The 144,179-nt window shown below is 35.6% G+C and overlaps 1 pseudogene; it reads left to right on the top strand.

The window, feature by feature from the left end:
* The first annotated feature begins 37,565 nt into the window (after window positions 1-37,565).
* Window positions 37,566-82,012, top strand: LOC121832439 (uncharacterized; annotated as a pseudogene).
* Window positions 82,013-144,179: the final 62,167 nt, after the last annotated feature.

Raw genomic sequence — 144,179 nt, 5'->3', positions numbered from 1 at the left:
GCTCTATCCCAGGAACCCGAGGGAATGAAGGAATGCTGAGAGTGGGAGAAACTGTCTTCCTCAAAGAAGAGCACACCAACTGGGTATTCGGTTCCTAAGAGTCATCCTTGGGGACATATCCAGGCACATTTGCTTTTAATTGCTAGCAACCACGACCAGTGACGTGGGACTAAGTGATCATGAGCCAGTTCTTCTAAAACTGTGAGTGAAATAAGCAGCTCCTCACTTAAATTGATTTTTTTTTAGTAATCAGTCACTGAAATAAAATGCCATTAATATGAATCTCAGATTTCAAATAGATAAATGAGATACCTGTATGCTTCATTTACTAATTTTAAATATATATTCTGCTCTTCTTACAACCACAAAATCAGGCCTATTCTGCCTAACAGTAGTTATTTAAATTTTTCAAATGAAAGAACCATGTACCATCATCTAACTTGCAATTTATAAAAATAATGCTATTTATTGAGCCTTTAATTAGTTTCTCACTCTAAGAGCAAACCATGTGCTTTTACATGGACTTTCATATAAACCTCACCAATGACTCTGTGAGTTGATAGCTACCATGTTTGGATGAGGAAATGTAACTTACATAAGTAACAACTCACTGAAGGTCTCACATGTGTAACCTATTTATTTAAAGATGCACTACTAATATTCTGAATTCTCTCATGTCAAATGGATTCTTAACTACTCTTTCCATGGACTGGTTGGGCGAGGCTATGTTGGTATGTTGTTATCCTTGCTCTAGGTCCATCTCTTGTACTAAACTTTCTTTGAGTATTATAAAACAAATTGGTGCACCATGAATTTTTTTCCTAGTCTTTCTACTCACTAAATATTGCACAGTAATTACCATTGATACATTGTTCAATTGATTTTTCTAAAACTATACCTTTCTCAAAAAATATTAGAAATAGAATTTGTATTGAATTTTTTTTCTGGATGTCTTGATCAGACATTATATTGAAACAACCCTTCAATCTTGTGATAAATTTGTATATCAAGCCAAATTTTCTTTGTGTGTGTTTTTGTGTTTATATATGGATGCTGATATTATGGTATCTTCCTCTATTGCTCTCCATAATTTTTTTGAGACAGGCTTTCTCACTAAACCTAGAGCTAAACAACTGACTAGACTACATGCACATACAATCTGAGGAGTCACGATAGCATGGTTACTTTACTTTTTTGACCATTTTCCTGAGGTCAGATAGTTAATTTTTTTTATTTAAGACTTTTTTTTTATTCATTTTACATACCAACCACAAATTCCCCCTCTCATCCCTCCCCTCACTCCCCCAGGCTTCCCTCTCCCTAACCCCCACTCCATCCCCTCCTCCCAAAGGGAAAAGCCTCCAGTGAGGAGTCAGCAAAGCCTGGTACTTTCAGTTTAGGCAGGACCAAGCCCCTCCCCGCTGCATCAAGGCTGAGCAAGGTGTCCTACCATAGGTAATGGACTCCAGAAAGTCAGCTCATGAACCAGGGATGGATCCTGATCCCACTGCCAGGGACCCCTCTAACAGACCAAGCTACACAACTGTCTCCTGTATGTAGAGGCCCTAGTCTGGTCCATTCAGGCTCCACAGATAGTTACTATTTAATTTAACCTACTTTAACAGACAGTTCTCTTTTTTGTTTATTTTAATCATTTAACTCTATTTTTAATTTTATGTGAATGTGTGTGTATGTCTGAGTATAAGAATGAAAACCATGTACGTGAAATTGCCCATGGGGATAAAAAGGAGTCATCAGATCCCACTGGAACTGAAGTTGGAGGTGGTTGTGGCCTGTCTGATGTGAGTGCTGAGAACAGTACTCTGGCCTTCTGCAACAGCAACATATGTTCTTTTTATATATACAAATATTTTTATTTTAATTAATTTAATTTTACATATCAGCCATGGATTCCCCTGTCCTTCCTCTTCCCACCCCACAGCTTTCCTCCCAATCCACCCCCCATTCCCACCTCCTCCCCAAGGGAGACCTTGCAACATATGTTCTTAATCACTGTTTCATCTCTTCAGCTGTTTTTTTTTATCTTACCCTCCTCCTTTCTTTTTAAAATTTGCATGTATGAGTGTTTTACATTCATGAATGTACATAGACTTTGTGCATTCCTGGCACCAACATCAGTCATAATAGGGCACCAGATCTCCTAGAATTGGAATCACCCGATTTGAATGCAGGGGAACAAGCCCTGGCCTCTAGAAGAACAGCAAGTGCTCTTAGCTGCTAAGCAGTCTGTCTTCTCTCCTCCCCTTCCCTCCCTTCCTCTTCTCTGCTCTTTTCCTCCTCCCCTTTCCCCACAACCTGCCCGACCCCCTGCTCTCTCCTATTACTTCTTTCCTATCTTCCTTCCTTTCTTTTTTTTTTGTTCTCACTTTACTGCGTAACCCAGGCTGCCCTTGGGGTACTTAAAAGGGGTATTATCCTTTTTTCAACTTTACAAGTGTTAGAATTCCAGGTATCTAATTAGGCAATTTTTCTTAGTGTCTAGGAAAATTAAGAGGATTAACTCTCATAAGGCAAAGTGTGAACAAATTTATTAGTAATCTCTTTTAAAATACAGGAATTTTGGGAATTTGGTGCTTTTCTGTGTTACTTCCTTTGAAGGTTGGAATGAGAAACACTGTTATAAAGATAAAACTCATTTTGTGTACCTTTTAGGATACATAAATCCAATTGTAGGTTACCTTGAAATCTTGTTTTATTCCCCTTCATCTATGAATCCACATGGGGCTACATCTTACTTTATAAAAAGGGTTAAATGTCAGTTCCTTCAAAGTGCTTCTTCACTGACTAGTCTTGGAACAGCTTACTACTGCATTTCTTTCAGAAAACAGAATGGACTGGCCATTTCCAAAGTTACACAGTATAAGATGAAAATCATCTCCCTCCCAGTTCTGACAAAGGATGACTTTTCATTGCTCTTTTTAATTTTAATTTTACCAGAAGGGCATTGGAGAGCTTTCTTCCAAATTATTCATGTGGGCTTTGTGGCCTGCAATGTCTATAATGTACAAGAGAAGGTCTCCAAGAATTACTCCATGCCCAGCTTCTGTTGCCCTGTTGAAGATAGCTAAGATATTATGGTTCAGAGCTGATTTATATGCACAGAAACAAGGTAGCATTTGCTTTTTCACTGATACATTGTTAACTTGGTAGTCTTAAAGTAATTTGTAACTAATTATTTGCTAATGATTTATGACTTTTAAAAATTCTTTGTGGCTGGAGCAGTTTCTTGGCATTAAGAGGATTAACTGCTCTTCCAGTGGAACCAGGTTCAGTTTGCAGTGCCCTTTGATAGCTCACAATTCTAGGTGGTCTGCCTAATATTCAAATGATCTGACTAACTTCCAACATTCACAAGAACTGGGTGTTTGAGACGCACATAATGCAGACAAAATACCCATAAAAAGAAAACAAAAATAAATATTTTTTAAAAGAAACATGTTAATCTATGCATTTTTTCAAGCACTGAAAATACTGCTGGTGGAAAAATAAATGGAAATTAAATTAACAACATACTTGGGGTTTTAAGGATTATTTTCTCTTTGCTTTAATATCCTAGCATACATGACTTATCATGATTTGAGAAGTTTTACTAATATTGGTATTAAATTTCCTCCAGACAAAATATGACAGCAAATCCTTTCCTGGTAGGTAGAGGAAATAGAAAATAGAAAAATAGTCTCAATATTTTTACCTTTTTATAAATCTCATCAAGGAATCACTTTCTCTGCTGTATTTTGTCTGTGTTCTTATTTCAACTGTTAGAATAAATTATCAAAAAGAGGGTTTTTTTTTGTGTGTGTGTGTGTGTGTGTGTTTCCATACCTTATAACATGTAAATGTGGCTGAATTCAGGTTCACATCCAGATGTACAGAAAAGGAGATTATAGCGTCTTCAAAAGTGTTCAGTAAAGCTGACAGTTAAAACATCAACAATGTAGTAGAGCAGTGAACTAAAACTATTTGTCTGTCTGTCTATCTGCCTGCCTGTCTATCATCCATCCATCTATCTATCTATCTATCTATCTATCTATCTATCTATCTATCTATCTATCTATCTATCATCTATTATCTGTTTATCTATCTATCATGTGCTTCTCATCCTTTTGTAATTTTTATACTAGATACTGCTGTTCTGGATGTCCTGGAATATAATATATGTTAAAGGATAGCTCTGAATTTGTCATGATTTGTTGGCTTCTTTCTTTTAAGTGCCACAATACAGGCATGCACTACTGTTCTGGTATGACAGGGTTCTATCTGATCTATACAAATGAATTATTCCTACACACAACCTCCAGAGGTCTGTATTTTTTTTTTTTTACTTTGTTTTGTTTCTAGTTCCTGCTCTTTTAGGGATTAATGCTTTCTAAATCTACAAGAGAAAAACTAGAGTAATTTGAAATATGAGAACAATATTTCAAACAGTAAAGCCAATGGTCTTAAAAATCAATGTGTCAAATTGCTAATTAACTTAAAAAAATCTGTTATCAATTTCGTGGCTAACTCACTGTGAATAGAAATAACTAGTTAACAAAATGAAGTAAATATGTGTAGAGTAATTTGAAAAAGGCTATCCAAAAGCTTATATGCAAGACCTCAATGATTGTATTGTCTAGAATATTCCAAATATCAAATGCTGTTTACAATCAAGTAAGCTCTTTTAAAAAATTAGATTATGTTATTATAATCTGTGATCTTCATATTCACTTTTCCAATATCAGTATTATCTTTGTAAATAGATATTTTTAATTACTGTTATTTTACTATTAACACTTGGCTCATTACAGGAATATTATTAATTCACTTATATGCATATTAGAGTTTAATTTTCACATCAGTTACTCCCATCTATGGCTCAATTTGGAGAATCATTTCAGATAGTTACAATAATTCTCAACCTTACAGAAAAATACCTTCCTTTCAAAATAATACTATCAAACTATGCATGCAATGTTGTATTTCTGGTTTCCTGCAGACATCTGCTTTTAAAATTTAATTACCTAAGATGTAAGCCGATTTGGAAGTAGAGATTTATGGCTGCTCTTAATATTCTGTAATACAGTTTCCTTTCCTGTGCATTAAAATCTTTTGGGAATTTGAGTGATCTTTGGTGATGATATAACTGGTTGGCAATGATGATTTCTCACTACTTCATTTTATGAGAAAAGCTCCAGATTTAGGCATGATAGCATCAGAGTATTTGAAATATAATTCACCTTTAATAACAATAATGAGCATTTAAAATCATGTTGCTCTCCTTTACTTTTTTCTCATGCTCCCATCAACGATCTTCTCATTACTATTTTTGGCTTCCCATTCTAGTTCTGCATCTAAGAAGCATTACATTACATTTCACTACTGTGTTGCATTTCAAATAATGAGGCTATATCAGTAGTACCGAGGAAGTTATTCTAGCTCTGATTAAATCCTTGCAGATTCTAGCTAGCTTTCTTTTATATTTGTACCAACTATTTCTACCCACTTAATCCTCCTATGCCATCTAATTTCAAAATGTGATTGTCAGTCTGAGAGGTATCTTTTAGTTTCTCATTCCCTAAAGGACTATAGACTTTTCCATCATAAAAATCAGTATTCCAAAATGACAATGTCTTTGTAATCTATGCGACAATCTCTTTGTAATCTATGTGATTGAAGTAATAAAATAATTTTAATTGTATTTTTCTATTACTGGTAAGATATAGTCAAAAAATGACAGATTCTACTTGATAAAAATATTTTTATTCTTATTATTTCCAATAAGCTATTTCTTAAAATTCCCTGTTAATTCTAATAACAATTATGCCATGCAATCATTATATGATATGATGGGTATATCTTAGCAAAAATAAAAGTAAATACCATATTGATTTCAGTTAAAAGTTATGTATTTGTAATTTTGAGAATTTACAAGTGATTTGGAGTTATTTTTAGTCAATCACTAATTTACTAATTTCAGAGTGTGTGTGCATGCATATATATGTGTGTGTGCATGCACATATATATATGTGTGTGTGTGTGTGTGTGTGTGCGTGCGTGTGTGCCCATACATGTATATATGTGTATATATATATACATATACATATATGTTTGTGTGTATACACACATATATATGTTTGTGTATGTGTGTGTGTATGTGCTCATATATATGTCCAAGTTTATACATATATGTTGTCTATTTATAGTGTGCAGATACGTGCTTGCCAATTAATGTATCTGTTAGTTGCTCTGAGAATATATGGACACTTCTAGTTTTGTGGAATATTCATAAATCAGGATGCCTCCTAATCCAATAGGGCAAATGTGAATTTAGGAAGGTGCTACATATTAGTAATTTATCATCCTAAGAATTAGGACACAGACACAGATTTGTTCAAACAAGTTCTCCAGTATGAGAATAGGGATACTAATTGAGTAAAATACCAAGCACCACAGTCAATTCTAACTGCAATGGTTGCATGGAAAGCCAATTACCAATAGAAACACTGACCACATTTTAAAGAGTTCTTATGATTCTTGGCTCTGACCATCACTACCTAGTATTCTGTCTCCTTCAAGTTTTATGATTCTGGTTCTTCCACAATCCCCTGGACACTGTGAATTTTCTGTCAATAGAAGAACCTGTCCCAAATGAAAGACCTTATGCCCCTTAAAGCTTTGAGACTGCACCTTGGAAATGGTTCGTTAGCTCTCATCTAAAAGTCCTCCAAATCTGTACTTTCAGATCTTTGTAAATATTTGGAAAAATATTCATGTATTTTACTCCGTGTGACAAACTTAAACTGTTTCTTTTGCATCAGAAGTAGGAAGGAATGAAGAATGGCAGAGGGAGTTAATATATATTTTTGACCCAGAAAATGACCTATGTTCTTTCTGCTGATATTCCAGAAAGTAATTCTACCTTTGATCACTGTAAAAATGCATGGCCATCTTAAAAGCAGCAGAGAATGGATGGCATAAGAATCTTTTTTGTGCAACACTCCATGTGTTCCTTTGACCTAGCATGCCAGCCACATAGGATGTGGAAAATGTACTTGGTCACTGTTTGCTCAAAGAAGACAAAAGAAAGCTTGGCTCAGAATCTCTTTGTATTCTACTATGTTCTTTCCTATGCTAGGTTTTACATAAATGTACAACTAATTAATGAAATAGTATCTACATCACCAGACATTTTAGAATAAAATGGGGACAGGACACAACTACCATATGAGAGAGAGAGAGAGAGAGAGAGAGAGAGAGAGAGAGAGAGAGAGAGAGAGAGAGAGAGAGAGAGAGAATGATATTGTGACAAAGGAATGTCAGTTCTTACTACAATAAGTTATATTTTCACAGTTACTATCTGTTCATGTTTACAAAGAATTCAGAGATGTTTGTTTCTATTAATCAAATATTAATTAGCCTCCCTGACATGCCAAGATACTATTCATGAGAAAGTAACCATTGCCCATTTTTCCCAATAGCCACTCAGTGACTTGCTTCTAGATGTTTCTTCTTACCTTTTGTAACCTCTTCAGAAGTAGAGCTTACATTTTCATGATCTCTAATTTCTTCTTATTTCTGAGCCTAAAGGCTGAAAAAAATATATAAACATTAGTATGAAATTATACCTTGGAAAATGTGCTTATTTTCAAAATTACTAATTTTCTTGTAATCTTAGTCTCTCATGTGCAATAAATTATAGTCATAAGATATGATCGTGTATACTGATGTTTGTTTATTTATTTCTTGGTGTATGTGATCTGTGCCCTCCATGTTTTAAAATGTAATGTGGAGTTGCAGGGGAAAACAAAAAAAAATTAATTTAAAAGCAATAGCCTTGATCCAGTTTCTACTGCCAGCTGCTATTCTTCTTTGCTAGTGAATACTAAGACAATTATTAATACTATTTTCTTAAATATTTCCCCTTCCTGGCATCCTCCATGTGTGTCCCTCTTAGGGTCAAATCTTAGAGTATTCACAACCATTTCTATTTGAGATAAAGAAACACTTAGCTATTTCTGTTCTACAAAGGTGCTAATTAGATAATTATAGTTGTCTTAGTTACTTTCTATTGCCATGAAAATCACCATGACCAAGACACTAAAAGAAAACGTTTACTTCGGGGCTCACTTTTCCGGAACATTAGGGTCCATGATAAACATGGTGGGGAACATGGCAGCAGGCAAGACGACATGGCAGAGACAGAGAAGGAGATACAGACAGAGACATTTTATGGGCTTTTGAATTCTCAAATCCTACCCCAGTTGCACGACTTCTTCAACAAATCACACCTAATCGTTCTCCAGAAGTTCTACTGGCTGGTGACCAAACATCCAAATGCAAGAGACTATGGCTGTCAAACTCTTTCAGATCATCAGTGGGTTAAATTGTAACATTATGAAGAGTGATTACCAAATCTGTATTTCTTTGTTATCTGTACTTTAAAGTGAGTAGCCTCACTATTTTCAAGTTTATGCACAGCAGGTGTTAACTAGAAATTTAAACTAAATGACTCCACAACCATAACCCTCTCTATTTTACCTACTAACATAGCACTGAGCAAACATAATGAAGCCATCAATTTCCTCACTGTTCACTATTCTTTTTCTTCAACTTAATATTAAAAGTTTGGTTGACTTATCATTACTATTTTACTTACTGTTAATGTATTCAGTATCACTTACAATTACATTCAATGGTTTAAAATGAGAAAATGTTACACCTACATGAAATTAGGAACCTATAAGATCTAGTGACTCATGAATTGCTTCAAAGAAAGTTTGATAATATTCTTTATTTGCAAGATATTTAATTTTCTCTCCATTTTTCTTGCTTAGGATTATTAGACATTTTATTAAATATAATGAAACTTGAAGAGTACATTTATATTATTCATCATTTTATACTGCAGCTTAGCCTAATAAGGACATTGAATTGAGACAATATTGATAATATAATGTCTTTAAGTACTCATAATAGCTAAAGCCTGCTCATTTCAATTCTCTCAGTACAGAAACATTGATTAAGATTGGTTAAGATTGTACTTTCTATAAAATTCAGTTTGCAATGAAGGCAGATAAATGTGTGGGTACAGGGAATTGTCCACAAATATAAATTGCTTTTCAACATTTTCTTACTTGAGAACCACTGAGTCCTTCTTAATGAATTTACTATGAAAATCATAACTCCATACAAAGGCATTTGGGACCCCACATTCTATGTCCTCTACCTCCTTCTTCAATATCTCCCCTTACCATATCAAGCTTGGCAACCTAAGTTTACTCTGTGTCTTAAAAAATGTTTTCTCTTAATCTGCCTATGTTAATGTCTCTGTCTTCTCTGTCTCAATCTTTCTCTCTCTCTCTCTCTCTCTCTCTCTCTCTCTCTCTCTCTCTGCCTCTCTGTCTCTATCTTGTGTCTCTGTCTCTCTCTCTTCCCCTCTTTTTCTGGAAATACTCAGTCCAGAACTTTGGACTCCATGATTGTATATTTGTTGTATGACGAGCTAATGAATTAGTGGAATTACTGTGTTCCTTCATATGTTGTATGATTTATATTACAACACACTATTTTTGTCTTCATAGAAATGTTTTGAAAGCATCTTTTTTTCATAATGAAATTCTTATGCAAATCTTCTACAACAATTAGACTCAGTAAGTAAAGAGATTTAATGTTTCCCTCATGTTTAGGTAATTGGCTAGCATAGTGGACAGTCAATTAAATATTTATGGATAAATAACTGAGTTCTATTTCTGTACAGGTTTAGTAGCTTTAACAAGAAGTCAAGGAGTTCTTTCACACACAAGATTTCCTTTACTTAATTTGCTCTCATCCAGCCCTTCAGAGTGCTGTTCTCTTTTACCTCAATCTAAACTTAATCTATTTATATAATCACTTTAGACTAGATAGCTATCAGATTAGCTGATGTTTATTACAGCGCCTAATTGCATCCTAAACTTTCAGTAACTGTTAATTATCAATAATTGCAAAACATTCAACCAGAATTGGCCTCTAGCTCTTTTGAAATGTTATTCTGAAAAGCTGAAATTCAAGGTTGACATTACTGGAGAGACAAGAAGAACTGCAGTAATTATTCTCCTCTGTTTATGTAATGTGTACAGTGTAAAATGAATGCCCTTGCTATTAGTGACTGGGTCATATTTCTATTCCTCAAAAAATAGTTCATTTCCCATTTGATATCTGAGACAGATTTTAGGAATTTGCCAACACTTTGTTTTTTAATTATAATTAAAAATTTTATTTTTCATTACAATCAATTTCAGTTTGTTTACATCTTTCAGAAATACATGGTTCATTTACAGCAAATAAAATAAATCTATGATGCTTTAAAAGAAGGATGGTGAAAAAAAATGTACAAAATTTGCTCTTGCTATTTAAGTGTGAGTCACACCTCTGTAATTTGCCCCAAATCTTTCTACTGTGAGATCTAAAATGATTTTGGAAATGCCATCATGTTAATATCACATAGAAAATGAAAATATGGTAACCATAAAGAAAGATTTTAATAAGATGAAAAAAAATGGAAGAGTTGCAAAAAGTTAATGATGTTAATATTCATAAGAAATTTCTTGGCTGGGTGGTGGTGGCACATGCCTTTAATCCCAGCACTCGGGAGGCAGAACCAGGCGGATCTTTGTGAGTTCAAGGCCAACCTGATCTACAGAGTGAGATCCAGGAAAGGCACAAAGCTACACAGAGAAACTCTGTGTCGAAAAACCAAAAAAAAAAAAAAAAAAAGAAATTTCTTCTGTCATTATTTTTGATGGTTCTTTGTTAAAGGAAGAAATACATTTTAAGGGAAAACCACTATTGACTTTTAAGGCTAAGCATTGTATCAAAAGTATGTGAAACTGGAGTTCCTTCTCATATTGTATATTTCTTAATTTAATATTACCTTGTCCAGTGATATATAGAATGTGTAACTTGTGGTAATGAGTTTATGAAACCATTCATTTTATTACATGTGATTGGGGCGGGGGGGAAATCTATAGTTTAATGAACATAGAATTGTGTATAAAGTTAGGTCTTATATTTGTTATAAAAATACTTCTAATAATAGCTTAATTTACAATGAAAATAATAACTTATACTTCAATTTTGAGGTATACAAATGTTTTACACACACACACACACATATATATATATATATATATATATATATATATATATTCCATAGATTCAATTTATTATTTTATTTCTAGGTTTTTCTTTATAGTAATTAAAGAGTTTAATTTCCTTACGAAAATCTTCTTTGTGTCTATAAAATCCCATTGAAAATAAAAAAAAATATTTCACTACTTGGTTTAATTCTCAACTTTAAGGAAATGAAAAATAAACCAAATGTAGAGAAATTCAATGTCCTCAATATTATATGAATGGCATCTGTTTTTATTGAACTAATGAACCAATAGCGACACCTTTATGTCCTATAAGATTCATTTGATTAAGAAAATATATTAGCTGGGCATGATAGCACCCATCTTTAATCCCTAGACACTAGACAGGCAGAGGCAGGCAGATCTCTGTGAGTTTGAGGCCAGCCTGGTATACAAAGCAAGTTCTAGCACAGCCATGGCTGTTACACAAAGAAACCCTGTCTTAAAAGAAAACAAAAAGTTAAATAAAAAATGTTAATACTTTGATTTTTTTAAACTCTGCTATTTTATTCTACACCAGTGGGTTTTATTAAATTCATCAGCAATAAATCTTAATTTTAATTTTCTTAAAAACTAAGCTATATCACTCTTATGTTCTGGTAAGAACTCTATTCTCAAGGAAATATTAAACTCTTACTATTATTCTCAGTTTATTATGACATGAATATCAATATACTCTTATTACCCCAACTTCCAAAAATGTATGCATATATAATCCACCCACTATCCAACCATAACCATCATACATATGGAGAATTCTTTATGCATACAATGTGGGCCACCAATACTCCAAATTTCCACACAGTTATGTACAGCAAGACATGCATCCAAATCAACATTTTTTCTACTAGGTATGCATTCCTGAGAGTAAGGGCACTGACAATACAAATCTCCCCCCCCCACCCCTGCTCCATGTAAATTTGCTTGTTGCCAAATGGAGGATGACCTGGGTTTCATTCCCAGTAAACAGAATGTGGAAGGAAACAACCAATTCCAACAACCTGTCCTCTGCCCTCCATGCTTAGTCTATGCAAGTGCATTTGCACACATATGCAAATAATAAATAAAAGAATGCAAGTATCAAAGAGATTCTTAAACTCACTATGATAGACAAAATATTTTCTACTTTCTTTATTTGGTCAATATATAAATTCCATTCATCCAACATGGTATAGTTAACAGCTGATCTGAAAAGTTCTAAATCCCAAAGTTTTATCAACACTTACAGAATGAACCATCTGGGTACAAGATAAACATGGATTATCAACTATGAAGCTGCATAAGAGTGGGTATGAATGTGTGTGTGTGTGTGTGTGTGTGTGTGTGTGTGTGCACATGTGAGTGAGAGAGACAGACAGAGAGAGAGAGAGGAGAGAGAGAGAGAGAGAGAGAGTGTCCTTTGGTTTATTGACAAACATCAACCAAAATTTTTGTTCTACTTGCTCATAATTCTCAATAAAATCAGCTTAATTCGAGGATGCTCCAAAGTGTTCTTTGGAATTTGTATGTAAATACATGTCATGTCTTTTGCTAATAAATTTAGTGTTTTATATAACAATAAAGCTAAAAATTGTACCTCCCTCTTATTTTTATTCCACACAGTGATTCATTTTCTATTGTTATTCAATATGCCTCAAGCAATTAGCATGAAAGAAAATGTGAAAGAATATTAAAGATAAAATATATTAGGAATCTATTTTAATGTATAATGAAAGTGTTTTTGGAAAGTTATAAGCAGTAATTTGACAACATGAGACACACTATACTAGTATAAAAGAAGTAAAAATAGCTGGACTCTCAAATTAGCATTAAAATGATGAAATTCATGAAGGTAGCTGCAAATTTTAAGGAGAGGCTAGGCAAGGGTTAGGGAAACGTTATTCAAAGCAATGGTAATGCCAAGTATAGTGGCCCTAAAGCCAGAAAATAAATACTTTCCTTCTTCAATAACAGGTTTATTAAATCTCTGTGTATTTCATACTGTGCATTTTGATAATATTGATTCCATCCCACGAATCCTACCATAGCCATCCTGTTTGTCTTCCCTCCTTAACCACAAAATTTTAAGTTTTTTTTTTTTTCTCACTGAGTCCAGTTTGCCTTCTCTATCCACTTTTGGGAGTAAGGTCTACTTAAACTATGATCCACTTACAAGAGTTCACAGTATAAAAAAAGGCCTCTTCATCTTCCTGAAGCCATCAATTGACAAACGCTCCTTGGTTAATGGTGGGATTCCAGGCATCCCTTTTTCCTCCATGCTGGGATTTAATATTGCATAAGCCATCATGTGATCATCTTTTATATGTTATCACTATTCTAAGTGTTCTTATGTGGTACTACCCTACTCTGTCTGAAAACACTGTTTCCTGGATGTTACCCACCAACTCTGGTAATGTCTTCTAAAAAACGGCAAGACCGAGGCACGTGTGAACTTACAGAGACTGACAGCATGTATAGGCTTGAACAGGTCTGGGGTTTGACGGGGTCCCAGTGCTGAGAGTGGAAGCAGAAAGGAGCCCCTATCCTGAACCCAAAAGCTATCTCCATTTGAGAACCACGTGCAAGTGAAAATTTAGTTTTTCCATGGGAATCTCAATGGGGAAAATGATCATTCAACATTCAAGCAGACTTTTTTTTTTCTTTTCTTAAGACAGGGTTTCTCTGTGTAGTTGTGGTGCCTGTCCTGGATCTTGCTCTGTAAACCAGACTGGCCTTGAACTCTCAGAGATCCGCCTGGCTTGCCTATAGAATGCTGGGATTAAAGGCGTGCTCCACTACCAACCGGCTTCAACAGACTCTTGACATTGATTGTCTCACATTGTGGTGTAAGGAGACCTTTTAGTTTTTAATAATTTTATCTTTTCTTGTTTTCTATTTTTATTATTATTATTATTATTATTATTATTATTATTTTACTCTGCAGGACTTTTGGCTATAAATTACGGCTTTCGGTGTGGTTTGATTTTGTATTGATTGCTGAGGGTCTGAAGGAGAAGATCTCTGGGATCACATTGTGGCCACATTCCCTTTTGTTTGCTTGTTTTGTCCATATCCTGTATGTTTGTCTCATTTTACTGAATAACAATTTATTTTATTATTATCCCTTTGAGTCCTATTTGTTTTCTAATGAGAGACAGAAACAGGGTGGATCAGGATAGGAGAGAAAGTAGAGAAGAGCTGAAAAACAGAGGGAGAGAAATCTAATCAGGATATATTATATGAAGAAAAGAAAAGAAAAAAACTTTGTTTGCTGGTTTTTATTTTATTTTTTATTATCATTTTAAAGTACCTGCCTGTTTATTTTCCAATGAGAAAAAACAAGAAAGGATGTAGATTTTGGTCAATGGTGAGGTTGGAGAATCTCAGAATTAGGGGAGGGGAACCATAATTAGAATATATTGTATGAAAAAATCTAATTTTAAAAAGCAAAAACAAATAATTTTATTAAGTTATATTAAAATTGTTTGTGAAATAAAATTAAAATAATGGCCATGAAATTGATTAACATCTATTTTATTCAGGGAAATTAGAGTACAAAATGCAAACTTGTTATTTTTCATTTATTTGTAGTTTTACTTATAAAATTTTAAATGTTACTTATCAGTTGAGTCCAGGGTCAAACTTACTATGTAGTTCTTAAATTTGAGATCCTCTTTCATCAACTTTTGAAACTATGAGATTTCACCATTTATTCTTTTTGAGATAAAACCACAACCTACATACATTTGGACTTTTCCTGATTGAGACAATGAGGGAATAAGGAAAGGACAGACACAGAAACAGAAAAGCTGATATTGGGTGGTCTCTCTGTGCTGATGGAGATTCACAAACAACCCAGAAATTCAGTGCATTTATTTTATACCATGGAATGAAGAGTTGGGTTTATAGTACACAGAGGAGAAGGTGAGTTAGTTGATCTTGGTGTGTGTGTGTGGGGTGGTGGTGGTGAAGTTCTCTGAAGAGAAGTTTCAGGTTCCATTCATGGAGGAAGAAGTCACTGTGGCTGATAGTTTCTGATACACTGGTTTAGTTAAAGGTCCATGCTTGGACCAGAAGAAATCTTTGTCATTCCTCTGAGCCTGATGCAAGGACATCTTTGGTTTCAATTTCCATTGGTTTCAGGCATAGGGGTCCTAGAAATAGCCAGCGCCACGCAAATACTACACATTCACTTGGGACTTCATCTGCTCTCTACAAGATTGTAGGGAACATAATGATATTGGTGTTGCAAAACTAAATTTTTCTGTAATGGTTTATTTTTCTGCAACTCTCGAGCTATAATGTGTGTAAAATTGTAAGAATGATGACATGAGATATCAATCGTTGGGATAGTTCTAATTAAGCATGTGCTAAGGCTTTGATGTCAATCTGTAACTCAAAAGTAGAAAAAGTAGTTCAGAGATAGTTAAAGAGAAAATGAGAAAAAAGATAAAGTGATAGATAATTTTTAATTAATAATCTTGTTCTGATATTTGCCTAATTATGTATTCAATTGTCAAATAAAATATTTAAAATAATAATTAACAATCTGATTTGACAGCTCTGACTTTCTATAAGGATTTTATTTTCACTTGATTCTATTATTTTGTAGTTGAGGATTAGTTTGTCAGTATAGTTAAAAATCTAGTTGAGTAGTTCATTGATATCATTTGAAAATTTAACACTGAATGCTTTATTTTTGCTTATCACCTGAAATCAGTAATTCAGAGTACAATTCTCAATGTTTCTTCTCCATTTCCTTTATTGTATTATTTATCAATGCAATGAGATTAAATATGTGTTCTTTTATGCCAGTCTTACTGATTACTTAGTGAATTTTAAGCATACATTTCATGAAAAACAAAATCCTAGTTTCTCATTTCTAATCCTGATGCAGAGATCTATTCCTAATCTGAAATAATCGAAATACAAACATTTTTATTTAAATGATACATGCCTGGAATAATATAATTGTCCAAAAATAAAACATAGGCATATTTATGGAAGTTACTAAATTTATATTTCACCAATACTTAAGTACACATAATAGCTATGTGTACTTATGTACAATATGCACATATGTACAATATGCCCTAAAATTGATAAAGTTGTTTTAACAACTTTCTTTCTTTTTCTACAATGAATATATCACTAGAAAATTTAATAATGGAGATGTTTAGATGATTGAATTCTTTGTATCAGAATTGGTTTTTAAAGCTGTATGCATGTAATAAAAGCATAACTTATGTGAAATTATTTTCAGAGAGTAATGACTAGTAATTCTACTATAGCCTAAGAGCTATAGAAGCAATAATAGGGAAACATCAACAAAGTCCATTCACAAGATGAAGTTGCATAAGTCCATCTTATTAAATAGCATTGGTTGTTAGATTATGTTTTCAACAAAAATTATACAAGAACTACAGATTCTTGGAACTACAATTCTCATAAATCCTTTAGAAAATAGATTATATAAGAATGAAGTCTTGATCAACTCACCAGACATTAAAGGCTGTAACTAATGCCCTTCAGAACTTAACTCTAATACCTTGTTTCCGATAAAACTGCTTGGCTGTTATCCCACATTTCTAACATCTTTAACATCTTTGACTCAGGCTTCACCTTCATAGCTTCACACCATGCTCTGTGCAGAACTCAATGAAAGGACTCCCTACCACATGCCTGGCTTCAGTGGCATTCCATAAGAGTGGGAGAGTTCCACAGACACTTTATTCATGTATCCTTCATAATTCTTGTGAATGAAAATTCCTGAGCAGAAGCTCTGTATGACTTTGAATGAAAAATTACTGGAAGGAATCTCTTTTTCTGCATATACTGATCAAAGGTTTGTAATTTCGGTACTGTGCAGAGATTTGCATTTTGTAGGTTCAAAGGTAATTACTTTATCTTGGGCTAGATTTAGTCTTCTGAAACAGACATTCCTTGCCCCACTCTGGATATGAACTAAAATCTCATGACAATAAATAAAAACTTATTAGAAGGTATTAACTAAGGGACTAGGAGAGGAGCATGGGTGAAAAGGATATGGCCAGGATTGAAAAGAAAATGACTAAAAAGAAAGTTATTAACTTAGCAGAACACTAGCTTCAGCAATCTAAGAGGTAAGAATGTCACCAGAAGCCATCTTTGGCCTATAGTCTCCCTGTATCTCTTATGCCTATCTCACTGGTGTACTCACAAATGTATTTTACAATTGCTTTGATTTATGGCATTCTTTGTTCTAAAAAACTACAAAACTGTAGGCTTCCATGGTGGAACATGGAATCAGAATAATCTAAATCTATGTTCCCAGGCCATGGTCACTCATGGACGCATGATAAATTATCTTTTATTCCTTTTAAGATGAGACGTAGGGATTTTAAAAAGCCATACTAAAGCCAAAATCACCTGGCCAGTGAATGCCTCCTTTGGGGGATGAAATCTACCCCTCTCCTTGAATTGCTTTTGTATAAACTCTGAGTTGTCTTTGCTTTTCAGGACAAGAAAAACTCCTCAGTCCTTCACCTTTCAGAAGTTTCGAATTAGCTGTGTGAGTCTTGCCCTAAAATCATCACACTATTTATTTCCATTCCACATCAGGATATCTTTTTTCTCTTTCAGCATAGGACTTGGCTTCAACATTGCATTTCTTCTTTTAACTGCATGTTTTTTTTTATTTCTTCTTGTCCTCTTTGACTTTTTTTTATTATATGATCATTACATTTTTATCACAGCAATAGAAACCCCAACTAAGACAGAAATTTGCACCAGGTCATATAGTATTACTGACAAAGACCTGACCATGTAGTTTGGAAAAGCTTATGGAAGGAGTTTGGAATATTGGGTTCAAGCAGATTTTGAATATTTGGAACTCAGGGGACTATTCCTTGGAAATTTGAAAGATAAGAAGATTGAGAGAAGGGCCAGTGACAGAGGCCTGGCTTATGAAGTCTCAGAGAGAAACAAAGACTATATTGGGGTTGTTTGGGAAGTATTTTTGTCTTAAAAACTTTGGTATCTGGTTAGCTGAAGCTGACTTAGCAACCATGACTAACGTGAGGACAGCACCTATGGAAAACCATTGCATTGCTGGGACAAAGGATGCTGGCCAGTTGGGGCTGGAGCACCTGCATTGATTAAGAAGAGATCAGCATCACTGAAACAGAATCTTCTGTAAAGTGTTTCCTTTGGGTCGGCACACAGAAGCTCGGGCCCAGAGGGGGCTGAGAAGAAAGCTAATGCTGGCAGCAAGACTTGGTAGTGTAAGAGTTACACACATGGTTCTGGTTTTGGAAGCATCCAGAGGTAATACAGAGTAGCTAAGACTTGACAGTATGTGACCAAAATTAGTGAAGAGAGACTGGAAAGAAAAAAAATAAAAATAAAAATAAAAACAACAAAACTATCGATTTTTTTCGAGTGCACACTCGTTGGAGTTAAGATCCCATCATTTTGGAGATGACAGTACAATGTGACTAATACCAAGAACTACACTGTGTTATGAGCTGGCCTTAATAGAGGAGACATTATTATGTGTGTTGTATGAAGCCCTATAGCATCCAGAAGATGAAGAGTTAATTCATTATGTCCTTACTCTGTCACTTACACTGTTGGATTTGGATTTTGGTTTTCTTTCTTTCTTTCTTTCTTTTTTTTTAAACTTGGCTCTACTTTGGTTCTTCCCTCTTGAAATTAGATATTAACTTTATTTTTTATTTTACAGGAGTCTTATGGTTAAGAAACTTTGAACTTTAAAGAAACTTTGGAATTTTATAGGGACTTTAGAGTTGAGATTATGGATATTTTTGAGGGAGGATATTTTAGAGAAATTGGATATTTTAGAGAAACTTCAAACTTTGAAAGTGACTTTGGAGGCTTTAAAGAGACCAAAATTTCAAAGTGGTTAAAATTTTAAAGACCATGGGACTTTATAAAGTGGGAATGCTTTACACTGTGATACTATTACTAACATGAGATCTTAGGAATGAACAAGAAGGGGAATGTTATGTCTTAATACTGATATGATTGTGTATCAAGTTGATAAAGGGTTAATTGTGCTAATTATGTCAGCTTGAAACAAACTAGAGCCATTTTGGAAGAAGCAACCCCAGTTATAAAATATGGCCCTTCCAGATGGCCCTGTGGAAAAGTCTGTAGTATGTTTTCTTGCTTGATGATTGATACCAGAGGTTCTACCTTATCATGGACAGTGCCATTCTTGGTCTTCTGGTCCTGGGTGTTATAAGTCTTGATGACCAATACAGTAAGTACAACTCCTCCTTGGCCTATGCATCAGTTCCTGCCACCAGAATTCTGTCTATGTTCCTGTCCAACATTCTTCAATGATGGATTGTGATATGGAAGTATAAGTGAAATAAACCCTTCTTTCCCCAGTTGATTTTGGTCACAACAGTCCAATTGTATTCTTGGCCAATTTTGTCCAATGGACAAAGGAAAAGCAAAGTCCATGGCACCATTGTCTTGTCAAGAGCAAATTGCTTTACTCTTGTGGCAGAAGCAGGAAACTTTGGTTTACTGAAAAAAAAGAAGAAGAAGAAAGAAATAGCAAGAAAAAAAGGATACTATGGGGTCAAGTGTATCTCCGTGGAAATGCCAAGTCTGCTCTTCAGTGAAGAAGCTGCTTAGAGTCACAGAAACCTTTCTGACTGTATTTATTTATTGTTGCAAAAAAGATGCTTTTTTATTGCTGCCTTCATTTGTCAGCTAATTATTTTTTCTTATAAAATCTAGCCCTGGTTACATGTATCCATCCTATATCTTATCATGATTCCTGTAGGTGAAGTACAAGGCAACCTCTAGATGTCTTTTCTTTCTATGAAAGGAGCTGCTATGTATACATGTGCACACACAACTGGGAATCAACAATGAGTTTATTGTTCATGGTAGACACAGATGAGGCATGCAGAAAGGCTGGGATAAGTGGTCCTGGACTACAGACTTTGTCGCCTTGAATACACCAGTACAAATTGTCATTTACTCTGCACCAGGCTAAATGAGCAGAATCTATTTGAACAGATCTTGTTTGTAAATATTTGTCAGATTCTATTTTTTTCTTTTTGTATTAATTAAAATTTAACAATGGATGTATATGAACTGAAATAAATGGAGATAATTTTTCTCCCCGCCCCCCCAAAAAAAGAAGAAGAAGAAAACATCACAGTAGATCTCCTTGTCCTCTAGCTCTTACCATCTCTCTGACTTTCTTGTGTGCTGTTTCCTGAGTCCTTCATACAGGGGTTTTGTTGCTGATGTATGATTAGGGTGAGCACTCCAAGGTCAGTAGTAGTTTTTGTTTTTTGACCAGTTGTGGCTTTTTGTAATACTCTCTTTCTCCTGTAAAAGTAGACTCTGACAAACAGCTAAAATAGAATTAAAAAGTAAACTGGTTAATGAGAGTGGTAGCTTGTCTTCTGAGTTCCATGGCTTCAAGATTCATGGAGAGTGGAATAGTTTTATAGTACCAGACATGAATCTCCTCCTATTGAATTATCTTGAGTCCAATTACACAGCTATTGTTTGTCCCCAAAATACAACCCCAAAGGATTCTTATTGCATGTGAAACTATTCTTCTTGTCAAATTATATATATATTTGTGTGCATGTGTGTGTGTATATATATATATATATATATATATATATATATATATATATATATATTTTGATTTTGAGAAACAACAAGAAACATAATTCCTTGTGGCATTTTCAAATATCTTAGTGTTATTCCATTTATTCCATTCCTCCCCAACCCTCTGTATTCTCCTCCTTTGACTTCTGCAATTAAAGTCCCTTGTCCGAGTTTTTCCACTTCCCCCTTCATAGTTTCTGTGTCCTACTATTTATCTCTGTAGGTTTTCTACCAGAAATAAGCTTGTTTGTCTCCCAAGCTCATCTCTGTTCCTGAGTATGTTCATATCCACTATTCTTTGTGTGATCACAAAGCAACAGACTTTGTAAAAAATGATTAAAAATCTGAAATAAGAAGAAAATGATGTTTGGAGGTGTCATCGTACATCACAGTTAAAATGTTACTAAATATCAGGTTTTCAACATGTTTTGTCAAGTTATATAAATGAATAAATTTTCAAAATGATTGGGAAGATATCTTTGGATTACATTTCACATATTAATGTACTGGATTGTCTTTTTTGACATATGTTTCTGCTCCAAAGTCACCAATGATGATCATTTCAAACACTCCTGTTATATCTCATTCAACATCTCAAAAATTGTTTTTTTCCTTCATTCACAGAGTGAAATAGAAAGTGGAAAGGAAACACTGTGCATGGGTGTTATAATTTACAAATTGATGGTTCAATTTTTTTTTATTCTGAGAAGAATTAATATTACCTTAGTTTATGTATTCTGTGCTGGGCGTGATATTGCTATAGCTGAGTGATGAAATCAGCTTTTCTTTGAGGGGCAAAAAAGAGAATGTTCGATAGTGTTTTGCATAAGTATAAACTGACATGCAAATCTGGGAGGGAAAGACTCAGACATTCAGCATGATGATTTCCACTAACTCTTGACAAAAGTCCCAGTCAGAGCTAGCTGTAAGAAACTGTCAACAATTTTTGTTATTTTTATGAAAAAAATGTCATTTTTATCAAGAAGTTTTATTTAACATTAAAGAATTGTATACTTTTATTATGTACCTGCCAACATCAAAACTATGAGAATACCAGTTTGTAACAGGGAGATCAAGCGTAGTGCTGGCATGTTTTGTTTGACTGTTTAGACTATTTGTGAATTTTCAATCACTTGCAAGGACTTACTGTTTGCATTTTAAATTCATTCTATCATGCCCAATGCAAAAAATTCATCCTTTGCCTGGTTTTTAGTGTCTGTAAATAAATTACATTCTTTATTTTATAATAACCCCTTTTCTTATTAGATTTACAATATGTTTGGGAGTGTTATATCAGAATTATATAATTGACAATAAATTATTCCTTGTGTTACAAAGAATTAGAAGAATGGATTTTAGTCAGCTTTGGTAATTTGAGATAATCAATTGAAAAGAAGAAAGAGGTTTCTTTGGAAAATAAGATTGACAGTTTAGGTCCACAATCTGTTGGCCCCATTGCACTGGGGCTGTTGCAAGTCAACAAGCTCAAAACATGATAGAGCTAAGAAGAGAAAGAATGGGTCCTGGTACTCTAGGTAGTATCAGGGATGGACTCACACTCATGGCATGAGTCTGAGAATGGACTGATCATTTATTGACCACTCCCACAATCTCTGTGTCACCCTTATCCCAGTACATCCCAATGACAGGACAGACTGTAGGTTGATGGTTATATGGCTGGGTTGGTGACACAGTCCCTGCACTGGTAATCTTACCTAGTCATTGGAGGTGGCCAGTTCAGGCTATGTAACCTCTATAGCTAGAAGTCTTAGCTGGGGCTATCCTTGTAGATTCCTGGGAGGGTTTTTTTTTTTTTTTTTTTTTTTTGGTACTAGATTTCTACCTGACCCTGAAATGACCCCCTTTTCAGTTGTCTCATTAAGTACTTTTCTCTCCTAACTCACTCTTTCCAGATCCCTCATGTTTCTACCCTCCCCTATCCTCATTCCAATCACAAAATGTCTTCTATTTCCTCTTCCCAGGAAGATATTAGTGTCTTAATGAGTTCTCCTCATTACCTAGTCCATTTGAGTCTATGGATAGTAGCATGTTTTTCCTTTACTTTACAGCTCATATCCACTTATAAATGAGTACATTCCATGATTGTCTTTCTGGGTCTGAGTTACCAAGTTCAGAATTTTCTTTTTCTAATTTTATCCATTTGCCTTCAACTTTCATGATGTTATCTTTTTAACAGCTGAGTAATACTCCACTGTGTTAATGTACCAAATTTTCTTTATCTAATCTTTAGTAGACAGCCATTTGTTTGCTTCAATGTACTGGGTATTACAAATAAAGCTTCTATAAATATTTTGAGCAAATATCCCTTTGGTGCAATGGCACACTCTTTGGGTATACGTCCAAAAGAGGAATAGTTGGGTCTAGGGGGAGAGTGACTCCAGGTTTTCTGAGAAGCTGTCATATTGATTTCCAAAGTAGCTGTACAAGTTTTCACTCCCACCAGGAATGGAGGAGTATTCCTTGTGTTCCTTTTGCTTTACATCTTCTCTATCATGAGCTGTGTTTTTGATCTTAGCCCTTCTGACATGTAGAAGATGGAACCTCAGAGTCATTTTGATTTGCATTTCCCTGATGCCTAAGGATGTTGAACATTTCTTTAAGTTCATCTCAGGCATTTGCAATTCTTCTGTTGATAATTATCTGTTTAGATATGTAACCCATTTTTTAATCAGATTATTTTTTGATGTCTAGTTTCTTCGGTTCTTTATGTATTTTGGAAATCAACTCTCTGTCAGTTGAGGGGATGGTGAAAATCTCTTCCCATTCAGTAGGCTGCAATTTTGTCCTATTGATGGTGTCCTTTGCCTTACAGAAACTTTTCAGTTTCATGAGGTCCTATTTATTAATTGTTGATCTTAGTGTCTGTGTTATTGGTGTTCTAATCAGGAAGTTTTCTCCTGTGCCAGGGCTTTCAAGGATACTCCCTACTTTTCCTTCTGTTATGTTTAGTGCATCTGGATTTCTATTGAGGTCTTTGAAGCACTAGATTTGGATTCTGTGCATAGTGATAGATATGGATCTATTTGCATCCTACTTTGCAGCATCCAGTTATACCAGTACCATAGTTGAAGATGCTTTCTGCTTTTCATTGTATAATTCAGGATTCTTTGTTGAAAATCGGGTGTTCACAGGTGTGTAGATATATGCCTATATCTTTGATTTGATTTCATTGATCCACTTGTCTGTTTTTATGCCAATACCATACGGTATTCCAGGCTATAGCCCTGTAGTGAAGCTGGAAATCTGGGGATGGTGATGCCTCCAGCTCTTTATTTTTATACAACTGTTTTAGCTATGCTGGGGTTTTGGTTTTCCATATGAAGATGTGAGTATTGCTCTTTCAAGGTCTGTAAAGAATTGCGTTGGAATGTTAATGAGGATTGTGTTAATTCTTTAGATTGTTTTGCTCAATGGCCCAGAGACCAAGAGTAGAAAAAAAGTCAATATAATGATGCCTAATGATATTCTGCTATACGCATAGATTGGTGCCTAGTCCACTAGTCATCAAAGTGGCTCCATCCATCAACTGGAAGCAAATGCAGTGTCCCACAGTTAAACATTACACCAATCTAGAGGACTCCTGCTAAAGTGAGGGAGGAAGGATAGTTGGAGCCAGAGGGGTGGAGAACATCACCAGAAAAACCACAGAACCAACTAAGCTGGGCTCATAGGAGCTGACAGAGTCTGAACCAACAACCAGGGAGCCTACATGTGACTGACCTTGGCCCTCTGCATATATGTAACACTTGTGTAGCTTGATCTTTTTGTGGGTCTCCTAACAGACTGTCTGACTATTTTACTGACATTTGCGACCTTATTCCTCATACTGGGTTGCCTTGCCCAGCTTTAATACAAAGCAAGGTTCTTAGGCTTACTTCAACTTGATGTGCCATGTTTTGTCAATACCCACTGGAAGCCTGCCCTTTTCTGAATATGAACAAAGGAGGAGTGGGTGGGGAAGGGAGGCAGAGGAGACATGGGAGGGAGGCAATGAGAAGAGAAGAGGGAGGGGAGATGGTGTTCATGAATTAAATTAATAAATAAATAAAATAAAAAGAGAGTATGGACAATGCTTCCACAATTCCCTTTGATAGCATATCTCTAGCAATCCTAGAATTTCTTATGGGTACTCATATACCTTAACATTCCATTATTTCAATATTACTACCCTAAAGTCAAGATTTCAGTACATGAGTCTTCAGGAAACATTGGTTCTACTCCCACTCCATCACCTCTTCTCTATCTCTCCATGTATGTGCCTGAATCTGTAATAAATTACATGATATTTGTGTATAATGTTCTATGAGCAAGAGTTACACTAAAACTGAATTGATATATATATATATATATATCATAGTTGGAAAGTTTATGTAAGACCTACTATCTTCTAGATCATAAAAGGAAACAAAAAGTTAAGAACAACATCAAAATCTAAAGCGTGAATTTTCATTCCTTGGAACCTTTCAGGTGATTCCTGATGTTCTGAAAAATGGCATCTTATACTCTCATAAATGTCTTGAATATATTCTACACATATTTAGATATATTTCATATTGTGAAATCTTAGTATGAAAGCAATCTCTCTGAATTTTGAATGTTTTTAGATTATTAAAATGTGCAAAAGAATATATTAACTGTTTAAAAATCCAAGTGTATGGCAAATTAAATTATTTACTTGGAAATAAATTTTAATTTTTAGATTTGTGAAAATAATGCATTGTTTGCTATACATCCTTCCAAGCTTCCTTTCATATTATCATATTATATAACCAACTGCCTTCTAAAAGTACAGAGAATATTTGAACTTTCCATATTTGTTCTACTATGGTTTCCTTTGCATGATCTAAAATAAGGTTTTGGTTTGCATTCTCTTCACAAGCCTTCTTACAGTTCTCCAACATATGACCATGACTTGTCCTTTCTTATTGCTTTTATGATTGATTTATTTAAAGTTTTCTTAGATTTATTATAGATTGTTCCTAAACAATTTAAATGTGGATTATAGCTATGAATTTTATGAGGAGAAACACAGAAAACCTAATTATACTATTTCAAAGAGTACATGTTGCAGATGTTACTTAACTAGAGTGATACCAAATTTGACCTCTTGATTATTATGTGTCAACAAAAGACTCATTACCAAGAAAATCCTGAGAAAAGAGACTGGAATATGCAGATGAAAAGTAGTAGATAAGTTATCTTGTGATCCAATATGCATACATATTCAGGTAATTTTAAAAGAAATTATAAAATATTAGAGATATTTTTGTTAACACAATTCAGACCCAAAATAGTAACTATATAAAATGGCCCATAAGTTAGTCTCCTTTTCAAAATAAAAACATTTTTTATACTTGTTCTACAATGTCAGATTTTAAATTTCAAATGTACAATAATAAAATTTACTGAATCACATATATTACATTATATTTCTTATGAGTCATATTTTTTAATTAAAGAAAATGTTTGGCTTTCTTTAACTGATTCATTTAGTAAGTAATGTACAGGCTTATTTCATAGAGTGATTTTTTTTATTCTACTTATTATGACAGTTTTTTAAGTTTGATGTTTATTTTCAATTTTCAGATTCTGTAGTAAACCTAGTCTCTGTATTAAACAGAAAGTGCTTTTCAACAGAATATGCACTTAATTGGCACTGGTTCCATGGAACTTAGTGCAATCTGATGTCATAGTTTCTCACTTAATTGGATGGTAATTCTCCTTAATAAGGACACTTGCACATAATTAGGTGAGATTCAAATGGGGCTTTTGGGTTCATAGGAGGATCAAAGGTTGTTGATTCTTCTTTCACACCCAGAATGCCTGCCACCAATTATCTGCTAACCACAGAGGTTTAAACACTTGGTAGGAGACATATAAACCTGCCTCTTGTACTTGAGGTTATTTTGGATTTTTTTTTTTTTACTCAACCTGCTAAGCTTCGCAAGAAAGTGCTACTTCAGTCTTTCTCCACATTTATCACTTCTTACAGCTCGCATACCTTTTTGACACAGGATAGTGATAAGGGAACTAATTTTTGCCTCAAGCAAGCTACATAAAATGTCCAGTTTTAAGATAATTTATGGTGAATTCTATTCTCTCATATTCTACATATTCATGATTTTTAATTATTTTAATTATCTTGTTGCCAACTGGGACATCAAATCACTATTGTGCCTCTTTGTAAAATCTGAATTATTAGCTACTATTATATATAATAATTATCAATACTCAACAGGAAAAAATTCCTCTTTATGATCATAATTGTTTTTTAACATAAAATAGAGTACTTAAGTAAATGCTAAAATATTTCAGAATTATATTGTACCAAAAATCATTCTCTATAGATAATTACATACAAAGTTATGAATATTTAAATTTGAATAATTTGTCAGTTGGAAAAGTAATGGTGGATAAATGAGTTATACAGAAAGAAAACAGTGTCTCTTGCCTTGATTGAAGGCTTTGGCCAAAGTGCTGGAGGACTTTGTTTTCTTCAAACTATGTTCTAGAACCAGGGTTTGCTTTTTGTTTTTTGTTTATTTTTTTGTTTGGTGCAAAAATCCATTTCCACCACGTATGATTTACCAAACATCTGGCCTATGGAGATGAGAACTCCACAAAAAGCAGCTTCTGCTGTTAGTTCCAAAGGGAACAGCACTGGCAAAGACATCCTTCCTGTGTTTATCCAAATGGCTGGACATTCAGATCACAAGTCAGGAAGGTCTAAGAACTGCTCAGGGGAGCAGTACTAGGAATAGCGCAGTGACTAGCCTGTGATACATCTCATAGCAATACCACAGGGACAAGCCTGTGATACATCTCAGAGCAGTCACAGAGATTGTCTTCATTGGGTGCTCCAGCTACTATCCATCCAATACAATACTATTGTGCCGATGAGGAAGGGATCCTTGACCTCAGTTTTACAGTAGTGTCTTCTCCCATTAGGTCATCTCCTCCATTATCCCCCTCAAGGGCTGACATACGTGCCTTTTTCTCTTCTTTCCATTGTACTTGGGGCTAATATTTCTCTTCTTATTGAATCCCTATCTTCCCATAGGTAGGGTAACATTTTTAATCTTGCACTAGGCAAACAGCTTAGTATTAAACTGTTCATTCTCTGATGCGGTGACATTTCTTACAAGACAGTCCTGAACTGGGGCTTGTTAATTTGAGTGAGGAATCATGATTTGGTGTTGTAGAGGTCTGACAAAAAAGACACTAGGACCTTATTATTGACCCAGATTAGGGTTCAGGAAAGTGTGTCATCAGTCAATACTCTTCCACCCAACAGAAATGTTCTTGCGTTCAAGTGGGTATCCAATACACCCCACATTCATCTAATCTCCTCCTTTGCCTGCTCTTTGGCTTGCTGGCCGCTTTCAGCACTATAAAAATTCTCCAGCAAGGAAGAAGCCTACAGTTCAGATCCAGATTGAATTCTCTGTGCCTTACAATCACTCATGTTATATCTCCATTACTAGGGTCTCATTAACTAGCTATTATGGGCAGTCAAGAAGAATTTCAAGAGCCTGCATTTTTAGGCAGCTTACAGACAAGGGCCTGGGTGACTAGTGGATCTTAAGGAGGCATCTCACACCAGGCACTGAGGTTTGGTTTTGGTTTGTAAGGCATGTTTATGTCAAAATAACTACATAAAGGAGATTATTCAGATACCATCTCATTTGTATTTTATAACATTCAGTTTAACACTATTCAAACACTTGCATTTAATTATTTTCTATATGTTTATATGCAGGATACAATCAAAGTATAAGCTAATCATTTCCATTTTTTTCTCCTGTCATAGAAGAACCATAAGCAGAATTAGCAAAGAGGAGTTCTGGTTTTCTAAACAAATACAAATGCAGGCATTGAGAATTTATTAAATTTTAGGCAAGTTATTTTATCTCACCTAGATTCTCTTTTATATTTTATTAAAATGCAGAATATTCCCCACTTTATTGCAGTAAGACAACTAATTGCTCACAGGTAATATTTATTCATGCAGATCTAAACTTAACCTCACAGAATTTAGATCATAAAGGGAAATATAAACAACAATTAGAAAAAAAATTCCTTGATAGTTTCCCTGTGAATCCTAACCCCAAATGCACATACATGTGAGAACAAAAAGCTGCATTTATTTATTTTTTGGAAATCATATTAAATCTGGCTTTGAGATTTCATCTGATAGTGAGGACAGGAAATTGAATCTGATATGTAATTTGTGCCATGCTCTTTTGTTGCCGAGGCTTGCCTGAAAATGAGATTCAACTGAAGTGAGAGAATGGCACCTTCATTGCACTGTTTCTTCATCCTATCCTGGCCATCTGTCATGCGCTCTTTATCCATATTCAACAATAATGTGTGCCTGTGGCATAGAGACAGCTACCAAATATACTTCTTTCTCACTCATTTGCACGAGATTTTTAAATTAATATTTTATTATATTAAAATCATTATATTATTATATATACTATTTATTATACCATCTTAAATTTATCGAGATCATGATGGGAGGATGTGCAGAGATGACTGGCCACACTAGTGGAAACCCATGAACTGTGGATTGGTGGCTGTGGAGCTCCCATGGGTCTGGACTAGGCCCTCTGCACACGGAAGATGGTTGTTTGGCTCGAACTGTTTGCAGGGCACCCAGGCAGGGGGATCAGGATCTCTCCATGGTACATGGGCAGGCTTCTGGGAATCCAGTGCCTGTGGTGTGACACCTTGTGCAGCCTTGGTGCAGTGGGAAAGGGATTGGACCTGCCTAGGCTCAGTGAGCTTGCTCTGTTGACTCCCATTTGGGGGATGTGCTAGGTGGCTTGGGAAAGAGGGCTGGAGAGTAGGAGGAGGGAGGAGGGGGGGTCTGTGCATAGCATGAAGAGTGAGTAGAAAATTTCTTAATAAAGAAAAATAAAATTTAAAATAAAATAAAATAATTATAATATATTATTTTATATGCTATTTATTATGCCATCTTCAATTTATCATTTTATATTAATAAGTACAATATATTTATTTATATGTAAAATTTATATTTAATATATTTTATTATACTTTTATAATATATTGTAATCATCCTCTCCGCCCTCAACAATTTCTCCCATATCCAGTTTGCTAAAGTTTGATATCATAAGTGGTGACTGAATAATGCAAATGCTGAGTATCAATTGATATGGTCATTTTATTTTTTTCTTTAATGTTTTGGGGATTGGAAACATTGGTTTTTGCATGTAAAATCTGACTTGCAAATCTATCACAAATCCCTATTGGATATGCTGTACAGTGATATGTATAACTAAATTTTCTTCTTAATATTTATTGAGCATTCCTTTACTTGCATTTAGATGAGATGTTTATATAATTTTTTCTGTAACATTTTAATTCTTTATAATATTGATATTAGTAGGCTCTATAGAGTAAGTTAGAAATAGTTCTCTCACCCTACATTCTAGAAAAGATTAAGGTGCAAAGATAATTTTGTCCTGATTATTTGGTAGATTGTAACAGTGAAACTATCTCACCTCACTAAAAGAAGAGGAGAAAGATGAAGAGTTGGATTTTGGAACAGTTTTTTTTTTCATGTTTATAAAGAATTTATATGCCCTGTACATAATTCATTACTTAAAAAAGAAAGAAAAATGGAATTCAAGGCTGTTTAAAATTTCTTACATAGTGCAGTATCACTTTTGTATAGTTAATACACTACTGAATGTGGCATTAGATGGCCCCATCTTGATATTTTCAATAACCAATAACCTTCTTCCTTAGTTCAGTATGGGGGCTGTAAATGTAGCAAGGGAATTTAGAGCAGGTTCTTGTTGGTACACAGTACAAATTAGTTTGTATGTAGTGACAATAGTTTTTTATTTTATTTTATTTTATTTTTGTCTTCACTAGTCTCTGATGAAGCTTGTAGAGGCCATGGCCTCGCCTTTAATCACAGCACTCGGGAGGCAGAGTCAGGAGGATCTCTGTGAGTTCAAGGCCAGCCTGGTCTACAGAGCGAGATCCAGGACAGGTACCAAAACTTCACAGGAGAAACCCTGTCTTGAAAAACCAAATAACAAAGCAAAACAAAAACAAACAAACAAACAACAACAACAAAAACCCTGCTATTCTGTTAACTGAATACAACTAGGTAATCACACAAAGGTTGCAGCTGCTTTGGTGATCTTCTGGGTGCTTCTAAATAAATAATTTCTATTTACAAATATTTATAAGGTGTGGGAGAGATGCCTCAGCAGTTACAAGCAGTTGCTCTTAAAGAATACCTGGATTAAGTTTTCTACTCCCACATGGAAGCTCACTATGTGTTTCTTATATTCTAAGAGTTCTGACTAAAATCTCCAGAGATACAATTCATAGAAACTAAACCCAAAAACTTATGATCTATTCTCTAAAGTACATGCCAGTCAGCAAGTTCTCTTCAATATGCAGATTTCTGCTTCAAATTTATATTTTTCTTTCTTCCTTGAATTTTATATTACATTCATTGATTTGTGTCTGTGTTTGTGAGTGTGTGTTCAGGCTTGCATGTAAGGAATGGCATAGCATTCATCTAGAACTCAGAAGACAACTTCAAGGAGTTGGTTCTCTTTTTCTCAGTGGAATTTTGAGGATAAAACTCAAAATGCCACAAGGAGCATAAAATGTCTTTATTTGTTCAAACATCTTCCCTGCTCTAAATTCATCAATTTCTATTTTTAATATTGAGATGAGTATGTACAGAGGCCAGGAAGTAAGAAAGAAGTAATAGAAATAGGAGTGTTTCTAAATAGCTGAATCATATGAAAAGCTGTGGTATAATGTAGAATATACTTTGTAATTTAAACACTAGCTAGGTATAAAATTTTAGTTTTCAAAGATTTTAAATATTTAATAATATTTTGCCAGAATGGAGCAGCTCCAACATATCTTATAGTATAAGATGCAATATTTTCATTGTACAGAATTAAGAAATGTTGAATGTTATGGAAGGATCATTTGAAAGGGAGTAATTAAACAGTTCACAGGGTAAGACGAGGCTAGATGGGATCTAAACAACTATCATTACAAACATGGTAATAAATAACCACATAAAACATACACATGCTTTTGGGGAAGACATTATCATATTATAGTGCATAACATTAGACCACACAGACACACCACACACATACAAATGTATTTATTCATGATATTTTAATATATCTAAAATTCTACATAATTTTAGGTAAATATAAAATAATATGGTTCCCTAAGGTTATTTTAAACATCCATACTGTTGTTTATTCTTCCTGCCTTCTTCTTCTTCTGTATGGTCCTCTCTTTACTCTCTAATTCAAGACAGCATCTCTTTTATTCCATTACCCCTTCCATATCACCTGTATCATGCTATCTCTTTCACTAGCCCTTCTCCTAGACACATGTGGTCTCCTTTTACTTTCCTGGTTTCTGTTGTTGCCTCAGGTAATACATGGACATCTTAAGATTTAGAGCTTATAGTCACAAATGAAAGTGAGCATGAGCTGTTTGTCTTTGTGGACCTGGTTAACACACTCAATATATTTCTCAATTCTATTCATTTCCCTGTACATTTCATTATTTTTTTTATTTACTGCTGAATAATATTTTATTGTACATGTACCATATTTTCATTATCCATTCATCAGTTGAAGATATTCAGGTTAGCCATTTCCTGACTTTAATGGATAGAGTGAACATGGCAACTAGCTATGGAGTAAGAGGTACAGTATTTTGGTTATAGGCCTAGCAGTCATACATCTGGGTATATAGTAGATTTCTTTTTACCTTTTTGAGTGTAGTCAAACTTATTTTCAGAGTGGCTATACAAATCTGCAATCTTGTAAACACCTGAATGAGGATTCCTCTCTCCTCAAATAATCACTAGCATTTGTTCTCAATTGTCTTATTAATCTTATTTATTCTAACTGGGGTAAGATAAAGTGTCAGTATATTTGAAAGAGTATCTAGAAATTGGATAGAGCTTTCAAACAGGCCTGTAAAATGAGGAATTAGAAATGGATGGCAATGTCTATAAAGAACAGACAAAGATTAGGCAAGCTGTCTTAATTATAAGTTATGAGAACAAAATCAAACTTCCTTAACCTACAAACTAAGAGTACCTGACTTGCATAATTTAAAATGTCAGTCAAGATTACATTCAGGACTTAAATGATGCAATCAAACATTGACTCTCTTGTGATTGTCTGGCTTGGAATTTTATTCTGTTGTTCTCCTTTCTTAATTAGCATACTTCTCATTTGCAAAAGATTTCCATTAAATCTTGTTACCATCAGCGCTGAGCTCCACCCCTGCAATGAATTGTTTCCCACTATATTTCTGAACAAAACTTCCAATTATTCTAACTGGAATCACTTGGATATTTGGCTAAATTCTACAAAAATATGTGATTGCAGTAATAGAATATAATGAGTGGCTTTAGCTTCCCTCAGCACTGATGCTTTTAGCTTAAATCACAGAAAAAGGTTGTCAGCAAGTGTTCTCATCCATTCATAAAGAAAAGGAAAGGCATTCCTAGGCCTTAAGCAACAGAAGTATAATAGGCAATCATGTAGGCATCTATCTGTAAGGTAGGCAAAATTCTTGAGAAAGTGTTTCAGAAGAAAGAGAATGTATTAAAAATATTTGGTATAATTGAAATGAAAAGTCATAATTTTATCTTCAACTACACACTCTTGCCAGGTTTATTAGAATTGACAGAAAGTTTTGGTTGAAATCTTGGATGGGAGGATGGATGATGGCATTTAATAAACTGGGCATGCTAGCTAGTTGGTAATGAGATTAGCTAGAAATTGTAGGTACTGAGAAAAAGTAGATGTGGCTTCAGTTTGGTTTGAATGCTATTTATGAGATGTATTACAAAAGTTTCTTAAAAATGGAAGGGAAAACTGAAAAGTTAAGAAAATGCTCACTCAGCTTGTGTGATATTTTTATAGAATTACACACATTTAAAATAGTGTACTTTCATGTTTTTGTCCAGCAAATTATATTGACGGTCAGCCTATTACAAATATACAGAGACTAATTCACAATAATTGATTCCAATCAAACTATCAAAAATCTTAATTTGTAAAATATATTATGCCGTACATTCAAGCTTTCTATTCAAAAATTCAGTTTCATAATTACTTCATTTGATTTGCAGAGATGATGTCAGTATTTATTATTATATGTGACAATTTGTCATAAAGAGATGAATGTTTGTGCCTGTATAGTTATTCACACTTTTGATAGAGATTAAAAATATAAACCAAGCAAGTAATACATCTATTTTCTTCTTGTGATGAACCAGACTGGGGACATTACAATTCATCATGTGCTTGTATTATTCAGTGAGGAGGTTGTATAAGAAAATATTATGATGTTTCAGGTTGACTGTGAGACCCTTTCAATAAATGAATATGCTTCTTTCTATTTCCATTTGAGAAGATGATGCAATACTAGACCCAAAAATTAAGTAGAGAATTGTTCCATCATTTTTTTACACTTCATTATTCATTTTTTAAAAATTGTTCTTAAAGAGCATTTGGACCTTAAGACTTATTTTTCAATAATTATGCAATTACAGCTTTCTAACATTTGTTGGTTATGGATCTATTCAACTTGAATATTTACCTATTTCCATGGAATCCTTAAAGACTTGATTCTTATCAAATTCAATATACTTAGCTGGGTTTTATTTTTTGTTAATTACATTTTTACAACATTTGTTAAACATAATTTTATGTATCAATGGGATGTTGTGTGATATTTGGGTACATATATTTTTGTGTGTGTGTCACCTTCATCAGATTTTTGTATTTCTATATTATTTTCTTTACTGAAGAATTTATAATCCTCCTAGATTTTTAAAGAGCTTATAATAAATTATTGATATGACCATTCTACTGTATATTAGTAAACCAAAGTATTAATTGGTATATAACTATAATTTGGTAACCATTGATCAATTGATCATATTCTATTCTCTTTCCATCTTTACTATTCTACACAGTCTCTGATAACCAACACTACACTCAAATTCTATGATATCAACTTTTTTAATATTCCAAGCATAAGAAAATTTTACAGTACTTATCTCTTTAAGGCTGATATATTTTGCATAACAGGGTGATCTCTATGTTGTTCCTGAGGCTCAAGGGTCTTAAGATTTCATTAATTTTTAGTTCTCTATAGCAGCCCAGTGTGTATGTGTATGTATATATACACATAAACACACATATATGCAAACATAGACTGTATTTCTTTTGTTTATGAGGTAATAATCACAGGTTGTTTTTATTTTATACCTACTGAAGATAGAGTTCTGTTTAATGTGATACTATGTATGTCTCTTTAATACAGTGGTTTCATTTTCTTTGTATATATTCCTAGGAGTAGGACTGCTTAATGATCCTGTACTCCCATTTCAGTGTTTTGAGGAAGCTCCATAATGTTTTTTTTTTTTAGCATAATAGCTACACAAACTCAGATTCACAATAAAAGGAAAGAGTTTCTTCTTCTGCACGGCTTCATAAAATATTGTTTTATATTTTTGAAAGTAGTCATTTCTATTGGATGAGATGATATTTCATTTTGGCATTATTTATGTAGTTAAATTCATGACAATAGACTTGATTTGACTATTCTCATCTTTTAATGGCTGGAGGATCTGTGGTATTTAACTTTTATGAATGTTCCCTTAATTTTTTGTTCAAGTGGCTAGTCTGGCTTTTTTTTTTTTTTTAGCAGTATACTCAATTCAAGCTATAAGTTACTTGACATTTTATGATTTTTAAACATAATATGTCATTCTTACTTTTATTCTTGGCATTGTATACATTAAGAGACTTTGATTCCAGATTAAATCTATCTTTCATGGTTATTCACTCTGCATTAGTATAGTCATGGTCCTGGTCTTCTTTTACTAACTGTGGTTCAGATGGCATTTTCACATCTAGAGCCTTTCCTGTGACATTATTTTTTTGTGTGCAGGAGATTTATCAGGTACCCACTGGTGATTCTCAAATAGAAGAGGGTGGAAGTATCCTCTTTGTAGTGACAGTGATCAGTACAAGCATGACTGGGTAGATGCTGAAGTTCAGATAACCATAAATGAGATGTTTTCTAAATTAAGCGATTCTTAAGATCTGTCCCTTATTCTGGTTCTGTCCATTGAGTTCAGGGTCACTTCAGAACAAATAGATCTCAGTAATGGTGGGAAAGATTTTTTTTCTTTTCTCTGAATAATTATTTATACTCCCATTCTTCCTCTACTGCTGTGGCCCGCACAGCTGGAGCACGAAATCTGGTGAGGGATGCTGAGGTTAAATAGCACTCTAAACACCCAGTTTCAGTTCGTCAGGAAAGCAGCTCTCTTTATCTGTACCAACATGGGTTTATATACACCTCTAACAGCAGGAGTCAAGGAATGGTTACTCTGTATCTGGAGGCAAGCCAGACACTGTTTTCCAAACAGGAAAAACCACAGGGAAATTGATCCCCGGCACCCTCCAGAACCCAACTGCACATTTTTCACACAAACAACTTAACTGGGACGGGACAAAAAAAAGGGGCATTTAAAATTAAGGCAGCAAACTTACTGCTGCCAACATGTCCTCCCTTTTTATTTTTAAAAGGAACACAACAGCCAGAACAGCCTGTGGAAGATCAGATAGCCCCTGTCTTAGGTCACCTGTTGTAATCCCCAAACTTACCTGTCATAGGGGGCTGCCCTTATGCCCCCTGCCTTAGGTCGCATGAGGACCACAGGAGTTGCCCGTCTCTGGGTACTATCTGTCCAACATTTGTAACCACACTTGTGCAGATTCAGAGGGTGACATGGCCAGAAGGGCTTGTTTGGTTACCTGTCGGTGTCGAGTGAACTGGCGTTGCCATCAGCATAGCAGAAATGACCCAATTCCCATACCGTCTGCACAGATTAATAAGAGGGAAACAGACCCTGCCCATCCAGTGATCCACCCAGCAGCTTTAGATATTAATGACTACCAGGTCTGCTCATTTACAGGAACAACTCTAGTTTCATTAATCCTTACAATAGCATGTGCTAACTGAATTGTATAGTTCAAAATGTTCAATTCCAAGGCCCTTGCAAATAAGCATTCAATTCTGCAACCTTGGCCGATGCATTAAAAGCTGCATGAGGGATTATACAAACTTCTGACATTCCATAAGCACATAACATATGTTGGTGTATCCACAACATATCTATTTGTTCTTGTAACAGTGCTGCTTGCTGATTAAGCATCAGAATTCCAAAGTGTAATTGTCCATTTAATGTTTGCTGAATGTCCAAGGCACCAGCCACCCTCTCAGGTAATATGTTGATAATGGCAACCTGTTGAACAGTCTGAGATAATGCAAGCCCAGCAGCTGTAGCAGCAACAGCAGACGCAGCCACAGCTGCAACAATTGCGGCAGTAATGCCAAAGTCTCTTCTTCTCCTCTTCAGTTGCAGCAGAAACTGATCAAAAGGACTCTCCAGAGGCATCACTGCAAATGCAGGTATTCTCACAATCATTGCATGGGACCAATTTGCGCTTCAGCAATTATTCAAGCTACAATTTAGAACTGAACAGTTTAGTAGTCCCTCCCCTCCCACATCACCATTCCAAACAACAAAAGGGAAAGGAGCACTTAGAGACCCACAGCACGGGACATGCTGGAACTACCTACAAAGTCTACCAAAGACGTATTACTCAGGACTAGGCAATCATGAAAGCTGCCTTTCAGATTCAAGGAGATATCATTGGTATTATTCTTGCCAGCTGTACTATTTTTCTCAAAACAAAGAGTATTTTTTTAACAGCAAAATAATATTTTCAAAATCTTCTTGGAGTTTTACAATGCTGGCAGCAGTACCAATTGTCCAATTAGAAGAAAATACAGCAGGAATAACAGGGCTATCAATACTCACAGGTAGTAGTAACATAGGTGGATTTCTTACTAAACTCCATAACAGCTCAGCCTCTCCCTGAGTCATCATCTTTTAAAGTTAAAGGAACATGCTCCCGGACCACCTGTCTAGCTTGATTCTGAGTTTCGATGAGATGACTGGATATGTTTCATGCCACCACCATCCTCCCCCTTTTTTTTTTGCCTATATCTGTCCTGATTCTTTTTCTTCCCCTATCCAATGAGGATTTCTTGGTGTGGGTGGAGACAATAGAGGAGCAGAAGGTGCTGACTGTGCTTTCACTTTTGCATGGGTGCAATTTCTGTTGTAGTTCCTCTAGCTCTTTTTCTAGCTGCTCTTTCTTCTCTACTAAATCTGAGACAGAGGCAAGATAATCGTCTTCTTCCTCATCCATTAAATCTTTCACAAATATCCTTACATGCTCTTTACAGGGGACCTCGACCTCTTCCTTTTCCCCTTTCAAAGATTCATTCATCTCTGCCTCCTGAGCGTGAGCAAGCTCGCACTCTGAAAGTCGCTCTTTTACTTTATCAGTCAGAAGAGCATCTTTCCCAAGTCTCCATAGAGAAAATGCAGCTGTAGGAAATTTATCTGAGCCCTTCTCTTGCAACATCTTTTGTAAATCTCTTTTTACTTGTTCCCAATCTGGCATATTCAGACCTTCTCCCATCAGGCTTCAGCTACGGTGTCCACAAATGTGAGTGTGGTGCTAGACTTAATTCCTGTTCCTTGCTTACTTAACTTAATTCCTGTTCCTCAGTGGCCAACTGAGCTTTTGCAATAGAATTACCCATGGTACATACCAATGTTTCAATCCTCCACCCCTCCATTTAGGGTGAGCCTCATTCGCTTACCCCTCTTTCCAGGTCTTGGTGGTGAACTCCACTTGCTGCGGTCCTTGCTGCGGCCTGCACAGCTGGAGCACGAAATCTGGTGAGGGACGCCGAGGTTAAACAGCACTTTAGACACCCAGTTTCAGTTCGTCAGGAAAGCAGCTCTCTTTATCCGTACCAACATGGGTTTATATACACCTCTAACAGCAGGCGTCAAGGAATGGTTACTCTGTATCTGGAGGCAAGCCAGACACTGTTTTCCAAACAGGAAAAACCACAGGGGAACTGATCCCGGGCACCCTCCAGAACCCAACTGCACATTTTTCACACAAACCACTTAACTGGGACAGGACAAAAAAGGGCATTTAAAATTAAGGCAGCAAACTTACTGTTGCCGACACTCTACAAATCTGTGCTGTGTGGAGGGTACAGCTTTTTAGAGTGCTTCCTGGTGATTTTCATTTTATTTGTGGAATGCTGTTTTATTATTTCTCAGTTTGGGAAGCTTTCTGATTTTTGATGGGGTGAAAAAAGCTTACTGCTTGGCTGTATCTTCCTTATGAAACAGTTTGTTTGGTTTATATTTTTCCAGTTCTCATTTAGCACATAGCATTTGCAGAATACATAGGTGTTTCACAATTATAATCAGAGGAAGCTGGCCTTCGGCATTTTGTGAACTACAAAGTCACTTGGGAATTGGTTCTCACTATTTAGCCCTGGCTAGCTTGGAGCTCACGATCTCGATCAGTTTTGCCACGCACTCACAGAAATCTTCATGCCTTTTAAATTAAAGACTTTTACCACGGCACCTTGTTCTTTCTTGAATTTTTGAGCTCAACATCCACAGCAGTACTGTCATCTATTTATTTATTGTTAAGCAAAAAATATACCTCAGGGAGCACAGATTTAATGTCTCTAGTGCTGAGCAAGTAGTGTAAATGAGTAAAGAGTATAGAAAGACTCCATGACATGAGAAGTTAAATGTCCTTGTTTAAGGGAGAGAAACCACATGCTGTAGAGATTCACCTGAAGTTTAAGGAAGAATGTTTCATTTGAATTGTGGCCCAATAATTATGGGGTAAATTTTCTGTTCTCCAAATAATTTGTGTACATTTTTGTCCATCCAAAATCTTGAAATCTGAATAACATTGTAAATTTTTTGAATCTTAATTACCTAATCTATCCATTTGAGAGATAAATATGATCCAGGTGGCAATGGTGCACAACTTTAATCCCAGCACTCAGGAGTCAGAGCCAGGTGGATTTCTGTAAGTTTGAGGCCAGCCTGATCTGTAGAACAAGATCGAGGAGAGGCACCAAAAGTACACAGAGAAACCTTGTCTTAAAAAGACAAAAAAGAAAGGAAGGAAGGAAGGAAAGAAGGAAGGGAGAGAGAGAGAGAGAGAGAGAGAGAGAGAGAGAGAGAGAGAGAGAGAAAGGAAGGAAGGAAGGAAGGAAGGAAGGAAGGAAGGAAGGAAGGAAGGAAGAAAGAAAGAAAGGTATATATGAATTGCAAGGTAAGTAAGAATATGTGCAATTACATGTAATTTTCTTCTTATTGTTTCTATTTGATGGTCATGTTAAAACACCATTAATATCCTTGCAAATAGTCTTCCTCACAACAGTATTATAAACATAATGGTATATACTATGAAGATATTAACACTGAGAAACTGTATATTATTAACTGTTTTAAGGTATGTATCCATCAAGTTTTACTCAGGTAATTTCAAAATAATTAAAAGGCTATAAAATATAAAATGTACTATGACTCCATTCTCAGATATTTTGTTCCTTTGAGGTTTTCATTCTGCTGCTCTGGATTCATGTGTCATCTAGTTCTAGAATGACAATTTTGTAGAGAGACGTGTGAAATGGAAAATGATTTAGTATAAGGATATTATTGCTGTTACCTTTATTCTTCTACGAAGTTTTGGTAAACATAGTAACTGAGATCTGAGTTTCTCAAATGTAGTATGAGGGAAGAATTGTAGATGAGAATGAACAAAAATGTGGCCTGTAAAAACAATAGATATAGCAAGGATCACAAGATGTTCCATAGTTAGTAGTTGCTCTGTAAAACTTCAACTGGACAAACAAATACTGTCAGGTGATCAAAAGATAAACACTCATTCTTTAGCACTTATGGAGAGAAGACTTTTTAGGAAAAAAGAAAGTCAGAAACAATGTTGCTTATACCAGGAGATGATTTGCCACAGCTGGAAATAGCTGCATAATATTTCTAACATTTTCAAAAAACTTAAATTCTTATACATTTCCTTTCTTTCTTTTTTTTCTAAATTATATTTCATTTTTTTCCTGGTTTCATTGTTCTTTTTGTGTGTTCATTTATTCTTATAAGAGAGAGAGAGAAAGGGAATGACACTAAATGTATGGGAAAGTAGGGAGGATCGGGGATGACTTCGCTAAGAGCAAAGGATGATCAGAATGCATTGTATGAAAAAAATTAAAAAATCTTCAAAAACATCCAAAGTTATACAGTTACAGAAGGACTTAACAGATGTATTCGATGTAGGGAGAAGAGTGAAAATACAGTTTTGTTTATTACCTGAATATGGACGATATTCTTAGTGTAAAGTTCTTCCCATTATTGTTGATGTCTTCAATCCTATAAGTGCTCAGATATCAATGACCATGCCTTCCTCTTACCTGAAAATAGGATGATATATGCAGAAACACTTGAAAGGTTTAGGAAAGTTTTGTTTTTTAATTATTATTTTAAAAAATCTTTCACACAATATATTTAGATCATCTTTTCCTCACCTCTGACTCCACGCATACTCTCCACACAGCTCTCCACTTCCAACTTCTTATTTCTTTCACTGTCTCTCTCAGAAAAAAAATCAAATAATCAGTTTTTAAAAATATATACAATTTGTATTTGCCTATAATAGGAATAAGTTACAAAAAGTAATAGATAAAACATCATTGAAACAAAAATGACAGCTAAACCCACAATTTTTATCTGTGCTTGTTTCAGTTTTAGTGGTTGCGTGTGTTAATAAAAATGTGAACATATGGTACACATACTATAATAACTGTCAAGTCCTACCATGAGTTGTATCTAATACAGAACCAGAAGTCTGTAAACCTCACCTAGCAGGTGTCAATTAGTGATTCTTGGGTTTTATTATCAATGTTCCACAAATCTTCTATTCCTTTTAGAGCATTCATGAATGAGATTAAGAATGCCGTAAAACAGATCCCAGAGAGCTCTTATGTGAAAACTCAGAATCAGGAAGTGAGAATACTCCTCAGACGCACCATCTACCGTAATCTTGATCTTTAATTTTGCAGCTTTCAGAAGTGCAAGAAATAACTACCCAGCTTAAAAAATTTTATTTTCTTATACCATTCTGAATGGGATAATATGCACATGCATGCCTGCACACACACAGACACACACAAAAAAACATACACACACACACACAACACACATACCAACACACACATACACACACATACAAACATACACACACACCAACACACACACACACACACACACACACACACACACACACACACACACACGAGGAGGGGAGTCAGAGAGACAGAAAGAGAAAAAAGAGACAGACATGAGAGAGACTTCTGTTTGCTTGAGAGAGAAGGACATTTATGAATATGACACAGCTAACTTCATATTGCGCATTGATTCCTGAGACTTAAAAGCCAAATTTTTCTGCTTTGGAGCAAAGTACTATAATATTGGTAGGCATTGGCAAGATAATTAAAGGAAATAATACTCAGTGCAAGTTAATTTCTAGCATTTGTTTCTAGGAATGTCTGAGTAAATGCTAAGTCTTTGAAATTCACTTAGTGTATTATTTTATAGTAAAAATTACAGTTTCTTTTGCTTGTTTCAATATCTAAATCCCTGTGCTTTACTCACAGAGATAGTGGTTTATAACTTTTAATGCAGGATGATGAATTACATTCCTCCCACTACATCATACCTTTAATATTTTCACTGGAAATGTAAAACTTGATCATAAATTCAACCTTAACATGAGTCATTTATTAGCTAACTTCCTCTACAATGAAAAGCCAAAGGTAGTACTTTGTAACTTTGATCTGTGAAAGTAAAATTGCTCCTCTCATACGATTTAAAGTGCTGGTAACTTTTGTGAAGTTTAAGATTTTTTTTTTCACAAGAGAAAGAAATAACTCTAAGTCAAATATTTGTAACTTACCATGTAAATGGACAAAATATTTAATTCAGAGAGCTAAGGTCAACTTCAAACAAGTAGCAAAAATCCTTTATACAACTTCTATACAAAATGACTTCTTAAGAAAAAAATCATGAGTTATGAAGTTTAGGCTAATCAGTTCATGTCAGTGAGAAATATGAGACAGATTTTGTTCAAAGGAAATAATTATATGGGGAAGTGTGTGGTAAGACACATTAAATATTTACCCTTCCTAGTTGACAAGAAGATTGCCTGCTGAGGATAGAGTTTCTGAGACAGCATTATAGATTGATGATTGCCTTAACTAAATACAGTAAAATATTGATGGAGAGAAATTATAAAGAAAAAAAGAGAATATATGTTATCAACACCATTGGTTTTTTATATATTTATACATCTCCAAACTTATTTAACTAGCTGTCAAATTTATATCAATGTCCTTGTGTAAATTAAGTGCAGCCTATACACATATATGAGTATATACACCTATATTATATTGCATGTTTTTGACATTTTTCTTTTTACATTTTCTTTGTAATACATTCTGTGATAATCAAAATTTTAAAGTCTCTAAGAATTCTTTTGAAATCACAAGTGGCTCTTTTCTAAAAGTTATCTTTTATTAATTATTTGAGAAATTTGTACATTGCATTTTGAAAACATTCCTTTCCCCAAATCATCCTAGACTTCCCTACTCTCCCAATTTCCTTTTCCTGACATTGCTTTAACCTACCCACTCCAATTTGTGCTGAAAAAAATTCTTTAGGATGGAGACACTGTCCCAGAGATTCTTATACCCAGTAGGGGTCACATAATTAAAGAAAACTCATTTTAATTAGCCCAGCAACCCTCAGTTCCCAATAACTCCTGAAATATGGTTGTGACTTTGTACCCAACTTCCCCTCTGTATGCTTGACACTTTTCTGATTAGATATTGTATAGGCCCATGTACATTGTTACAGTTACTGAAAGTACATATATGCAATTACCCTTTTATGTTCAGAAAACACTGTTTGAATATATCTACAATCTCTTGCTATTACAACTTTTTAGCCCCCCTCTTACAATGATTATTGAGTCGGGAGAATGGGTGTGATATACATATCTGAAATAGGGCTGATAATTCCATAATCTATTATTTTATAAGTTGACTAGTGTGTGTCACTCTGTTAATTGTCATCTACCTCAAGAATTTTCTATAATGAGGATTGAAAGAAGTACTAATCTGTTACTCAATACTATTTTCATTCAGCAACATAACAGCAGTAGTTGCTCTCCTTAAGCCCACTACATATTTAACCAAGGCTCTTGGCCTCTATAATCCTCCTAGGTATGGGTTGAATTTTGTAAACTCAGCCTTAAATCCAACCAGAGGAGAGGATGGAGATGGGAAGGGAGGAGGTGGGGGGGGGGATCAGGAGAAGGAGAGGTAGAGGGAACAGGTGTTGGTATGTAAAAAGGTAAGAAAAATTTTAAAACAAAAAAATATAAAAATAACAATGAGAGCAACACACATTTGCAGCCTACTGAAGGACATAAGTGATCCCAAAAATTATACTAGGGAACACCTACAGCTCATAAACACCTTCAGTAACACCCTTTACAATAGCCACAAATAACATAAAATATCTTTGGGTAAATCTTACTAAACAAGTAAAAGACCTTTATGACAAGAACTTTAAGTCTTTAAAGAAAAAAATTGAAGAGGATATCAGAAAATGGATACATCACCCATGTTCTTGGATAGGTAGGATAAGCATAATAAAAATGGCAACCTTACCAAAAACAGATTCAGTGCAATCTCCTGAGGCATAATCATCCCTGACTTCAAGCGCTGCTATAGAGCTATAGTAATAAAAACAGCTTTGTATTGGCATAAAAACAGACACATGGATATATGGGATTGAGTGGAAGATTCTGACATTAATCCACACACATATGAACATAGATCCATATCTATTGCCATGCACAAAACTCAAGTCCAAATGGCTCAAAGACCTCAACATAAAGCCAGTAACACTGAATCAGATAGAAGTGAAAGTAGGAAGTAGCCTTTAATGCATTGGGACAGGAGACCACTTCCTAAATATAACACCAGTGCCACAGACATTGAGAGCAACAATTAATAAATGGGACCTCCTGAAACTGAAAAGCTTCTATAAGGTAAAGAGCATGATAGAGAAGACAAAATGGCAACCTAATGTACTCAATGGGAACAGTTCTTCACCAACACCACATCTGAAAGAGGGCTGATCTCCAAAATATATAAAGAATTCAAGAAATTAGACATCAAAACACCAAATAATCCAATTAAAAATGGGATACAGATCTAAACAGAGAATTCTCGACAGAATCTCAAATGGCCAAAAGAAATTTAAGGAATTGCTCAGCATCCTTACTAATCAGGGAACTGCAAATCAAAATGACTCTGAGATACCATCTAACATGTGTCAGAATAGCTATGATCAAAACATTGATAACAGTTTATGTTGGAGAATATGTGGAGTAAGGGGTACACTCCTCCACTTCTAGTGGGAGTGCACTTTTGTTCAGCCAGCCTGGAAATGAGTATGACACTGTCTCAGAAAATTGGGAAACAACCCACCTCAAGACCCAGCTATAGGACTCTTGGGCCTATACCTAAAAGATGTTCAACTATACCACAAGAACACTTGCTCAACTTTATTCATAGTAGCATTATACATAATAGCCAGAACCTGGAAACAACCTGGATGCCCCTCAACTGAAGAATGGATAAAGAAAATGTGGTACATTTATACAATGGAGTATTACTCAGCTGTAAAAAATAATGACATCTTGAAATTTGCAGGCAAATGGATAGAACTAGAAAATATCATCCTGAGTGAGGTAACGCAGACCCAGAAGGACATAATATGTACTCACTAAAAGGTAGATATTAGGTAAAAAGCAAAGGATAACCAGGCTACAATCCACAACCCCAGAGAAGCTAAGTAAAGGGGAGAACCCTAATAGGAACAAATATGGATCAACCCAGAAAGGGGAAATAGTTAAGATCTCCTGTGTGAACTGGGGTGGGGGTGGGTAAGAAGGGAAGAAATGGAGGATGGGAACATGAGGGATAGATAGTGCTGAGTTGGGGTAGGCGAGGAGAGGGAAAACAGTGAAATAGATATTTTGACAGAGGAAGCCATTATGGGGTTATGGAGAAACCTGGTGCTAGGGTACCTGAACTAGCCTTCCCTTGTACAAACTGTTGTTATAGGGTAACTCTACTCTCTGTAACCCCAAATGTGGTAGGTGTTGGGTAGGTTGGCACATGGGACCCAAATGATTATTTTATACTTAATGTGACTAAATAAATTTTAGATCAGAATGTAATCCAAGGACATGGTAAAAATATAAAACAAATTAGCTAGACTAGGTATTGATTAATATGTTTTATAATAAAACAGATACCATAATTAGGGTGAAGTCAAAAAGAAAACAACTTATCATGTATTCTGTGTTGTCTCAATATATATACGTAGGAGGTAATCTTATAAGAATTAGCAAGGGTAATAAAATTAGAATATTTATTTCTAGCTGATTTTATTATGATAATATCTATTACTGAAAGCATTTAGCATTTCACTCAAAGTCTGCCATACTAGTTTAATCTTAATATGATGTTCGTGAGGATTAATAACTTTGACTCATTTTGCAAATTAAATAAAATATTTAATGTACTCAAAATATTTTATTAGAGTGAATAAATATAAGTTGATGAATGAATTTTCATTGATTTTTTGATATTTTAATTGCAATTTTATTAGTTACAAGTGACAATTTAGTACAATCAATTAAGGTTCATTTTAAATTCCAAATATAGTTGATACCTCCTTTCTTAAAATATACAAGAAAAAACTAAAAATGACTAACAAACTAAAAATATGACAATCATTAAGACAAAAATATACCCAAGAAAAGCAAAAATCACACAACAAAAATAACAGCATCCATTTTGTGCCTGTAAACAAGCCTTGAGCTTGGGACCTGTACTGAAGTGCATTTGATATGTCTCAAAACATTTAAAGCAAGCAACAGATCTTTTAATGGGATAGGATTTCTTTATTTACAAAGACCTTAGGTTCAACAATAATTACAACTTATTATATCTTATTATATCTACTTATGGGTTTAACTAACAAAGACATATAAGATTATTAGATGATGTTTATCCATTTCTGTGTAATTTTTATTACTTCCCTAATTCATTGATAAATAAACATCTATAAAAAGATCCACTGTCAGTAGAATATTTCATTATATCTCACAGGAATCAACACTTTCTTCTATATGTTATTTGAAAACACCCAAGTGTATTAGGAATACCAAGTATGATTATTATTTCCACATATGAAAAGCAATTACATTCAAATGTACTCAAATATATTTATTTTAAAAATAAGTCAAACATTATTTTGAAATACTAAAACTCTTTAAAATGTTATTGGTGTTTAAAAAAAGTAGAGCAATTTAGCCTAAGTAGAAGAGGATAATGAATCAAATTCATCATATTCTCTGTACATATTAATTTATAAGTATAGTTTTAAAATAGCTTATTAAATAAATGTTTACTGCATGTAGTTGAATTTCTTAATTGCAGAAGGTACTGGTTCCAATCTCGCCATATACAATTTGCATCTAACTTAGGAATAGCCCTTTGTATCTTCCATACTGAGAATAAAATAATTTCTAAGAATAATGCAAGCACTAGAGTGATGGCTTAGATGTTAAAAGCACTTGTTTTGCAATAGAGAGAACAACAGTTCAGATCATTCAAATACCCATAACTAGCTCTGAGAAATCAGATGTTCTCATTTGGTTTCCATACATGCATATGCACACAAGAGCATGCACACATACAGAGGAACACACACAGAAAAAAACTTTCAGAGAAATGAAAGAGTGGTAGAAATTCTGTAAGTTAAAACAAATTCGGATAGTGCTGTTCTTAATGTAAGCACAACTAACGTACACTAATATTAACAAAGTACAGGATGGCATGTGAGATGGCTCAAGAGTAGGGAGGTCTGTTGCCAAGCCCAAAGACCCAAGTTTGACTTGCAGAACTCTGTTGTGTAGAATTTTACTCAGTGATAGAATATCTCATCTTGGAGACAAGCTTGCTAAGACACAAGATATCATAAAGTGAAGCCAAAACTCTACAATGGAAAAAAGAAAGCATCTTCAACAAACAGAGCTGGCACAACTGGATATCAACGTACACAAGGCTGCAAACAGCTCCATATCTGTCACCGTGCACAAAACTTAAGTCCAAGTGGATCAAAGACCTCAGCATAAATCCAGGTACTCTGAACCTGATAGAAGAGAAAGTAGGAAGGAGTCTTGAACGCATTGGCATAGGAGATGACTTCCTAAATATAACACCAGTAGCACAGACACTGAGAGAAACAATCAATCAATGAGACCTCTTGAAACTGATAAGCTTTTGTAGAGCAAAGAATACGGTCAACAAGGCAAAGCAACAGCCTACAGAATGGGAAAAGATCTTCACCAACCCCACATCTGACAGAGGACTGATATCCAGAATATATAAAGAACTCAAGAAATTAGACATCAAAATGTCTAAAAGTCCAATTAAGAAATGGGCTATAGAGCTAAACAGAGAATTCTCAACAAAGGAAACTCAAATGGCTGAAAGACATCTAAGGAATTGCTCAACATCCCTAATCATCAAGGAAATACAAATCAAAACGACTCTGAGATATCCCCTTACACCTGTCAGAATGGCAAAGATCAAAAACACTGAAGATGGCTTATCCTGGAGAGGATGTGGTGCTAGGGGAACTCTCCTCCACTGCTGGTGGGAATGCAAGCTTGTACAACCACTTTGGAAATCAATATGGTACTTTCTTAGAAAATTGGGAATCAATCTCCCCCAAGACCCAGCTATACCACTCTTGGGCATATTCCCAAGGAATGCTCAATCATACCACAAGACCACTTGCTCAGCTATGTTCATATCACCATTGTTTGTAATAGCCAGAGCCTGGAAACAACCTAGATGCCCTTCAACTGAAGAATGGATAAATAAAATGTGATACATATACACAATGGAATACTACTTAGCAGAGAAAAACAGTGACATCATGAGATTTGCAGGCAAATTGATGGATCTAGGAAAAATCCTGAGTAATGTAACCCAGACTCAGAAAGACAAACATGTTATGTACTCACTCATAGGAGGATTCTGGATGTAAGACAAAAATGACTAGACTGCTACTCACAACTCAAGGGAGGCTACCTAAAAAACAGGACCCCAAGAAAGACACACAGATTGCCCAATGAAACATTCCATTTTGCAAGGGAGATAATTAAGCTAAGAAAATGAAGACTCAAGAGATTCAGGAAGTCCTTGAAACTAACTTGATTCTTCAGGCTTCTCCTATCCAAGATTATACACTCGAGGGCTTTTGAGGGACATCCTCAGGTGAGAGGAGCTACCTAGAGTTAAGTCTGAACAACTGAGGCTCCTGGAAGGGACACTCTGCAACCTGTCCAGCTGCCTGGAAATTGTGCAGTAAGCTCCAGGTTCCCAACTTTATGCGTCATCATCCATGCTGGTGTGGGCTTTTGCTGATGCACTTTTGAGGTATTTCTAAGTATTTGTAAGTAACCCTTCACCCAAATTCCTGTCGTTCTCGCCAGGAGAACTCATTGGTCTACCAATTTGGATTTTGATGGTATCCTTACATTGCTCTGTCATCAGTTCACTATCTGCAGTGAGCATGCTTTTTTGTATCTCTCCAGGAATAGTGTTCTAAAACAAATGCACGTCATGGAGGCAAATAATCAACTCCAGGAAATTGCCCTCTGACCTACACAAGTACAGAGTGACACATGGGACATACACACACCATCCCCAAGATACACGTACAAATAAAATAAAATATGATATGCAAAAGAAAGAAAGGTCTTTAACACCACACACAGAAAATATTACTACCGCTGGGGTGATAGCCCAACATTCAAATGTGTTGGCTGACAAGTCTGAAGACCTAGATTTAGTCCCTAGCACTCAAGGTTGCAAGGAAGCAACAGATTTTGGTAAGGTGTCCTCTGATCACCACATGTATGCAGTAGTACAGACTTACATACATATGCATACATATAAATAAATAAATAAAATTTTAAAAATATTAATTTTGAAGTAAAATACTAAAAATAAACATCAAATGTCCTGTTTCCAGCCCATTAAAAATGGAACCAAAAATAACTTTTAAGAGTCATATCTTTAAAGAGATGGAAAAGTTGTAATAAACTATAACAGGTCAAGTACACATGACAAGTAAATGTATATAATAAAAGAATACCTCATAGCTCCGTATTGTATGCATTTACTGTCTTCTTACTATATTTTGTAATTAAATGTCTATAATTAGAGCAAGAGTAGTCACTGAATATACTTGTTCATCTCTAATATATAAGCATGAGTCATTAGGCAAGTTGTGATTATTCTATTAATTGTCTTCTCCATAGTCTTTTCCAAATATTGGGCTATCATCTCATTAACTGGCTCATTACCTCAGAAACAATCCATTGATGACTACTGTATGTGGCAGCAATGCTTCATGCTTAGCAGTTATGACTGTGACAGATTATTTGGCCATGAGGAAGTTTGTAGTATCATCAATTAAAGGAAAACAACAATTCCAATAAAATGAAATAATTTTAGTTACCTTGCTTAGTGTATTTTCAACAGTGAAAAAAATCAGAGATCTGTGCCACTATTTCATAATGAGAATGGGGAAGTCACTATTTCCTTTGAAATTAGAAGCCGAAATTTGCCTCCAATGATTTAATTTTTTAATATTGTAGTAATGACAAAATATACAAAGATTTACTTTTAAAAAGCAAGATACAGAAGTACTTTGGTGTTTTTACATCGAGAAAATTGTTAGCTCTTTTAAATTAAACTCATCGTGAAAAAGTAATGGAGGATGCTTAAAGATGTTCATGTACATGAAGTTTGTAAGTGTTTGTGTGTGTGGAGTCCATGCAAGAGCATTCATGTGTGGGATTCATTCATCTTCATTGAGGTGTGCAGATGGCAGAAATTGATATTGGGTATCTTTTATTCATTTATTTTTTATCACCCTCCAAATTAGTTTTGGAGACAGGATTTTTCATGGAATCTAGAGCTTACAATTTTGCTAGACTCTTTGGCTAGGGAATGCTGGGAATTCAACTGTCTCTGTCCCCTACTTCTGCAACTACAGGTCCATTAATCACCACATGGTATGTTTGCAGAACCTCATAACTCAGATCCTCACACTTGTGAAATGTCCACAGTTTCCCTCCAGACATCTGCCTTGCTCTGGAAATTCTTTCGAGCATTCTGTAACACAGACTAATATATGACAATCAGGAAATGATAAAAACAAAGCAATGACAGCAGTATGATAATAAAGAGAAAGTTTTCCTAGGAAAATTAAATATAAATAACTTACCTTGTAATAAATGCTTTACTTTTCATCTAAGAATGTGTATAGTTTTGAACTCATTCAAATAATTTTTGCCTGTGATGTTTTATCAATAACACTAATGAAGGTTTTTGGAGATTTAAGATTTATTTTAATCATCCCTATGAAAATTATTATATAATTATTATATAATATTATAATAATATTATTATAATAATAATTAAATTATAATGATAATTATAATAATATAAAGGTAACATACCATTTCTTTATGGCCTGGAAAAATGAAAAAGAACTTGATAAATATGCTAATTTTAATCTCAACTCAACCAGGAACTTGTAATCTGTGTTTTACAAGAACTCAGAGCAGTTTGAAGACACATAAGACACTCATATACTGTGGTAATATTAAGGAGAAAATAGATGACAGTTACATATTAAAGGACATTTCAAGATTTTCTATGAATAAATTGAGTTCCAATTTTCTGTGCTCGAATCCCTATATTATGTAATATGATCAATTGAGTGAAAAGAGAAATGAGTAGATTTGCAAATTAAGGATACAATTTGAGAAAATTTGAAGTAATATATATAGAAATGAAAACATGTTTAGAACATTTTAAATGTTAACAAGCATAGATTACACTGGTATTTTCCTCTTCTGAAATGTTACTCTTTACCATGATGTGAAAATAACAATTTTAATATTTCAGTGAATTCTATAAGCCATAATGAAGAATAATAAAACCTCCTGTTAATTTCTGTAGATATGTAACTGTTCATATATGAAGTAAGACAGTGAGAGAGAGAGCTAATGAGAGAATTTTATCTTCCCATGATTTTTCTTATATTATTTAATCATGACCAAAGCTTATATTTTCTAATTTTTGTTATGTGTTCTTATTATTTTGCTTAAAGTAATTTTAATGATATTTGATCTCTTATTAAACCAGTAAATGAAAAAATGTAATAGGTACATAGATTTATATACATACTTCAATAAAATTATATGAAATAATAATGAATGTTTTGGATGATATTGACCCATTTTTAAAATGAATAAATATGAAGTCAAAGTGAACCCATAAAACTCTCTTTGAAGAGTTACAAAAAAAGCAGCAAACTGCTGTTCTCTGCTTTATTTCTCAGTGCATTAAGCTGTAGCCAGGGAGTTACATAAGCCATCTATGTGTAACTAACCTTTCACAAGACAAGCAACCTTTTGTGCTCAGAAATTTCCTTGACTCACAGAGCAATCTCTACACATGATGTATTATACTTATGCTTTCTAATCTTGAAATTCACTTTAGTTACTGCACAAAAATATGGAATGAGCTGGACCATGGAAAATGCAGGTACTTTTTTTCCCCCTTGATAATGCTTTGAAAGATTTAAAAAGTAGAGTGAATGCAGAAGTGTCTCCTGAGCCTTCCACGTAGTCAGTCGAAGTGTTAGATGACCATCAATGAGGGAAGCAATATCAACTGATTAAAAATGAATGGGACTTGTTTCCATTGAGAGAAGTCTGACAGATGAAGTGAAAGGGCTCAAGGGCAAATGGATATCAAGGAAGATTGACCTGTCTTACTGAGTCATGTGCAGGCTGCTTGACAGTCTGATACAGAAGGGAGTAGATTCCTGTTCATTTTCAATAGATTGACCTTGGCCGGTTTCAAATCTTTCTTCATGTGTATTAGGACAAAACTGTGAACAAAGTAAAATTCTAAAGCATTCTAGTAAGCAGGCCATATTTTGAGTATGTTTAAGTTTGTTAAGTTTGAGGAAAGCAAGCCAAATGCAAGGGGTAATAAATAGAATTATAAATAGTAATCTATGCCCTAAAATCTCAGGAGAAAAAAAAAACAAACTTAGCAAACCCTTGGAATTATTAACAGACATAAGTAGTAAACATATGTTGCAATCATTTGAGATATCTCATCTAAGTAACTTTTACAGGGTAGTATTAAGTAAAATTCCTCATGCTTGAAGTCATTTAATTTTAGGTTTTAATATTCTGAATTTTCAAAAGCTAAAGATAGAACCTTATATTTCAATGATGCAATGAATACATCAGGTTATTTCTATTATGAGATAGATGTTCATAATTTAAATCTTACAAATAGATGAGAGAGGAATTATTTTCTACTAATGGATACCTATTCTCATTGTGTTAGGAGAGACAACTCTATATGTACTCTGATTACACAACCACTGATCATTTATTCTGTAAATTTATTCCAACCTGTTGTAGATTTTAAAAGATATATGTATAACTTTTCTTTTCAGTGCTCTTGTATGACACCAATGTGCTGATATATTTTTTGGGGGGGTGATATTTTATTTGTGCTTTAATAAAGTTTGCCTGGAGATCAGAGGAAATTAGCAAGCCATTTTATGTAAATGTAGAAGTCAGGTGTGGTAGCACATGCCTTTAATCCAATCACTTAGCAAACAGGGTCTCTGTGTGTTCAAGGTCATACTAGGGAACAGAGCCTAGCATGGTGACACACACCTTTAATCCTAGCACAAACCATAGAGACCTGGAGGTCTGTACAGGCAGTGACAAGGAAGTGAGGTAGCTGGGCTAAGATAGCCAAAGAGAGGGCAAAACAGCAAGGCAATAAAGTCACAGGTAACACAGGAAGTAGCTCTCATTTGGAAGCTGCAGTGTTGGTGAGGTAAGGTTATCTAGTGACTATTCCTGTTTCCCTGATCTCTAAGGCTTTCACCCCTATATGTGGTGGTAATCTAATTGTATTGAAATATTATTTTGATTTGTACTGAAATATTAATTTGATTGTATGTTAATAAATAAAGTTGTCTGGGGGTCAGAGCTATTAGAGCCATAGCAAGAGTGTGGCGGTGGTGGCACACGCCTTTAATCCCATAAGATATCTGTGTGTTCAGGGTCAGAACTATTAGAGCCATAGCAAGAGTGTGGCGGTGGTGGCACACGCCTTTAATCCCATAAGATCTCTGTGTGTTCAGGGATACAGCCAGCATTGGAGACATATGTCTTTAAGACCTAGGGGGCTGTACATTCAGACAGTGACGAGGCAGTCATGTGTTTGGGTTTACAACCAATGAGAAGGCAGAACAACATACTTTAAAAATACGAACCGAGAGGAAGTAGGTCTCTTTTCGCGAAGCTGGGACAGCAGGAGGAAGGGTGAGATTTTAGCTCTGAGCTCTGACCTCTCGGCTTTCTCTTTTACATTGTTTCTGTGTTTCTTATTTAATAAGACGGTTGGTTACATCTACATCTGGCGCCCAACGTGACAAGAATCCATTAAAAACTGCTTGGCTTGGCGGCAGGTCCCTTTCCCGCAAGGGCGGCAGGCGGCCTGCGGCGGCAGCGGCAGCGGCGGCACACGGCGGCCGGCGGCGATCGGCTTCTTAGTCCGAGCTGCCGGCGTCCTAGTCCGGGTAGCAACTTCTAGCCCGGGCCTAGGTCTGTGAGCAGCTTGCCTAAAGCCGGTGCTACAAACAACTCAGACCTGCCCTGCCGAACAGGGCCCTGTAAAGCCAACGCACGTGGTCGGAGCTTAAGGAAGCCAGACCCAAGCCTTGACTCGGCACAAGAGGGAACACGTGGCTGCATTTAAGCTTTAGCCGGCTACGCTTTCTTGTGCGTTCTCTCTTTCCTCTCTCTCTCTCTCTCTCTCTCTCTCTCTCTCTCTCTCTCTCTCTCTGGATTTACACCTGGGACACTAGGTGGCTGCTTTGAAAATCCCCTCGGATTTCTACTGTTCTACGCAGATTTGGTAAGTCATAATATATCAGATATTTTAAAGGAAACTATCTAAACGAGAATTTTTTTCCACATTAAAAAACAAATGGGTTTTATGTGTACATTGGAAGAAAATTGGTTTTTGTTCGAAATTTTAGGCAGTCTGGCAATGGAACAACTATATAATATTAGTATTGGTGGAATTATGCACTTCATCACTATAATAATCCACATTTTAATATTTAAAAAGATAGTCAATTTAAGTGCCAGGATAACAGCGTTAGAAGAACTTGTTAAACCTGTAAAAATTCAGACAGAAGAAATTAACAGTGAAGTTGTTTCAAGTCGGGATCATAAGGTTGCAGAAAGAAAGCCTGTTTTCACACAGTCACCCTTAATTTATCCTGTAACAGTACAGCAGATGCCTGATCAAATGGCTACACAAAATACTTGGGCTCCAATTGAAATGTTGGATTTAAAAAGGTTTAAGGAGGCAATAGTATCTTATGGCATGCATTCCCCATATGTAAAGCAAATGTTAAACACTTGGTCAACATATAATAGGATAGTACCTCAGGACTGGCGGGACCTCGCACAAGGTGTTCTGGAACCCAGCCAGAGACTTCAGTTTCTGACTTGGTTTAAGGAGGAGGCTAAAAACATAGAAAAACAATGGAGGGATAAAGGAGTACAAGTTTGCCAGGATCAGCTTATGGGCGAAGGCCAATATGCTTCAGCACAAGCACAATGTTTATATGATGTCCAAACCCTAATTTTATGTCGAATGCATGGGACAAAGTTGAGGAACCAGGAAAAAAATCTGAGTCATTTACAAAGGTGAAGCAAGGCCCAAAAGAGTCTTTTACAGATTTTTTACAAAGACTGGCTTCAGCAGTAAAGAGAACGGTCTCGGATTCAGAAGCTGGTAAGGCAATAATTGAATCTTTGGCCTTTGAGAATGCGAATGCAGCATGCAAAAGAATAATCAGGCCATTAAGGGCAAGATCTGCACCTATGGAAGATTGGATTAGAGAAACAATTAATGTTGAAGCTGATGAGCATGATGATACATGGGTAGGAGAAGTAATTTCAAAAGGTTTGAGGAGTGTTAGATGTTTTGGATGTGGAAAGCAAGGACATTTGAAAAGGGACTGTAGACAGGTCATTTCCAGAAACAATGTTTCTTCAAGGAACAATGGCAACAGAATGCCCCTTCCTTCTGGAGTATGCAGAAGGTGTGGTAAGGGAAAACACTGGACCAACGAATGTAGATCAACAAAGGACAGACAGGGTAATCCTTTGCCTCAGTCTTCGGGAAACTCCCAGAGGGGCCTCAGGCAGGCCCCCAGTGCAAATCCAGTTCAAACCTTTCCGGCAGCCATAGAGGAAATGCCTGCTCTGGAGAGCGATTAAATAACCAAATGCCTTTTGGAATAAATCATGCTGGTCAGAATGATGAAACAGAGAGAATAGAAAATTCAGGAGAAAACATAAAGAAAATTTTTTGGCAAACTTCTATTAATGAACAAAGACCAAAATTAACAATAAAAATAAATGGTGTTTTGTTGTCTGGTCTGGTAGACACAGGTGCGGACGTTACCATAATTGCACCAGAATTTTGGCATCCAACTTGGCCTCTTCAGGAGGTAAACGTTCAACTGTTAGGAATTGGGACATTATCTCAGGTGAAACAGAGTGCAAGATGGCTCGAATGTATAGGTCCAGAAGGACAGAGAGGAAAATTAAAACCATATGTGGCTAACATAACTATGAACCTGTGGGGTCGAGACTTGTTGCAACAATGGAATACTCAGATTAACATCCCTCCAATCTCAGAAACAAATCATAAACTAGCACATGTTACTGAGAGAAATATTAGAAGATATTGTTCTAATGAGTGGTCACCAGCCATCCATATTATACAAGAACAGGGCACAATAACTGATGATCTTCCAAAGACTCCAACAGCTCTACCTTTAAAATGGTTAACAGACAAGCCTGTATGGGTCCAGCAATGGCCTTTAACAACAGAGAAACTCCAGGCTTTAGAAGAGCTGGTAGAAGAACAGTTAAATGCTCAGCATATTGAAGAATCAACCAGCCCTTGGAATTCTCCTGTATTTGTTATTAAAAAGAAATCTGGTAAATGGAGAATGGTAACAGACCTTAGGGCAATTAACAAAGTAATTCAGCCAATGGGTTCTCTACAATCTGGGATGCCTTTGCCTACTCTGTTACCAAAAGGATGGCCTCTCATAGTTATTGATTTAAAAGACTGTTTCTTTTCAATACCCTTACAAGAAAAAGACAGAGAAAGATTTGCTTTTACAGTGCCTACTTATAATAATTCTCAACCGGTTAAAAGATTTCAATGGAGGGTCCTCCCACAGGGAATGTTGAATAGCCCAACTCTGTGCCAATATTTTGTACAACAGCCATTGGAAGTGATACGTAAAAAATTTCCTAAATCTATAATTTATCATTATATGGACGATATTTTACTAGCTGACTCAAATGCAGATACTTTAGAAATAATGTTTGAAGAAGTAAAGAAAATTTTGCCTCGCTGGGGATTACAAATTGCTCCTGAAAAGATACAAAGAGGAGATTCTATTAATTATTTAGGATATAAAATAGAGCTACAAAAAATTAGACCCCAAAAGGTGCAAATTCGGAGAGATAGACTACAGACTCTTAATGACTTTCAAAGATTATTTGGAGATATTTCTCATCTACGAACTATTGTTGGGGTAAAAAATGATGAACTGACTAATTTGTTCAAAACCTTAGAAGGTGACAAGGACTTAAATAGTCCAAGAGAATTATCACCTGAAGCTGAGAAAGAATTAGCATTGGTAGAAAAGAAAGTGCATGAAGGACACGTGAATCGTATTGATCCAAAGCTGGATTGCATTTTGGTTATCTTACCTTCTAGGCGTTCTCCTACTGGAATATTAATGCAGAGGGAAGATATTATATTGGAATGGATATTTTTACCAAATAAACCAAATAAAAAATTAAAAACTTATGTGGAAAAAATCTCTGACTTGATTTACAAAGGAAAATTGAGACTTCGTCAATTAGCAGGCATAGACCCAGCAGAAATTGTCGTACCATTAACTAAGGAGGACATTGAAAAATTATGGACAGAAAGTGAACCTTGGCAAAGAGCTTGCAGTAATTTTTTGGGAGAAATTAACAGCAAATATCCCAAAAGCAATAGAATTGATCTTATAAAGAGAGCTGAATGGATCTTGCCTCGAATTGTACGGCAAAAACCCATATCTGGAGTTCGTACATTTTATACAGATGCCAACAAAGAAGGAAAGGCAGGTTACAAATCAGAAAATTTAAGTAAAGTGGTTCAAAGTCCGTATAATTCAGTGCAAAAATCAGAATTGTATGCTATTCTGTTGGTATTAATGGATTTTTCAGAACCTCTCAACATAGTAACTGACTCTCAGTATGCTGAAAGAGTGGTGTTACATATTGAGACTGCAGAATTTATCCCTGATGCTTCAGAATTAACTTCACTATTTATTCAATTACAAGATACAATCAGGAAAAGGAATCATCCTTTATATATAACTCACATTCGATCCCATACTGGTCTGCCAGGCCCTCTAGCACAAGGCAATGAAGAGATTGATAAATTATTGATAGGAAATGTGCTGGAGGCCTCAGAATTTCATAAAAAACATCACGTTAATAGTTAAGGTTTAAAAAAGGATTTTTCCATAACCTGGCAACAAGCCAAAGAAATAATAAAGAAATGTCCTACTTGTTCCTTCTACAATCAGACGCCATTACCAGCAGGATGTAACCCAAAGGGTACTCAGAGAAATGAAATCTGGCAGATGGACGTGTTTCACTTTGCAGAATTTGGAAAATTGAAATATGTACACCACACTATCGATACTTATTCAGGATTTCAATGGGCAACTGCTTTGAGTTCTGAAAAAGCTGATTCTGTAATCACTCATTTGCTAGAAGTTATGGCCATCATGGGTATACCTGCACAAATCAAAACTGACAATGCTCCATCATATGTCTCTGTTAAAATGAAACAGTTTTTTGCTTATTACAATATAAAGCATATTACAGGCATACCACATAATCCTACAGGTCAAGCAGTTATAGAAAGATCAAACAGAACTCTAAAGGATATGCTAAATAAACAGAAATGGGTAACAAAAACCCCCAGAAATAGACTGCATAATGCTCTTCTAACTTTGAATTTTCTGAATGCCAATGAGAAAGGAACAACAGCTGCAGAGAGACATTGGATAATAGAAAAAACTACAGAATTAAATCAGCCTATATACTTTAAGGATGTGCTGACCTCAGAATGGAAACCAGGGTATGTATTACATTGGGGACGTGGTTTTGCTTTTGTTTCTACAGGAGAAGATAAGCTGTGGGTACCATCAAAATTGATAAAGGTTCGATTTGAACAAGAGAGACCTCTTAATTAGAGGAGGTGATAGTTCATCAACCAGCATGAACATCCAATTTAAACTAACTTGTATCAATAACACATGCCTTTTCATTTAATCAGATAATAACTTGCCAAAAAGGAACATGCCCAAAATTAGTCTTGGGGAAAGGTTTTTGTTTTTGTCTTTTAGGAGAATGAAGGTTAAGGAATCTGAAGAACACTGGACAAATGAGACAACTGAAGAAAAGGGACAAATCATCTATCCCAAGAAACAGAGTGAAACGGTGTATGGGTATATATTATCTAAAAAAAAATTTTATGTCTTCCTAAATGTTTGTTTCTGCTTTTCTCTAAAGATTTAACACTATTGGTCTTCTAACAGTCCCAGTTCAATTAAAATTTAAAGCTGACTTTGGAGTTGGAGAATGGCTCTCTCCTTCTTTAAAATCAAGCATGTTGTTAAAAGGAAAATGCAAACTCCCTGTATCATGCCAGAATAAGAGCCATTTCTGCTATGGTACAGGACAAAAGCAAAATTAATTAAGGGACTATTCTATTACTAATCTCAACTCTTTGATTCTATTCTGATTCTTTAAACTTTTCTCAAAGTATAAATTTTATATCAAAATTTACAAGATTAATATATATATATACATTTTAAACTTTGCTAAGATATGAATGGTCACATAGAGTACTAACTAATTATAGAAAAAAGGCTAGCTGCATATATATGTTTTTGTGTTCGAGTCTCTTATCAGTTTTCTGCAGGAAATCATGGCCAGGCCTAACATCAACTGAAGTCTCCAGAAAGAAGATGGGGCCCCACAACAACAACAATTCCACGTGGACAATAATAATATCATTAAGCTGACAAACATCATCCATAGATCAGCTTTGAACTACAAGGTGCTCAGAGCAAATTTGAGATGACTAGCTGAGATGATCCAGTCTCAAAGACTACTTGAATAAGGACTTGAGATAAACCCTCAACTTTGGCATTATACACAGACTGGATAATGAAGGATATAGTTACCTCTCCTAGAATTTGACAATTAACCTAAAATTTTTCTTTCAGGATAAAGAAAACTTCGCCCATACCCAGCAGGAAGCAATTTTAAGAATACGACGCCCACATTCCCAAAGAGGTGGTGTGGGGCGGGTGGTTTTTTAGTCTTTTTAATGGGTTTTGGGTCTGGGATAATTTTCAGTATTTAGGGGGGTTGGTTACAAGTTATTGTCAAGGGTTAGGAAAAAGGCTAAGCAAAGGAGATTAGATTTAAAGTTCTTGTTTAAAAAAAAAAAAGAGAGAAAAAAAGAAAAGAAAAAGACAATTACTAGTTTAAAATACTTTACATTGGATTGAATTGTTTTATATTGTACACAAATTTGAAACTGATATTGTTAGAAAATGCTATATGTATATTTCTAATTGTATTTATTCCATCCATTTAACAATGTAATGCAAATTTCTGATCCTTGAATGTTATTATTATCAACTATTAGGATATAAAGAAATGAAAGCTAGTAGTTAGACATTATCATAGAACTTGTAGTCATATTAGATATGTTTTAAAAATTGAGCAGAGATGTTTTAGACAGGTCATCTTCAAACCCTTCAGAGATCTACAGAATATGGCATTTAAAATGTTTTAATAACTTAGAAAATTTTTCTTTTTTGAGACATGTCGGCTCCTGGCAGTACCAATCTACTTTAGAGAAAATATGGGCATTGAAGAAACTGCATATGGAGTCAACTTTCATTCTGGCAAAAGTTAGCCACTGGACAACAAAGTATCCTCGAATCAACAGGACAAAATGGACAGACAGATCACGAAACAAGGGACTACTGATTCTTGCCAAAACAAGTGTGGTTATGGCTTTATCAAAAGGCATCTTCTGAGGCCAGGACAATATGGCCCCATCCCTGAAGTGGCCTTCGCATCCAGAAAAGGTACGGTGCCCTTTTCTTCGAAGGCAGCTTAACAGGCAGAGGGCCGATGGATTCTGTTGTACAATGGAACAGCAGCTGAAAGCTCATGCCTCTCAAAAGTAGACTGGCATTTAATAGAGGGATGTGGAGAAGAAGGGGATGCTGAGATGAAGCCATATATACACAACCAAGAAGAATGGACAGCTGAATTAAAAAACTGTCAACAATTTCCAGAATTTAAAATCCTGAATCATGACAGGACACTAGTGGAATTCAGGTGTTTCTGGTACGTGGACTGCTCTCACCCAATGTGAGGTTGAACTGTTGACCTTGTGTACATCCTACTTCACAAATGAGTCTGTCAGATACACTAAGCCTATAGGCTGAAGATGATGCCCCAACACTGCGGAGAAACCTCAGGTGACTGCCCAGGCAGCTGGCTGTTTCTGTCAACTCACAAAATTTTTTGGAAGTTGCTTGCATGCACTTCCTGTTTTTATTTTTGTTAGCTAATATTATTCCCTTCTTGGGTCTCTGAGGGAGTTGAAGATTAGTTAGTTATGGTTGAAGATTAGTTAGTTATAGTTGAAAATTAATTAGGATAGAAAGTACATTAGATACATCTTGGAATTATCAAAATAGGATAGATAATGGAATTATTTTCTCTGATTCGTCAAATACCTGTTTAGGTATTTATTACTTGTATATATTGTATATAGTTATTGTACTTTTGTATATAGTTTTTCTTTTGTTAGTCATAACCTTTTGCTTTTTTTCTTTTTATTAAAATAGAAAAGGGGAAATGTGGTGGTAATCTAATTGTATTGAAATATTATTTTGATTTGTACTGAAATATTAATTTGATTGTATGTTAATAAATAAAGTTGTCTGGGGGTCAGAGCTATTAGAGCCATAGCAAGAGTGTGGCGGTGGTGGCACACGCCTTTAATCCCATAAGATATCTGTGTGTTCAGGGTCAGAGCTATTAGAGCCATAGCAAGAGTGTGGCGGTGGTGGCACACGCCTTTAATCCCATAAGATCTCTGTGTGTTCAGGGATACAGCCAGCATTGGAGACATATGTCTTTAAGACCTAGGGGGCTGTACATTCAGACAGTGACGAGGCAGTCATGTGTTTGGGTTTACAACCAATGAGAAGGCAGAACAACATACTTTAAAAATACGAACCGAGAGGAAGTAGGTCTCTTTTCGCGAAGCTGGGACAGCAGGAGGAAGGGTGAGATTTTAGCTCTGAGCTCTGACCTCTCGGCTTTCTCTTTTACATTGTTTCTGTGTTTCTTATTTAATAAGACGGTTGGTTACATCTACACCTATATATGGCTCAGTGTTTTTTATTTCATAAGACCATTTAGAAATTTGTCTACACAGCATAGCCAAAGTTACTTTAGAAAAAGAAGGTTTATTTGGTTAACATATCCTGATTACAATCCAACAGTAAAGAAAATCCATCAGGATTGGAAATTAAGGCAGGATCCTGGAGGAAGGCACACAGCTGAGATCATGGAGGAACACTGTTACTAACTTGCTTTATTACACAATCTAAGACCACTTGCTCAGGGATGACACTGCCCACAATTGGCTGGGACCTACCATTGCAATCATTAACAAAGGAAATATCACATAGGCTGGATTACAGGCCAAACCGATAAGAACATTTTCTCAATTGAGGTACCTTTGCCCATATCATACTAGTTCCTGTCAAGTTGACAGGAAAGCAATCAATCAATACATTATTTGATTACATAATTTCAAAAGTACCACTAAGGGAGATTTTATTTAACATCTATATTCCTTCTTGAGAGTGGCTATAACCTAGTAATAAATACCAATCAATTAAAACAAAAGACAATTGTTCTCTTATATTCTGGAGAAAAAATACCTGAAATAAAAGTGAAGCAAAATTGCATTTCTTCTTGGCTTTCTTAAACTATTATATAATTTGATGTTTCTCTTTATGTGGCCACATCAGTAAAATCATGACCATCTTCTTCATGTTCCCTTCTCCCTCTAAGGTGTCTGTCTAATCTCCCACAGTCACATTGTAAGGACAAAACCAATTATGTCACTCAGTATATAATTATCTAATCAAAGATAAACTTACACTCTAAATAGTTAACTTAATCATGTCTTTTGTCATGTAAGGTATCAGTCAAATTGAAAGCACACGTACACACACACACACACACACACACACACACACACACACAGAATTTCCATTTTTTAGCCCAATTCATTTTCTCTTTTGAAACACTAAAACAATATTTAGTCATTGAAAAAAAAATCAGTTTAACTCAGTATGATTAAAGCTAACTTTTTTAAATGAAGATAGTTTTACTATAAGATAACGGAAAAAAGTAGGAAGTTACAAATATAAACAAGAGTGTCCAGTGTTTTTGTTTTTTGTTTTTTTTTCCATTGTCAACTTGATACACAATTATATCTTTTTATTGTTATTTTAATTTTATAATTGAATTTAATTGTACACATCATCCACAGATTCCCCTGTCCTCCCTTTTCCCACCCCACCCCATGCTTCCTCCAATTCACCCCCATTCCCATATCTTACAGGACAAGGACTCCCCTGGGGATTCAGCTGAGCTTGATAGATTGAGTCGAGGCAGGTCCAGTCCTCTCCTCCCTTCACTCAGGCTGAGCAAATGTCCAGTGTTTTATATCATGAGTACATAAAAGGATTATTTGGTGCTATATCTCAAAAAAGGGTTACATTTGTTCAAAAGCCATTTTTATTAACACTCTCTATTTCAGATAATGTAACCCAGATAATGAGACAGAGCTGACTTTGAAAACAGTATAAAACTAAAATCACTAAAACTCTATGGTGCTGACATGAAATAGCACATAAATCAATGGAAAATAACAGAAATAGCATCATGGATTTAGATGATTGATTTTGACACAGGAATCAAGGACATACATTAGGGGAAAGGTAAAGTTGTGTTAAGAAAACTCATATTGACCACACAGGGATTTTTTTTAACTTACCAATATTAAACCAAAAGGAGCTAGAACTTAAATTTAGGACTAAGATTTACAAAACAGGCAAGCAAATCAACAAACAAAAAATGGGAGAAATGCTCTAAGACATTCCCCTGGGAAATGATATTTCATTACCTTCAAATTCAGACAACTCTGCTTTAGATAAGCAACCCCTTAATATCCCATGAATTCAGAAATGATTGTCATACTACAACACTATTGGGAAAGACTAGAACTTTGAAATATCATACCCAGAAGTAACTTTTTACTGTGTGAGAGGACAGATGGGTCCCTGACCCTTTGTTTCTCGCTCGTTAGCTCCTGCAGCAGAAATTTCTACCTTAAACATTCTGCTTAACATTGTACCTTTGCAGCAAGTAAACACAATTAGAAACCTCCAAAATATAATGAGTCAATCTCTTTTCTTTGTAAATTGATGAGTTTTGGTAATGTGTTATAGCAACAGAAAACTAACCAACACATAAAACACAGTTTAACATAGAAAATGCAGTTTAACAGCCACAATTTACAAGAAATTTGAGTAAAATGGCCATTTTAAAGAATGGACAAAAAATTGAAAACTTACTTCTTAAAAAATTTACAAATGGATATTAGGTATATTTACCAGTATTTGTAATTATCTGGATGATATAAAGTAAATGCATAAGAGGATATTACCTCTATAGAGCTAAAAGTGATATTGGGAAAAAGTAACAAAAAGTAAGAAGGTCAATCACTTCTCTTCATGAAACAAACCTTACTATTAAGGATTGATACTAACTTAGGGATAGAAAATTGTATTCATAACAAATATAACTAAGAAACTGGCAGGTAAAGCTACACTAATATTTGTTTTTATTTAGTTAAACTTTAAGATAAAACTCATCAGGAAATATAAAAAAGGGATACTTTGAACTCATTAATGGAAAAATTAAACAAGAGAATATCACAGTTCTTAACCTGTATGTACCAAGCACAGTTGGAATAAATTGTATGAAAGAATGCTGTTACACCTGAGACCAGAGGAGAACCCCAAAACAATTATGGTGGGTAATCCCACTCTCACTAAGAGACTTGTCACTTATATAAAACTAAATTGAGAAATATTGGAGTTGAATGACATCATAAATCAAATGGGCCTAATAGACATCAGGATTGTATTCAACCCAAACAATAGAAATAAATATTCTTCTAGCATTGTATTCAACCCAAACAATAGAAATAAATATTCTTCTGAGCAGCCCTTAATTATTTTTTCAAATTCCATGACATAAAAGGACAAAAAGCAAGTCTAAACTATCATAGAGAAATTGAAATGATACATTTTATACTAACAGACTACAGTGGAATAAAGCAGGATACCAATTTCAATAGAAATTACAGAAATCATGCGAGATCATGGGGATTAAATAGCACACTGCTGAATAATAGGGTGAAAAAAGAAATCAAGAGGGAAACCAAATAATTCCTGCAATTGAATAATAATGAAAATGCCACACATTCACATCTCAAACAGTCATAATACAAAACACAAAAATGCAACATAACAACATATCAAACACTCCCAAGGGTAAAGTTTATGTTACTAAGTGCCTACATGAAAAAGTTGAGGCCTCTTAAGCCTCAGCCCTACACAAAGAAATATAGGCAACTAAGGAATACTGAGAACAGGGGAAATAGTCTCAATGAGAGAAGAGCACATCAATTGGTTATCCAACATGCAATGCTCAGGCCTAAACAAGTAAATTACATAGAATGAACAGGCTATATTTAGTTAAATATAAATATATAAAAGTGTATTACTAAATATTACACACACACACACACACACACACACACACACACACACACACACAACTATATAAGACAATAGCTCTGGTGACCATAAAGGCAAAAATCCTCCATTATAGAATACTTGCAAAATGATTTCAAGGTTATATTATTTTTTTAAAAAAATCCTCCACTATGATCAAGTTGGTTTCATTCCAGGGATGCAAGGATAATTTCCCGTGAAGAAATCAATATTTGCAATCTATCATATAAATAGACTCAAGGACATAAACCCCATGGTTATCTCATTATTTGCAGAAAAGGCTTTTGACAAAATCCAACCCTGATTCATGGTTAAAGTCCTAGAAAATGTGAGTATACATGGAACATATCTCAAAATGCTAAAGGCAAAAAAAAAAAAAAAAAACACCCACAGCCAACATCGTGATAAACACCAAGAAGCTCAAATAGTTTCCTATGGCATTTAAAACAAGACACCGATGTCCACTATCTTAATTCCCATTCAATACAATTCTTGAAGTCCTAGCTACTGCAGTAAGACAGATGGCGAAGTTAAAGTAAATACAAATAGGAAAGGAAAAAGTCAAAGTGTCCTTATGTGCAGATGATATTCTTCTATGCATCAAAGACCCCGACATCAAATTCTACAGCTGATGAACACATTAATCACGTTACCAGTATAAAATGTTAAAACATACACACATACAGTCAAACAATTAAACAACCCCCCCCCCCAAAAAAAAAAGAAAAAAGAAAAAAAAAAAAACGCTGAACATCAAGAAAGCACATAACTCACTTAAAAATTATGTCATGGAACTAAACAGTGAATTCTCAAAAGAAGAAATTTCAGTGTATTGTAGAATATTATTTTAACATGCATTACATTTGTTTATGTTACATTTGTTTCACTCTGTGAAGCTGTGTTACTGTGCCTGTCTAAAACAGTTGGTGGTCTAATAAAGAACAGAATGGCCAATAGCAAGGCAGGAGAAAGGATAGACAGGGCTGGCAGAATATATAGAAAATATATAGTAGGAAAAATCTGGGAGGACAGAGTAGAAGTACCCAGAGAAGGAAGAGGACTCTAGAGGCCAGCCATCCAGCTACACAGCAAGCCAACTGAGTAAGAGTGAGATTTACAGAAGAAAGAGATGGGAAAAGCCCAGAGACAAAAGGTAGATGGAATAATTTAAAGTTAAGGACAGCTTGCAAAAAGAAAAAAACAAAAAAAAAAAAAACAAAAAAACAAGCCAAGCTAAGGCTGACATTTATAAGTAAGAATAAGCCTCCTTGTGTGATTTATTTGGGAGCTGGGTGACAAGCCCCCTAAAACAGTAGAAACAAACATCAGCACCAGTGAAATCACTATATTTAGTATTAAGGGAATATTAGTGAGGGGAAGTTTGATTATTAAAGCCAGAGACCCAGGATGCTTGCTTTGAGATAGTGACTTCTAGACATGACTATGATACTATGCTGCTTACATAAAATCTCAACAGTATGGTGGGCTAGATAGTACCTGCATAATGACAATGTCTTTCTTATACGTACCCACATGGAAGAGAGATGTTTTACATAGCTCCAACTCTAGGTGAAGAACTAGAGGCAATTTGCAAAGTGTTAGGGAAGGACAATCATGACAGCAACAAGAAAACCCCTAACACTATTATGAATGAAATACTTTCTTCTGATCAAAATGGAAAATTTCATGGTGTCTGATTCCCAAATTTAAATATACCATTGTAATTTGGTCATAGGTTTGTATTAATTTCTTTTAGTTTATAATCATTTTTTAGAATGTATGCCTCATATTTTTCTTGACACAGTAGTAATTTAAATAGTCACTATTCATTTAATTTTATTTAATTCCATAATATTTGATATGTTAACATCAAATAACAAATATTTGACCACATTCATTTTCTTCATGTTTATCATGTTTACTTTAACAAATAAATTTTACTATAAATCATGTAATTTATGGGTTGTTAGTAAAACATTTAAAAATATCTTGATTTTCATATTTATAATATTCTAATCAGTAATATACTAACACAAATTCAGTTTGAACATAAGTCATCTATAAAATGAAAATAACTTCTTTAAAAAATGTAAATATTCTTGAAAAACTCAAGTCAACAATACTAATTTTAATAAGAATTACATTTAAATTACACATTAGTAGATATAAATGCATAAATTCCATAATTCTTTATGTGCTTGTCACTTATAAAGCTTATATAGTGATTATTCCTTTTGTGTGTATGTTAATGCATGTTTATGTATGTGTATATGCACACATGCATGTACAGCCCAGAAGACAATCTCAAGTATCATTCCTTAGGTATCATACACTTTCCCACCACATTTGGTTAGAGAATCTCTCACTTACATAGAAGTCAAGTAAGCTTTATTGGCTGGCATGCACATCTGCCTGTCTTTGCCTAGACCATGTTGGAATTTCAATCCTATACCAACACGGTCTGCTTTCCTTTTCTTTTTCTTTTTCTCTCTCTTCCTCTTCTCTTCTCCTTCTTATTTTCTTTCCAAAAAAATACTTGAAATGTTTCTAATTGTTTCTTTATTTTTAAGAATTTCATACATGTATCTTCTGAAATAGGATCATGTATAACTACTACCTCCAACTCCAGCTGTCCCATAAAACTGCCGACATGTTATGTTCCCCATGCCCAAAATCCATCAGAGGCAATTGTTCATTAGAGAGTAATAGAAATCTATGAGCCTTTCTGCAATCCATGATTGACCATTGACAGGCCCAGTCATGTACAGGTCCAGTCGTGCGCAGGCCCAGTGCAAGTGGAGCTTCTGTGATTTCATTATTATTATAATGACTGTGCCATTCTTTGAAGACAACATTTTGCAGTTCATATCCCCTTTTTTTTTTTTTTTTTTTGAGACAGGGTTTCTCTGTGTAGCTTTGTGCCTTTCCTGGAACTCACTTGGTAGCCCAGGCTGGCCTCGAACTCACAAAGATCCGCCTGCCTCTGCCTCCCGAGTGCTGGGATTAAAGGCGTGCGCCACCACCGCCCGGCATTCATATCCCTATTTTCATGTCATTTTGAATTAAAAGAATGCTTCATTGTTGAGAAATTCTTCATGGGTAAATGAAATATTAAATCTATCCATGCCCTGGACAACTCTCTATATATTCTGATCATACCCTCCTCCCAACTTCATATCTTTCTTTCTTTATAATCCACAAGGTCCAGTGTGTTGCTCATCCGTCATGGTCACGATGCCAGCCAGGAGGGCGCTGGAAAACTATCAGTTGCTTGTCCTCAATAAACAATCATTCCACTCCCCTAGCAACTATCCACTGCAACTAGCTCCTCAGTAAGTGATGGGGCCTGGAAATATCCCTCATCTGGGAGATATTTGCTGGCTTGATGTTATGTAGGCTTGTTTGAATAGGCACAGTTGCTCAGAATTTATGCTTGTAATAGCCATGTTGTGTCCAAAGATAGTATTTCAATGAACTTCTCCTCATCCTCTGGTTCATACATTATTTCTGCTTTTCTTTCACAATGTTCTTGCCTTGGTGTTGGTGAGATTGCTATTGATATTTCATTCATTTCTTTTACATTCTCAACATGATTTCACCCATAAAACATGTTTCACTAATACATAAATTTCAGAATTCTGTAGTGGGTAGCCATTCCAGCTTTGGTCTGGAAGTTCCAATCCCCATTGTGGCTTCTATAACTATTATGCCTACAAGGCGGGGCCAAGAGAGGACCCTGAGGACCCGAGATCCAGATGCACCACCCTCTCTTGGTTCCTGGACCTTGGACGCTCTCTAGAGGTGGACAGATTAGAGTTCTCCAGAGAATACCACCTGACTGCGCTACGACCTTCCCAGACCCTACGACCTACCTATCCCTTCATTTGTAAGTTATGCCATTAAATAAACCTCCCTTTTAACTATGTGGAGTGGCCTTAATAATTTCATCAATAGAATTCTCAGGTCAAATGGCTAGCCTATGCAAGTGATTCTCATTTAGGGCTGAAAACCAGTCTCTTTATCATATTAACTAGTTATATGACTGTGCACTGAATACGTCCTACTACAAAAAGAAGTTTCACTTCCCAAGGCTAAATGCAGTCTTAGTTTATGGAAATAAGATGTAGCATGGATCTTAAAAGGTCTTATTAAAAAAAAAGCCAGGTATTGGGGTGAAATCTGAAAGATCAGAGAAGCCACAGATAACCTCATCTCGACAACTCCTCATTGGATCCTGGTTCCATGAATCTTCAGACTGAAAACTTCTAAGTCCTCACTGGAATGAATCTCAGCTGAACTGCTGCTAAAAAGCCTAAGAGTTTAAAATGCCCCTAGTTCCTGGTCCTCATGCATTATATACCTTTCTGCTTCTTTCCATCACTTCCTGGGATTAAAGTCATGTGGCTTTCCCAAGCAAGACAGGAGATCTCAAGTGCTGGGGTTAAAGGTGTATGTCACCATGCCTGGCCTTTTCCAGTGTGGCCTTGAACTCACAGAGATCCGGATTGATCTCTGCCTCCAGAATGCTAGGATTAGAGGAGTGTACTACCACTGCCTAACCGCTATGTTTAATATAGTGGCTGTTCTGTTCTCTGACCTCCATAAGTTTACTGGGGTGCAAAATATATCAAACACATAAAGGTGAACATGCAGAAGCAAGTTAACATCATGATCGTTTTAATTGTTCTCTCATAGATCCTATGACCCCCCCCACCCACAAACTGTTGACTAAGATTCTAATACAAGGCATGACATACTATCTTTTGGATTAGTTCTCAAATCCAATAAAAAACTGGTTTGTTATCTCAAAATAGCCATGTCACTATTATACACTTTGATAAAGAAAAACAAATCTGTAATCCACTTAGGTGAAGTTGAAGAGAATTAATATATGAAATAGTTTGTCAATATCTTGCTTCTGTTATTTTAGAATTTTCAAATGCTTTTAAACATGATTTTAATTCAATTTAAAAGTAATGAAACCATGTCATCTACAAGAAAATAAATGGAACTTGAGATCACTATGTTAAGTGAAATAAGCTAAAACTCAGAGAAAATATGTCTCTCCAGTATGCATGGAATATGACAAACCAGCAGTTTAAAACTTCCAATGAAAACTCTGTCACCCAAGGCAGTCAGAAAGAAAATCGCTAATATAATTTTGGGAAATGTAGTTTTGGCTGCAGCTCTAATTTTCAATCATGAGGAACTCTATACCAACCGAGGGAAATGTTGGAAATGAAGCCAGGTTGTCTGATTTCCTAAGTGGCCTGGAAGAAGATATTTCTTAGAAGAAACTATAAATTGATAAGAAGATGCAGATAACTTTTTCTCACCAAAAGTTTTGGCTAGTTTTTTGTAGACATTCTGTTATCAAAATTTCAAAACCAATGAAGTAGCTTTGGGTATTGATGTGCTGGGTTAATTAGCACACACATATATGCATACATGTGAATGTTTAATTAATTTTGGGGAGCCAGACAGAAAGGAACTTTTGTTGTGTGTCCTGTTTCTTGCTCAGAAACTGGAGCCAGGACCTTGAAGTGGTTTCTGGGGACCTGGCTCTTTCCTGGATTGTAATTATCAGTCTGAAGGCAGCTGTGTCTCAGACATCATGTGTTCTCTTTTCCACTTATGTCTGACATCGCTCTTTGCTGACCTTAGTCATTTTCTCCTTGCATACAGTATATATGATGTCTTTTTCATTAATAAAGTTGTTTGGCATAAATCACCAGTTTATTCAAGATCTTCCAGTCCCACTTACATTATTTTTTTATGTGCAAGTTATTTACATTGTTTTATTTTACATATCTATGCCAGATGTTTAGTGCAAGTTTGACATTCACTTTTAACTACTCACAAATATTGTATTACTACCTTCTGAACTTCCTTTTTAAGAAAAATCAATTTAGATTTATTTATTGCAATACATACTCTCATTTGAGGTATATGTGAACATGTTTACTTTAGCAGTCTAACCAACATGTACAGGAGTGTTTTCCTATTAGGAGTAATAGTGTTTCTTTGCTTGTTTTTAATACTCAGTTTTTTCTGAGACACTGAACTTTCAATTTATATAAATGCATGTTTTCCACAAATATTGGTTTATAACCTTATTTGTTTTTCTTAACCACTGTCTGGTTTCTAAATGTACTGCAATAACATACTGATATGACCTTTTAATTCTGTTACATGTTACTGAGACATTCAGTGTGTAGCAGGAATCTTAAAAGTTCTTATTAATAAAATCAAACCCGAGGCCAGTTATTGGGGTCATGCTGGTAGATCAGAGAGACAGAATAAGCCATAGCTATCTCACCTTGCCAATTCCTCAGCTGGTCCTGTTTCCTCAGACTGGAAGCTTCTGTGTCCTCATCCCAATGGCTCTCAGCTGAACTGCTGCTCGAAAGCCTGAAGCTTAACCAGCCACATGCTTAACCTGCCAAATGCCTCTAGTTTCTCGTCCTCACGCCTTATATATCTTTTTGCTTTCTACCACCACTCCCTGGGATTAAAGGCTGGCTTTCTGGGATTAAAGGCGTGTGTCACCATGCTTGGCTATTTCCAATGTGGCCTTGAACTCACAGAGATCCAGAGGGATTTCTATCTCTGGAATGCTAGGATTAAAGATGTGAGTGCCACCATTTTCTAGCCTTTGTTTCTAGTGGCTGTCTGTTCTCTGACCCCAGATAAATTTATTAGAGTACACAATATTTTGGGGAACACAATACCACCACATCAGTGTGTTTTTCTTTTTGTTTGTTTGTTTTTATTTTTTTTTCATTTTGCATACCAACCACATTTCCCTGTCCCTCTTCTCCCCTCCTTCCATCCATCCACCTTCCTCCTGCACCCCGGACTCCTCCAAAAGGTAAGACCTCCCATGGGGAGTGAACAAAGTCTGGCACATCAAGTTGAGGCAGGCCCAAGCCCCACCCCCCTGCATCAAGGCTGAGCAAGGTATCCACCATAAGGAATAGGCTCCAAAAAGCCAGTTCATGTACCAGGGAAAAATCCTGGTCCCACTGCCAGGGGCCCCATAAACAGACCAAGCCACAAAACTGTCACCTGAATTCAGAGGGCATAATTTAGTCCCCTGAAGGGTCTCAAGTCTTCAGATCAGAGTCCATGAGCTCCCACTAGCTCTGGTCAGCTGTCTCTGTGGGTTTCTCCATCATGATCTTGACCTCTCTTGCTCATACAATCCCTCCTCCCTTTCTTTGACTGGACTCTAGGAGCTTGGCCCCATGTCTAGCTCTGGTTCTCTGTATCTGGTTCCATCAGTCACTGGATGAACGCTCTATAATGACAATTAGGCTAGTCACCAATCTGATTACAGGACAAGGCCAGTTCAGGCACCCTCTCCACTACTGATAGAGGAGTTTTGTTTGTGTCATCCTTGTGGATTCCTGGGAATTTCCCTAGCACCACGTTTCTCCCTAACTCCATAATGGCTCCCTCTATCCAAATGTCTCTTTCATTGTTCTCCCTCTCAGTCCTTCCCCCAGCTTGACCATCATGTTCCTTCATGTTCTCACCCTCCAACCCCTCCCGTCTTACCCACCTCCCTGTTTATCCAGGAGACCTTATCAATTTCTCTCTCCCAGGGCAATGCATGGCTGTCCCTCCTAGGGTCCTACTTGTTATTTTGTTTCTCTGGAGTTGTGGATTATAGCCTGGTTATCCTTTGCTTACATCTAACATCCACTTATGAGTGAGTACATACCATGTTTGTCTTTCTGGGTCTGGGTTACCTTACTCAGGATGACTTTTTTCTAGTTCCATCCATCCATCTGCAAGAGCTATTTTGAGTTTTCTAAAAGGCTAATATCTAATATTCACCTTGAAATTATTTTGTGACTCACTCCACTGAATATGCCATTTAGAATGCTATATTGTAATATCTAGAACCTACATTTGGGTCGAGTGTCTGTTATTGACACTGACAGTTATTGCATTCCTATTGATACTAAAACACTTTCTCTACACTGTGATTCCAGAGGTATTGTTTCATTAATGTCATCTTCTCTTTCTTCCTTTTCTCATTTTTTTTAAATTCCTCTCTCATACAATACATCCCAATTGAAGCTGCCCCTCCCTATACTTTTCCCAGCTCTCCCCAATCTCCCTTCTCCCCCATATCCACTACTCCTCCCTTTCCCTTCAGAAGAGAGCAGCTCCCAGGGATATCAACCAGTCATGGCATTAAGAAGATTGAATAAGACTAGGCACAAACTCTCAATCAAAACTGGACAAAACAATCCAGTAGGAGAAAACATGTCAAGTAGAGGCATTCAAGGTTAATCTCCAGGCTTCATCTTTTCTCTGAGATTGTGAATATGTGATGCATTGTGGAAATGATGGATTCTACAAGTTTCCCACAAGGCGTATAATATATGCTTTTTATGAATACAGTTGTGTTGGCCGAGTTCATACTCTAAAATTTCTCACACAGCAGATGGCAGTCCAAATTTCAGTTCAGCACCTTTGCCTTAGCCTGCCTGTTTGAAATCTGGATCATACATATGTGGTTCAGAGAGCAGCTACAGAATTATTTATTATTAGCATTCAATGAAACTTACAAAAAGACCTTTACTTTTTTCTCTAATCTGACATTCTTTTCCCACAGGGAATATCTATGTAGGTTGGGTTAGCTGAATATTTTAATTCATGGTGATGTTTAGGTAGAAACTCTTAGATTTTCCTCACAAATTGCTGAAATATTCTCCAGTACATTTATAAATTAAAGACCCTGCTGGTGCATCATCTCATTTTGAACATCCATCTGTCATCTTTTGTCTTCTATGAGTTTGTTAACTTTTTATACCTACAGAGTATAAACTGAAAGTCATTAATCTTATACTTAATGTGTGTTATTACATATATTAAATAAAGGCACATGTTGTAAATGAAACTTTTTGAAACACCAAGGATTATGCACTGTTGTACTTTAGTATATATCTCAGAATAGGTTCATAGTGTTGTAATAAAATAATTGAAAGAAATTAAGAATATTTTCATAGTGTCAGGGAATCTTAAAAATGAAATAAATTCTAGATGCATACTAGCATTCTAGATTTAGTTCCTTGATAATTTTATGGCATGCATTTTAATGACTTGCAGCTTATTTAATTCAAGAAAAAATATGTTACCTTGATAATAATTTAAATATGTTAATGAATCAATTAAATATTAAATTATCAATCAGGTTAGTATAACAATGGAAATTGTCTTAGTTTTATTTCTTATTATAATTGATAAAATACCCTGACACAATCAGATTTGATGAAAAAAAAAGGCTATTTGGTTCAAAATTACAGAAGAGAGGAACTTGAATTAGCTAGTCACATGATATTCCAAGTGAAGCAAAGAGCAATGCATTTAAAATAGTAAGAAGCTCATTTCTTCTTTCTTATGAATCTAGGGTCCCATGTATAGGTAATGATGCTGCCCACAGTTGTCAAGGTTTTCCCTCTCAACTAACAAAATATTCTCCCACATAAACATACCAACACCTCCACATAGGTGTCTAATTGGATCTCCACTGCTAAAGTTGTTTACCAGTCTCCATGCTTTTTCTTTTTTGTAGTTTTCTCACACTTGCCATGGGCACATTTTCCAGCATTTGCTGGTTTTATTTGTATCTGTGGTTAGATAGTACTCTCTTCTTTGAGATGGGAAAATTGGTTGTCTTGTCAGTACATGTAAGTGGGAAGGAAATGTTTGCATCACTGCTGTTCACATAGCAAATTTTATTTTTATTAATTTTCAAAAGTATTAATTGGGAATATTGTACATTTTCCTAATTGGTTTCAGTAGGTATTCAGTTTAGTTTTGCTCTGATGAGCATGAGTTGCTTCAGTTCTCATATGCTTTTAAAAAGATTCTTAATTTTTAGCCATTGATGAATATTTAGATACACAGAAAGTTGAACTTTATATAAATATATGAGATACATAAATATTATTCCACAAAGCACGTATACAAATAAAATAGATGCATATTTCAAAATGATACTACAATATTTTGTTTATTTTGTGAAAAAAAGCTGCTATTATTCCTAATATTATTCTTCTATAAGTGATATATCATTATTGCCAGGCTGTTGGGGATTTTTTGTTTGGTTTGGTTTTATTTTTTTGTTTTTGTTTCCCATTTCTACTCTGCACTAATTTAAAGTGTGATTACAGTATGCCTGCCTCATTGTTTTATCTATGTCTTTTCTTGTTGAGATTTTATGAACTTTCCCAGATACATTTTATTGTACTTTACATGGTTTTAGTTGTTATTACATTGAGCATATTTATAGTACTTTTCTGTAACTGATTATTCTCACATTTATAGTAGATCATTTCTTCTTTTTCTTTTTCTTTCTTTTTTTTTTTTTTTTTTTTTTTTGGTTTTTTGAGACAGGGTTTCTCTATGTAGCTTTGTGCCTTTCCTGGAACTCACTTGGTAGCCCAGGCTGGCCTCGAACTCACAGAGATCCACCTGCCTCTGCCTCCTGAGTGCTGGGATTAAAGGCATGTGCCACCACTGCCAGGCGTAGATCATTTCTAATGTGCTGTTTATTGACACATTGTTTAGATATGTAAAAAGCTCATAAGTACATGCTTACTTTAAATGCTTTCAATGACATTTTCAAAACTGTGTATCATTTCTGCAGTATCTAATATCCTGTTTTAGCCACTGCTTTTCATCTCAGTGGGCCTATTCTTTCTTATTTACTAATGTATGCTTTTAGTATCTGTTGTCTCTCTACTTCAATGATTTACACTATGTTCTTCTGTATGAGTATATTGATATGGTCATTTTCAGTGTCTTTTGTTACAGATTTCTAACATCTTTTTCATTTGCTATGTTAGTTTCTATTATCTCATATATCTTCTTTTTATAGGCAACATTTTATAAATGTTTTAATATAAAACAGTTTACATTTCGATCTAGGTCTGGAGAATTATGTTGATTTTTGTCCAAGTTCCAGGGTCAAGGCAAACATGTAAAAATGAATATGTATATGTTCATTTGAATCTTACTTTAATATTCTCTTACATTTTAAATAGGCTTGCACAGTGTTAATCTCTCTTATTTATTACAGCTAACATTACAAAGCAATAGTTTGCTTGATAGTTACATGTAACAGTTCTTTATGTCCTGAAGAGATGCCACATTCCAGCCTCAGTTGTGGTTCAAATCCTAATGTAGGGAAGGGTGTCAGTATGAAGAATTGAAGTAGTTTCTCATCACCAGATGATTTTCAAACAAGTGGTAGGCCCTGAGTAGCTCAACCTGTCTTTACTTATATTTTAAAATCCACTGGTACTTGCTAAGTGAGACTGTCTCCATGGGTTTTTCCTCATGGAGACCCGTTAGACTCATATACTATTCCAAAACTAGGCTGCTTGACTCCCATCAATGAGAGAATACTAAAATCTCCTCAAATCTAATGTAAGTATCAGTTACTTTATACTGCTCATGCATCATTGCTATTTTAGTTTCTACTCTTCCTTTTTGGCATTCAACATGGCACTCAAAGGATCCCATTTATAATCTTGAAGTTCACATTTACTAGTGAGAATGATGAAATCACCTGAGTAACTATCTTAAATTAAACACAGCTGTCTTTACTGGTTTATGTACAGAAAGAAAACTTCAAAGTGAAATCATCTGTATATGTTCCCTCTTTGTCTTTATTACAAAGAATGTAAGTCTAAATGCAACAATGGGAAAAAAAACTTCTAATTATGTTTTGTTGACATATACTCATAGTTGCTGAGAATAAAATTTATTGTCAAAAGCTAATGAAGTGTTAATGGATTGTTCACATGGTTTTTTTTAAACTATTATTTAATGAAAATCTTAAACGTTTTTCTGATTCTGTGTATAAGCTGAAAAGTACTAATTGAATAAGGCTTCAATATAAACTAATGTTTGACAAGAGTAATTCAAAAGACTCATTCAGAAGGAATTAAATAATAACTGTATGTATTTTTGTTAAATTAATTTCACCATGTCTGGTCAATAATAATATAAGTTAGAAAGTGCTTTATATAAATTACCTTAATTTCCCTTTGAATTGTATAATATCACAGTGCTCCTTATTGTATTAAATTTAAGAGATAGATAGTTATTATATAAAATAATGTTAATTGTTCAAAGTATTTATATATCTCAGTTAGACTTATCCTAATGAACAATTAGATATATATTTCCCCATATTTATTTATTCATGCAGTGAATTTTTTACTTATCTACACGTTGATTTGGTTTGAATTATTTTAACATTTTCATGCAATAGGAAGCATTTATATTTTGCTGGATTGTGAATACACATGTAAACACATAAAATTTCTACATCTCGTTGCAGCCTCCAGGGAGCAAATAATATTTTTGTTACTCCATGTCATGTCTACATTTTTGTTTACTTGAACTATTTTGAACTCATTATTGCCTGGTACTGTTAACATATCAAACTGCATTTGAGTATGTTATGTAAGGTCACATGTATCAACATTGCAGTGTACCATAAATTTTCCTTAGGGAGATATAGAAAACTGTCTGTTGACTCTAAGGAGGCTACCATTAGATCAATGACATGATTCTATCCAACTACAGCTTAGAAAAATCAGTAAGTTTACTATTTTTCTTTCTTATAAAGGCATAAGCGATTGACTATTATTAGGAGTTGGGGAGATTGACAGGTAGCTTTGTGTGGCTTTGAAGAATGCCAACTGGGAACGAGTGAAGTGTCTCATAAGCTGCATCACTGGTGTCCCACCTTTCACTGAAGTTAATCTTCCACTCCTTTTATACTCTCAGACCCTTAAGACCATTCACATCTGTGGATAGCAACTAGAACCTCAAGTGAAGATTAATAAAGGTACTCTTTCCTTCCAGGAGGGAACCTTGAGCATCCCATTGCCATTTCCATAGACCTACCTAAATATTACTGTGTTACTATGCTTGTTTCATTCCCATGACTTCAGAGCCCAGGCAGTCCATTGGTTGCTAGAGAAGCCTTTGATTTGTATTGGTGTTGGCCATTGTCATGTAATTCCTGGTGGACTAATTATATACCACAGCATGCATATGTTCCATGCTAATTATAGGGTGTGAATTGGTCATGACTGAAATAATGTAATTGCGCAATGTGATCATTGAATTGTTCTAGGAAGTTTGCATTGAAATGCCAGTTCTACTTATATTCCCCCCTCCTTGGCATATTTAGCTTATGTAAGTAGATTCATGGATTCTCTTCTGAGTGTGTGCATTCACAATGGTTTTTATGTCAATAGTCACTTAAAACAAAACCTCTTTATGGTCAAAGTTTGATGCTTTTTTATGTAGGTGATACTTTAAGTTTTAAGTATCAAGTATTATTACATAAATAGACCTAAAACGTGCTGTTGTTGCTGATATTGCATGATCTGGTTTCCTACAACTTTACTAAAATTGGCAGATGTCAGAGCTCGAAGGACACCTCCCAGGACTGCTAGTTCGTTCTGTCCCAAGACAAAGGATTAGACAGCAACACATCTGGAAGCAAGAAAACCTAGAGACTCTGTTAAGAATGAATGCACTTCTAGGGAAAAAGCAAGCAAGAGCAGAAGCAAAGTGAGACGAGCAATGCTGTGCGAAGGATGACCACCCCAGTATCCTGAAGAGCAGCCTTATTACTGAACTTCGTCATTTGCTCAGTGCAGGCTTTCTTGGCGGCATGCTTTTTAATGTGGATTTCATAATGAGCTGTGGGTCACTTTCAGACTCTTCAGATTATTTTGGCGTCTGTGCCAGGGGCTCCAGGCAGTTCTACTCAACCTCATTCCGAAGATTCCCAGCCTTCTCTTCTGCAGCTGGTTTCTTCCTCATACTAATTTTGCAGCTTTTATGCAGTCTTAATCTCTGTCTCATTCATAAGAGTATGCATACCTGTTGGGGCATTGGCACAGAAGGTAGGATTTTTGACTTAGCTCACCGTGGCTGTCAAAAGTAGACAATTTTTTTTTCTAATTACACTAAAAAAATAAATTATGAACTCCAATAATTTTTATTTCAATTTTTATTTTTTGTATTTGAGTGAATTAATTTTTATTTTTATAAATTTCTTGTAATGGGACTATTATACATTTTTTAAAATCAATTTTGACTTATGTTATTGCCTTAGTTTAAATGGTTAGCAACAAACTGGAAACATGGAAGAATCAAGATTCTTATATTTCACATAACCTCACAGGTAGTATTTTGGCTTTCTCCTTGTCTTATTCACTTTTCCTTTCCTTCAACAAAATAACAGATATAACTAACTTAAAAGGAAAAATGTTTTGTTTTGGCTTAATCTTTCAGTATACATTGAACTGACCGTGCACTGGGACTGTTAGCACACTATGTCACCAAGATGGATGCAAAAGAAGGTTAGTTCAACCTATGGTGGACAAGAAGTGAAAAGAATCAGGAAAAGGCCAAGGTTCACAATATCATCTACAAGGCTCCCCTCTCAGGGACACACCTCCCTTCTACTAAGCATCACCTACTTATTTTGCTTTTCCAATAACACCAGAGGCTGTACATAGGTCTTTGAGGCACATTTAGAGTCCATAATATAGTATCTCCTTTGTAAACTTAAACTGATAATATTGGTTCTGTTACATAGTAAAGGTCATTTTGACATACAATGCTTATTGTGATTTATTATGTGCCCAAGGCAATTTGGACAAAGCAATAATAAGAACAATGTAGACTAAAACCTTTCCATTACTCAAAATTAATCAAAAGAGCAACACAAACACTTACAGTTGTCATATTTTCAATGAAAATGTACACCTTACCACTTCTGTGTATTTTAAATGAATCTTTTGGCTATAATGAGTAGAAGTCTCTGAGTTACTGAAATAGTTACAGGTTCCTTCTTCTGAAATTTGTTAATTCTACATGGGTAAACCCTTCACGTTCTAGGTCAATGTACTTTAGGATTAAGTTAAATTAATTAAATATTATTTAAACAAGCCAATAAACACCAGAGTCCATGTGTGAAAAATATATCTGAGTAAGTTAAGTTCCAGGCAAGGACAAAAAACTTGAGTAGTGAAGTAGGTGAAGCTCCAAGTGCCAGGAGGTAGGAACCCAAGTTCTGGAAGCACCTGGGTGGGAACCGCCTTGAGGCAGGTGACCTGCAAGATCCAGGTTCTGCAGCAGAAAGAAGATGGTTAGGAGAGGCCTGAGTCCCTCAGATCAGAAGTACAAAGCAAAAGCCGACCCAAGTTCAGGCTGAATCTGAGGGGACCTTCTTGAACTGTAGGATCCTGCTTATTGAAAAAGTGATGATCCATGCTCAGGAGCTCCTGGCCACCGTGGAAGCTGGGAAAAGCAGAAAATGAGTGAGAAGGATAAGAAAGTTACTGAGAATAGGGCTCTAAAACGTGAAGAAAAGATGGGAATCCAGCTAAGAAAGATAAGCATATTACAGAAGAGGCAGATAGGAAGTGTGAAGAGGTGGCCTGTAAGTTGATGATTATTGAAGGACACTTGGAACACGAGGCAGAATGAGCTGAGCTGGCAGTTTGGGTGCTGAGAGATGGATAAGTGGGTCAGACTGATAGACCAAAATGTGAAGTGTTTGCTCCTGAAGAAAAGTATACTAAAAAGAAGACAAGTAGAAACACAGATTCTTACCAACACAAGGAAGCAGAGACTCTGGCAGAGTTTGCTGAAAGATCGATAACCCAACTGAAAAAAGACAACTGATGACTCGGAGGTTAATCTGAAGTGCACCAAAGAGGAGCAACTTTGTAAAAATGGATGCTGGACTTGAAGATTTAGAGTTGTGCAGTCCCTATCTTTTGGCCTGCTCCTCTCTCTTACTGTGACTCTGCCAGGGGCTGGTAGAAACTAACATTAAAACAGAGTGTGCATCTTTTAACGCAAGGTTGCTTTCTCCGCTTGCCGCCACTCTACCCCTCATGTCTTTTTCACGATACTGTGCCAGCCTCTTCCCAGAGTTCCAGCTGAGCAACTTTGGGAAGAACATTTAAGAGAATGTGAGCACAATGCAAAGTGTCTTCAATGCAGCTGTGCTGTACACATCTGTGATTCATTTTTATCGTAGCAACCATTTGTTACTTTCCAAGTATTTCCAGAGAGGAAACGGCAGTCCAATTCCTTCTCACTGTTGGAAGGTGACTTATCAGCCTAATGCATACTGCTCTCTCTGTGAAGAAAGAGCACATGATGAGCCCACCTCACTGAGAGCCTGCAGAGCCTAGGCAAATGCTCCACTGTAGGAAACCTCAGTGCTCTACACAAAGTCCTAGCCAAACAAGAGCATTCCAGGATTCGAGCCAAAAATCACAGAACTGTTCAGAAATGTGAAGGTTTTCAAGCTTTAATATCTTTGAACAACTTTGTTCTAGTATTTATTCTTTACTTTTCACATCTGATGCGATCAAACTAAGAGAATGAAAACATCTAAGACATCCCACCTTCCAGGGACTTGTGTATGTTAGACAAGTATGCTGATACAGTTCAGCCCCATCACTGAAACCCAACTTGGATCATCTCTACTCTTTTCTAACTGCTCACAAAATTGCCCCTTTGAAGTAACTACTAGAGATCCTCACTTGACTTCAAGGGAGAAAGCGAGGTCAGTTAGGCTTGTAAAACTGAGTTTAGCCTTATGAAATTCACCTCGCTGCCCATTCCTGAAGCTGCCATCATTATGGTGTCGTCTCATTGTACTTTCTATCTGTTGGTACTGCAGAAACACAGACTAGCTTTTGCACAAACCTTTACGACTCTTACATTATTTCGAAATTTTCCTTTGGGATGGTTGGGTTACCTTGGTGACCCCATTGGCAGTGGGAATTCTTTGTAATCAGTGGGCTCACTCTGTGCTGAGTTTTAAATTTCCCAATCCAATTGCCATGTTCAGGGGGATGCTTATAGGCCTGTTAGGTATCTACCTACAGCTTACTGGCTTATTTGCTCTCTCTTCTGTTGTGTTTTGTTTGGGGCCAGCTGGGAGAAAGAGTGTTCCATAGAGCAGCTGTTGTTATACAGAATACTGACAACATATTGTTGAAATAAAGAACTATTCCCCATGCCCTTCTTCACAAAAAAAAGAGTAGCTGGTGTGAAGTACAAACCTCATTACAGGAAAGGGGTGAAAAATACTGAAGAAACTCTCATCATGAAAGTTCTTAAACATTAGTTCTAATTGGGTCTAATGTATAGGAAGTAAAAGAGAGAAAGGCTGAGAAATTACTTACTACAATTATAATTGCAAGTAGTTCAAAAGCACATATCTTTATTATAATTTGTAAATGTGTGATGATTTTTAATGCATTGTTATATTATTATGTTATTTAATATATCTTTCTAGTTATTGATTTTAGATATATTTACCATTTTAAAAATTGATAAAAATGAAGAAATAGGAACATATTCACTAATTGTTTTCTTTCCAGAAGAAATATAGACCTGAACACCTACAATACACAAAAACATATACACATTAGTAAACTTTCTCTTTGGACTTTCTTGGACTGCTAGTCCACAAATATCAGCACAGAGACTTATTATTAATTGTGAAAGCTTAGCCTTGGCTTTTCTAGCTTTTCTCAGCTAGCTCTTAAAAAGTACATTAACCCATTTGTATTAATCTACATTCTGCCAGATGGTATTACATCTCTTCTTTCTTGGACTTTCTGTTTCCTCTCTTTGTCTGGCTTTGTCCACTTTTCTTCTTTCCAGAGTTCTATCTCTACTGGGAAGTGCCACTTATACCTCCTGCCTAGCTATTGGCCATTCAGGTTTTTATTACACCCATCACAGCAATACATCTTCACACAGTGTATAACTGTCCCACAAAATTGTTCCCTCTTTGTCTAAATAAAAAGGAAAAGTCAAGTACAGTAAAACTATATACAATATGAACATCTGGCTTTATAGACAGTCACTCAAGGTTGTTCTACTACATCAGGACATCCATCTTCAGCCTACAGGCCTAGAATATCTGACAGACTGTTCTGTGAAGTAGGAATTTGGAAGGCCTTATCTTGATAAAGTTCAGCAGTCACGTTCTTTTGTGTCCTGTTTGTATAATTTAGACAGAATACTGTTAGCAGTGGAGGCAAGGGCTGTTTCTTGGCAAAATGTCTAGTTTTGCCACCTTGAAAGCAAACACCTTATGGAGGTTCTTCAATTCTCATCATCCTTTTTTGAGGTAAGTTAGTGCTGCCTGGAACAGAAGTATCTCACTATCCTGAAAATCCTTAGGTTATTAAAAGCTTTTAAATACAATATTCTGAAAGTCTTTGAAGTGTTTGAAGACCATGTGTCTATTTAAAATATATATCTATTTGACCTTGAAAACATATCTAGCATGGCTACAAATTTCATTCTTATGGTTGACATACTACTAACCTGTATTTCCTTATTATCCTAAATAGCTTTTAAGGACTAAAATTTTACATTACATTTTTAAATGAGCTTCACATGTACAATATATTAATCAAGAATGTAAACATATATACAGTATAACAGAAAGAACCCTAAATATATATCAATGTACAAAAATCCATATTAATGTAAAATATTTGAGAGCAGTGGTTGTTCAAGAGCATACTCAACAATCCGTCCTTTTATCCTATCATTTCTATACTATATTCCTGCTTTTTCCCATAAGAAAGAGATCCCTGAATCTAATCTCCTTCATTCAATTTTTTTTTCCTGACCATGAACAATAACAAATCGTAGCCAACCCTCTAAACAATGACAAACATCCATAATACACTGAATGACCAAAGACTACCCATTCTATGTCTTTGGAATGTGGGCATCATGTTCTCCAGACTGCTTCCTGCTGTCTGAGGGTGATAACATCTTTTGGGGGCCCTAAGAAAATGTGGATATTGGTCAAGTCCTGGGAGAGCTTTTATAATATATAAATATTATAAAATATAATATAATAAAATACTATTATCATTTTTTCTTTTTCTTCTCTCTCTCTCTTTCTCTTTTTGGCTGTAGTAGTCTGTGAGGCTCAACCATCTCAGCTAGCAGCTTTGAAGTTGTTCTGGATGTATGGAATCTTGAGGAAACAGAGGCATTTTGAGAGACTGAATCACCTGGGCTACTTGTTCACACTGCTGTCTGGTCCTTTTTTTCTGGAAACACACCAACTTTAAAAAGTAACACATACATCTGTATTAACACAAATATGGAAGGTGCAGTGTGCACAAGTCAGCTAAAGATATTTTTTGTTCTGTGTTTAAGCAGGCAAAAGGCATCTGTTAAATTTATAAGTCTGTTTTGATTGTATAACCAAACCTCTTTTCATGCCATATGAAAAGATGGCATGTAATAAGTAATAAAGGCTCTGTTGCTAACAAGATTTATTATGCTCCACCCAGTCTCAGAGGTGTTCTCACATTGAGGAATCAGTTTATAAATCTCCTGTCGTATAATTTTTTCTCTTGTTCCTTTCTCTGTCTGTAGCCAAGATTTTCAGGAGGTCTTCCCTGTTCAAATCTGATCTTTGTTAATTTTGAAGATGTTCAAAAACAAACTTTTGGTTCCTGTGGAAACAAAGGCAAAAGCTCTCCCCCAATTCAATATATTTCCTGAATTCCATTCTGTAGTTAAGACATTATTAAAATATATAGGTTGATTTAATTTAGCAGTTCCCATAATCCAATGTCTCTCCACAGCTATATGTTCACTAGTACTTAAAAATTCAGTCAACAAAACACTATATAGGATCCAGACTACCTATTTATTTTCTGCCCTTATATGGCTCTTTCTTTTTATATTACTTTAATCTTTCTTTAAAGACATTACTTCATTATTTTTAAACTATTAATTTTTCTATTATTGTCTATACCCAGTTTCTTTTCTTTAGCATCTAAGCATATTTTAATGCATATTTTACTGATTCAGAGGTTTTCTCTGTGGTGATATTATGTTCCCCAAAATATTGTGCACCCTAATAAACTTATCTGGGGTCATAGAAAGAACAGGCACTAGATATAGAGGCCAGAAAATGGTGCCACACACACCTTTAATCCTACCATTCCAGAGGCAGAGATCCATCTGGATCTCTGTGAGTTCAGGGCCACACTGGAAACAGCCAGGTATGGTAACAAAAGCCTTTAATCCCAGGAAGTGATGGTAGGAAGCAGAAAGATATTTAAGGTGTGAGGATGAGGAACTGGAACCTGGTTAAGCTTTTAGGCTTTGAGCAGCAGTTCAGCTGAGATCCATTTGGATGAGGACTTCCAGGCTGAGGAAAGAGGATCAGCTGAGGAATTGGAGAGGTGAGGAAGCTGTGGCTTGTTCTGCTTCTCTGATCTTCCAGCATTCACCCCAATACCTGGCTCCAGGTTTGTTTTTATTAATAAGACTATTTAAGATTCATGTTACATTTCTTCATCTGAACCTGGGTTTAATGCATGCCTACAGTGTTCTCTGACCACAAGAGATAAACTGTAAACTGCTAGGGTACTGCTGCATGACTGCTCTTAGCACATTGCAGGCTTTCAGATGTCTCTATTCTCCTTGGTTCTGTGAGAGTCTAGGTTTATGCACAGCAGTACAGAACCTGAAGCCATATTTACTGGCCCAGATCTGTGTCCACAATGTGGCAGGTATCTGTACTTAGACTCTCTTAGCACTAGCATGCAGGCTGCTTGAGTATTTGACTGTATTAGAGGGGCTGCACCTCAGTACACTGTAAGTACTGGGCCTGCTTGTGAGACTGGGGTAGACTGGAAGCTGCACCTGACTCTGTGTGCAGCAGAATTTTTTTCTAGGTTTCTGAGGCACTGTGTGGATTTACATGGCTCAAAGTCAGACACAATATGTAGTCACATTTTCCTTGACCCCCAGCTCACAGATAACAACATGGAGACTTATTATTAATTATGAAAGCTTAAGCCTTAGCTTGGGATTTTCTCAACTAGCTCATATAGCTTTAATTAATCAATTTATATTAATTGACATTCTATCACTTGGTGTTGCTTCTCTTTCATCTTGCACCTCCTGCTTCCTCTCCATGTCTTGGGGGCAAGTCTGCCTTTCTTCTCCCCAGAGTTCTCTCCCTACCCAGAAGTCTCACCTATACCTGTAGCCTAGCTATTGGCTGTTTTGGCTGTTAAGCTTTTTATTAAACTAATCACAGCAACATATCTTCACACAATGTATCAATATACCGAAATATTCTCTCTCTCTCTCTCTCTCTCTCTCTCTCCAATACCACAGCTTAACTACATGAAAAGGACAACCCTAAAGCAGATTTAATTTATATGCATGTTCAACTATAACTATTCATGATTTTGAAAAGGACTAGCTTTCAAAAGTTGTTAAATTAAAAAACCCTTTATATTTCCAGAAACACACACACACACACACACACACACACACACACACACACACACACACTAAAGCTTCTTCAGTCTTTTGAATAAACAGCAATAGGGAAGTAACAGAGAACTGAATACAAGAACTAGGAGATGAAGAAATATAAAAGCCAAATTTTGACCAGATGAAAATAATCTGAGAACACCAAAGTAACAGCACTAGCTTGTTGATCTATGTGGTGTGACAAGAACATCAAAGCACAGAAATCCATTACCATTTGTTAAATGGCAGATTTCTTGATTATCATTTCAGCTATTCTGGGAGATACTTATGCTACCAAAGTGCACTTCTGGAACTAACTAGCCCAAAAGGAAAAACCATATGAGTATATAATAATTACATTATATCTCCCTTTTTTTCCTCCCTAAAAATTTCCCATATGACTTATTTGCTCTCATTCAAATGTATGACCTCATTTTCTTTAAATATTGTTCATGTATATATGATAACTCTTGGAAATAAACTATGAATGCAGAGACTCATTGACTGATTAGAACTAGAATATAGAGATAAAAATTTTGCAGGTCAAGAGGCTAACTACTTTGGGCTCTTTGTTGACATCTGGAACAGACTATCCTTGCTCACCTCTGTGTCTGAAATAATATCTTGTGAATAATGCACACAGATACACACACACACACACACACACACACACAAACGTAGATGTAACTAATCGTTTTATTAAATAAGAAACACGGAACCAATACAAAGAAGAAAGCCAAGAGATCAGAGCTAAGAGCCTTACCTGTCTGCTGCAGCTAGCCTCTTCAGCCAAGAGAGACCTACTTCCTGTGTGTTTGTCTTTATATAAACTTTCTGTTCTGCCTTCTCATTGGTTGTAAACCCAACCACATGGCTGCCTCGTCACTGCCTGTCTGTATAGAACTCCAGGTCTTCTATGGTTGGTATTGAGACTAAAGGCCTGTGTCTCCAATGCTGGCTGTATCCTTGAACACACAGAAATCTACCTAGCTCTGCCTACCAAGTGCTGGGATTAAAGGCATGTGCCACCACCGCCCAGCTTTCGCTAAGGCTCTAATAGCTCTGAACCCCAGGCAACTTTATTTATTAACATACAAATAAAATCACATTTCAGTACAAATAAAATATCACCATACACACACACACACACACACACACACACACACACACACACACACACACAAAATAAGCCCTTTTTAAAAAGTTTATCAATTTAGTAGACAACTAGTTTCCACCAGTCCAAATGCTAAAGATAGCATCTTGGGCCTATAGAAAAGTTTCACCTATTTGTTCTAATTGTCTTCTGATTTATCCACCAATTTACGTTAAGCTTGACTTGATTTATGACTTTCAACATCTGTAAAATTATAAAAGCTTCAGGTCAGTGCTACCATGGAAAATTGAATTTCCAGTAACTTAAATCTGTGTTCCCAGGCCATAATCACTTGAAATGGCTCCATAATATACTATTTATTTTATGTTCTTTAAGATAAGAGTTGTGCTATCTTCTATCTATCTATATCTATATCTGTATCTATAGATAGATAGATAGATAGATAGATAGATAGATAGATAGATAGATAGATAGATAGATCATTCAGTCTTTATAATGGTACTTGTATATATATGTTTTTAGGGTTGACAATTTAATGTTCAGTAACTACTTCATATGCTCTTCTCTGATGAAGACTATGTCTTCCATGCTCAGCATTCCATATATATATATGTGTGTGTGTATGTGTGTGTGTGTGTTGGACTGAGGACTCCTAAGCTTTTCCTCCTTCCATATTAACACACCTGTTGTCCTCCCTGTTCATATCATATCATGTTCAGGTAGCCATGTTGTTAGACCTCATGGGTGGAGCTTCCATGAATTCTCTACTATTAGAAATTGCACAATGAACTTCCTGATCTTCTCAGTAGGGCATGGAAAAATTGTACAGGCCAAAGAAAGACCTGCTTTTTATTGTGAACAGAACCCTCCAGAGAAGGAGTTCACAAGAATGAAAGAAGGCAGTTGTTTAATATCTCTCTCTCTCTCTCTCTCTCTCTCTCTCTCTCTCTCTCTCTCTCTCTCCCCTCACCTTTCTTCATGAGATGAACTGGTTTGTTCTACACTATTCTTTCCTACATTTTTGATTTCTCTGTGATAAGGTCTTGAGATCACCTCTGAGAATGGATATAAATTTGACCCCTGATGTGGCTCCCGGGGATGTGACCATGGATGCTTTAAGTGTGACTTTCAAAATACTTCATTTTTCTGGTAGCCAGCATATTATCAGTATTTAGTCTGTAACCTGACAACCCTCTCACAAGTAATATGTATAATTTTCTGGCAACTCTGAGTTTTTTATTTGATTTATGTTCAGCTTGTAGGAGAGCTTGGCCAGCAGAAGAGGTAGGTTTTAGTGAACTGGTCAATGAGATACAGAACACAGAGCATCTATTATATAATAATAGGAATAATTAATTTCTTTCAGAATTATAAGAAAAGAATACTGAAAGCAAGTGCACAGTGAAACCATCAAACTGAACAGCTCTATGTGCATAAAAGGGCTTTTATTCCAAACTCTGAAGGTTATCCCTTGTGAAGGGTCAGAGGAGCAGCAGAGTAAGGGGATGGAGGTGGGGATCTGTTGGTTTGAAAAGGGCAGGAAGCCACAGGATGTGGAGAGGAAGCTGTAAACTGGATTATCCAGGGATCTAGCAGAGTGGAAGAGAAGTAGTGAAAAAAGCCAGGAGGCTACCTGGGGCCTTGGTATACATTAGCAGATGCAGGTTAATATGGACTAATGGAGCCTGGAGGTTAGTGTGGATTTTTGCTATGTAACCCAATCAATGCCATATTTGCAGGAGGACAGAAGAGGTAAGACAAATGGTTCTTTTGGGCAGACAGAAACCCGTTTCGCAGGTACCTGAGGAAAGCTTCCAGTAGAATTTTATCCTTCTGCTAGTAATCCTGCATCTAGCCTGAGTTAAGCCCAGTCTGTCATTTTGAAAGATAGTCAGTGGCACTGCTGTTTTGTGTTTGGGAACTAACAAACACTTAAAACCTGTGGGAAACTTGGAAGAGTTATGTACTCAATCATGCAATAGAGCATGAGAGAAAGAGTGCAAGCACAGGCCAAAGGTCTGTGTGTGTGTGTGTGTGTGTGTGTGTGTGAGAGAGAGAGAGAGAGAGAGAGAGAGAGAGAGAGAGAGAGAGAGAGAGAGAGCATGTGTGTGTGTGTGAGAGAGAGAGAGCATGTGGGTGAGTGTGTGTGTGTGTGTGTGTGTGTATCAATGTGTGTGAGCATGTGTGTGTGAGAGAGAGAGAGCATTGTGTGAGCATGTGTGTGTGTGTGTGTGTGTATCAATGTGTGTGAGCATGTGTGTGTGTGAGTGTGTGTGTGTGTGTGTGTGTGTGTGTGTGTGTGTGTGCATTCATGCACGTCCTCCTGTGCCTGCATGTGGTACAGGACATGCTTGACTCAAGCAGATTATCCACAATGTAACCGTTCTTCCCGTCTTTATGATCAAATATTAACAAATAAATTAATGGTAAAAGTATTTATTTTGGCTCATAGTTGGAGAAGGTAACAGTTCCCTATGGCAGGGATGGGAAAAGGGAGCCTGAACTCCTGAGAAAGAAGTCGGACTTCTAACTTTTAGCTCCTACAATAAGACCAACTTCCATAAACCAGGGACATTTCACATTCAAATTGTTATACAAAGCAAACTGTAACTGGTGAATTTAGAACATACACATGTGTATCCTGTAAGATTATACTAAGGCTATGAACTGCCATCTTCCTAAAGAATAGGGGATATAATTGGTAGGAGTCTATCCAATATTTCCTGTCAGTATGCTTCATGGGAGAGGACTCTTACAAAAAGGTGTGTCATAGGCAGATTTCTAGATTGTTGACATTGGGATATTGCAGGAGGCTGAACACTAAGACTTATGTTAAGACTTACTGTTCTTTCCTTGAGTACATAACAGGCAACACCATTCAAAACATGCTCAGGCAATAGGAAGGTACAAGTATTCGGCTTTTATTTCTAGAGCTTAGAAATGATTACAGCAGAACCCAGCAGATCTGCAGCAAACGTCCTGATATTAGCAAACAAAATGAAATGTTTTTCAAAATCACAAAGACTTGATTTGATTGTTGCTATAAAAATGCTACTGATACAGGAACTCACAGTGTTTACATGCTTCTTACACAATTTTCTAAATTTCCTGAAATCAAAACTAAGAGTTGGATATTCCAACTATTTAAAGTAATATTTTGAGTCCAATTTTGGCTCTGATATTGAAAAGAAAAAAACCTGCATTAAATTTTTCCTTCAAAAATAGCAAACAAAGTATCTTATCAAGGTTTATAACAAAAATATATTCTTTTTCAACTTGACTGCATAAAATAAAGCATGATGAACACAAATTATTAATATGCAGGTTATGTTAGATGCTGTTTCAGAATTTCAGGAAAAAAAAACCAAACAGTAATCAAATGATGGTGTCAGATAATACACAGCAAGCAGAGAACCAATTATGTAAATGAACGCCCAAGGTTAGCATGATACAATGCTTTTTAATTTGACAAATATTAAAATCAACTTGTTCTTAATGTAATAGATGGCTGTGACAACAGTTAAAGAGCACCAAATGTTTCTGTAATCCCCTGTCAAATTAAAAACGCTGCTGTAAGTGACCTGCTTCCCTTAGTACACAAGTCGTGAGGCTCAAAATGTGCAACATTTCCTTGGTTCCAAACACGTTGGATAGAAATGCTTCTGTGATGAAAGTCAAAATGAGCACCCGTCTCTTTCAGTTGCAAGTACACAGTGGCAATCTAATATCAAAGCACATTTGAAAAAAGCTTCTCCTAGGTGATTTTTCTTGAATGAGCTACAGATTTATTGTTACAATTCTGTGATTTTTATGTATGATTCTTCATAAAAATCTTCAGCAAGGCATGTGGTCACTACATTCCTTTTCTTTCTCACTAGCCACCTTACAAGATTCACTGATGTCTTTAATCCTCCCTGTGGTAGTTTGCATGTAATTGGTCCCCATAAGCTCACAGCAAGTGTACTATTAAGATGAGTGTCTTTGTTCCAGTAGGTATGGCCTTGTTGGAGGAAGTGTGTCACTGGGCAGAAGGGCTTTGAGGTCTCTGTTGATCAGGCTCAGTGTGACACTCAGTTCACTTCCGGTTGTCTGTGGATCAAGATGTAAAATTCTCACCTCCTTCTCCAGCACCATGTCTGCCTTCATGCCACCATGTTTAACCATGATGATAATGGACTGAATGTCCAAACTGTAAGTCATCACAATTAAATGTTTTCTTTTATCAGCATTGTCCTGCTCATGGTATTTCTTCACAGCAATAGAAGCTCCAATTAAAACACTGAAATACAGAATACACACTTAGCTTTCTGTACAAACATGTGTACATATACTTTCAGAAATGACCATATGAAAATTCAGCAAAGGAAATATATAGAAGTATAATTTTTAAAGACCATTCTTGAAGAAATCACTGGAATATTAAACATTGGGTTTTTTTTGAAATTTAAACAAGGAAAATGACTATCTAATTTGGAAATGATGCATTTTTCTTTTATTTTGACATTTTAATAAAATCTCATTATTTTTCTCTTCCTTTTCTTTATTTCCATAGAACCTCTCCTTGTCCTTTTTCAAATTCTAGGCCTATATTTTTAACTACTCACTGATATATATATATATGTGTGTGTGTGTGTGTGTGTGTGTGTGTGTGTGTGTGTGTGTGTGTATGTATATGCACATACATGTATGTTTTTGCTTTTAAATTTTAATGAATTGCATCTAAAATTCAATTTATTTCTTATAGAATAAAAATAAAGGGTTTTGTAGCTACTGTTTACCTCTGAAGAAAAAAAAATGGCAACAATTCCATATAACTTTCCCCAAGAAAGTGTTTGAATGAAAAATAGGCCCAGTAAAGAAGCCAAAACAGCCATTCCATGGGAGAAAGGAAAACTTTATTCCTAACTGCTAGGGCTGTCTCCCAGGACAATGGGGAGAAGCAATGAGGGGAAAGTTTTCAGGGTTATATGGAAACTGGAGAAAGGAAACTTCTAAGCTGGGGTGTGACTGGTAAGCAGGGATTGAGTGAGCATAGAGACTAGCATTGACCTTGAGAAGTTAGCGGTCAAATGCTAATAAAGAAACACCATGTCCCCTTTGCCAGAGATAATAGGAAATTAGAACTTTTTCAAGCCTGGCTAGAGTTTTTCTGCCTGCCCCATGGTCAGGACAAATCTCTCTCACTGGCCAGTCCCGTAGCTGTTCAAACCCAACTGAGTAAACACACAGAGACTTATATTGTTTACAAACTGTTCGTCCGTGGCAGGCTTCTTGTTATCTAGTTCTTCTATCTTAAATTAACCCATTTCTATAAATCTATATCTTGCCCCATGGCTCATGACTTACCAGTATCTTACATGTTGCTACTCATGGTGGTGGCTGGCAGCTTCTCTCTGACTCAGCCTTCCACTTCCCAGAATTCTCTTCTCTGTTTGTCCTGCCTATACTTCTTGCCTGGCTACTGGCCACTCAGCATTTTATTTATGCAGAGCGATATCCAAAGCACTTCCCCTTTTCTTTTTTCTTTTTCAAAAAGGAAGGTTGTAACTTTCACATAGTAAAATTACATAACAAAACAATTATCAAGCAAGAATTACATTTACAATATCTAGTCTATTTATAATATCTAGCCTATTTAAATTTGGCAAAATTAAAGAAGATATCCTATCTATCCTATATTCGTGAGTCTAAGGTTTCATATCTAACTTATCTTTTTATCATAACTAAGGAAAATTACACCTATCTAGTGTTTAACTACATCAAAGACCTCAGAAGGATATACTATTACCTGAGAAACAGGAAAAGGATACAAGCAACTTTCAGGAGTCTTGAAAGAGTAGACAGAGACAGCTGGCACTCTGGACAGTCATCTAAAGTTCTTTTGTAAAGTTGGGGCATCTGTTTTTAGCCCACAGGCCTAGAGTCTCTCAATATTTTTCTCTGTGTCCTGTAGAGTGTCTGGCAGTTTCCTCTGTGAAGCAGGAACCTGAGGGACCATTTCACCAATCAATTTTAGTGGTTACCTTACTATGGGTCCTGCATGTCCAGTCGATACATATATATTTTAAGCAGTCCAGGCAAGAAGAGTTTTATTCCCAAATGGCTATCTTTGCCAAGGTGAAGATAAACACCATATGGAGTGTCTTTGATGCCCATCCTCCTCTCTGAAGTAAATTGGTGCTGCCAGCAATAGGCATGTTTCACTGTCCAGAAAGTCTAAATATTTTGAAAATATTTTAAATGCCATATTCTGTAGGTCTTTGAAGTGTTTGAAGATTACCTGTCTGAAATTATATATCTGAAATATATCTATGTATACCTAGAAAACTTAACTAACATGCTACAAGTTTGACTATCATAGAAGACTAATTATTAATCTGTATTTCTTAATTATCCATTACAATCTAAATGAGTTACATAAACATAATACCTCAAAGGAGAGTAGAAATATATATACAGTATAACAAAATTAAGTTTAAACTTGTATCAATAAACTAAAATCTATAGCAATGTAAAACATTTTAAACAAGTTGTTACTTTTTAAATGTAGATTCATTAATCTACCCTTTTATCCTATCATATCTAAACTATCCCCTTTTCTTTTCTAGAAAGAGATTGCATTTATAATCAACCTGTTGGGCTGGTAAGCAGGGATTAAGTGAGCATAGAAACTAGCATTGACCTTGAAAAGTTAGCAGTCAAATGCTAATAGAAGAACACCATGTTCCTTTCGTCAGAGATAATAGGAAATTAGAACCTTCTTCAACCCTGGCTTTTGTCTAAATGCCCTACCTTGGGAAAAGGAATTTCTTGAGCAATGAGTCATTCCAATCTTTAGTTCTGATATAGGGGCTATATAGTCTCTTCTACAACTATTTTCTGCTGAAATTTGCTATCATCATCAGGGTCCAGGAAAGCTGAAATGCTGGTCAGGAGGTTTGGAAGTTGGGGAGTCAAGCAAGTCAAAAATATCTGTTTTTTCCCTTACTGTCCAGGTTCTATGGGGTTATCTTGGACCAGGGAAGTACAGGCATCTTTGAAGCAGTCTGGAATGTGGCTCCTCAGCAAGGGCTCAGGCTGGTAGGAGATGGTAGAAGGCCTTGGAAAATTCTTTCATAAGCATCTGGTGTCCTTCTGATAATTTTGCTAATTCTTTGCAAAAAGAGCATGAAGATACAGGAACCTATCCTACTACAGCAAATATGGACATCAGTGGGCAAAGGAGATATAAGAGCCAGGTCCCCAAGAAAGATCAAAATGAGCGTTCTAGAAATTAATTGGCCCCTGGAGCTCATAGAGTCCTTTCTAGATCATGTTAGTTTTTAATCCTTTCTTCTGAGTATTACCAGCATTCTTTGAAGAAGGAGTATATGTTTCCTTTTTCGTTAATTTATAGGATCTCCGAGGCCAGAGAAGAGAGCTACTTTTGGAGTAGTTTCAGAGCCAATGTTGATTTCTGGATGGTATCTGCTAGCTGTGTGGATACCTGCTGAGATATCTACAAACTGAGCCAAGTCACCTGTAGCAAAACCTGTAGCAGCCAGAGGCTGCCAGACAAATTCCAATCACTACTGGGAGGGCTATGGCCCACCAATACCTGTATGATACTTGGAGGAGAGTATAGAATTATCCTTCTGCTTATAGGGTGAGTTGGGGAAAGTAACAAATTGGAGAAAAGAGGGACCACAAGTGGATTTTTCTATACACTTATAAAGTTTGAATTGGTACCAAAAGAGAGTTCCTTCTAGGGCTAGTAAGTTTCCTGAAATTGAAATATTAGTATATGTTAGTGAGGACAGGACTGAGAATGGTTATTGAAGAGGCAGTCACCTATTACCTACAGAGAGGAAAGATGAACTGGATGTTATGGAGGGGAAAAATGGTTTGAAGGTAACATGTATATAATTTAGGGTTATGGGTGAGAGAGGAATAGCTACCACCAGGGATTTTGGGAGCACAAAGGAAGCATGGAGTTATGTTAAGGGCCCATTGCTACTATAGATATAAAGGAGACAGGGATTCATTTAGAATAGTCTTCCAAAACAGTGGGTAAAGAGAGGTCTGTCACAGCCTGGACTTCAGGATGATTTTAGACCATTGGATGACCTCTATCATATTATCTATGAGGGTATCAGGTACTTCCTTGAGAGATCTAAACACTCCCTCTCTACAAACAGGCTAATCCCCACTATATAGATATAGATTTGCCTCACAAACCATTAGACTCACATTTTTTTATCCCAGGGGTACCAGATGGTGAGGGTGACCATACCTGGCTTGGACCCATGGTGGAATTACTGAGGCTGCATGTCCTATATTTTTTAAGAGTAATGGTACTTAACAGCTGCAGTGAATGCATCCAAACTAGGAGGGATCCTCAGTGCAGATAGGGTTTGTTTGGTCTTGGAGAACACAAAGGTATTTGGGGTTGTAATTTAAATTGAAGCTGGGCTTTTCTTTTGTGTACTTTCAGAAACAAGCTGCTTGGATAGAAAGTGAATTAGATACATTTTTGACCTACCAAAATGTATCTGTACTGAAATGTGGATTTAATTGTATGTTAATAAATAAAGTTGCCCGGGGGTCAGAGCTATTAGAGCCATAGCAAGAGTGTGGCGGTCGTGGCACATGCCTTTCATTCCAGCGCTTGGTAGACAGAGCTAGATAGATCTCTGTGTGTTCAGGGATACAGCCAGCATTGGAGACATATGCCTTTAAGACCTGGAGGGCTGTACTTACAGGCAGTGACAAGGCAGTCATGTGTATGGCTTTACAACCAATGAGAATGCAGAACAGGCTATATTAAAGACAAACACATAGGAAGTAACTCTCTTTTGGAGAGGTAGGAGCACTGCAGGAGGAAGGGTAAGATTTTAGCTCTGAGCTCTGACCTCTTGGCTTTTTCTTTTACACTGGTTCTGTTTCTTATTTAATAAGATGGTTGGTTACATCTACAGGCAATCACTTTAGGTTCCTCAATTGTAAACTTGATTTTATTGGGGCAGAGGTCCCAGGGCATCAGTATTTAGCCACCAGGTCCAGAAGATCCAGGAGACTTTCCTGTGGAGGAGGAACTTGGGGGAGTGCCCTACCTTGTCAAGCCCAAGTGGGAAAGTCAATTATGCAATGCAAGCACCAAGTATTATTCTATGTACAATATTCAAGACTTCCCGAATGGAAATGTAAAGGAAATACTTGACTGTAACTCTGAGACCCAATGCATTATGTCTACTTTTCATCGTTTTTCAAGTAATCAGAAAAGTGTTGTGTTGGTAACTTGAGTAGCTCCAAAAGCTACTTCATTTGTTATAATTTTATTCTTAGTTCATGTTGATAGCAATCTTCACCTCCTGGAGAATTCTCACTGGTTCAAAAATCACAAACATGAAACTACTAAAACAGAGTTGACCAAATGTAAAGGTAAATATCCAATTCTATTTGTTTTCCTGTCCCCTGTAGATGTTGAACTTTGTAACATTTATCTAAATTTTTCTATTATTAATAAAAAATTCTGAGTCAGATACAGGGTTAAACCCTGAGTGATGACACAAGGTAGGGCTGTTTAACATCTTTTGTCTAAGAAATTTCCAGTGATCCCTTTCAACAGGCTGGGAATTATTACAAGCTGGCATTGTGAAGGTAAATTTCTCTATCTTGTTATTATAAAGGTAAAATAAAAAGCAATCATTTTTAAAGATTTATTTATTTATTATGTATACAGTGTCCTGCCTGCATGTATGCCTGCAGGCCAGAAGAGGGCATCAGATCTCATTATGAATGGTTGTGAGCCACCATGTGGTTACTGGGCATTGAACTGAGGACCTCTGGAAGAACAGCCAGTGCTCTTAACAGCTGAGCCAATTCTCCAGTCCATCAATCCTTTAAATCAATCACTACCATAGACCATCTTTTAGGTAATCGAGAAGGCAAGGGATTCCAGCCGGCAAAGAGCCCATTGGCTCAATCATCTTATTTATCACTCTTAAAGCTATTAACATTATTCACTTTCCAGATTTCATTTTAATGACAAATATAGGAGAATTCCAAGGATTGGTTTACTCTTCAATATGTTGAGCATCTAGCTGCTTCTGTTGCAGCTATTCTAGTTCCTATAATTTTTCTGATGTCAAAAGCCATTGCTCCACCAATACATGTTTGTCAGTTAACCATTATAAATGTAGAGTTCTTGGTACCTTTGAAAGATCACCAGCTGTTGTATCCACCTTATATATAACCTAAACATTCTGTGACTGTTTGTGATAATAGTTTTTCATATTTCTCTCAAAGTATTTATTATGTTATGCTTTGTTTCTGAGATCAGAGGAATATTGATCTGTGTTTTCAATTGCTACAACAAATCATGTCCTCATAAATTAATTACTCTCTTATTGCTGTGTTTTAATTTTCCTATCTGTCCTTCTGGCCCTATACACTCAACCTATCCTGTACTTTCTTTTACCTTAGGTAAAGTTCCAATCCCGAGAAGCTGAACATTTACCTACTGAAGAGGACAATCTAGATGCCAATATTTGCTGAAATTTTTGTTGTATAATGTCTGCAACTGTGTCTACAAAAACCTCAGTTTCAATGTCATGTATATGTTTTTCTTAGCTTTGTTCTCTGATCATTTATAGCACTTTCCCATAATACTTGTTTTCTGGTCTCTCTTGAAATTTTGTTGTATCTATAGAAGCTGTTATGTCTTTGGTCACATTCAGAGCTATGTTTTTGTTTGTTTGTTTGTTTGTTTTTAACAACAGCTATTAAGTCTTTTACTTGCTCTGTGGGTGAATTTCTCCTATGCTGACAGGGAATGATTTAGCAAAATTTGATATTGGGGCCTGCAGGAGGCCCCTCAGGGAATTTCTCAATGGTAAAGGGTTACCTTACCTGTCCCATGTTGAACTACATTGATTAGTCCAGTGCTGGCTTTGCCACGCCATCTGCATACTCCACAAGGCTGGGACATACTTTATGGATTATAACTAGAAAATAAAATCATTTTTTGAATAATCTTGCCTACAATCCCATTTCAAAAGACCCTGTTTATCACAATTACAACATCTGACATTTTGATTTTTATTATAATTTCTAGAAATTACTTCTATTAAAGCAGCATCATAAGCATGAGATCCAATATCAGCCATATTTCTAATCCATTCATCTGTTGCTGCTGATGTTACCTTAAAAAGCCTAATCACCCTTTTTCATTCTGAATTATCACTTTTAAAAGCCAGGCATTCAATTAATATTTGTCTAACTCATGGATTTCATATCATACTATTTATGGCTGAAGTCAATATTTATAAAAAAAAAAGTGAAGGATTTTTCTGGGCATTGTATAATAGTAGTAAATAACTTACTCCTTTTTCCTCATTCCTCAACCTTGTCTCAAGCATTCAAAGCTGCTAAATGGAATAGTACCAAGGTGCCACCATCAAATATATACAATCTTCACAAATCAGCATACTAGACTTCACAATGAAATTGGTTACATGATATTTCCATGCCTCCATCCCTACGTCATTGTTCTATTACCCTAGCTTCCTTTTTCCACCATATTTTCCATTGTAAATGAGGGCCAGCTTAAAATATTGCTGTAGCTTAATCTTTCTAGTCTTGTGGGATAATTCTGTTCTGAGTTGTACATGGATTTAACATTTACTTCACATGAGTGAATGCATGCCATATGAGACAAGTGCTTCTTTAAAGTGGTGTATGCCCTCTTTAATCTTTTCCATTTGCAATTGTGATATTTCTGATTCTTAACTTGGGAAAGATTTTTCCTTTTTTTTTTTTTAAAAAAAAAAAACCCTAATTCTCCCTTTAAGAATTCCCAGGTATCTCACCAGTTCCGCTGCTGCTGACAGTGAAGGTGGAGCTGTGCAAGAGAAACTAGCTGCTTTTGAGGCACTTGGCTGGGGGTGGGGGTGTGGCATGGCTAAATGTTGCTGCTCAGTACAACTGGGCCAAGTATGTGAGTGATGCATAGCTGGGTTCCTCGGCCACTTTCAATGCTGGTAGCAGTAGTCAAACCCCGAGCCCAGAGCTGATGTGAGCAGCTGTCAAGAGGGCCAAGCGGGTCTGGGTTGGCAGCCTGAAAAGAGATGCCAGCGAAAGCCTATGGGTCAGAAATTTAGGAAACAGGCTGCTGGTGGCTAGCGAACACCAGCAGCCTTTGGGCCTAAGGGAAGGAAGGAGCTGGAGGATGCTGTGGAAAGACTGCAGCAGAAAAACCTGAAGCGGCGTAGATGGCCTGTGGGAAGGAAGACAAAGCAGGCTGGCTCTGGCAGCATAGGTGGAGGGGTAGCAGGTTCACTGCCTTTGCGTGGTTGAGTAAAGCCCCACATTGGGAGCCATATGTAGTGATTATCTATATTATTTTATTATTAATAAAAACTCCGGATTCAGCTATTGGGTTAAAACTTGATTGGTCAGAGAAGTGGCAGAGAAGTCACCAGTGACCTCCTCTCTCTCTCCTTACTTGACCCTAACTGGCCAGGAATCTTTCTTACTTCGCTTTGCTACTTCCTGTGTCTCTCTGTACGTCCTGGATCCTCCAAAACCCTTTATGGCTATTTCAGGTCAATTAGTAGCTAGCTTCACCTTCTGATTCAAGGTAAACTTTATTGTCAGTCTTGGCAGTGTCAGAGTGTGATCAAAATATCCCACAACAGACCTTAATATTTTCAATTTTTTTTCATATTGAAAATGCAGATTAGTGTACTGAACACAAAACAAGTTTGTTGTACATATTACCACTCCTTGGACCTTTGCCTTACGTCAAGTGTGTTGTCTGTTCTTCCCAGTTTAAAAATGTTCATTGTGAGTATGAAAGAGAAAATACCAGTGAAAGGAATTTTTAGGATATACATGCTTATTGTATAAATTTACTTCAGAACTTTTGACAGCAGAAAGAAGAGGGTGGAAATAATGGTGCAATGTTATCTTTAATCATTAATTCTAAGCACACCATCCATATAAGCAGTGTTTTGTGAATAGAGATACCCTAGCTTGTTATAGTTTTACATAAGCCAATAAGCTATAGTTCATTTGGCTCTAGCTAACTACCAATGGTTCTGCAATGAAAAACAGATCAAGTCACATCCACAAAAGTATGAAGCAGAGAGAACTAGAAACCAACCGAAGCTAATCTAGCAAAGCCATGGCCAGTGAAAAACTTAATCTAGAAAATGAGAGCTTCCACATAACCTCTCCAAATGGTGTCAACTATTAGAAACTAAATGTTGAAATGCTCAGGCCTATGGAGGATATATCTTATTCAAACCATCATCCAAACTATCTCAGAAAAATGAGCAGTGTTGCTTTATGGGAGCTCTGTAAGTGACCACAATGAGGAGGGTTTTCTGAGTGGATATTTTATTAAGGAGTGAATTCTTTCTTTCATCTTTTCATGGTTCCAGGTGAAACACTATCTGCAGAGGAGGTGGTTGAGGTGGTGGGGCAGACTCTTAACAAGGTAATTGGCAAGCTCAAGTAGGTTAATTATTAAAAAAAGAGAACAATAGTTTATAATGTATGGGTAGTTTAGAATGCCTGGTTTCTACTTTGGAACTAAGAATCAACTTAGACTATATTCTTTTGACCCAGGACAAAGTAACTTTATATTTGAAGGCTTAGCCTCACAAAGCAAGATGCTTTAAGCTTTTATATAGAAATTTAAATATTAATGAGTGTGCAAGCTGTTGTTTACATTCCTAGTGTTACCAACAAAAAAGATGAAGTCCAAGACCTCAATATGGACACAGAGATGTCATTTAAGATGTGTTTTGAATATATTAAATGCCATCCCATCATTCATATTGAAATGGTACACGTGTATATGTTTTAAATCTTAAACGAGGAAATTATGGAACTAATTTAAGAATACAATCACAGACTTTCTTAAAACTTTGCTCCTATTCCTCTGAATAGCAAATATGATCCTTTTGTCAAACTTTCACAAAACAGTACATGAACTCTGATCAAAATTCAATAATATATTATGGTAGTATTCAAATTAAACTTCATGAAATAGTTTCATAAAACACTATTTCACAGATTAGTCTGCACTTCTTACACTAAAATAAATATGATATTTAGAAGTCTTGAATTCCTCATGAGTTTCAATATTTAACTTGGAGATAACATTTCACATTTTTATAATTATAATACTACTGAGCCTCTTACTATTCTTTTCACTGTGAGTGAAATCTACTAATCTCTGTACTTTTGTTCCTTTGACTTTTATGTAGATTTTTACCTGTGCATTTGATTGCTTGAAAATTATTTTGTATTCAAAAGTAACATTGTGCATCCTTTAAAATTTCTCCTATTTTTAAAGGTTAGTAGTTTTAACAATTAACTCTTACTGGATGAAGTAATAACAATCACAGTAACTACTTTTTTTGTATTTCACTAGCTTTAAGTTGCTGATAGACTCATTTTGCCCTTTGTGGCCCATCAACATATACCCCAAAGAGTTCAGGACCCAGTAGATATAGCATTGTGGATGAGGATAGGTGAACTTAGTAGATCCTTTGCTATAATTTCAATATTTTAAAGGTCTAAGGCATCATTAGTACTAATGTTTCTTAATGACTACTTCCATCCTTCACTTAAACTTTTACTATTAAAAATTAACCTCTTGTCAATAAATAAGAACTTTTTTAAATACCAATGACCTGGTGACTTCAGAGACACGGAGAAATGGACAAGATCTACATGAATAGCCTGGTCATGAGTGGGAACAATGAAGGGCGACAGTCGAGGGAAAGAGTGGGAGATCCTAGCTGGATCAAGAAAAGAGAGGGAGAACAAGGAATAGGAGACCATGGTAAATGAAGACCACATGAGAAGGTGAGAAGGGGAGGAAGCAGAGAGCTAGGGAGGCCCACGGAGATCCACAAAGATACCCCCTCAAAAGACTGCTGGCAATGGTCGCGAGACGGCAGGAACTGACCTACTCTGGTGATGGGATGGCCAGACACCCAAATAGTGGTGCCATAAACCCCATCCAAGGACTGAGGAATCTGAAGGCAGACATCCACGGCTGGGCCCCTGGTGGAGCACTGGGAGTCTAATTAGTGAGTAAGAAGAGGATTTATATGAGCGAGAATTGTTGAAGCCAAGGTTGGATAAAGCACCGGGACAAATAACCAAATGAATGGAAGCACAGGATCTATGAACCAAAGGCTGAGGGGCCCCCAACTGGATCAGGCCACCTGAACGGGTGAGACAGTCAGTTGGCTTGATCTGTTTGGGAGGCAGCTGTGCATTGGTGCCAGGTCCTGGGCTCGTTGCATGAGTTGGCTGTTTGAATCCTGGGACTTATGCAGGGACACTTGGCTCGGTCTGGGAGGGGGGAATGGACCTGCCTGGACTGAGTCTACCAGGTCAACCCCAGTCCTCGGGGGAGACCTTGATCTGGAGGAGGTGGGAATGGGGGGTGGGCTGGGGGGAGGGGTGGGCGAGAGGGGGAGAACAGGGGATTCTGTGGCTATTATGTTGAACTGAATGGTGTTGTAAAATAATAATAATAATAATAATAAAAAAAAAATAAGTAATCCTCAAAAAAAAAAAAAAAAGAAAGATAATGGCTTTAGAAGTAAGAGTGATTAGTAAAATATATTGTTTACATCTATTATTTACCTTCAATGAACATACTTTTTTCTTGTATAGTTATTCAAACACACAGACACGCATTCAAATATTTTTCATATGAAAACAAAGTGATTATGAGTAAACCTATAAGTTGTCATAAAACAAGTAGGGAGTCCAGTCAAAGAGAGGGAAGAGGAATTATATGAGCAAGGTAGAGGTCAAGATATGATGGAGAAGTCTATAGAGAGAACTGGACCAAGCTCATAGGAACTCACAAACTTTAGACTGACAGCTGTGGAACCTGCATGGGACCAGACTAGATCCTCTGCATAAGAGAGACAGTTGTGTAGCTGGGTCTGTCTGAGGGGCCCCTGGCAGTGTGATCAAGATCTATCCCCAGTGCATGAGCTGGTTATATGGATCCCATTACTCACGATCAGACACCTTGCTCACCCTTGATGCAGGGGGGACAGGCTTGGTCCTGCCTCATATGAATAAACCAGGCTTAGCTGTCCCCCAATGGGAGAACTTATCCTTTTGGAGGGGGCGGGGGGATGAAGGCTGGGTCAAGAGAAAGCAGCAGGGTATGGGAAGAGGGATGAGAGGGGGATCTGTGTTTGGTATGTAAAAATCAATAAAAAAAATTTAAATAAAAAAAAAGTACTCTTAGTCAATTCACTTTCCTGGTTCAGTTAATTATTAAGGATATTCCAGACAAAACAAAAAAGATACTTTTAGTAAAACTAAATGCATTGTTAAATGAGTGAATGAATGATAACATCTATGAATAATTAACTCATGAACTAAGATATTTTGCATAAGTAGAAATGGGAAAACATTTTTGTCAAATTGCTGAAATGGGACATATGTAGTCAGGTTAAATATGCTTATCTCTCTTGTGAGCATTCGTATATAATTGAAAATTAGTCATAATATTATTCTAACAATCTTTATTTTACTATTCTTTTCTTAGAAAAATCATATTACCTCTTTAAATAATATAAACCAGTTAATTGGCAATAATAATAACTTTTCTTTTTAAACTAGACTTCTTGTCCCCCAGTATGCAGGACTTACCTGGCATAATCTGCTTGTCACATCATTCTGACTAGACGCCTACTTGGCCTTTGGTATCAAAAGATAAAATTGCCCCTGTCACCTATGAAGGTAACAAATGTAAATAAATTTACAAACTATTTTAATTAATAAGTATATTTTTAAGACTGATGAATGTAAGATGTCTAATAAAGCAATCTGAGATATTTACATGTAACAAGTATCTGGAAATTAAATTAAAATTTGTTGCTATCATAATCTGTACAAATTAACACATTAATCAAACTTTTTAGTAATCTTTACAACAAACTATGCAAAAATTGTTAGAGGTATTCGAGTTTTAATTTGAAAAATTAGGATTAATATTATAAAATATCAATTTACATATTTACTTATCTAAGTTTTTATGGAAATTAACAAATTCTTGTAAAGCTTTTTTTCTGTTTATCATCTAATATAACTATAAACTGTCATCAAAATTTATCATGATCCAGATGGTGGCAATGCAAACCATTTCTGATAATCTTCACAGTAGATCTGGAGAGCAACCAAGAATTCAGAGATACACAACATTTATTATGTGAATTTCATAGATGATGAATCAATTGCTGAATATAAAACCATGGTTGAAAAACACTGACACATGAATATAGAGAACTGAAGACAAAACGAAGAAGGGTGGAGTCGGGATATATGCCAGTCTGCCACTGAAGGAGCCATATGCTAGTAGACCGGTAATGCTATGGCCATGTGGCATCATATAGATGAATAGAAATGTATTGAGTTAAGATATATAACTAGCTAGCAAGAAGTCTGACCCATAGGCCATACAATTTATAAGTTATATAAGCCTCTGTGTGTTTACTTGGGACCAAGCAGCTTCAGGATAGGGGTGGGAGAGATCCATCCTAAGTGCAAGGCTGGGCAAGACCAGAGAAACTTCCTGCTACAACTCTCAGAGTAAATAAAGGATAAACTGCCTTTATTGAGAAACCATCTTGGGAGAGCAATCAAACATCAGGTGTAGCAGCATGCTGCCAAAACATAAATGATATTTTTCTTTTTTCCTATATTTCTTTCATTGAAAGTAGAATTTTTTCATATAATATATTCAGATTACATGGTTTCTTTCTCCATCTTCTCTGAGACAATCTCCAAAACAACTCCCATCTGAATCTACCCACTTTCTCCGCTTCTATCCTTGAAAATGATAATAAGACATCTAAAGAATAACCAAATAAAATGAAAAAACCATAACCAAAAAGAAAATGTGAATAGGATAAACAAACAAACAGAAGAAAAGGACTGAAAGAAAAAGGAGGAAGCTTATGTGATGATTACTGAGCAAGGCTTTGCTCTAAGAGCTTAGCAGAAGGTTGTTAGTCATTTTATGGCTATGTTCCTTTGGCAGAACAATACTATTGGGTTTTCCCCTGTATCTGAGCTATATCTGATCTCAGGCTATTGGTCACCTGAGCAGGGTCAGGATGGGTTCCATCCCATGGAGTGGGCCTTAAATCCATTCAGATATTGGTTGGCTACTCTGACAACCTTTGTGAGGTTATTATACTAGTGCATCTTTCAGTTGGTCATCATTATAGATAAAAGAGTTTATAGCTGTGTTGGGGTTTATCTTTCTCCTTTAGTAGCACCCAGACTACTTTATAGCACCAGGAACATTATTCATTAAGGGTGTTGGCTTTAGGTAGGTATCAGATCAACTTATCCTTGTTCAATGATTTAGGTAGGTTTTGTTTTCAGCAATAGAGTCTTAAAGTTAGTTTGTAGAGAGAAACCAATAACCTTGGCAAGAATCTGAGTTGTTTTGGAGTTTAAATGGGACCCTTTGGCTAACAACTCACTTAGATGTAACCCATTTCCTGCACTGGAAATTTCCTTTGGTGAGGAAAGAGTCTAATTGGGGCTCTGTCTCCTCTGTAATTTGGCTATTTCATTTAGATCTCATTCATAATAGTTATATTCTAGGATACTTCCACTGTACTATGTTTCCAGTTAGAAAATGAAATTATCCTGAGTGGTCACCTAGACTGAAAAAGTCAAATATAATACATATTCACTTATATGTGGATATTGCCTTTTACGTCTTTGATAGGCAAGCTACATTCAGTATAACTACAGAGGTTATACATAGAGTAAGGGAATATGGAAGAGGGATGAATTAGACAGGGAAGAGAGAATAGGTAGCTAATGATGCATGAAGTGGGCCACAAGAATGGGAAGATCAACCTGGTCAAGAAAGAGAAGGAGAGAGAGAAGAAAATATTGAAAAGGACTACTAAAAATAAGGGTCATTTGACAGCTTGTATAAAAATACAATTCTAATACATGAAAACTGAAGTAAACTTGATTGTCTCTAAAAGTCCAACTACCTTCACAAAAGAACTCCAGGTGATTGATTAAGTACATTTTCATATGTTGGAGAGAATTTGCTCAAATTATAATTTTCCTTTATATTTAAAATGAAATGCTATTATTGTTAGACAGCAATTGATAGTTATATGACTATGCATTTGACTGTAATTTTTTGACTCCTGAAGACATTAACTAAAAAGAAACAAAGGATTAAAATATGAAAAATATCCAATAAACTACTGTGTTCTGATTATAATATCTCAAAATGTGGGGGCATTTTAAATTTCTCAGCAGTATGCATTGATATCTTAAATAGGTTTAGAACACATTTATAAATGTAACATTAAATTTTAGTTCCAACTTGACTTCAAATTCTTTTTGAAGAAAATTTTGAAATAAACTTCAAAGCATTTTACTTTTACCAAATAAAAATATTACTTTATTATCATATATGTGGAGTGAGTATTGATCACAATTTTAAAATGAGCCATAGAAATAGTAATAATTTTGAATGAAAATTTTGAATAACATATATGATTCATAAAATAAACTGGTGACATTGATTAATATTCATAATTAAAAAATAACACGCTTAAAAAATGTAAAAGTATGGAAAGAGAAAAATAACAGCATAAATATTCATTAATGTTGTAAGCCATAAGTTGAAAATAAAATTTTATCTATCAATAGTAAATGAAAAATGAAAAAGTGGAAGATTTTCCAAAAATACAAAGCAAATTAAGAAGAAAAAAATGGATAGATAACAAGAAAAATTTATGGATTTGTTCAGAAAGAATAGGAACATGATTTTTCCAATGAGCACCATAAAACAAGTTCCAGAAGAGAATTCATAAAAATTACAACATTCATTACAATATATATTAAAAATTAATACAAAAATTATCTTTTTAAAGACAACCTTTGCATATTTGATATCATATTTGAAAAATGAAGTCACAATATGATTTTTGAATGTGCAGGCCCTCTGCATGATGCCACAGTCCCTGTGAGTTCATGAGTGAATGATTTCTGTTGAATCTATAGGATACTTTTTTTATTTGTAGTCCTCTATCACTTCTGGCTCTTTTTCACTTTTTACCTCCTTTTCCTCTTCGAGCTCCTTGCCATGAGGAGTAAAGCCATAGCCAGTAAAGTCTCAAAGTTTTGGGCATCAAAGTATCAGGCATGGTTTCCATCCTATGCAGTGGGAAACATATGTGGTTTCTCCCTGAGACTAAAAGGGCACATCTAATGTACTATGGCTGGTGTAGTAGGCAATTTTGGACAAGCAGACATGGGTACTAGGAACTGAAATCCAGCCCTCTACAAGAAAAGCAATTATTCTTAATTTCCAATTGTGCCATATTTTTTTAAACAAATACTGTTTATATTTACTTAATACTCAATTTTTTTAAGTAAACAAGACCTGTTTGAGTTTGAATGAATCTCTCAGGACATGAGGAACTAGGGTAAAAAAAAGAATCTTAAAATTTGTTTTGACTATATTAGGGACCTTTGTCCTTGGTTTCCTCAAGAGGGACCTATAGACGAAAAAAAGATTGAAACGAATAGGAGATTGTTTAAAAGATTATTATCAATTGTACCTATATTCTGGGAATCCAATAGGTAGAAGTATAGCAATATGATTTATATAGATTTTAGTATTAAAATTTTAAGATAAATTATTCCTAACTTTCTTTCTTGAGGACCTAGAATTCAGTTGTAATACACTGATTATCTTTCCAACCATATAGTCTCCAGTTCATGAGATCTTCACTGTATAATTCAAAAGAAATATAATATGAAAGAAATTATAAAATACTTTCATATCTTAATACATTGAAGTGGAATGTATAGTCATTTAAAAAAGAGAAGCAAATAAGTCATTTGTAAGAAAATTTGAACAGTTAAATCAGTCTTTATGTATTGAATAGATCATGCTTATTTTTAAGCTTTATGATATACCAGTGAAAAAGTAAACATTTCATTTCCTTCTATTTTTATAGAGTATCAAATTGTGGAGCCCTCACAAAAGAGCTTAGTCACTGTTTCATCCTATCTGTGACCCAGAACATAACAACAGCTTGTGCAGCATAAAAGGGCAAAAAAGGATAAACATCCTCTGCAATTATATAAGAGTAAATGAACCGTAGCTGATCAGCATTATGATGAGACGTGTCTTGAGAGAATTATTTAGTCAGTTAGTCATTTAGAGTGATATGCACAGGATAAATTCATTGGGCATATGGGCAGCATGTGTTCAAGGACTCCCTGTAGCATTGAGATGACACATTATTATAAAATATAATGTACCTCTTTGCTATTATCATGATTCTTTTGAGAAAAAAACAAATCTATGTTTTATATACAAAAATTACTGGTAATAAAATAACATAACAAAAAGGGAGATATGGAAAGCATCCAATGATAATTTAAACATGAAAAGTAGTGAATTTAGAAATAAATTTTATTGAAAATGTCATATAAAATATAAATACGTTTTTTAACCTTAGCAGATGTCTCACTTTTTTCTTTATGCCATTTATTTTCTTTATTTTACACTGAAAGTTCATAGTTACAATCTATTTGATATTTTCATTTTCACATTTGAAATCTAGAAAAATGTTCACAGATAATTAAACTAATCTTAGTTGATTCATTTAAGAATAGCCAAGTCATAAGTATTTTTTTATTCTTTGAGAATTTCAAATGGTCTATTTGTATACTATTATTTTCTATCCCCCATCTCCTCCCAGATGACCCTTCTCTGTTCTTTCACTCCCCCAAGAGAAAAATAAGAACCTACTAAACACCGAACAATTAAAATTGTGTTGTTCAACTAATTATTATCATGAGGTTTGATCAGGAGTAGTTAACCAACTTAGTGTTACTCTGTTAAAGAAACTAATTTTATTTCTCCTACCCACTATTATTTGTGAAATGTCTCTTGGCTAGTAGTGGTACACTGTGTCCACTTCTTCTCCTAGGTGGTTGGATTTTGTTTGGCTTGAACTTGTGCAAGTAAGTTTCATAATATCATAGTCTCTATGAATTCATATGTGAATTAGTCTTGTTGTGTCTAGAAATTGCTGTTTCTTTAAAATCACCTATCACTTCTGCCTTTTAAAATCTTTCTTACCCCTGTTCTACATAAATTCCTAAGCATTAAGAGGAGGGTTTAATGAAGATTTCCCCCATGCTGATGAATTGGTAGAATGAGTATTGTAACAATAACTATTTTACCAAAGCCATTTACAAATTCATGCCAATCCCTGTCTAAATCAACATATCATTCCTCACAGACATGGAAATATATATTATATAATTCACATGGAATAACAAAGACCTCAGATAGTCAGAACAATACTGAATAGAAACAACAATACTAGAGGGCTTAAAATATTACAGAGCCATAATGCTTAAAATATGTATGATACTAGAAGACCTGGATTTAAGTCACAGAACCCATGAGTGATCCTACAACCATCTGTTGTTCTAGTTCAGGAGATCCAATGCTCTCTTTCAAACTCTATAGGCTCTATGTATGTCTAAATGAAACATACATCAGGCAGTCACAAATATATTCATAAAAAAAATAAACAAATATTTCAAGTCAATATTTTTTAAATTATGAATATATAAAATTATAAATAGGCTTAATAGTTGACTTTCTTTTTTATATTTTTTTATTTTATAATTTAATTTAATTTACATATCAGCCATGAATTCCCTTGTCCTTCCCCCTTTCCCCCCCTTCCCCCAACCCACCCCCCATTCCCATCTCCTCCAGTGCAAAGACTCCCCTGGGGATTCAGCTCAACCTGGTAGATCCAGTTCAGGCTGGTCCAGTCCCCTCCTTCCAAGCTGAGCAAAGTGTTCCTGCATAAGTCCCAGGTTCCGAACAGCCAGCTCATGCACTGAGGACAGGTCCCGGTCCCACTGTATGAAATGAAAAATGATAGAGTGGCATTTAAAGCTGACAACTTTACCATAATAGTTAGAGACTACACTATGCCCTTCAAATAGAAGATAAAGAATTTAAAAGAAATTTAAAAAATTAATAACTTACTGATTTTTAAAATAAGCCAAGAAGATTTCATAGACAAATACAGTACATTCCTCCCAACAATCCAATAACTTTTAGAGTGATAGGACATTGTTTAGGATGTAGAATACATCTAAAAGGACAAATTGCAGCAAAGTTACAAAATAAAAATCCATTGAAAATTGTTTATTCCAGCCACCATAATTTGAAATTGAAAATTAACAAAGGCGAAATTCTGAAATATTTACAAGTAAATGTAAATTATCACACCACACCTTAATAGAAATTAGAACACCAAACAAACAATAAAAATAATGACTGTCACTTTAGGAGACCACCATAATTCCTCACTGAATTCTAAAACTTATCCTTATAGCCACAGATGAGTATTGCTCTCACTCCTAATCCAAGAAATTTCTTCTTAAAACTTTAGAACATTACAGAAAACCACAACTGGACACAATGCAGAGATGGCCAGATTATGGGTTCTTCAGTTCCAACAGATAAAACCAAAACACCACTCCTATACCTAAAGCTCAGTGAACTTCACAGAAGGGGTGAGGTCTCAAAACAATTTTATGTGTGAAAGGAGCAGGCAGACTGCTTTGAGATCTCATCTCATAAAAATGTCAGAGAAGCTTCAGCTGTGATAATTCATTTGGGTCCCTACACAGACCTGACAATGAGAATGTCAATAGACATCCTGCCAGGAAAAGAGGAAATCTCATTAGATCCTACTCCTAGACAAAAAAACTATGAGCAAATAATAATTATCGAGACAGGGGGAATTAACCTATCCCATGAATGATATACTTAATTGATTGTCTAAAACAAAGAAGTCTGTCCTGAATTATATGCATATAAGTCACAACACATTGATTCAATAGAATATATACATATATTCATCAGAAAGTGATAATAAAATTGAAAAGAAAATAGGAATCATGTGAAAGATTTGGAAGAAGAGATTTCGGATGGATAATATGAAGGTTTGGAAGCATGGAAGTGCTATAATTATATTTTAATTAATAAAAAAACAAAATGTCCAAAACTTCATGAAGAAATTATAATGGAAAATATAAAACATTTTGAAACACAGTAAAAGGAAAACACAATCTCAAAACCTTTGTGGCTATTTGGAAAAGCAGAGCTCAGAGAGAAATATATATTGTGCCTCCATTCATTATAAATGATGGAAGATTTTAAATTTATAGAGTTATATCATGCCCCCAAATAGTGAAAAACAAAGAGCTAACCACAACAAATGGGAAGAGTAAAGCAAAGTCTAGAAAGGAGAAAAGCAAAAGTGAGAGCTGAGAGAAATCTAAATTGCTAAATACAATGTTGGTTCTTTGAACAGACAAAAACTATAAACATTAAGACTGACTTAGGTTGCTGTTTGCTTTTGATCTTTTGGGGGGGGCCACCACCCAGATCCCATATAAATCCACACAGAAAGGCTTATTATTACTTATGAGTGCCCAGCCTCAGCTTGGTTTAGTTTCTTGCCAGCTTTTCTTAACTTTAATTTTTCTCATCTATCTTTTGCCTCTGGGCTTTTCCTTTTCTATTCCTGTATACCTTTTTGTTTGCTTGTTTGTTTTGTTTTTTGTTCCACGGCTTGCTGTGTAGCCAGGGAGTTGGTTCCTGGAGTCCTCCTCCTTCTCTGGCTACTTCTTTTCTCTTTCCATATTTCTCCCTCTATATATCCTCTCTGCCTGCCAGCACCACCTATTTCTGTCTCCTGCCTTACTATTAGACATTTATATCATTATTAGACCATTAGGTGTGTTAGACAGGCACAGTTACACAGCTTCACAGAGTTAAACAAATGCAACATAAACAAAAGTAACACACTTTATAATAATATTCTACAACATTTCCCCCTTTTGTCTAAATAAAACTATACACAACAAAACAGTTATCAAATAAGAATTAATTTACAATATTCAGCCCATTTGTAGTTAGCATATTCAAAGAAAATAATGCATTATCTATCCTATCTTAGTGAATTCAAAGTTTTATACCTAACTTACTTTGTATCATAACTAAGGAAAACTGCAACTATAACTATCTAGTCTTCAACTCCATCAAAGACCCAGAAAGATGTGATATTATCTAACAACAGATACATTGGCTGCCTGAAGATTCACCCAAAGTTCCTGTTCAATGTTGAGTAATTCATCTTCATTCTACAAGCCTAGAATATCTGGGGGCCTTTTCAGTGTAGCAGGAATTTTGAAGGACTGATCTATCTTGTTTTGACAAAGTTCAACAGTCTTTTCCCTGTGTATCCTGCATGTCCAGTCTGTACAGCACATTGTCAGCAAAGGCAAGAATATTTTCTTTGCCCAGTGGCTACTCTTGCCACAGTGAAAGCAAACTCCACAAAGAGTTTCTTCAATGCCTGTCATCTTCTCTGAAGTAAATTGGTGCTGCCAGGAGCAGATATGTCTCATTGTAATGAAAATTTTTATGTTAACAAAATTTTTTAAATGCCACGTTCTATAAATCTTTAAAGTATTTGAAGACCATCTATCTAAAATATATTCATTTAACCTAAAAATGTATCTAACATATGTATAAGTTAGAATGTTATAAATGACTAACAACATGTTTCTTGATTGTCCTATATAGTTTAATAATAATAGCTTTCAAACCTAGAACTTTATCTTAGGTTTATAAATGAATTGCATAGACACAATACCTTAAACAAGAGTAGAAACACATATACAACCTGTGGTAACAAAAACGAAATTAAATTTGCATCAATGTACAAAAACCCTTTAGAAAAGAGTAGAAACATATATACAGTGTAACAAAAATAACTTTAAATTTGTATCAATGTACCATATTCCCCTAAGTGATAACAAACATCAATAACCCATCAAATAACCAAAGACTACCCACACCACTCAACTCTTGGAAATGTGGATGTAGTTTTCTCCAAGTTTCTTCCTGCTGTCTGTGGATGAAACATCTTTAGGATCCCAGAGAAAAAATTTGAGATAATGGCAAAGTCCTGGGAAGACCAACAGTAACCTTTTGGTGATAGATATCATCTGTCAAGTTCCAGGATCAAACCTGATCCATATTAACCCAGAAGGAATCCATAGCCTCTCATAGCCTCTCATTTCCTGTGGAAACAAAATTCCAAAGCATTTTTTTTATTTCCACTGGACAAATATATTTTTTGACTTCTTTTTTAAAGTTAAGGCATTCCTAAAGTATCTACATTGGTTCAGTTCTACAGTCCTGTTCACAATCCCATGTCTTTTAGCAGGTATTGTATGCTTGTCAACATTCAAAATATTCAAAATCAACTCAATACTATATAGCATCCAGATTCCCTGTGTATTTCCCATCAATTCATGTCTTATTCTTTTTTTTATATTATTTTTCTTCTCTCTTTAAAGCTTTATTATTTAACTATTCATTTTTTCAATGACTATACCCTTTTTCTTTTCTTAAGCCTACAGGCATTGCTAAACATGCTGTAACCTATTTAGTATTTTTCCATCTCTACATCTTGTAATGGATATATCTAGCCTTTTTTGACTCTGTGAGCAAACTTTAAGCTGCTAAACTTTAGGATCACAGGTCACAGTTTTGGCGGCTGGCGCTGCCCACCTATCAGGCTGTTAAAGCCAATCCTAATACCCAAAGCCCAGTCAGAGGGTGTTTTTGACCAGGAACTATATTCAACCCACCAGATGTGGAATGCTTGTGCCCTGTACTGTGATGGGCAATTTTTACTTAGTTTTTTTGTTTCTATTTAGCCAGAGAAAAACTGTTTAAGGGCTCTGTGATACAACAGGGTTTCTTAAAGTAACTATGTCCTTTTTTTTTTTTTTTTAGCTTTCTCTGACCCTAGGGATATTTCGGTGCCAAAATGTTGTTGGCGATTTTTACTCTTTTTCTGGGGGCCTGCTACCCAAATCCCAAATAAATCACACACACGGGCTTATTCTTAATTGTTGTGGCTTAGTTTTTAGCCAGGTTTTCTTAACTTTAACTTAACCCGTCTAGCGTTGGCCTCTGGACTTTTCTTGTTCTCTTACTTATGTAAATCATCCTCTTACTCCATGGCTTGCTGTGTAGCTGGGTGGCTGACCCCTGGTGTCCTCCCCTTCACTGGTTGCTCTAGCCTTTCACTCCAGTTTTCTCTTCTATATGTTCTCTCTGCCTGCCAGCTCTACCTATCTTTTCTCCTGCCTTGCTATGAGCCATTCAATTTTTTATTAGACCAGTCAGATGTTTTAGACAGGCAAAGTAACATAGGTTCGCACAGTTAAACAAATGCAACATAAACCAAAGTAAGACATCTTAAAATAATATTCTACAACAGACTTATTTATAAACATTATTACCAACTTAAGAAAAAATATGTTACAAATGACTAAAATCAAAAGTAAAAGTAAAACACTGGAAGACAAAAACAGGTCTAGGCATGGTGGCATATAACTTCAATCCCAGCATGTTGCAAAGGAAAGAGTTCACTGTGAACTTGAGCCAGGCTGGTCTATATAGTGAATTCCAGGTTAGCCAGGACTACATTGTGAGACTCTGTCTCAAATAAACAGATCGGAATTAATGTACCAAACAAAACAAAATAAACAATAACGAAGATAAAAAACAAATAAGGAAAACATTTTAAACTATTATTAACTTGAAAATTACAAAATGTATAAGAAGAGATATTATTTTTGAAATAAGTATATTACCTAAATTGCACATTGGTTGGCCAGTCCCACAAGTAAAATGCTACCATTGCTCCAGTACATCTTATAGGCAAGAGAGATTATAAGTATGTGTTGTGGCTGGATTTGTGTCCAGGTTTCTGTTTCTGTAGCCTGCAGAGTACTTTCTCATGCCAAAGAGACTAGAATGGCCAATCCAAGCAACTAAGCAATGGGGTGAAATAGACTGAAATGGAAAGCCTGGATCTGTACCAGGTTTTATATATATATATATAATGGCTGTTAGCTTGGTGTTTGTATGGGACTCCTAAAAGTGGGAGGAGTATATCATTGAATCTTTTGACTGTTCTTGAGACTTTCCTCCTATTGGGTTACCTTGTCTAGTCTGAATATAAGATCTTTCTGCCTTGTATTATACCATCTTCTTTTATCCTGTTTGGTTGTTGTTTCTTGAAAACCTGTTCTTTTCTGAAGATGAGAAGAAGGGAGATTGGATCTGGGGGAGAGGGGAAGTGGAGGGGGCAGCTAGGAGGAGTGGAGGTAAGGGAAACTGTGGTTGGGAGTATTATGTGATAGAAGAATCTATTTACAATAGAAAAGAAAACAATCAAAATAAAAACAACAACAACACACACACACTACTTAAATAGGAAAAAAAAAGTAAAATTGGAAAATCTAAACTGACCTGCTATGGATATCACTATATAAATAAAACACTGATGGCCATTGACCAGACAGGAAGTATAGGCGGGACAAAGAGAGAGGAGAATTGGGGAAACAGGAAGAAGGAAGGGGAGACACTGCAGCCACCGCCAGGACAAGCAGCATGTAAAGACTCTGGTAAGCCACCAGCCACGTGTATAGATTTATAAAAATGGGTTAATTTAAGATAAAAGAACAGTTAACAAGAAGCCTGCCACGGCCATACAGTTTATAAGTATTATAAGCTTCTGAGTGATTATTTTATAAGTGGATTGTGGGACTGTGGGGCATGGGGAACCTGGAGAGAAGCCCTCCAGCAACAAATGGCGCCCAAGGTTTCTAGGCTACACGCTGCTTTGATAAAAGTTTAGACCCACTATTTCTGAGACTTAATGACTCCCAGAGCTGGCGGAAAATGTACCACTGCCATGTTGGGAAGCTGAAGTGGGCGGAGCCAGCAGCCACAGCGCCGTTTCAGTCTTACAATGGTGCAGTTTAAAGCAATAGGCTCAAGGTAATATAAAACATAAGCCACATAAAGATGGCTATCACACAGAGAATCTGGATTACGTTCTCTTTGATATTCGTAACTGAAGAAAAACATTTGATTGCAAAAGCTGTTGTTATGCCAAAATGTATATTTTAAAGGTACCTTGACTTCGAAATTTGGATTTAAGGATATGTTGCTTTGGAAAAGAGGTTCTGCTTTTGTTTCCACAGAAAGCCAGAGGCTGTGGATTTGTTCCAGATTAAGATACATCAGGTTTCACCAGCCAAGACCCCCTAAAAGGTCTCCGATGATACCATGGCCCAGATGATCCAACATCCAGAGCAGTTTCAAGGCAACTGGTTCACACAATACAGCCTCACGGACTACCCCATAGGCCTAAAATTTTCTTTGCATCCCCATAAGATACAGCACCCCCCTCCAGCAGGAAGTAGTAAGAGATGCTATGCCCAAATTCCCAAATATACCAAGCTGGCTTTAGAGGTGGAATTGGCTCACTCCCCCTCTAAACCCAGACATATTGCTTAAAAAAAAATGGTTAAGAGATTCTTGTGTCCCGAATCAGAAGAGCCCTCTGGTGTGTGACAGAGAAAAACCAATAATTTTATGTAAAACAGGTTGATTATAAATGTGATCTCTTTCTAAAAAAGAAAAGGGGATATGATATAGATATATAGGAGGATATAGAGATGATAAGATAAAAGGGTAGATTAATAAACCTACTTTTAAAGAACAACTCCTTTAAAATGTTTTACATTGGTATAGATTTTAGTTTATGTTTAAAATGTTTTACATTGGTATAAATTTTAGTTTATTGAGATATATATATATATATTATTGTTTGAGGTATTATGTTTAACTCATTTAAAATTGTAATGGATAATTAAAAATAGATTAATAATTAGTCATCTATGATAATCATATTTGTAGCCATGCTAGTTATGTCTTCTCGGTATACATAGATATATTTCAGATAGATAGGTAATCTTCAAACATTTCATAGACCTAGAGAATATGGCATTTAAATAACTTAGAATTCTGTTGACATGAGACACAATTGCTCCTGGCTGCACCAATTGATCCTGAGAGAATGTTGGACTTCTAAGACATTTCCATTTGGAAGTTTGTCTTTTTGGTACAAAATGGCTTACTGGGCAAAGAACTGCCCTTGCCTTGATGGCTGACAGTACAAATGCAATGCTGTTCTTTCTGGACAAGCAGAACACAAGGAAAGCGACCACTGTACTCTGCCAAGACAGGGTAAGATGGTCTTTGAGAATTCCTGCTTCTAAAAATGGTCTGTCATATACTCTAGGCCTGTAGCCACTTTGAATGCACCAACAATGCTGAGAAACATTAGGTGACTGTCCAGGCTGCCAACTGTCTTGGTCTACTCTTGCAAGATTCCCAAAAGTTGCTTGCATCCATCTACCATTTCTCAGGTACCATTATGTTCCTTCTCAGGTCTTTGATGTGGATGAAGACTAGATAGTTGTAATTTCCTCAGTTACGATAAAAGATAGGTTAGATATAAAACCTTAAACTCACAAATATAAGATAGATAGGACATCTTCTTTAATATTGTAACTGTAATTCTTGTTCCATAATTGTTTTTTTATATGTAATTTTACCATGTTAAAGTTAAAACCTTCCTTTTTTAAAAAAAGAAGAAAATGGGAAGTGCTGTGGATATCACTCTATATAAATAAAACACTGATGGCCAGTGACCAGACAGGAAGTATAGGCAGGACAAAGAGAGAGGAGAATTGGGGAAATAGGAAGAAGGAGGGGGAGACACTGCAGCCACCGCCAGGACAAGCAGCATGTAAAGACTCTGGTAAGCCACCAGCCACGTGGCAAGGTATAGATTTATAAAAATGGGTTAATTTAAGATAAAAGAACAGTTAGCAAGAAGCTTGCCATGGCCGTACAGTTTATAAGTGATATAAGCATCTGAGTGATTCTTTTATAAGTGGAATGTGGGACTGTGGGGCTTGGGGAACCTGGAGAGAAGCTCTCCAGCAACATTGACCCATAACAAGTACAATGATAACATTAGTAATCAAAATCTGCTTAAAAAGTTGACTTTAGTCACATGGTTTTCTCTGTCTAATACTGAGCTTTTAAAAAGAATTGAAAGTAACTCTTCTGTATTTATTTTGATAAATCAAAGAGGATAAGAAATGTAACTCATTCTATGAAGCCAGAAAATTATAGCACTGAAATCAAATATAGTAATCAAAGAAAATTGCAGACCGACATTTTTATGATTATACCCATGGAAAATTCTCAAATAAATATTTGAAAATTGACCCTGTAACATAATCCAAATATTATTTGCAATAGTAACAAGAGATTCATTCTATGAATGATCTGGAATTTTAACTTTGCCAATTAATAATGCAATTATCGCATTAATAGGATGAAGATGGGACCATCTCAGGAACAACTACACCCTTATCATTACATCTAAGATTAAATGATAAAGTCCTCAATGATGCAAACAGTGATTATGAAAGATTACAACTAACATCATGCTCATAGATGAAATATTGTCAAAACAGATGCAGTGACAAAGACATAACTCCTATTTTTGCTACTGCTACTCAACATCTAATTCACATTTGAATCCAGGTATAAGGCAAAGACAGAAGGTGCCTAAATTGTGAAGGAAGACATAAACTATTTCCTATGATACCAGTTCCTACCAAACATGTCAGCACATGATGGGTTGTATACAGTTCCCTCCTTCTTCCAAAATGGTAAATCTCTTACAACAGCAAAATGGAATTTCAAATACATAATTTTATCTACTCTTCCTGTACTGCAGATATGTATTTTTTTTTATATTCTCATTCACAGACAGTCAATCTTCCTATTTTCTGTGGTTACTTTTGTTATTATTCTACCAATAATTTAAAGAATTTGATTCATGGAAGCAAGGTATATATTGACTACTACTCTGTAAATCAAACAAACAAAAAAATGATAGAGTTTGTTATTCAGTTATCTCCAGTATGGAAAATAGCCCATGAATACATGATTGGTAACCTTGAGAATAGCTGGGAAGTAAATATGTAAATGGCTTTTGTATCTGTGGCATCCTGGGTTTTTTTATATGTGTGTTAGCACATAGTTACCATTTAGGAACCTGTTTAAAATTTAGTTGAATGCTTCTAATATATGATTTACTAATTTAACACAGCAAAAATAATCATCATACTCCATTGTTCCAAAGTGAGTTACATATCAATGTTCTTGTTTGTGGGGCACCCTTAGCACTTGTACATCAAATTCTATAGTTGATGCATATATCTCTTATGGTTAGAAACAGATCAATCTTCTTTCTAGGTAAATATGCCATGGGCATAATCTAAAAATCACATTTTATTATAAACCTCTGCAAAATTTCTTAACTTCAAAGAAATATTCTACAATAAAGGGGATAGAGAACAAACAATAGATCATATTTCACTTAACAGAAAAGCAAAACTCTGGAGTTAAAGAGATATTGTGCTTTCCAGACAACATTTTTGGAGCCTTCAAAAGATCTAAAACCATGGAAGATATTTAAAGATTATTATTTAGTGATGGTGCTTTTTTGATTATTTGTTTGTTTGCTTGTTTTTGTTTTTAGATCATGTCTCCTTATATATCCCTGGATGGTCTGTAACTTATTCTCTATACCAGGTTGTCTTTGAACTCACAGAGATCAATCTACCTCTTCAAGTATTGAGATTAAAGATATGGGTTTGTCAATAATCCTGGACTCACTAAAGACTTTTAAAAAGTAATTTAATTCTATATTCTTTTAAAAAACAAATGGATGGTGCAATGAGAGATAGAATGGGTATGATTAAAGTAAGTTCTGAAAAAAATATACAGTTAAAAATTCCACCCCATAAAATATACAAGTAAGTGAATGCTACAAAGTATAAATTACTCCATGTGAGCAGGGAATATTTTAACTTGGTTTAGTGATTTTGGCTCAAATACATTTTGATAGAGTTTCTGTTACCAGGATTTCTCCTATATCTGTTTTATACAGCTGAGATGGACTTTTCCATATTAGACATGAATTTGGCAGAAACAGTTCAGGATAAAAAAGAGGAACTTATAAAGCAGAGATTTTCCCCATGTGGCTCATAGCAGGATGGCCTGAAACCTTTTCCACCTCATATTTCCTGTTTCTGGATTAGATTCTTGTTGCACTGTGACTTTGCACTGGTTTATAATCAAAATGATGTTTCAGTCCCCTTAAGCTCCAGGTATTAGTTGAGAGAGATAAAATGTTTTATTGGGAGATCAGATTGCTAAATCGTGTATGTTCCTTTTTTCTTCATGCTTAAGGACCAAAACTGTCTAGGTATCTATAAACTGATTTTCTCCCTGAGAACGAGCATGAAGAAGGGAGGTTTGAAGTTTCTTTTGACTTTAAAGTTAACTCAAAATCCTAAAAATAATGAAATAGGAAAGGATTGCATAGAGCATCAATTGCATATGTTGAAGTGTGCTACGAAGTTAGAGATGAAGCTCCTCATATTAAAAGCAACTTAACTGATGTTCTCATACAGTATAAAGGATAAATATCAAGAGTGAGGGTATCAATATAAATGAATTTTAATGTACTATAGGAGTTATGTGACACTTTTTAAGGCTTTAGTACAAATTACATTAAAAATGACAATTGTTTAAAACAAAGTCTTTATTGCTTTCACCTTCTGAGGAATGCTCACAATACTAGTTATTGTAAATGTGTTAGTGAATATATAAACATTCAAATGGCAAATCAGTTCTAGACAAAATATCTCAAAGCCATAAGAAATCGCCAGAAATATTAAAAAAAAAAATAGAGTTGAACCAGTAAATAGAAATTTCCACTGCAGGAAACTGTTTAAATTGTGTGTAGAAAATATCTATTTAGGAAGCTGCACAAAGCAGAATTACATCATGGCTTAATTATGGGAACTTATAAATGTACTGTCTCATAAAGAAACAGTGGAGTGTTACATATAACAGGACATTTAGATCAGGAAAGTACACTAGGCCCTCCAAACAGGCTTTATCCTAATCAAGACATGAGTCTTGATTTCAAAGACCATCTTCAGCTTGTACAATAAAAGTCAAAAGCAATGAGGAAAGTCCCAGAATCAAGTGGTGCTCACTCTACGCAATTCTACCCATGTGAAGATGGAGGGGCCACTACCCAAAGGGGATACTCTGGGACTGAAAGGACTTACTTCCTGCTTAGAAAGTGAATGAGTTTGTAAGCACATGCTCTCTTAACACCTTAAGAGCACAGCCCAGAGGCACTGAGCTCACCTATGTGCATATATATATGTATATGTGTATATATGTATGTATGTATGTATGTATATATATATATATATATATATATATATATATATATCCCAAGCCCCACAAAATAAATTATATTTGAAAATCTAGTAGCTGAACAAACTTTTGGAGGTAAACTCATAATATATGACTTCACATAAGAAAAACACTTATCCTCTTGGAATATTTGCAAACTAACAAATACAGGAATTCCCTGCCTTCTTGGAATATTTGACTGAACTGAGCAAATGGAGATCATTGTCACCACTGCTTGCTGTTTGCTTGAATCCCAATGTTGTCAGGAGACATGAAAATAGAGGGAAAGGAAGTAATCTAAAACTTCTCTTTGTTCCTCTTAGTTTTTAATGCCCTTTGTCTGTTTTGTTTGAATACCGTAAGCAGAATGTTTTACTTTAATTAGGAGAAGAATGATTGGATGCATTACATTATTAAAAGTATGAAAATGAGTGAATTTATGAGATGATAATTTTAACTTGTAAAACCAATTTCTATGTAAATAAGGGCATGTGATCTTAGGCAGTAGAGAATATGAGAAATTCAAGGATCGTGAGGGATGAATCTGAGTATGCTTTCATTTGGAGCAATTTTCCTAAGAGATCATGTTGCCAAACAAAATAGAGGAGATGAAACATTATAAATCAGTGGTTTTCAACCTTCTTAATTCACTTCAAGAGAGTTCCTCATGTGGTGGTGACCCCTAAACATGATTATTTTTGTTGTTACTTCATCTCTGTAATTTTTCTACTGTTTTGAATCATGATATAAATATCTGTGTTCTAATGGTATTAGTGAAAGACCCCCAAAGGTAGTCTTCCCTCTGGAGAGACCCTCGCCCAGAGATCACACCGAGACCACAAGTCAGATGCAAACAGCAAGAGGCTTTATTCAGGAACACGGGTACCCGGGGCGACACAGTCACTCAAGAGACTCAAGAGACTGGCGCGCCGACAGGCTGGAGTGGAGGGTTTTTATAGGGTCGGGCAGCAGAAGCACGAGAAGCACGGTTTACAGGGTTCTGATTGGACGATTCATATGAGGCCAGGTTCAAACTCAGGACAGTTCGTGGTTTTTCCCCCGAGCTCGACACGCCTGCTGACTTGTTTCTAAGTTGTTTTTCTGACCTTTAGTTCCCTGTTCTGGGGCCAGGTGGCCGACTGCAGATACCCTGTTTGTTCCTGTGCCCATGTCCTCTAACTGAACTTTCCCCGTACTTTTCAGGCCTTGCTCAAAATGTCGTTAGGCTAAGCAAGTATGCTGGGGTCTTTCATTAGGTAACCATATGTAAAGGTCATTCGACCACAAAGAGTTCAAGACCCACAGGTTGAGATGACTGTTATAAAGGTATGTTCACTAATTACTTGTTATTATGATTATGATTATAATTATTATTGAATTATTTGCTGACCACACAGAAACAAGAAACAATTAAGACTTTTTAACTTTCACAAATACATAGGAATTATGAAGCTGAGCTGCTTCCTTGATATAATCATGTAATCATAGCTAATATCAACTAGGGTAGAAGAATTGAAAGCGAAGAATAGATACAGGCTTGATTTTAGTTTTTATGCTTGAATGTTCACATTTCAAAAGTTCTATGACCTTCACCAGCAAAAGGTAAATATTGAACAGCTACCCTCTTCATTCTTTTAAAACCACTGACAGGTTGAGTTCACTTCAATCTTCCAGTGAAGCGTTGAACTTCTCTTGTTGACCAACATAATTAAAGTTAATTAGGCAAAGTATAAGGCTGTCTTTAGACATAGTTTGATAACATCAGCTGTCATAAATATGAGGTGAAAGTGTTAGCTCTCTCACCTTACCACTTCTATTCTAGCCTGTATGAAGGGAAGTCTCAGAGCAAATTTGGACCTCCTAATACAATTATTTAAAGTAAATTGGCAAACAGCTACCAAACCTTTCATAAGATGTATTCTGTAAACTTAGCAAAGTCACAGGCTTTTCTTTTAAGTGTGCTCAGCACACATTTTGCAGATGGCATTTAAACAACAGATCCAGCATCTTTTCCCAGGCAAGACTGTGCATTTGACAGCCAGAAAGCCTAGCCTCTCTGATTAATGGCTCATCAATCAACAATCAGTTCTTGACACGGTCTTTGAAGGAAAAAAAAAGTTAGAAAATTTCATGTATTCTTGTATTCTCACCACAGATAGAAAGATTTTCTGAAATATTACAACTCAATGAGGTTTGTTTTTAAATTTCAATTTTCACTCAGGTTCGTGAGGAAAAATATTTCTGTCAAATGTACTTAAGAACAAGTTAATGGTATTTTTGTGTGTGTAGTGTTAATTGTTGCTAAATACCAGTAGAAAACGTGTGTGTGTTTTCCTGTTCTATAGGCACATTTTAAACTCTTGAAATGTAAAGTCTTCTGCCACATTGATGAACACACAGGGAACTAAAGGTAAAGGGCCAGCAGGCAGGAATGGCAGGGAATGGCATTTTCCAGAAAAGCCTGGTGACCTGAATTCAACATCCAGCAAGCACAGAAAAGTAGAAGTGAGAATTGGCTCCACCAAATTTGTATTATGGGCTTCACACATGCATACTCACAAAACACACAGTGCACATATATGTACACAATAAAAATTAAAAAGAATAATTAAAGTTCAAAACTAACCTGTAGAAACTAACACCTGATTTTACTGAGATAGCACTTTATTAAGATGTTATGTATAGGTGTTATGACTTACTTTATTTTCTATCAGTCTTTCCTTTGTTCAATATTTGTTCTTGTTTCAGTTAAAAGTTACTGGAAAGTGAGACCTATTTAAAGATATTTAATATGAAAAGACATATTAAAGATATGTATATAATATTTTTGAAGCTTAAATAAATTGATTTGTATAGTATATTTGACAAATTAGTTAATATACTTTATTAAAATATGATTGTTTAATAATATAATTATGGCATCAAGGAACAGAAAACAATTTTACATATGCTTAATATTATTATAGGACTTATACATTAAGGTTTCTTTTGAAAAATATTACTGATAAAATACATTAAGGCAATTCAAAAGACCTTAAAAGACTGAAACTATTGAAGCAGACTTGCACTACAAGATGGATGTGAATAATCATTTTAGGTAGTTAAAATTCTATATTGCATCTATTTGAAAGATAAATTTGCATACAATAGAAAAGTTTATTTTGAGAAGGGCAGTTTTATTTGGGGGAATAAATCTCTATCATTTTTTCAGTTTAAATAGGACTGACTGAACAGAAATGAGATTACACAAAAATGGATTACACAACATGAAATTCTCCAATGGACTTGCAATAGATATAATTAGAGGAACTAGAATATTTTCCATTTAAACAAAAAACATGAATTTAAAAGTGACATTTCTTCAAACAATATTTTAGTTACAGTAGTGTTTCAACCTCTGAAACTATATTAATACTGTTGTCATAAATGTTTGCTAAAGATCTTTTAAGTTAATTCTTTATTTTCACACAATCTTAAGAGGGATGTCACATTGTTTATGTGCTATTGTATAAAACACAACATTTGCTTCATCTGTGGTTCTTACGTATGTGTTATTTCACATTATAGTATATGGATCTATATTCTGGATCATTTGATTGTTGATTAATTCAATAATCAATCATCAATTAGCTCTGGATCATTATTTGAAATTATTAAATAGAAGTAAAAACTTTAAGTCTTATAGATAGGAGTTACGTGTTATCTGTGTTTTAAATGTACACAATTTGAAAGATAATAACACACTTTAATCTGAAAAAAGTTAAAGCCAAATACCATTATTATGAAATTATACAACTGATTTTTCACTACTTTTCATCCTTATCTGAATGCAAATAATACTACTTCCAGGATCTGTTTCTTTCTAGGACTTAATTGGATCACCTCAATGACCCAGGTGATTATTCTCTGGTAGGTTCACAGTAATACCCACAGTGTTATGTCTACAAATTGATGAAATACCATAACACTGAAATGATTTGTTCAGAGCAGAGGACAGTAATCTCCTAAAATACAAAATTTAACAATAACAAGAATATTGTTAGAGAATTTGATTACCAACTATGTATTTGTTTTATCATGTTAAATGTACATTCAAGGAACTATGCAAGCAATTCAGGTACTAGTTTTGAGAGTATATATATAAAGGTGTGTGTGTGTGTGTGTGTGTGTGTGTGTGTGTGTGTGTGTGTGTGTGTGTTGTGCATCTCTTTCTGTCTTTTTCCCTACCTGCCTCTCTGTATTTATAAAATCATATATCTAGCTAAAAACTTTCATCTTTCTTAGAAAAGTTTGATTGCATTGATGTCCCATTGAGGTCTGTAATTATAACAGTTCAGAGGTTGGTTGAGTGCAAATATATTAAAAATTATCAAATGGAACACAAATGTAAAAGTGTTTCTTTCCACAGCTGAAGTTGGTTTCCTTTGTGATAATGCAGTATGGAAGACAACTAATGACATGAAGGCTTCTCAGAGATACTCGTGTTTTAATTCTTCAGGATCCATTAATGTGTTAGATAGAAAGAAGGAGTAGCTTTGATGTGCAATACAAACTACCAATCACCAGACTACAAATTAGTGACTTTATTTTGGATTAAGCATGTGAAACTAATGTAGTCACAATATCAAATGATGGAAAAGAAATGGAGGTTAGAGTGATGTGCTAGTAAAGTGATTCATCCCACAGTATGCATTTTAGAGACAGAGGAAAGATTTAAGTGTTATGGAATAAAGGTAGAAAATGGAAGCCAGAAATGATGCCAAAATAGACTGACCTCAGCAGACTTATAAAGGGCATCCTGGATTCAACTAGCTAGGTCAATTATTCAACTGAGACGGCAAGTCCCTGCAATTAGGTCAAGAGCATATCTGAGTAGAACATCTGGTTACTTTGTAACAGTTAGTATTTATGTTTCTTTTTTGACAATAACAAAGTCTTTTTAGTAGGAAATTATTTTAGTTTTATAACATATTATATCACATATCACATGTCACAACTATTTGTTAGTGATAAATGGACTTCATTTCTCATTATAGTCACAGTGGGTAGTAAGTTTCTCATGTGTTTTCTCTAAATCTTTTAGCCAACCATGAGTATGCAAGAACAATTAATGAAAACAAGCCACAAATTAGAAAAATGGTAAGGAGGAGTATATTGGTGTGTTTTTAGAGAGGAAAGGAAATGGTTAAATTATATGAATACATAAAAATAAGAAAAAAGTTGAAAAAATGTAATTTTTTTCATCTGTTCATCTAAGTTTCATGAATTCCCACTAGTTTGGTTTGGTTATCTCTGCAGGTATCCCCATCACGATCTTAATGGCCCTTGCTCATAGAATCCTTCTTCTTTCTCTTCAGCTGGACTCTTGGAGCTGGGGCTGGTGTTTGGCTGTAGATCTCTGCATCTGCTTCCTTTAGTTACTGGAGAGAGGCTCTATGATGACAGTTAGGGTATTCTCTGATCTGATTACTGGGGTAGGCCAGTTCAGGTTTCCTCTCCACTATTGCTAGCAATCTAAGCTGGGGTCATCCTTGGGGATTTCTGGGAACTTCCCTAGCACCTGGTTTCTCCCTATCGCCATGATATCTCCCTATATTATGGTATTTCTTTCATTGCTTTCCCACTCCACAGAGGTACATATACACAATGGAGTACTACTCAGCGGTGAAAAACAATGGCATCATGAAATCTGCAGGCAAATGGATAGAACTAGAAAATATCATCCTGAGTGAGGTAACCCAGACTCAGAAGGACAAACATGGTATGTACTTACTCATAAGTGGATATTAGATGTAAAGCAAAGAATAACCAGACTATAACCTACAGCTCTAGAGAAGCTAGCTAACAAGGAGGACCCAAAGAGGCATGAATGGATTGCCCTGGGAAGGAGAAATAGATGAGATATGAGTAAACTTGGGATGAGGGGTGAGGAATGGAGAATAGGGGACGGAGGTTAAGTGTGGTTTGTATCCCCTCTGAGACTCCTTTGGAGAGAACTAAGTTTTCATTTTCTAGAGTCTATCAATTGGAGATAACTTCTGGATTAGAGATGAGATTACCACTTCTCTCAAAGCTGAGATCCCACCTGGCTCACACCTATTCAGGCCCTGTGCATGCTGCCAAAGTCTCTGTGTGTTCAAATGTGTGTCAGTATTGCTCTGTTCAACAGGAGTGTTGCTTTTTTGGTGTTCCCAATCCTCTCTGGCTCTTACAGTCTTTATGTCTCTACTTCTCCAGAAATCCTCAACTCCTGAAGGGGAAGAATTTAAAAGAGACTTCCCATTTATGACTCTGTGTTCCAAGGTTTCCCATTCTCTGCATAGTGTTCAAATGTTGGTCTCTGTATTTGTTCTCATCTACTGAAGGGCAAAAGTTCTCTGATGATAACTGAGCAAGACACGGAAATATGAGTTTAGCAGAATGTCAAGAGGAGCCATTTTATGGATACATTCCTTTACAAGAATAGTAGTAATAGTTAGGTTTTTCTCTAGGGACCTGGCCCATCTGATTAGTCTCAGGATATTGGCCACACAAGCATTTATGGGATAGTTTTCATCTCATGAATTTTGCCTTAAATCCAATCAGATATTGGATGAGTACTCCCACTAGCTTTGTTCTACAATTGTAGTCCCTAATCTTGAAGGGAGGTCACAATTATAGATTACAAAGTTTGGTGTTTACCTTTCTCCTTTGGTAGCAAGTGGAGTACCTTCCAGTGCCATAAAGACTAGTCCCAAGGGTAAAGGTTCTATTTAGGCAATAGTTTTCATTTCTAGATATCTCTCAGACTGACTTTTATTAATTCCAGTTTTACTTTCATGTCTTGAATATTTCCTCAACACAACATTTTTATTAATAATTTGAGAATATCAAACGATGCACCCTAATGGCACTCAATTCACATACTTCATAGGTCAAGCCTCCCACTGTTGCACCCCCGAAAAAAACCTCCACCCAGTCCAATATTTAATTTCATTTAAATCCACTGTTTCTTTGTGTATTCATAGATTTAAGTAATAGATTTATTCATATTTCATTTAAGGTCCTTGAGAATATTCATAATAGATTTTTGAAGTCCTTGTCTTGTGTTTCAGCTATGTTGCATTTTTTTTATAATTTGATTTAATTTTACATATTAGCCCCAGATTCCCCTGTCCTCCCTCCTGCTGCACCCCCATCCTCTTCCCAGCCCACCCCCATTCCCATCTCCTCCAGGGCAAGGACTCCCCTGGGGATTCAGCTCAAATTGGTAGATTAAGTTCAGGCAGGTCCAGTCCCTTCCTCCCAGGCTGAGCAACGTGTCCCTGCATAAGCCCCAGGTTTCAAACAGCCAGCTCATGCACTAAGGACAAGTCCTAGTCCCACTGCCTGGGTGCCTCCCAAACAGTTCAAGTTAATCAACTGTCTCGCTTATCCAGAGGGCCTGATCCAGTTGGGGGTCTCCTCAGCTATTGGTTCATAGTTCATGTGTTTCCACTAGTTTGGCTATTTTTCCCTGTGCTTTTTCCAATCTTGGTCTCAACAATTCTCGTTCATACAATCCCTCCTCTCTCTCACTGAATGGATTCCTGGAGCTCCACCTGGGGCCTGGCCATGGATCTCTGCAACCACTTTTATCAGTCATTGGATGAAATTTTAAGGTGTTTGGCCATCCTATCACCAGAGTAAGTCAGTTCAGGCTTTCTCTCGACCATTGCCAGTAGTCTATTGTGGAGGTATCTTTGTGGATTTATGGGGACTTCTCTAGCACTTTGCTTCTTCTTATTCCCATGGGGTCTTCATTTATCATGGTCTCTTTTTCCTTGTTCTCCCTCTCTGTTCTTGATACAGCTGGGATCTCCCGCTCCCCCAAGCTCTCTTTCCCTCGATCCTTGCCCTTCCTTACCCCCCCCTTCACATCCCGTTTGCTTATGTAGATCTCATCCATTTCTCTGTCATTGGGTGATCCCTGTATCTTTCTTAGGGTCCTGTTTTCTAGGTAGCCTCCCTGGGGTTGTGAGTAGCAGTCTAGTCATCCTTTGTTTTACATCTCATATCCTCCTATGAGTGAGTACATACCATGTTTGTCTTTCTGAGTCTGGGTTACCTCACTCAGGATGATTTTTTTCTAGATCCATTCATTTGCCTGCGAACCTCATGATTTCATTGTTTTTCTCTGCTGAGTAGTACTCCATTGTGTATATGTACCACATTTTATTTATCCATTCTTCAGTTGAAGGGCATCTTGGTTGTTTCCAGGTCCTGGCAATTACAAACAATACTGCTATTAACATAGCTGAGCATGTGCCCTGGTGGTATGATTGAGCATTCCTTGGTTATATGCCCAAGAGTGGTATAGCTGGGTATTGGCGGAGATTGATTCCCAATTTTCTAAGAAAGCACAATATTGATTTCCAAAGTGGCTGTACAAGCTTGCATTCCCACCAACAGTGGAGGAGAGTTTTCCTTGCTCCACATCCCTCCAGCATAAGCTGTCTTCAGTGTTTTTGATCTTAGCCGTTGTGACAGGTATAAGGTGGTATCTCGGAGTCATTTTGATTTGCATTTCCCTGATGATTAGGGATGTTGAGCAATTCTTTAAATGTATTTCAGCCATTTGAGTTTCCTCTGTTGAGAATTCTCTGTTTAGCTCTATACCCTATTTCTTAATTGGACTGTTGGACATTTTGATGTCTAATTTCTTGAGTTCTTTATATATTCTGGATATCAGCCCTCTGTCAGATGTGGGGTTGGTGAAGATCTTTTCCCATTCTGTAGGCTGTCTCTTTGTCTTGTTGACCATATCCTTTGCTCTACAAAAGCTTCTCAGTTTCAAGAGGTCCCATTGATTGATTGTTTGTCTCAGTGTCTGTGCTACTGGTGTTATATTTAGGAAGTGATCTCCTATGCCAATGCGTTCAAGACTACTTCCTACTTTCTCTTCTAGCAGGTTCAGAGTAGCTGGATTTATGTTGAGGTCTTTGATCCACTTGGACTTAAGTTTTGTACACGGTGAAAGATATGGATCTATTTGTAGCCTTCTGCATCTTGACATCTAGTTATGCCAGCACCATTTGTTGAAGATGCTTTGTTTTTTCCATTGTACAGTTTTGGCTTTTTTGTCAAAAATTATATCTTCATAGTGTGCATATTAATGTCAGGGTCTTCAATTCTATTCCATTGGTCTTCATGTTGGTTTTTATGCCAGTACCAAGCTGTTTTTATTACTGTAGCTCTATAGTAGAGCTTGAGGTCAGGAATCATGATGCCTCCAGAGGTTATTTTATTGTACAGGATTTTTTTGTATATCCTCGATTTCTTTTTCTTCATTTGAAGTTGAGTATTATTCCTTCCAGGTCTGTGAAGAATTGTGTTGGGAGTTTGATTGGGATTGCATTGAATCTGTAGATTGCTTTTGGTAAGATTTCGACTTTTACTATGTTAATCCTGCCTATTCAAGAGCATGGGAGATCTTTCCATTTTCTGACATCTTCAATTTCTTTTTTCAGGGACTTAAAGTTGTTGTCATATAGGTCCTTCACTTGCTTAGTTAGAGTTATCCCAAGGTATTTTATATCATTTGTGGCTATTGTAAAGGGTGATGTATCTCTGATTTCCTTCTCAGCCTATCTGTCAATTGTATATAGAAGGGCTACTGATATTTTTTAAGTTGATCTTGTATCCTGCTATGTTGCTGAAGGTGTTTATAAGCTGTATCAGTTCCTTGGGAACGTGGTTGTTATGTCCTCTAGTGCTTCTTGTATTCTGGGGTTGACAGCATCCTCACAGGACCAAAAGAAAATTGAAATAACAGTCAGATCCTAAGAAAACTAGGTATAATATTTATTGTTCAGTCACTGTGTAATGGGAAAGTACAAGGCTTATCTGAAGTCCTGCCTAGAATATTCTGTGAAGCTGGAACACCTGAGCTCACAACTTTAAAGTTGTTCTCAATGCAGAACTTTGAAGAAAACTGTAACAGAGTCACTCTGAAAGGCTGGATCACCTGACCCACCTATTTTTCTTTGGTGTCTGGTCCCCTTTCTCAGAAAATGCACAAATTTTTAAAGGTAACATACATATCTGTATTAACATGAGTATGGACTGTGCATTGTACACAAGCCAGCAAAAATTATTTTTGTTTTACGTTTGAGCAGGTAAAAGACACCTATCAACTTTATGTTTCTTTGGACTGTATAACCAAACCTCTATCCATGCCATATGAAAGGATGGCATGTAAGAATAAGTCATGAAGACTGTGTAACCAACAATATTTATCTTGTCTCACCCAGTCTCAGAGATGTTCTCACATCAAGGGATCAGCATATTTGTGACCTTCTATTTTTCTATGTTTATTTTTTATATCTCTAGTCAAGATTTTCAAGCATTCTCTCTAAATCAAATTTGGTCTCTATTAATTTTGAAGGAATCCACAACCTTTCATTTCCCATGGGGGGAAAAAAAGCATAACATCTCCCCTAACACAATACAATTTCTGAATTTCAATTTAAAGTTAAGACATCCCTAGAGTATGTAGCCTGATGTACTTCAGCCGTTCCTTTTACAACCCATGTCTCTCAGCAGTTTTTTTTTCTCATCAGCATTCAAAAAATTCAAACTGTGGTATGCATTTTTCCTTAGCTTACTGTTTCTGTCTAGAATGCCAGCTGCTCATGTGTTCTGCAGTACAGTAGCACCTCTTCAAAGGAGCTGTAATTTTTATTTTATTTTATTTTATTTTATTTTTTTAGCTATCTCAGACTCTATATGGAATTAGTTGGAATATTCTTTGGTCCACCAATGAGCTCCCAAAAGACACATGGAAACTTGTTATTAATTATGAATACTCAGCCCTTGCTATTCATCTACATTTTGCCTTGGGGCTTTTTACCCCCCTTTTTTTTTTCATTCTGTATGTCCTACTTTCCCCCTTCCTCCATGTCTGTGTGTCTGGCCCCTGACTCTCCCTGGTGTCTCTCTCTCTTTTTTTTTCTTCCCTGAACTTAAATTCATCCTGCTTAGCTATTTGTTGTTCAGCCTTTTATTCCCCAATCACAGCAAATACACCTTCACACAGTGAACAAATATTCTACAAGGGGTGGTCTTGCACAAAGCTGGAGATAAGGCTGTGGGATTGGAATTGGAGGACAGGAAGGGTGACATTGCATACCTGATTCTTGGTTGGCATGGCTGTAGGGTTCTAGTGAGTGTGGAATGTGTTTACAGCTGAAACAGGAAATGCAGAGGGGAAGAAGGCACATGTGTTTTTGTTATTTATCAGATTGCTATTATTAATTAAGAAGTCATCATTTACTATTTATTGAGTGTCTACATTATAGCTACATATTAAGCTGTTTCAGATGATACCTAGTAATCTAGCAATGATTATAATTTAAAGTATTTTAATTGTTTTTTTAAAAAACTGTATCAGTGATTCTAACTACTAAATGCTATGGTTAAAGTGCCTACGTAATTAGATGTTTTCAAGCTTGTGGTATTTATACAAATGTTCATCTGTGACAATTGTACTAGAAATTTTATAACTTTAGTTGGTAAAATTTTACATCTTGAATTATATATGTATATATGTATATGTAAATATATATATATATATATATATATATATATATATATATATATTGTGTTATTATATGTTATGGTTAATGTTGTCAACGTCAACTTCATAGATTCATTATCGCCTGGGAATTGGTTCACTAGCCCTGTTGTGAGAGATTCTATTGAATGCATCAATTGAGATATGAAAACCTGCCCACTCTGTGTGACACCATTTTCAAGCTGGTTCCTGGACAATGTAAGTGGAGACTGAGGGAGGAACATCAGATGTACCTCTATCCATTTCTCTGTGCTTCCTTACTATGAATGCTATGTGACTAGGTTCATCCCAGTTTCCTGTTCTTTTTAGTTTTCTCATAACAATGGAGTAAATTCTTGACCTAGGAGCTGAAAGAAACCTTCTGTCCCTCATATAACTTTTGTTAGAGGATTTTTCCACAGTAACAGTAAAGGATCCTAAAATATTACATTTTGTGTCAAAATATCAATCACCATCCTAAACATAAAGACAAAAATGTTCCTGTTCGCACAAAATATTGAAGATTTTTGATAACTACTGTTACCTTTATTAAATTAAGAAATATGAAAAGCAAAGGAAACAGTTATAAACTATTGGTGGTATTGCATGTTGTTCCAGATACTCTGCTTATCAGAGTAGAGAATCTGCAAAGAACTAAAAATAAATCTATCATATGACCCAACTATGCTAGTTCTTTCCATGTGACCAAATGACTCAGCATTCTGCTCCACAGATAATTACTCAGCAATGTTTGTTTTTAACTCTATTCACAATAATTAGGAAATAAAATAGCCAGTAGTGATAGTTCATGCTTTTAATCCCAGCCCTCAGGAGGCAGAGGCTGGTGGATCTTTATGAGTTCCAGGACTGCCAGGGTTACAGAGAGAAACCCTTTCTCAAAAACAAAACAAAACAAAACAAAACAAAAAAGCAAAACTACTTAAGTATCCTTCTGATTATAAAAGCATGGTAATAAAAATATGGTACATATAAATTACAGAATACTAGTCAGTTGTAAAGAAAAAAGAAATTATGAAATTTACAGGTATTTGATTAATCAGAAAATATCATAGTAAGTGAGGTAACCTAACCTAGAAGGAAGTTCTCTCTCTCTCTCTCTCTCTCTCTCTCTCTCTCTCTCTCTCTGTGTGTGTGTGTATGTACATATAAAATGATGACCAAAATAAAAGGGCCATTATTTTGAAAGGAAGCCAGATGGGAGGGGTTGTGGAAAGAAAATGGATGGGGTACATGATGTAATTATATAATCTACAATATTAAAAATCCAATTATTTATGTGCTTTCTATTTGATTTTAAGATGGTCATCCAATTTCCTATCATTTTAGGATAATTATATTGTAGAGCTTGCATAAATTGAATTCGAGAGAAAATATGCTTTCCGATTTCAAACATAAGACATTAAAAATTCCATCATGATCTGGAATTACTAATCCTATCCCTACATGTTAGATCAAGAAGATCCACTTTAAAAAGTTTTTGAAACTGCAGGACAAAAGAAATAATGCATCAATTACTAATCTTTTCACTGAACAGAGATTAAAGTTATACATTACTGGTATTATCATCCCAATTTCTTTACATATAATGTGAATCAAATATTGAAGGTATAAAGCTAACAGAATTAAAAAAGAATATATCACCAAGGGCACTGTCCTGGATTGCTTTCCCATAGCTATGATAAAACATTATGACAAAAAGCTTCCGGGGGAGGAAACTTTTTACTTTATCTTGCAACTTACCATCCATCATGAATAGAAGTCACTCAAGGATTGGGGCAGGAACCTGAAGGCAAGAACTGTGGCAGAGGCCAGTGAAGAATGCTGCTTTCTTTTTTGCCCCTGTAGTTCCCTCATCTTTTTTAAATACAACCCCAAACCATTTCCCGCAGTGGCCTGGAACCTCCTATACCGATCATTAATCAAGAAAATGCTCCAAAAACTTGACCACAGGCCAATCTGATGGAAGCATTTTTCTCATTTAATGTTCCCTCATCAAAGATGGCTGTGGCTTATTTCAAGTTGACAGAAAATTAATGAGGAGTGCCGCTTAATCACCAGTAGAGAAAGATATCCCAACAACAATTCTTACACTAGGCTATGCAACAATCCCAAATAGATATTAGAAGAATTACATTACCGAGATGATGAAAAAATGTAGATGGTAATCATAATGTGAAATTTAAGTATGCATAAACTGCATAATACATAGGCACTTGTTTAGAACATGCCTACCACTGACTGAACATCAGAATCTTCCCTTTAAATTATTACTGTGTGCATATCGTGCTTACTATTTTGGTGCCTTTTAATCAAATTTCTTGACATATATGTAAAATATGTAATGTTATATACATTTCTAAAAAATTATATTTGTACTATTATAACCAACTGTCTTTAATTTCTAGCAACCTGTAACCCTTTAAAAGAAAAGAAAAAAAAGTACTCATTATTTTATGATACATTTTGCAAAATGAAATACAGCTGAAATGTATTTACTGATTTTTTGACTTATGTTATTTTGATTTGGCTGGATGTTCCTCACAAAATCAAGTCTGTTGCTTTCAGATTGAAAGTACCCATAATTAATTGGTGTATAAAATATATTAAACACAGGCTATTAAAAAGAATTCATCTATTATGCAAAGTTTACATCTTTCCAATAATATAATGTGAAATGAAAGCAAATAAAGTGGGTGATATGCTTATATGAAATTTTTGTGTCCTGAGATGAAATCATAGTTGAGTTTACAGTTGCAATGTTTAGTAAATATTTACAAATTGATATTAAGTTATATATGAAATTATTTGAAATTATTTAAGCATTTCTTGTTCTAAATATTTTCTTGTTCTAAATATTCTTACTGTAAATTACATAGAATACATACATATAATCTATGTTTTTGTAGAAATAACAATCAAAGAAAGAGATAACATCAGTTTAAGATAATAAGGGCGGCCAGGCGGTGGTGGCGCACACCTTTAATCCCAGCACTCAGGGAGGCAGAGGCAGGTGGATCTCTGTGAGTTCGAGGCCAGCCTGGTCTCCAAAGCGAGTTCCAGGAAAGGCGCAAAGCTACACAGAGAAACCCTGTCAAAAAACCAAAAAATAATAAGGGCATGCTATTTTGGAATAATTGGAAGAAGAGAAAAAAGGGAGAAACAATATAATCATATTTTATTAAAATATATTAATAATGATAAATATTGTAAGTATTATAGAAAGAAATGCATATGTATATATCTGTCCTACATCATAAATACAACCTTCTCATTCTGTGTAATGTTACTTGTATGTGTACAGTCTCAGGGCTGTATATTTGGTATTGGATAGCTAACTGGTGACCTCTTCCATGGGAAAGACCATTTCTCCCACTAAACATTTCCCAGTACATAACAGATATTTGCCTTGGTTTAAGGTTCTATAGGAGATAATATCTCATTTTAAATGTTACTTTAATTTTCTTGAAAATAAGCACTGTTCACTATCAAAAATCAGAAATTTACATGCATATCATTATTATTATTATTTTGTTGCCTTTGTGTCATATATGCATAAAGTGTGACATTATGCATACCTCCAAACAGCTATATTTGAAAGATATAACATTTTTATAAGAAATCAAATTATGTGCTTTTTGCATTTAATTTTCAATACTACTTTTATTCATGATGTATTTTTTGGATTACTTTATGATAAATTTATGTCATCTTATATAAATATATAGCTGGATATAGATGTTAAATACTGTACATGTAGTAAGTGCACATCTTACATGTATAAAAGGTATCCACGTCATATAACGCACATCATATAATCCATCAGTATACTATAAACATTGAAATCATGCATATTATACTGCCTTCACTAACATATGTACTATACCAATAAGTAAACACTATTAATAAATTTTAAAAATCTAGCTCTTAAAAATTCATAAAAATTTCTAGATGTACTTTTAAGCATGATACTATGTAGTAGGAAGTTTTACTGTGTCCAGGCCAGCTGGCGATCAGGACAAATCTCTCCTACTCATGTCCCCCAAGGACATACACAGAGGCTTATATTAATTATAATTGCTTGGCCATTATCTCAGGCTTATCACTGATTAGCTCTTACATTTAAATTAACTCATAATTCTTATCTATGTTTAGCCACATTTTTCCATCTTGCTTCCTCTGTGTTTTGATGGTGACTCCTGACTCAGCTTTTCCTCTTCCCAGAATCCCTTATTCTGCACACCCCACCTATACTTCCTGTCTGGCTACTGGCCAAGCAGTGTTTTATCAAACCAGTGTACAAAAGAATTATCTGACAGCAATACTATCACGGAATAAAATGAAAAAAATATTATTAACCATATGTAGAAGCTTAAAAATTTATTCCAAATGAAAAGATATAATCAATGGATTTCACTGGTAGAATTTCAATATCATTATTACTCAAGATAATGAAGGAGCAAATTATTTTAAAGATTTTCAAAATGTAAATTTTAAAAGTATCTTCCTAAATAAAACGTATGAAGTTGAGAACAATAGAAAATATTAAAACATTAATTTGAAACTTGCTTGCTAGGTATAGTCCACCACATTAAGATTATATCAGATAATATCTACCCTAGTTTCCTGCAGCTCACTGCCTTTGGTCCACCATCTCCTTCTTACAGCTAGGCTCACTCAGCGTATTCTAACTTTGAGGTTTTTCTTTATATTGCTTTAATTTCATGCGGACAAGTCAGGATGATAATCAGGTTACAGTGCCTTGTGTTTTAATATAGATATTATGTTATAAAAAACACACAAAGAAACATTTAATTTATAAAGTTGGTCAAGTGATCATCGGAGATGGTGTTACATCTTGTAATTTCAGCACTCAGAACCAAAGCACACAGGATAATCACTGCAAGTCTGAGGTGAGCCTACTTGATACAGGAACTTCGACATCAACTCTGACAGTACAAGTAGACCTTGTGTGCAAATGAGAAAAGGAGAGAATAATTAGATAATCCCGAATTAAAAAAAAACAAAACTGATAGTTTCAAAAACTTATTTAATAATATAAATTACTTTATATTATTAAAATTGAATACCAATACGCTAGAACAGTGAATAATTTATAAACATTACTAAATTAAAGGATATTTTTTAAAAGTTCACCAATCTCTCATCTGAGACACATAAAGACTTATTAAAGCCAAGAACTCAACATCTTGGAAGCACTCAGTATAAAACGATATCTCAAAACAAAATTCTGTGTTTAATGAGCAAATCTTTAAGGTAAATGTGGAAATATGCCAGGTCTAAGTATTGAGCAATATTACACAGGTTTCAAAAATTCTGTAGGTCAAAGACAAGAGACTCTGAGTGTATAGGAGAACAAAAGTATATTTCTAAATAAAATTTTAAATTAAGATTAAAACAGAAATGTAAGATGAATTGTTAAACGGTCTTATTAATAAATAACCCACAGCCAGATATTGGGATAGAAGCTGAAAGATCAGAGAGGCAGAGAGCAAGCCACTAGTTCTTTCCCCTATGAAATCCTCTGACGAAGGACAGCAAGCTTCTCACCACTCTGCCTTATCACTTCCTCTCTCAGCTCAGCACTATCACTTCCTGTCTGTCTTTACAGACCTCCAAACCTCTAAACCTCTATGGTTAACTAGTGGCTAGCTCATCCTTCTGATTCTCAGGCAAGCTTTATTTGTTAGAGCACAAATGAAATATCACCATACAGATAGATCGGTGTATGTCAATATATACACACATATATAATCATACATACACACACATATACATATATGTATGCACAGACACACATATATGCACCGATGATTTGGGAGGCAGGGGGAGGAAAATGCCAAATTCCAGAACGATGTGGGGTATATAGCAAACCTTTATTGGAAAAAATTAAACAAACTGAACACGAACAATTACAAACGTATAAAAGATTGAGAAATTTGTGCTCTGTAGAACCTATGAAAACCCCCAGCTACCATATCCTCACCTCCCAAAAGTAAAAGATCTGTCAAGAAACTCGATACAGAAAGGCCCTCAACTCAGGAAAATCTGTATGTTTGGACATTCCTTATTTTAAGATCTACAAATACTCAATGCCCCAATACCAGAAAACTACATCCAAAATGTTTTATCTTAGAGAAATTCATAGTTTTTGGTTAGAGATAGTCAAATATATATATATAAAGCCCAAGGTAATATTATAATATTTGAAATCTAAAAAGAAGAGTGTTTCAAAGAATTTGGATGAATTCTCAAAAGTGTTTCCTATAAATTTACTAATGTTTCTATATGAAAAAAGTTGAAAAATATATAAGCTTCAGAATATCAGAATTTCCACTTTAGCAATTTTTTCTGAGTATTTTCTTATAGAAACCAGGGCCACTATGGGCTGGGTCCCTCCACATCAATCATTAATTAAGGAAATGTGCTATAGGCTTGCCTGCAGCCTGATCTTTTGGAAGCATTTTCTCAACTAGGATCTCTCCTTTCCCATGACTCTAACTGTTTTAGGTTGACATAAAACTAGCCAGCACACTGTTATAGAAATAAATTCACTGTTCCTGGAAATAGAATAGCTAATTTGATAGCTTTCAGGGAAAAATAAAAGAGTAAAACTGAATAAGAATGCAATAGGAATTGTATGGCTATCTTCAAAACATACTACAAGTCAATTGTTATCAGACAAGGGATATTATTGACATCTAAAGAGACACAAAATAGCACCGAAACTGAGTAGAAAGCCCTGAAACATAGCCATGAAATAATTGTCTGGCTCACTCTTTCTTCTTTCTTTCTTTCTTTCCTCCTTTCTTTCTTTCTTTCTTTCTTTCTTTCTTTCTTTCTTTCTTTCTTTCTTTCTTTCTTTCTTTCTTTCTTTCTTTCTTTCTTTCTTTCTTCCTTCCTTCCTTCCTTTCTTTCTTTCTTTCTTTCTCTCTCTCTCTCTCTCTCTTTCTTCCTTCCTTCCTTCCTTCCTTCCTTCCTTCCTTCCTTCCTTCCTCCCTCCCTCCGTTTCTCTCTCTTTCTTTCTTTCTTTCTTTCTTTCTTTCTTTCTTTCTTTCTTTCTTTCTTTCTTTCTTTCTTTCTTTCTTTCTTTCTTTCTTTCTTTCTCCCCCTTCCTTACCTACCCTCTTCTCCCTCCCTCCACCCCTCCCTTCCTCCGTTTTTCCCTTCCTCTCCACCTCACTCACTCCCTGTCTTTCTGGATTTTTGAGAGAGGGGTTTGTTCTATAATCCCAACTGGCCTACATTCACTATGTCGGTCATGCAAAACCAAAACAATTCAACCTCTGTGTAAATAAGGTGGAGACGCCTTAACATTCCACCCCAAAACACAAAGACTACTCTACATCTTATAGCAGAGATAATTACAATCATTGCAAGTGTAGAACAGATGGTCACACAGCGTAACTGTTTTTCCATTATGCATGTTTATATCCATAGATTATGACAGTATTGACCTTCACAAAAGAAACATCTTATTGCAGTGGATAGCAGTTTGCAGAGACTCATAACTGGTTAAAATCTGGGAACTGAGAAATAACAGACTATTTATTTTCAACTGCATGGTTAATCCAACCCTCTCCAGTGCTCAGAAAAATGTAACAAAAGGGGAATGGAACAGACAGAAAAGTTAACGGTGAGAAAACCTTCTGCACATGAATGTTGCAATCACTAACCCACTGCAGCTGTGGATACTCACACAAAACAAGCTCAAGACTGGGGCTGCCAGATTCCCTGTTGAAAGGAAGTGAGGACACTGATGCTTTGTCATCCTGACAGCCAGTGTATCACCTGCTGTCTATACTCAAGCTGGTTGGAGCTCAGCGGAGTACTTGCCTTGCATTCATAAGGCTATCTCCATGGAGCTTCCTGTAGCACAAAGAGTACCAGATCCTGCAGCTTAAGTGGACAACACAGAGGCAGGCTCTGCTGCATAAGCCGCAAGAAGCTTGACCAGGACAGTCCCAGAAACTGTTCCCATGCAAGTGGTGGCAAAAAACAAAATAAAACAAAACAACAAAACCAGAATCTGCACCCCCTGTTGCATTCCCCTCTCATCATTCATACGTCCTTTGTTTACTTCTTTTGACTTTGTTCATCAGATTTCTCTTGCCCTGCAATCTTTCTACCACTCTTTTTAAATTTTTGATACAGCTCTTGCTGTTATTGTTATTTTGAAATTGACTTTTCTAAAGAGAAGAGGTTGACCTCAGGCTGCTGTGTTACCCTGCATTTCTTCGTTAGGCACTGAGGGGCTTCTACCTTGTCTGATCTGACTTATAAGTCTTACTTCCCCCCTCCCCCCCTTTTTACTTGATCATTAGCTGGGCATGTTTTCTTGTAATCTTTCCTCTTTAATATTTCTCCTTCCTGTATTACTTTTCTCTCATTTTTGATGTTGTTTTTTTCTATAATACTAATGACTAGTCTTATTGTTCTGTTTTGTTCCTGCATTCTTAACATTAATAACTCATATCTTAGTGTACATGTCGTGAGGATTTTTCCTTTATTTTCACTCCTCTAACCCTCCAAATTATTTAAGGTAAAGGGACAGTTGCTTTTAATGAGTAATGCCTGCTCCTGCATTTAGTAATATACTCTTATAATGGACTCTCAACCAAGTCTGCTATTCTGTGGAGGTGGACTGTGGATTTAGCTTTTGATCTATACTCCTAATTCCATGGAGATAAATTTTATTTCTACCCTACTGAAACTTAGCACCATGTGGTGGTATTTTTGATTATCATCTAGATGTCTGGAATTAGCTAAATCCGAAGTGGCTGGCTAGGACACCTATGAAAAATCTTTCATAACTAAATGATTTGAAGTAGGAAGACTCACCTTTAATACAGATTTTTTTTTTCCTGAGACAGGGTTTCTCTGTGTACTTTTGGTGTCTGTCCTGGATCTCGCTTTGTAGACCAGGCTGGCCTCGAACTCACAGAAATCCACCTGTCTCTGCCTCCTGAGGGCTGGGATTAAAGGTGTGCACCAACACTGCCTGGCTAATACATGTATTTTGAGGTATGATGATTCACCTTTCATCTGGACCACATGTTCTGGTGACAACCTATGTAAATTTCTTGGAAGAAATAATCTTTTCCCTTCACCTGCTTACTCTCTCTGATGATGGTAGCTCATTTCTCTACTGGCCTACTTTCTTAGGATTCTGGTATATCAAATACCAGCTGAGACATTCAGCCTCATAGACTGAAATACTACTGGATGCTTGGAATTTCTGTGAGTAGACAACCATTGTTGGGCTAGCTGGACCACAGATTGTAACCCAAACTAATAAATCCCATGTCGTCTGGGATTTATGCGCACACACACACATACACACACACACACACACACCCATATATATATATGTGTGTGTGTGTGTGTGTGTGTGTGTGTGTGTGTGTATGCATGTAAATATGTATGTATGCATGTAAATATGTATGTATGCATGTGTGTGTCTATTCTATTGGTTCTGTTTCTCTACAGAACCCTGA

The sequence above is a fragment of the Peromyscus maniculatus genome, chromosome 9 (assembly GCF_049852395.1).
Source record: "Peromyscus maniculatus bairdii isolate BWxNUB_F1_BW_parent chromosome 9, HU_Pman_BW_mat_3.1, whole genome shotgun sequence".
NCBI lineage: Eukaryota > Metazoa > Chordata > Mammalia > Rodentia > Cricetidae > Peromyscus > Peromyscus maniculatus.
This window is presented reverse-complemented; position numbering and strand designations above follow the sequence as displayed.